Here is a 113,182-nt window from a genome sequence, read left to right on the forward strand (position 1 = left end):
CTCTGACCACGCACGCCGTCTGGGCTGCACGCGTGGGCCCCACTCACCCTGCAGGAGTGGACGGGTCGGCCAGAAGGACTCCGACCGGAGCTGCAGGATCCCGTCCCAGGTGACAGGCCACCCCCAGTCTCCTGGAACTGCTGGCCCAAAAGCTCCGCCTTCACAGCCGCACACCAGTTATTCCCGTGGGAGGTAACGAGAGCGAGAAGAGCCCAAACAGAAAGAGAACAAAGACACGGAGGAGGGAGGGGAGACGCGCAGGAGGGGCTTCGCTCACACAGGCTGCAGGGGACTCCAGCCGGCTCCACGGGATGCGATGTGGGGCTTGCCCCTCCTCCAGGCAGACTGCTACCATTACCAGCAGTGGCCAACGGGAAGGGACCCATCCTGTGATGAGGACGCCAGTCATCATGGGAGAGGCGGATGAGACAGAGAACGGGTTTTTGCAAAGCTTTTAGTGGACGCATGGCCCACAGAGGACGAGCGGAGTAGGGCTTGTGGGCTGAAAACTGGAACCACACCGATTCCGGCAACCGCTCTAGTGCTCCAGGCCCGAGGATGAGGGGAACGTGGACAAGTGTCTGTGAGAAACCGGGGCCCCACTGCACCACCCCTCCTCCCCAAGGACATGCCCTGGGCGCCACCGACAGCTTCGGGGCCGGACCTGGTCTCACAGGCAGCCACGGCCAGCCGTCCCGGCAGGCCTCAGAGCCACCTGCCAGGGTGGCTTCTTTCCTGTCCCCAAGCTGGCTGAGCCAGCTATCTGGCAGTGAGAGGACACCCCGGTTTTGACTTCCCGACACAGTGCGCCTCTCCTATTTGGTGTGCCCAGACCTCTGGGCCCCAGCAGGGCGGGTGACATTCGCTCGCCTTACAGGGCCCCAGGGGAAAACCGCGTGCTGGGAGTCCCGTACTGGAACTAGGACCCAGGAGCCTCCATCCCCACTCCAGCCACAGCCCTTCCCGAATGATGCGGCACGTGGCTTGCACATAACCCAGTCGCTGAAATTCTACTTCGCTGCAATCTCTGCAGACAAGAGAGGGGCACGGCTGTCCCCTCTCTGCTGCTGTCAGCCTGTAGCTGTCCCGATCGTGAAGAATATTCTCAGTCACCAACCCCCCCAGCTGTCACCTCCGGTGTTGCCTCTTCTGTCAGGGCCAGGAGACGGCGGGGGGCAGACATGACAGGTAAGAGCTACGATGTGAGGGGAGCCCTAGGAACTGTCACCTCATGGACTCTGGGTTTTGTCACTGACACGATGAGACAGCACCTCCCTCTCCGAGGGCTGCGGGGGGACCACGGAGACAGTGTGTTTGGCGAGCTGGACCCAGGCCCGGGACAGGCCGGCCAACCTTTGAAAGCTACCCTTTCACGAAGGTGACCACAGAGTGTTTGGCTGTTTTCCCCACCGAGCCGGAAGGCTCTCCGGGTCTGTAGGCTGAGCACGTGGGCTGAACCCGGGGGCGAGCTTCTGGGTGTTTTTGGTTCAAGCCTTTCAACCGCCCTTGAGAGTTCAGATGTCCCAAGGAAACGGACCGTTGAAGGCTTTGGCTACATCAAGTAAAGCTTCCATGTCAAAGTCTAAGATTATAAAATCTCTCATCATTCATATTTATGGGCTACCTTTTTTTAAGGCACCCTTTCATGGGTTTCATTTAAACCATCTTCTCTACTAACCTCCAGGTTGCTGAGGGCAGGGGCTGCCCTCCAGTCCGTGGTATCCCCACGACCTGCTCCGGGTGTGGTCCCCTGAGGACAGACCCACCACGGCCCCTCCTGACCAGGCCACGGATGTCGGCTGCCACACCTTGAACCAGAGGACCCGGCTCCTAGCCCCAGCCCCCTGTGCCGGGCAGCTGCGGCTCCAGCCCAAGGTGGGCTCTGGGAACGGGGCCAGCAGCACACGGCAGCCCAGCAGGCCGAGCCCCCGAGTGCTCCTCACTCGAGGGGTGTTTTGAGGGGTGGGGGCAGATGGGGCCACAGCACAGAGACAGGATGAGGGGAAGGTCCAGAGGGCACAGCGGGGAAGAGCAGCAGGAGGAGCAAGCAGGCAGGGTAAGGCGCAAGTCTAGGCAGGAACAGAGCTTCAAGTCCCAGAGGTGACACAGGGGCCGCTCCTGAGGCCTGGGGCAGTTTGAAGGAGTTGCCTGTGGTGGCTCTCACTCCGTCACCTCCAGGGACAGCCCAGTGCCCGCTGTGTGAGGCACCCATGTCCTGTGGATAAAACTGCCGGCCCCACTCGCCCCAGCCCCAGGAGGAAGCGGAAGGAGCTGTGCTGTGGGGCTGAGGACTGGGAGGGGCAAACGGAGCAATCCCACCATTTGATATCTCTGAGCCTCAGCTTCCTCATCTGTAAAATAGGGACAAATCACCTACTTAATGCTCACGCCTACCTACCCAGTTGTGAGGCTGAAAGGAGCTAAAGGACACAAGCACCAGGCCCGGTGCTGATGCTCAGTGGCTCCCGAGTGCGGCTCAGGGACTGAGGAAGGGCCCGGCTGCAGGGCCGGCGCATGCTTGTTCAGACCCACCCTTCAGCCCAGCGAGGGGCCCCTTACAGGTGTGATCCTCGGGGGTGGGTGGATGCGCCGGGTGGCACCGGCTCTTCCTCATCAGCTCCTTTCCCTGGAACTCACGGATCACATGATCAACCTAGTTCGACTGCCTCAGTAAGAAACGCAAGGCAGGCGGGGGAGCGGGGGGGGGGTGCGCGGTGCTGGCCCAGAGCCCGCTTCTGGTGTTCTGCGTCTCTCCCAGCCCCTTCCAAGGAGCTCGGGAGCCGCTGCCGCCCCCAAGGCTGGCCAAGGGAAGTAGCGTAGCAACAGAGCCGTTCTCGGATCTGAACTGGATGAAGGGCTTATTGGCAAGTGGGTTTGTGAAGACAGCATAGCAGCCCGCCCCCCCTTAAAGCATTTCTGTGATGCCAGAGCGGCAACTCTCAACCTTCTTCGTCTCACAGAACACATAAACCAATCACTAAAATTCTGCAGCGTGCCAAAAAATATATTTTTTGCTGATCTGACAAAAAAGTTGGTATAATTTTGATTCATTTATGCTGGATGGCTGTTGTGTTGGCTGTTGTCATTTTATTATATGTCAGTCTGAGGGAAAAGAGCCCGGTGCCCCTGACTAAACAGTCGCGTACTGTGTGTTGTGAAGATTCCCGAGGCGCAGCAGTGGAAATCGCTGTGCCAGAGGCGTCTTCACGGCACTCCCACACCCGGCCCCCTCCGAGTCTGCTCCTTCACCCCGCCCGACGGATGACAAGACTGTGCCCGCGTGAGTGTGGGTGGGGGCCACAGCCCACCTCTCAGCTGACAGCAGGGGAGCACCAGAGGCCACTAGGGCACCTCTAGACTCAGCTGGTCCCTCGTGGAAATATGGCCGAGGCCAACACGGGCCGCCAGGCGAAGCTATGACCACAAATAGGGAGTCGCTAAGAAACGTCAGGGTGTCAATGGCAGAGTAAAGCTGGACACGTGTTTATTCTAGAACATTACGGGAAATGAAAGCAAAACGACACAGAACGTGCCCTGGGCCGAAGGGGAGGTACGACGGAGCGGTTAACACAAGCCCCTGGGTCTGAGACAGGCTCTGCGACCCTGGGCGAGGTCCTTGACTTCTCTGTGCCCCCGTCCCCCAACCCGTCAGTGGCAGCTCACGGTCCTTCACGCGTATCACGGACATCGGATGGCAGCCCGAGCGCAGGCAGCCTGCTCCCCGGGGAGAGAGCGGGCGTCAAAGTGCCTTGTGCAGCAGCGAGCAGACGCCTCGCTCTGGGGGTCAAGTCCCTTCAGTGTTTAAACCACGTATATTGTTCACCATCATATTATTTTAATGTGCTTCTTCTCACGAAGAGTCGCCAAAACCAGACCCCCGACTTCTGCCAGCCCCCTCCCCGAGCCACCAGTGACGCGGAGCCTGCCGGTGCCTTTCTCTGTCCTGGGGCCTCCTCCCCACGAACAGAGAGCCCCCACCGGCCACCCCGCCTCCCTGGGCAGCTGCGTCCCCTCCAGGCTCTGCTGCCTGCCCTGCCCTGTCACTCCGTGTCCGCCTCTCCTCAGCACTGCCCTTTGCTTTACCGCGTGAGGCCCTCTTGCGTGCCCTCATCTACTACCCGCCTCTACGTCTCAGGAGAGAATCTCTCCCATGTCCCATGTCCCCGGCTCTGTTTCCAAGTGTCCCCCCACCCCCCGTGCCATCCCTCCAACTCAGGCTCAAAATCCAACTTATCTTTATCCCACACTTGCTCCCCTTTCCTGTGTGTGTTGTCTTTGCTAATGGTGTCGTTGCTCCCCTGTCACGCAGGCTGAGAACCTGGGGGGGGGTGCTTAATGTCTTCCCTCCTAAATCCTCCTTAAGAGCCTACGAGCCTAGAATGCAGGCAAGGTCACTGTCCCTGTCACCCAGGCGAGGGCGCAGAGCACCTGAGAGGTCCCGGGAATTGCCCCAGGACACACAGTGGCACAGCAGGGATTTGAAGCTGAACCGTCCCTCCTCTCCGCCCTGCCCTCCACTGGCCCACGCAGGGCCGGGGCTCTTGCACCCAAGCTCTCCCGCAACCACCCAGCCCCCTTGCCTGTCTCCAACAGGTCTAGATGTGTCCCCTCCCCGTCACTGCATCAGCCCCACTGCTGGCATCTGGGGCCCCTCCTGACCTGAGTCACCGCCATGACCCACTTTCTCCCTCCAGCACAGCAGCCCCCTGCGCCCCTCCTCTGCCATTGGCTCTCTGGAAGCGCCCCCTCCCCGTGCCCTGAAACTCCTACCTCTCGGGCAGGTTTCTAACCACACGCAGCTGTATTCCCAAGTGCCCCCCCCACCCCCAGCCCCACGCCTTTCTCTTCCTTTCTATCTGTCTTTGTAATGCCAAGACATAGAGTCATGGGCTCTTTTCATATACTTATAAGCATTTCTAAAAATACATGCCACATTAAAAATATTCAAGGAAAAAATGCTGTTTCCCAGCCTCCGTCTGCCCTCGGGAAATGCGCCCACGCTCCCCCATGCTTCCTGGAACACGATCGCAGAGATGGGCCCCTGCGCTGCGTGCCCACACCCCCTCCTTCACTTACTCTGCTATCTGGGGTGCTGCACACAGTGCGGGGTGCCCCAAAAGGCACGGGCTCAGTGTCCGAGGCCCTGGGCCACTCTGCTGGGCATGCTGTTGATGAGGTGAGCAGAGAGAGGCCCCAGGCTCCTCAGATACAGCCAGGCCCCCCGCCAGCTCTGCAGAGCTTCCGTGGGAACGGAACAAAATCCGACAGGGGGCTCCATAACCCGTCAAACTCGGTTCCAACACCGATTTTACCACGCCTGGCAGGGCTGGGTAAAATACCTGTTGGGGACACTGTGCCTCTGATGCCCACCCAGAAGCACCTGCACAGAAGGTAAGGTCCCCATGGGCTCCCCACAGGGAGCTGCAGCTCAGTGCTAATCCCTCGACCCTGGGCAGCCCGCAGGCTCCCCTGGCAGGCCCCCGGCCTGGGCTGTGGGCACATGGATGCTTTCAAACCCTCCCAGAGACTGGCAGCCCTTCTCTTCAAGAACCACAGACCCCCTCCTCAGAGACCTCAATCCCACCGACAGAAAACTACGGCCGGGAAGGGGAACTCGCAGAAGGAGGAGGAGAGCCCCGTCCCCTCCCCGTCCGCCAAGGCAGGCACCGTTGGCTGGGGCTCCCAGGACACGGCGCTGAGCCCGTGCGCAGAGTGCACCTGGTTTAGAGACTTCTGAAAGAGGAAAACGATCCCTTTCCTTCACCCTACATCAACTAAAGGTGAGACTTCCTTTCCTCCACTTAAAACCATGACCTTTTTAGAAAACGAGGAAGCACTTTTTTACATTGATATGAAGAGATTACCAAGACATATTAAGTAAAAAGCAAGAAGAAAAACTTTGGTAAGAATTTTTTTTTTTTTAAAGCAAGGAGCAGACAATGGTAGGGATCCTTTTACAATGTACACCAGTATCAAATCACCATGTTGTACACTTTAAATGTACTGTAATTTTATATGTCAATTACACCTCAATAAAACGGCGGCGGGGGTGGGGGTGAAGCAAGGAGTAGAACAGTGCGGGCAGTAGGCCACCACTGAATGTAAGAGGGGGAAGCGACTATACCCACTTCTGAGCTTGTCCAGCAGAGGGCGACGTTTCTCTGTATGCCAAAAAGGTATCAAGGGCAAGTGCATTTTCAAATTCTGAACTGCAGGGCACTCTTATCTATTCAAGACAAACACAATAGAAATTTGTTGGGATTCAAGATACAATGATGGCAACAAACACAAACATGGAAGAACTCCAATTAGGAATCACCTCTTCAGGTCAGACACAATGGTGCCTCCCTGGCCTCACTTTACTTATTTGTAAACTGAGGACTTGTCACCTTGTCCTGCAGTGACCGTAGCGGTGACCACAGCGTGATCGTAAAACTCAAAATTGATGGGGTGGGTAGACAGGGCGCCAGCATTGGTGTTCGCAGTTTAGTGGGTATAAACAAAGGTGCCTTTAAGCATGCCTGTTATTTAACTTTACGATGTGTATCATCCCATGGGAAAAAGCAAGGTCTAAGGAGAGGAAAACACCCGATGCACAAAGGATGTTCTTCACGATGTTAAACTCGATAAAACCTGAATGTCCCAACACACAGGAACAGCGTGGCCCATCAGTAGAACATGCACGCTCAGTAGTAAGGATGGTTTGGGAGACCACGTGACCACATAAAAGGCCCTTAAGGAATCAACATTAAGAGGAAAAGAAGGGTCTGGAATTACATACATAGGACAATTACAGACATGTGAAAACACACATGGCCAACTGTGGCAGAAGCTCCGGGACTTCCACCTCCTAGTGTTCATGCCCCCCGTGGCCCCCTCCCCTTGCCTGTGGTGGGACACGTGACTCACTTCTAACCAACGCGGCGAAGGTGACGGGATGTGCAAGACCATGTGGACACGATTATGTGACTGTGTTATGAGACTGCAGCGCCTGTCTCGGTGGAGTTTCTATCTCCCTGGCTAGTTTGAGCCCGGAAACGAGCCACGGCGGAGAACCGCCCGTGGCCAGGAGCTGCAGGCAGCTCTAGGAGCTGCAGGCGGCTTCCAGCCGACAGCCAGCAGGAACTGGAAGGCTGCAGTCCTGCCGCTGCCGGAGCTGGTACTGCCAACGACCTGAGTGCGCGCAGAAGTGGGTCCTGCCCCAGCCAGACCCCAGATGACACCACAGCCCCGGTCCCCATCTGAGTCCGTGAGTCTGTGGGAGTACTGCCACACGGCAACAGATGACAAGCCATACACATGAAATCGTTTGGAAGGAAATACACCAAAACGCTGACAGTGGTTACACTTCAGAGTTTGGATTAGGGATATTTTTCCCTAGGTCCCAAATAGCCTCCAAAATGCTTACAATGTACAAATAACAATAAAAGGTTTTAAAAGAGACACTGGATACAAAAATATTGTCCAGTCTGACCCCTCCACACACTGCAGGTGCTGGGTCCCACCCTGAGCAAAAGCTGAGAGAGTAAGCCCACAACACACCACCTCCAGTTGAGTTTGCGTCATGCCCAGACATTTTCTCCACCTCGGCCTGGGGGAGCTCGGTAAACAGCTGAGACCCAGGTTGGAAGTCGGGCGTCTGGCTCAGGGAGACAGGTGGTGTCAGGGGGCTAAGGACCTCCTTGTCCTTCTGGAATCTAGCTGGGGTGGACAGCTGGAACAAATACGACCACAAGAACCAGGGACTAAGAAGGCTAATTTCCCGCACTGAACACTTTCAAGCACATCTTGTTGAAAGAGACCCTCTGGGGAAGGGCCGGGTGTGCTGCGTCACGAACTGATGCAAACAAGCCTCGACCACTTCCAGGCCTGGGAAGACCCAGACGTATGCGGACAGGCTGCCTTTCCTGACTGCGGCAAGTTCTCCTTTCACAGACGCCACACCTGAGGCTCAGCGAGGTTCTCGGACACAGCCGGGGCCCCACCTCACACAAAACAGGACTCTCATTTATACAGAGCTTCAGTTCAGTGACTATATTGTTTCCAATCTTCAGTGGTCCGAATTCAAGACCCCAAAGAATCCAGCCCCATGTTCCCCAGACAACTTGACACGGTCCCGACGAGGCCAGACACCCGCTGTGTCGGATCAGACCACCTGCACACACACTGAAGCCCGAGCAGACCCCTCCCTCAGGGGCTCGCAGCTTCCTGCTCCTCCTCACCTCCCCACACCCCCAAAGCCGTCCCCACCCCTTCACCCCTCAGCACAAACCATGCTTCCTCTCTTTAGCTCCTACCTGTCTCATTGTGGCACTGGGCACGACGCCTCAGGTCACTAAAGGCCCAGGTCCTCAGTCTACCTCTCCCAAAAGACGGCAGGTGTAGGCTGGGGCATGAGGACCAGCCACTGAGTGCTGCTCCCTGAGACAAGCTGTTTTGGGCTTTGGGCAGCCCGGCCCCTGCAAGCAAGCACAACACTCATCTCCTGCGAACCTTCGTCCATTCGTGGTCTACACACACTGGTTAAGTGCGAGGCACGGCAGACACACAAGTGAACCGAGTGGAGGCCTGCCCTCACGCAGCAGGCAGGTGAGCCAGTTAATACTCTCACCGGCCACGCAGACCCTCAGATTAGAAAGCTGAGCACCATCTTTGGCTCTTCCCCCTTCCTTCCATGCATTCTCATGGTCCCTCCATTAGTCTTACTGTGGTCCATCTCCCACGTCTAAGCCCTCCTCTCGCACATCCCTGCCCCACCCCGAACCCTGGCCTGTTGCTGGGACCAGGACGATGGCCTCCCCTGACTGGGGCCTGTGTCTGGCCTTCCCTCCCATTCACCTGGCACCAATCATCTCTCTGGAAAGCAACTCTGATTGGCTCTGACACCTCCCAGGCTACTCTCCCACCACCACCACCACTACTACTGAGGCATTCCGAGCTCTTTGCAAAGAAGCCCCGACCTGTCTTTCCAGCTCCCATGCACACGCGGTGGTCCAGGCACACCAAGGGCTGCCCGACGCCCTGGGCACAGCAAGCATTCCGCTGTTGCTCACAGTGTTCCCTCTGGGGAATGCAGACCGCCTCGCCCCAAAGTGAACTCCCACCCATTCTCCCAAGTCTGGCTCCAATGGCACCGCCTCCAAAGAGCTTTTTTATAACTTTCAGGTAGGAGTCATCTCTGCCACCTCTGTGCCCCCAAACTCTTCGCTCACACCTTCCATGCATGGGTGATTCTCGTGCACCTGCCCATCCATCCCTGTGTGATGGGACACACGCAGATGCGAAGTCCCAGAGCTCCGGCCGGAATTCTGCCTGGCTCCCTCCTTCCGAGCTAACTGTCTTGGGCGTACCACATCACCTCTCTGAGCCACCAGTGTCTCCGTCAGCAAGAGACCCACAATACCCACCCCGCAGGGCTGTGGTAAGATTCAAATGGCACCTGAATGCATGCGAAGCCCCAGCAAACTGCCGTCACACAACAAACGATGGCTCCTGTTGTCACTCCTCTCATAGTGAGCTTCTTCAAAGCAAGGGCATAGTTATCTTAATGTAATCGTAATTTAACTTATACCAATTATCTCTGTAATTCCCCAGCCCCACCCACATAATAGACACTAAATAGTTATCTGGCTCGAGAGTAATCTGCACAGCCCATCATGCCATCCCCACGACTAGGCTGAAGAGCATTAGGTTCAGTCCATGCAGACCGAAACGGGGCAGCCTCAGGTTTGCTGCACGAGGCACGTGCAGGAAAGGGCTTTAAAAAGGGGACACTGGCCCATCTCCGCACACACTTCGGCTTCCTTTCTGGCCTTGTGAACATCTGAGTGCGCGACCCTTGGTAAGAGACTGACAACCCAGACTTCTGTGCTGAAGGGTCATGTTTGGGTGCCTCTAGAACACCCCCTCCTGCCAGCAGCTCGGACGGAATTTTTATTTGAAGATTTTTTTTAATTTATTTAGAGAGAGGGGGAGACAGAGAGGGAGAGAAACATCCATGCATGAGCGATACATCGATCACTTGCCTCTAGCACGCCCCCTACTGGGGACGGACCTGGCCCACAAACCAGACATGTGTCCTGACTGCGAATCAAACTGTCAACCCTTTAGTTCACAGGCAGGCGCTCAATCCACTGAGCCACACCATCCAGGGCTGATGGTTTTCTTACCTTTTAAGGTTGAGGACTCTCTCAAGTCCTCAGAAGATACGAGTCTTGACCTAGAATAGGGAATCGTAGTCACTTCAACTCGTCCTTGTAAGGACCACGTGGGAGGCTGACCTAGCTGGGTCACAGGAAGGTGAAAAGGAAGTCAGGGTGAAGGGCGCGTGGCTGCCCTGTGCCCACGGACACCCCGGCACACACCTGTGAGCGGCCCTTTTCCCGCAGGGGCTTCCCCAGCAGGGGGCTTTGCCAAGCTAACACTAGTGAGTTTTCCTTCCCCTGGTGGAAGCGAGTCGTCCTACTGAAGCCCTGGGGCTTCTCGAGTTACCATACTCGCTGCTTCCTGCTTCCTGAAGGCTTCCAGAGGCTTCCTGAAGGCGGTCACCCTTTTAACAGAACTAGGAAGGGCTCAGGCGGCCAGGAGGTGGCCCAGCTAAATCCACAGATGAGGAAACTAAGGTCCAGGGGCAGGCCTATGTCCCAAGGGGTCAAAGACAAGCACCAGAGGGCGGCGGGACGGGCCCAACTTTCCACTTCATACGTGCCCCCACCCCCCTCTGATGCCCCTGGAGACAGGACATCTTTGGTGGCAGTGACAGAACCCTCCTGACAGGAGCCAAAGGTCAGGGGAGAGTGTGGGGGAGAGGTCTGTCCCCCGGAGCTCTGCTCTGAGAATATAGAGGCCACATTTCCACTGGGCCAGGGGCACCTCCATAGAAGGTGGAGACAGCGAGCCCCACCAGCAGGAATGGAGGGGGCAGGACTCAGGGATGGCAGCGGGGGAGTCAAGCCCCACACACGCTCAGTGGACAGAGCGAGTGAGCCAGCTTGGCCGGGCAAAGGGCACGGACGGGAGGGGAGGGGAGGGGAGGGGAGATTGGAAATAAAATTTTAAACTACCTCACCAGGGAGGCTGAATAGGTGAGGAGCGGTATGAACACTCATCAGCATAAACGGAGGCGGAGAGGAGGAAGGCTGAAGACTGGCCGACAGCACCCTGACCTAACAGCGTCTCAGCAGCAGCTCAGATATGAGGACCAAAGGAGAGAGACGAGTCAAAGGAAAGAGTCAGAAACCAAGAACCAGGGTTAACGGAGGCGTATGCCAGAAACATTTCTAGAAAAGGGAGCAAAGAGGGAAAGCAGCCTGATTCATGTTATGCTGAACTGTCCAATTAGAAAACAGGGAAAGAAAAAGCCCTGGCTGATGAGGCTCAATGGATCGAGTGCCCGCCTGAGAACCAAAGGGTCACTGGTTCAATTCCCAGTCAGGGCACATGCCTGGGTCGTGGGTGCGTACGAGAGGCAACCACACATTAATGTTTCTCTCCCTCTCTTTCTCCCTCACCTCCCTTCTAAAAATAAATAAATAAAATCTTTTTAAAAAGAAATTTTAAAAAATACCCAGGGGAAAAATACAATAAAGGCTAAGTTTTGAAAAAGAAAGAAAATTCAAACACCTGGAACTGTGGGGACTGACACCTGAGGGGTGGCTACACTGAGGAGACAGGAAGGGGAGGAGAAACAGAGAAGACAGGATGAGTCAGCCAGCAGGACAGGATGCTCAGGGTGGACCGAAATGAGGAGGGAATGAAAGGGACACTAGCCGTGGCAGCGAGAGGCCACCCGTGGGGAAAAGGGCTGCCGCGGCGGGTTTCTGCGTCCACTTCCGCTAAGGGCGCATGCGTGTATGTGTTGGCACAAGTACAGAGAGCGAGCCTGGGAAATTATATCTCAGATGCAATGCAGTTATTTCTGGCAGGTGAGACTGGGGAGGATTTCTAAATCTCTGGGGTTTTTTTTTCCCTCAATTCAAAAAAGGTCCGTGACAGCTTTTAAAGTGTATTTCAGTGGAGTGGGCAGAGCAGTGGGTAGCGATGTAAACTGCTCCTCCGTGAAGGAGGGCTGTGCGCAGTGGCCGCCGCGGCACGGCTCGTGGTGCGGAGGGTGAAGCGAAGGCTGTGGGAAGAGGGGCGGTTCAAAGGTCAGCAAGCCCGCACTCCGAGCGTGACCCGGGCACCCAAAGGCGTGCATCCGACCTTCGGCAGACAAGGAGGGATTTCCATGAGATATGAATAACTCAGAAAGGACGCTGAAGAGTGCCCGTGTGATGCCAATTTTTAGAAAAGAATGACAAACAGGTATGCGTCTATACATATACATTGTGTACACACACATATACGTACATTTTAAATAGAATTACCCTTAGTAATTATGGGACCAAGGCAAGAAAACATAGGTCCACATAGCAAGTCTCAGCACTTTAAATGTTTGTAAGTTAATATGCTATGGAATAAAATATTCTATTCTCCTACTTTAACATATACGCTTTCAAAACCACCTGGAAGACCAGTTTCAAATTCAGGGTTCCTCAGCTCAGTGCCAGAATGTGGCAGTGTGGGGAGAGACAGCCACAAGCCCTCTGCCCAAGCCTGCGGCGCCCTCTCTGGCCTGCTGAAGGGACTTACAGCTGGTGGCACGTACTCAGACACCCCAGCCCACACCCAGGCCACACTCCCCGCCACCTACCCTGCTCCACAGCCGCCTCTGGCCTCGGGAGGGTTGCCTCAAAAATGATGCACTGAGGAGCCAGCCCCCACAGACCCTGCAGCCAAGCTCAAAGCCATCTGGGAAGGAAATTCCAGTACTTAGCACAGTGGGGAAGGGGAGCCCCTGGGAGGCCTCGTCCCCTTAGGCCCTTGACTCCTCACCAAGTGGAGGACATGGCGAGAGGAGGGACAAACGGGGGGCCCAGCGCCTTCTCACCTGGGTCGACGGGAGGGACTGCACTGTCAGTACGTACAGAGTTGTGAGCACAGGGAAAGGCACACAAGGAAACACACTGGGGCGCTGATGCGGGTTTTGGGGAGTCGGGGGCTAATGTGGCAGAAACTGGGTGAAGAATAAAGGAAGGCGGGAAAGTCCACACTAACTAAGGCCTGTGCGTCATCGCATCTGTGTAAAGCAGGAGCACGGCCATGTTTAACGAAAATGAGCACGCCTCACTCTGCTTGAAAGTCTCGACCACTGACGTAACGTCACTGAGATGGGAGCCGAAGGCCACCGTGCGCCTCCTGGTGCCCCCACTCAGGATTCATCGCGTCGGTGGCACCGCTGGCAAACGAGCATCACCTGGATCAAGTCAGGGGAAATAAGACACACCCAAACTGCAGGGCGCTCTACAAAATAACTCGGTTTCACGCTAAAAATGTGTGTGAGACACAAAGGCAGGCTGGGCACTGTCCTAGACAACTAGAGGTGACTGGATCACTACAGGTGACTAGAGAGAGCCAACAACTAAAGGCCACGCGTGTCTGCCCTGGGCCCCAGGCCCCCAGGCCAGGGGAAACCAAAGAGGCTCTGAGGGCCGTTGGGCCCAACGGGCTCTCCACTCTCAGATGACACTGATCTGGCAGTCCCCGCTTCTGACCGCTGGGCTGCTGTTACTCGAGAATGTCCCTGTGCCAGGCAACACACACTGGAGCAGTTGGGGGAGAGGGGCAGTGTCTGCAATTTATTCCCGAGTGGCCCAATAAACATGCACGAGAATAAAGCCGATGTGGCAAAATGTTCACAATTAGTCAATCGGGGCAAAGGGGAGTTCTTTACACTACTCTTACAACTATGTAGAAAATTTTAATTAATTCACATCTAAAAATTTGATGAGGGAAATGTGTTTAACCAGGAAAGAGAACTCCGTGGATGTTCATGGACGGAGGCAACAAGTGGAAAAACATCGGAGGGCAACAGAGATACCCAAGCAATACCGAGGAGAAGAGTGAACAGCGGACAGAGGTGCCAGTCCTCCAACACTGGCGAGAAGGACACTTCAGATGTAGAATGACATCTGTGTTTAGAACAGAGAACCAGTAAGAGCAGGGGAGGCCACACCCACTGGCCTTGATCTATTCCCTAAAGGTGACCTGCTCTGGGGGCAGGAGCCCGGAACTGCACAAACCTGGAAGCAGGAGTGGACCATGGAACAGCCACTAGTGGCACACGCTAGGGACGGAAGAGGAGTGACTGGATTGCTGACTAATTGAGAAAGAACCTGTGGGGGCAGATGACTTAAGGACAAAGGCAGCTAAAGCCATCCTGGAAATGGGTAAGAGATGCTCTCCTGTTTGGCCTTTGGTCTCAGGCTAAGTGCAGGCTAGGCCCAGGCATCCAATCTTTTAGGAAGGACTTCATCCCCAAACCCTCAATCACCCTGGCCCAGTCTGATCTGCCCAGCTAATCTTACTGGCCACATCCAACAGAGGCTTACTGGCTGTCCTGCGTCCAAAGCAGCTCCTCTATGAAGTTGCTGTGGACTCTGGGGCTTCACCTAACCGCAGGCAGCTGGCCACACTGACAGCCGGGAAACGAGACAGAATTCCACGTGTAGAACACAAAACCGAACACCAGAACCCAGCCCACAAACCATAACAACGCAGCCATTTTCCATCCAATTTGAGATGATCTCTTTATTGACATTGAACTTACAGCAGACAGTGACAGGAGCTACAGCCCACACCACCAGGCCAGGTGTGAGTACAAAACCGCCCACAGAACAAGTACAGCACAGAACGCCCACCTCGCACGGAAACTGGGCAACGCCAGGGAGCCTTATGATAAAGCAGGATTCACCGAAACCAAAGGCCAACTGGCACCCACACCTGGGACAGGAAAAGGCACACGCCAGCTTCTTAACACGTCCTCTGCATGAGCTCCAACTGGAGAGAGGACGGCCACAAGAGCACCGTATGCTGGGGTCTCACAAACCCAGACTTCCGAGCAGGCCTGGGCCAGCGCAGCCCTGCTCCACCCTGGTCCACGGCACAGCACAGCGGGGTGAGTTGGCCAAAGGTAAGCCTCTGGGGAATTTCAACCCGGGACACGGAGTCTAGATTTAAAGACACCTACCGAGTCACACTTCATGACAACCTACGTGTTACCAAAATGTAATGACCGCCATGTAAGACACTCCCCAGACCTACACCACGAAGAGACCACCACACACGTACAGAAATGTCTGCACCAGTTTCACCCATAATCGAGGAGAGATGTTACACACTGCAGAACACTAAAAATAGAGTGGGTCAATAAAACGTCATAAAAGATACAGGTCTTTTTAAATCAGTTCCATTGAACTAGGTCTGACCACGCTGGGAGGGTCTATTGAGAAGACACACGAGGCTCTTAACGAATTGCTTCCCGGTGTTAAGTTTTGGGTTTTTTGCTTGTTTGTTTTTGGCCCAGTGCTTTCTTTCACTTCCAATCCAATGTGTCTACCTACAGGAGTTTTTGCATTTATCAGTATTTTAATACAGGCTAAATCCTGTCACAATGTACTTTTCCTTCCCTGGGAAGAAACATGAGCACAACAGAGAAATATTAAGATATATTCTTTTAGGTAAGGGAAAGTTCAGAAAACTCCTGCCTAAATATAATCAATCAGTAACTCAGGTTAAAAAAAAAAACAAGAGGTAGGAGGGGAGGACACTGGAAGACAAAAATTCCCCACATAAACCTCTGCACAAAAATAATTCAGGAAAAGAGTTCAAAGTCCCACTGGAGACGAGTCCCCACATCACCTGCCAACCCTCAGGCGACTCTGCTCCCTAAGAGGGGACGCGGATGCTGCTGGGCTGCAGTGACGGGCAGCGAGCTGCTCCAGGAAGCCGCCGCCATCCCACCCAGCAGCAAGGCCAACACTGTCCTTCCCAGCTTCACCACTGCGGGTTTTAACACGTCAAAACCTGTATCCTAATACACAATTATATGTTGATTATACCTCAGTCAAGTTTAAAAAAAAAAACTTGCACCCTCAGCTTTCATGTAATTTTTCAAAAATTTCAGGATGCAATTTGCTTTGCTGAATAGTCTGTAAGACTCTGTAGGAGCAGGTGATGTGAGGCCAAAGGCTGGCAGGGCCGTCCGGGAAAGGGGCACGAGATGCTCTCCTGCGCAGCCTGCGGGCTCAGGCGAACTGTGTGCTAGCCACGCATGGAGGCCCTCCCTTTTCAAACACAAGTAAGTGAGACAGATTTCAAAATGCCATTATTCAAGAAAAAAGGCAGATTCTTAATGTGGCTATTTACTATCTCCTCTCCCCCCCCCAAAAAAAAGATAAAAGGGGTGGGAGGTTGGTAAATATTAAGTCAGAGTGTTAAAATCCTTAGGAAAATTTTTTGAGTAATTCTTTCATTCAACATCAAGCTATTTTTCAGCCTTTAAAATTAATAGGGAGGGAGGTATGCACACGGCCTGTAACTGCCTATAAAACACACTAGTTTACTCCACTTTTCCAAGCAGCATTTGAAATAAGTAAAAACAGCAGCTGTATATAATTACACATGGTTAACTCTCACATTTGTGTTTTGTAGAAAAACAAAATACCCCCCCAGATAATGGCAGTATCAGATTAGAAACCTTCAGAATGCTGAAATCCAGGTGACCTTGAGGTATGCTGGACCTTCAAGTATATAAATGGACCCCTTTATGAGAAACATAAACAGGACATGATAAAACAGCTGTGAAGCACGCAGGAGAGCAGAGAAACCCGAAGGTCGCTCAAGCTGAGCCTGGGATGCACCATGGCCTGGCTACAACACACCTCGGTTCTCACGCTAAAAGGCGAGATTCGGGGGTGGAGGTATTCGCAAAGCTCTCCCTGCAGCTTGCTGCAGCCTGCAGAAAAAGTCAGACACATTTGTTACTTCTTCTGTCAAAGCCTCTTCTTTCAGACAAAACTTTTATTAAAAACCAAAAGCTATATACCTTACAGTTTGTCAAGGTTTTTTTTCAACATTCCTCACATAAAATGTGTGTAGCTAACGCTGAGAAACATTGTACCTTTCTTTGAACCAAATTTTCCCTCAACTGATGAAAACCGGTCTCCTCCAGAGGCAACAGTTGCCAGAACTGGGCACTCCCCCACTCCTACTGCTCCAGTATCCTCCTGGCTTTTAGAGACCTAAGTCACTTCTGGTGCAGAAGGGGTCTGGGGGAAACCATCCTCAGCTCAGCACCTGGAGGAGGGCCCTCATCTCAACCCCTGGTCCTTGGCCTCCTGACCTCTAGAAGTCCCCTCATTTACTTTGGTAAAGGTCAGAGAAGGGTTCTGGCCATAAATTCCCTTTAAATATTCTATCTACCCACTTGTATGCTTCTTCAACCCCGGGCTTAACCTTGATAGTCTACAAGCTAGGAATCATTAAGGCTTAATCTTAGAAAGTTATCTATCTCTGTTCCCACTGCTAACTTGTAAGACCCATAAAGCCAGCTTTGTTAAGACTTTCCCTGATGGACTGACTCAGCTACCAGCTTCCCAAATCTCAATCTACCACCAAAACTAAACATTAAAGACATCAGTAAACAGCCCTGGCTGGGTAGCTAAGTTAGTTAAAGCAATGTCCTCATACATCCAGGTTGTGGGTTCTATCCTCAGTCAGGGCACACACAAGAATCAACCAATGAATGCACAAATAGGTGAAACAAATCGATGTTTCTCTCTCTCCCTTCCTCTCTCTAAAATGAATTTAAGGGTGTCAATAAATAGAATAAATTGCTCTTCTTGCTCTTCCTCATACCCACATCCATCCTACCCTCACCAATAATTCCTGCAGACTATGAAAACCATTCGAAGTCAACTAGGAAAAAGTTAAGGGAGAAATTTTTTTTAGTTTTTGAACTAAGACATCTCGCAGAATTCCAAACTGCTGACAGATCACTTTGCAATTCTAAATCTCTCTCTCTCGATCCGAAGTTCTAGGCCCTGGTGACTAACCTGGTTTGCCTTCCAATGGTCACGGCACGAAGACATGCCTCTCCCCACACACACGTTTCTAATGCTGACAGACACAAGTCTGTGAAGGCTGTTTTCCTTCTACATCTCAGAACCTCAGAGCCTTCAACAGAAAGAAAATACAGACTAAATTTTATATGTATGATTTACGGTGCTGGACTGAGGAGCCTACACATCCTACTCTAAGGCTAGACCCGCTGACCTAGATAACCAAATGAATGAAGCTGCCTGACTAAAACCTCAAGGGACATTTCTGTGCTCCAAGGACTAAGGCGTTCCTTTCCGATCCAGACCTTCCCAAGCTGTAACTGTGTGGAGATCTGGCCCAAGTCTCCCAGGTCCATATTTCTGACTACAGCTAAGATTCAACGGGCGTTCTCTCAGACAAGGACTCTGCATACTCAGTAACATCCTCCCATGTGAAAACTGCGAGAAAAAAGCACCAAGCATCAGAAATAAATATGTACTCATCTGGTTTTAAAATGTTATAAATGGAATGTATGAATTCAAAAGCATGACATATTCCTAATTTTAAATCAGGACAGCCACAGTGTCAGACCAGCAAAACGAGTGGTCATTCACGAACAGTGACCACAGGCTCAGGTTCAGCCTAGTTCAAAGCCATGGTTCTCCCTCTGCTGACAGCAGCCGGCCTTGGGTCCCCCTCATCCTGGCAGGCTAATCTGATTGGGCTGATCAGGCTTAATGCCCAGGTTTTGTCTGCAGACTGTGATAAACTATGGCGGACGTTACAAAAGGAGCTCCTCATACCACGTCTTAGAAAACAATCCTTCAAGAAAAACTTCTCTAAGTCTCTTTGGTTTTAGCAAAAGAAAAAGTTCCCTTTCAAACATCATACTGCATTCTTGAAGAAAATACAATTTTTTAAGTCAGTGAATCTGAATTACTGAATTCCTGAATCTTCTTAAAAGAAAACAGTGGCATGTGTGTTTAGACCTCGATTTCACTAACAGTGAAAAACCATGGTTTGAAAACTGAAAGGAGCTGGGCTCATTGATACCGCTGAGCTAAAAAAGAAACACTGAAAAATCTTATTATTTTACAAAGTACTCAAAGACTATCTTAAGGAACGCCCTCCAGATTTCTCAGGATGCGAAACCCTGCCCGAAGCTTTTCTGACCTAGAAACAAAATTTCAGACTGGATCAGAAGAACCCACACAGGGCCATCTAATGTCACGGTTGCTGTCAGCTCCCTGTGATCAGTGAGGGTGGCACTTCAGCCAACGTCAACATCCCTGTTTTTGCACGTCAGAACAAGAGAGGTCAATTAGCACAAAAGTCATAAAGCTAGGAGGGGCCTGGAAGGACTAACCCCCTGCCCGCCCACCACCACCACTCTCCCCACCCTGAGCCAGAATTAGACTTGAACTTGCAGGCATGTACATAAGGGCAAAGTACAGGTCTCAGGACTACATCCAGCCCAGCTCACCTGAGGTACATAGTAAAATGCAGGTTTTCAATCTCCTGACTTGAAATTTCTGGGGATGGACTTTAGAAATATGTTGATCAAGTTTCCCTGGCAATCCTGAAGCCCATCAGTTTGAGGACCCCTGGTATGAATGAATCCTCAATCCAAATCCAGCCAGAAAACCCATGTTTACCTATCCTCCATGCAACACAACATTTGCCAAGCAAACCAAACAGCCCATTCAAATTTCCTGTACCAATGACCTAACCAGAGTTAGTCACATCAAAAGACTTTATGTGCCTCAGCTGCAAGAGCCAGGTCAACGGACTTAAGGTCAGAGGTAACACACAGTATCAGCTTCACTCTTTCCAAGGTAACGTCTCAGTTGACATTACCCAAGAGTATCTTCACAAACTCCATGCCCTCCTGGAGGTGTCTTCTTATAGATTACTGCCACACAGGGTGTCCAATGCCTTCTGAAGGTGCATGATATTTCAAGGATGGTGTCAGACCATTAACTTCTAGAGAAGTAATGTGGGCGTCACCCTGGTCACAATCATCAAGGTGGGTTTACAGAGCATCCATGACTGTGGGAGGTACTCTAAAGATCACACAAAAACTGCCTTCTACCCATTTAACTTTATTTCATATTAAAAATGGAAGCAAGTCTCCTTTTGAACTCATTTCAGCAGAGAATGTTAAAAAGGAAGAAAAAAATGAAAATTTCAGGTTTATTTTATATATTAAGACTGTGTTCAATGCCTTTGAAATATACTTTCAAGAAAAACAAACAAACAAAAAAAGTATCTCCCCATCACCCTGCTGTGTATCTGAGGAGGAAGCAGCCTAAAATGGCATCACAGGAGCTGGGCCAAGCCTGGGACTTCTGCACTACCGCTCCACAGTGAAAATGGAAACAGCAGGAGGCCGAGAAATGTAATGTGAATAAAGGGGAAAAAAGAAGAGGCTTAGAAATAAGCACTTCTGGAAAAACAGTGAAGGATTTTAAAAAGATCAGTCCTGATTTAAGGAAGAAGCATCGGTACCTTATCGTTTGAACCTAAAAGAACACACCCAGGAAAAGACAAATTTCAAAAGACATGACACTCTTGAAATACAGAATTTTATTTAGAAACTGTTTAAAGTAGAAAAAAACCCTGTCAAGAAAGACCAGGTGGAAAATGGGTTCCCAATAAAATGGAATTTTAGGGCAACAAAAGTCTAAAAGGCCACAAAAGAGAAATAGCACCACTGTTATTTGAACAATGGCTAGTTACTTGCATTTTTGGCATTGTTAATCACTGAATCTGGGTTTTCCTCTGAATTCCACACAGAGCATGCACTACACAACAATTTTTCATAAAACACCTGCTTTCTACACACACATTTCAGGACGAACTACCACCAGAAACAGATCAGTACAAGTACATTGGGGGCCGAGCAATCTCAGTAGTGGGAGACACACGATTTGCAGGATTCTGCCACACAAAGGAACCGAACGGGCTGTGGGCAAAGCAAGTGAGGGAGTGTTAAGGAATGAAATATTTTAAATATTAATAATTAATTCAGACATGGTACTGTATTTTCTGCAAAAAAAAAGTAACATTTAATAACACGCTAACGAATTTTATCTCCAAAGAGATTAGTGCACTGGCAAAGAATTCTGTTAACAGTGGAGGGCTGTGGACAGCAGGGACCAAAACACCCGGCCTTGCAGATCCCAAGGCAGCGACGGCCTTCACTGATCACTCCCTTTGTCAGAGGTCCAAAAAGAACTTGCAGCATGATCGCCTGCCGGCTGAACTTCCACTCTAAGCAGCAAACTTTAAGGAGCCAAAAAGGAGTCCCCAATGGGCAAGGGAAGCAGAGAAATATGTTAAATATAAACTTAAAAGACAGTAAAATGGGACACAACCCCCATTCAAATCCCAGAGATGTGGGCAAGTCCCAAAAAGTAGTTGTTAAGATTTAAAAACTGAACACACCTCATTTCCAAAAAAAAACACAATACATAGAAATTTCAGGGGTAACCGGAAAAATCGTCAGGGGAAATGCTCAATAAAAATCAAGCTCTTCAACTCAAACACTGCAGGGTCGAAACACACCCTCTACTCATTCAGCCAACAATGCCTCTTGCTTCTTAGCAGAGATGCAGTTGGTCAAGGACACCAAATGGCTTTACAGAGCAACTTTTTAAACTTTCCCTCTGGGCCAAGGTTAGGCCTCTGCAGACTCAGGCAGCCCTGCAAGGCCTGTGAACAGCAGGCTCCAAAGTTCCAAGGTCTGGTCCTTCCTTCCCAGACACAAGGGCACCACACACACTCTCCTGTCAGGTTACATCTCATATTTTGAAATATGGAAGCATATTTTAAATACTCTTAAGGCATTTATTTATTAAAACGTTCTCTGCCGAGATTTCACATTAGTTTAAAATTCAAATCAGTCTTTACCTCCGAGAATCACATAAAAACATCTTCTCCAGCAATCAGTGTTACCAGCATCCATATGGTGAGCCCATGGTCAGCCTCTCTGTTTTCTAGGTGAACCCACTAGATGTTAATACTGCTCTGCTACAAGGTAAAAGCTCCTAACTCAAACTTATTGGAAAAGGAGTGAAACTTCTGCAAAGTGCACTTTAAGAAGAGGTACTTTTTGCTTATTGAAAAAGAAACCAGTGAGTCCTCTATAAGAATAATAAAAGGGAGTATTTTACAGTTAAGCACATGATTTGGAGTGAAGAATTCAGATGCTGCTCTGCTGGTCCAGGCTCTTAATACTCTTCTTGCTCCTCCTGTGGTCCCCCTTCATCCGGTATCACAAAGCCTTCCTGAAAGGGGAGAACGAGAAGGGAACACTATTACTCAACACCGAATGATCGATCAGTTTCTACTCTGGGTTCACTTTCCTGTATTTAAAGACAGCAGTTCTTCCTGTCTCTACCACACACTTGGCATTTAACGGCACAAGGCCAGGGCACCACTGTTTTATTAGTTAGGCAGTAGAATCTGTCTCACAGAAGACAAAAACTAAGCACAATCAAATGGTGATGGATGTGCATACACTGTCTTGATTATAGTGTTGATTTCAGGTCATCAAGTTATACTTCAATATGTGGTCATTGTGTCAATTCTACCTCAAATCAGGTTGTTTAAAAAAGGTGCCCTGACCAGTGTGGCTCAGTGGATTGTGTATCCTTCCTCAAACCAAAGGTTGCTGGTTCGATTCCTGGTCAGGGCACGTGCCTGGGTTGCAAGCCAGGTCCCAGGTTGGGAACCTGCAAGAGGCAACCAATCAATGTTTCCCTTGCACAACTATGTGTCTCTCCCTCTCTTTCTCCCTCCCTTTCCCTCTCTCTAAAAATAAATAAAACTTTTTTAAAAAGGCGAGGGAAGTTCAGGGAGAAAAAGAAAAAATGGAAAAGTTACCCTCAACAATCCCTGAGGTCACCATAAAAGTTTGGTAATCTCCTCTCAACAAACTGTCTATAGCCAGCTTTTCCTTTACGCATTCCTTTGACTACATTCAGGAATCATGCCTGCTATTTACGAGTGTTGTGGGTGTTTTGAGTGTTTAAACATAAGCAATGCCTGTGCAGAAATAGCTGCAAGACTGATCCAGCACAAATGGCATGGGAAATAAGCAGACTCCAGGGCCCACTGGCATGCACTAATGGCCGCACTAACATAAAAATTAGACTTCCCTTTCAACCACCATTTTTTTTAAACAAATCTCTACGGATGATTTTACTTAAAATATGATTTCACTAAAGTAATACTTGGACTAGATCAAGGACCCCTTATATGCTTATCATCTTTGTTTTCATTATCTGGCACAGAGCAGGCCTGAAATAGGAATTTATTTAACAAATTACCAACTTTTAGTCATCTGTCTTAATCCCCCAAATCCGCTTGGTATGTTTAGAGGGCAGGGTTAATAAGAGCATGAGTATTACCTTATATCTGTGTGCTACAGACATACTACACATCACTTAGGCATATATGACAATTTGATCCTGCAGACCTTGCTGGGAATGCAGAGAAATCTGAAGTACCGTACAGCCATTAAACGGTGGACACAACGAGGTACCAAATCCTAAATCTAGGAAAAATCAGTCTTCGGGCAACAGCAATGTTAGGATGTCTGCCTCAGGAACTTCCCTGGTCAGCTGATGTCATGATTAATATCAGCAGATCTGCTATGTAATACACCTGGGTCCCAAGAAAAATGACCGCAGCACACTCTGAAGAAATGAGAATCAGGCACACTCCTGGGAGGGAGGAGCAAAGGTGCACTCTGCCGGCTGTGGGCAGCAACATCGAAGGGGGACCACGTGCCTGGCTCTCCAGGCCATGCACGGGGCCCCAAGAAAATGGAGGCAGCAACTCAGGCTGAGGGCTCCAAGGTGCAGAATGTGGAGAGGGGATGGTGAGGTCAAGAGCATTTTGTGGCACTCATCACCTATCAGTGGCCACAAACTACAGAAGCAGGGCAAACCAGCCGCCCACTTCTTCCTATTCCTGCCTCTCAAGGGCTCACAGGCCTCAAGGCAACGGCTACAGCTCTGCAAAAGTGCCCCCTGGCTGACTTAGAGGGGTCAAAGGTGAAGCCCTTTGATGAATGCTAAACTGGAACACAATGAGTCATCAACATGGAGTTTGCCCCAATCAACTAGATAAAATTCATTTTCTCTTCGGTAGCAAAATGGCAAATACCCCCGTGTCAACACGTACATCTGTGGCGTAGAGAATGTCCACAATCCTCTGCAACACAGGGTTGTTTTCCCCCTCGTTCTCCTGGCAAATCAATTCGATGTTCCTTAGCTTTCCAAAGTAGAAATCTCTTTCTTTCTCCAAGTCTTCCACGGTGAGTTTCAATACATTGACCTGCACAGGACAGTAACAAGGGTGAGACACCTGGCACTTGTGCACCACCAACACATCACGCAAACATCCAACCCGAGAGATGTGGCCTTTCATCGAACTCCCTAACAAGGACAAAACTCACTTCAGTGTAATGTAACCTTCCCCCAGCCCCAGAGAAATAACATGGGCTTATTCATGTCCACCTTGACTGTAACGATTCTTAGAAAATGGCAGACAGCACCGTGAAACATTCATGAACTTCTCAGGGACTAAGAAAAGACCTAGGAGAAAAACTATGAAAGCCTGAGACAAATATAAAAGCAAAATGCAGCCCAGCAGGGCAGCTGACAATCATAAGTTGAGTCCTCACCAATGGTCAATTAAGTCCAGACCTTTCTGCGTGTGGAGGTCAATGGTGAGAAAGGGTCCAGGACAGCAAGGGAGAAATGGCGAGCCAGGAGGGGAAGACTAGCGAATGCTGACTAACACTAGCCAAAGGCCTAGAGCTAGGACTACAGGAGGCGCGGGCACAGAAAACTCAATGGTCTTTTTCCCCTCTACCCCGACCTGTATATTGGGGAAAGGGCAACCCTTGACTCAAAAGAACTGCATCTCCAGGCGTAGCTCAGTGCACTGAGCTCAGGCTGTGAATCAAAGCATCGCAGGTTCGATTCCCAGTCAGGGCACATGCCTGGGTTGCGGGCCACGTGAGAGGCAACCACACATTAATGTTTATCTCTCTCTCTTTCTCCCTTCCTTCCCCTCTCTAAAAATAATAATAATAAAAAAAAGAACAGCATCTTCCAAGGACAGTCCTCATATCTGTCTTTCTCCAAAGAGAGTCTGAAAAGGGAAAGGCAGCAGAGGTAGGGAACAAAACCACATTCACGGCTAGCTCCTCCCCTGAGCATCGCACCAGCTCACCACATGTGCTGCAGGAGCCTCCAGGAGTTCCACTGAGGGGCTCTCATTTCCACAAGGGGGCAACAAAGAAAGCAATCTCAGTGCTTAGGCCAGGGCTCTGTCTAGCCAAGAGTACTAAATGTCATAATGACTCTTCCAGTCCTCGGTGTATTTTAAGCACGGTGCATCCTCATTTCAGTGTGTTCACATCGACACCATGCGAATTCACTTTAATGTTCATAGAATGTAAATTACAAGGCATAACATGTAGCATATAAAACCCTCACAGGACTTACAGGCTAGGACCACATGGAAAAACAAGCCAGGAAATCACAGGTGGAGCAGCCGTGAGCAATTTGGATAACAGGGACTATGAGAGCCAGAAGGCACCACGGAAATCTAGTCAGACCTTCTGAACTTAAAGCTGCAAAAACTGAAGGAAACCGCTGATCTGGCTTCCCTAGAGCCTGATGAGGAAGCCAGACACAACCACAGGGATCAAACACTGTCCCAGTCAGAAAGTAGCTCACCCTTCGTTCAGAATCTGTACTCAAGACGCACCCAGAGGTGTGGAACAGGTGTCTGGAACCAGCAGGACCATTTTATTAAAGACTTATTGTCATGCTCATCATCAAAGGCCTGAACAGACCAAACCAGAAGAATCAAGGTTCTATTCCAAACACAAAAATCACTTTTAAAAATGACTGGGCCCTGGCTGGGGTGGCTCAGTGGACTGAACACCAGCCTGCGAACCAAAGGGTCGCTGGTTTGATTCCCAGTCAGGGCACATGCCTGGGTTATGGGCCAGGTCCCCAGTAGGGCGACATGTGAGAAGCAACCACACAGTGACATTTCTCTCCCTCTCTTTCTCCCCCTCTCTCTCTGAAAATAAATAAAATCTTTAAGGAAAAAAAATTACTGAAAGTACTACCATCACCTAGTAGCCAGCAAAACTAAATTGCCCATTTCCCCGCATTCCCCCCACCTCTGCTTTAACTGCTGCGGTGCAGTTACCTTTCCTTAAGCATCAGCCCCGAAGTGCAGTGCACACGGGGACAGACGGACAAGGGCTGACCAACTCCAGCAACAGAAAGCCCCCTTGAATCTTCAGCTCCAAGCTCCAAAAGCCTGGGAAGAGGCCTTCTAATCACATTAGTGACCAAGAAGGAAAAGGAAACTAAACAGCTTAAAAAGGTATGCTAGCTTAGAGTCCAACTGCACACTCATGCTTCACTAGCGCCTCCTCATAAACCCATCAGAACCTTCTCTGGCCTCCACATTGTCCAGGGCACTGGAACCCAGCCTTCTGGGCCCCACCTGCAGGGCCAAAGCAGCATTCCTCCTGTCATCAATAACTACGTACCTACAAGAAACACTCAGGAAGTACACGCTATGTCACTGGCTTTCACTGAGCACTCCTCTTAATGCTTCTTTGAGGTTATTAAAAATCTGTGCTACTAATCAGTATCCCTCTTAGAACCTTCTCTTGTAGTAAAGTAATAGCTTTAACCTAAGAAGCCCAAGAAGAATGCAAAGGGCCTGCACTGGCGAATCTGGCAGCTACGAGCCATTCGTGGCTACCTGAGCCCTTGAAACGCGGCCAGTGCAACTGAGATGGGCTGTGCACACTAAATACATGCTGGATGGGTTTCAAAGACTAGTAAGGGCCTCCAAATGTGAAACATCTCAGTAACTGTACTGATTACATGTCAAAATGGCAATATTTTGGGTATACAGTCATACCTCAATATTCATCAACTTCAGATCTTGTCAAACCCTGTATTCATTGCATTTTGACAAGAAAAAAATGTTTGCAGTACTCGGCACTTGCTCAGGACTTGTCACACTCGCCAGAGCTTACACAAGTCACAACGCCGCCCCACAAGGCAAAAGCTTCATCGTTCGGCATGTGTCAGTTCTGGCACTCGTCACGAGTTCCGAAACGCATTAATGACGAGTACCGAGGCACCACTGTGTTGGGTTAACGTGCTAATAGAGTTCATTTAACCTTGTTTCTTTTTACCTTTTTTTAATGTGGGTACTAAAAATTTTCAAGTTATACATGTGCCTCACATTTCTGGTCCACGTCCTATTTCTACTGAACAGTGTTGTTCTGGACCAAAATCAACGACAAGTACATTTCTCCACGTTGAAGTGCAGCAGACCTCCCAAGGTTACAAACACGACAGGGTGATTTGTATGGAACACACTCCTCTTCTCTTAGCCTAAACAAGCCCATCTGGTGCTATTTCTCATATTAGTCATAACCCCCAGACCTCCACACCTTTGTCAGGGCCACAAATTCAAATATTTTCAGGGACCAGAAAGATCACATAATGAGCCAAGGGCAACCTGGAGAGAAGCTAAAATCTTTCATATTAAAAAACAACAACATTAAAACTCCACACAGGCCAAAGCACTTCTGAGACTGGGCTAAACCAGCTGTGAACAAGCCTTGGTTCAAACCCCAGCTCGGGCTACTTAACCTCTCTGAGCCACAGCGCCCAGACCTGCAAAGCCTCACAGGGTTGATGCAAAGGTGAAATCAAAGTGCTTAATAACATAATGGCACACACTCTAAAGATGTTAGCTGATTTTGTTTCCGTTATTAATGTTCACAGAGCCCATACACATTATTAACACTCGTGTACATATTTCATGCACAAAAAACTTTATTCCTGTGAACTTTTAAAGAACACTTCAAGTCCTATCTCACTCTGTCAAGACAACGGACAGGAACCATAATAACCACAGTGTCTTCCATCCACTGTCATCGCTCCGTTTATCCCAACACCATTCCAGGCACTTCACGTGACATCAGCTCAAAGCATGAGCCCCAACACACAGCAGTGAGCCTGCTTCCTGGGTACACCCAGGCCGGGACAACGACAGAGTGAAGTCTTACTCTCCAGAATGTCTACACTTCAGTGACAGCGCCCAGAGCACGCTCAAGGCCACCACACTAATGGGGACGGTGACCCAGTCACCCTGACTCCCCTGAGGCACCTAGAACCATGGGTCACACATGAATCAGAGAATTAAGAAAACAAAATGTGATCTTTGGGCAGGCTTTTCTGTCCCGCATCTGCATCGCAAGAGGTTCTGGTTTAAAATGAGGCTGTGTCCCCCAGGTTTTAGGACTTGGCTTTTAAGAAAATAAAAGAGTCCAATCTCAAACTCACTGGGCTAACAAAGCATCTTGATTTTAAGACTGGGATTAATCAAGAGAATCACCCAAAAGCAAACAAACAAAGTAACTATAAGGATTAGTGAGAAAGTGTTTAGAAGTCTAAAATTTGTTCTGATCCACAGACCTCTAACAAGTACCTTCAGGATATTGGTTAGCCCTAAAGAAGACATTTCAAATCACTGACCTATTAAGAACAGGCGAACAATAGGCTTTTCATATCAGTTCCACTCTCAACTTGGATTTCAAAAGAGAAACTGTGAAATCATTTTTATTATTCAAAAAGGAACTCTCCTTTACCCTTTTTCAGAGCCAAAATTCAAGAGACACTCCAAACCCCACAGAGCCCCACTATCATTCCAGAGACATCAACTGGGCTCTGCTGTACAGGTGGGTTTCCAAACTAGACCCTGGTTCCTGCCACACTAACTGGCCTCAGAACACCTGACCCCCTCTCCCTCCTCCGCCTCCACACTCACGCTGCCCACACGGCACCTGACGGGCTCACACACGTCAGGAGGAGGACTGTTTCGGCAGACCATGCAGGTCTTCCACAAGAACACGAGCAAGCCTCCTCTGGTCAGTGCAGCGAGCATCCTCTCCACTGACCTGACTCCAGTCTGGGACACAGGAGGGACCTACCTGCTGCATGAGTTCAGCTGCTTCATCATCTCCGTTGCCCACACCAGGGTTCTTTCGCACCACACCTGGGCCAGCCTTAGGGGTTGCAGTAGTTCTGTGTGTTGCAATGGGCCTCTGTGGAGCTGAGAGAGGAGCAGAGGTCTTTTCAAGAGCAGAAATTTCAAAACAAAAAAGAACCCACAAGGCAACAAGGACAGGCTGTGACCCACTGGCCTCCACAGTAATTGCAGTGAATGAACCCAATGTTGAGAGCTTGACATATATGACAACACCCCAAGTTTGCCCAAAGTGGCTCTTTAATCCTGGCAGCAAAGTACAGTACCAATTTTAGCCATAATCCCTTGTGCCGAGAATTAGTCCTTCTGTGAGGTCTTTTTGCCACTGTTTTTGCCTCTGTGGTGAGTAGAACTATTATCTGAAAGAGGCACACACAGCTGCTCTACTGTAACTCATTTCCTGCCAAATCCACCAGCAGGGCAGCTTCATGGCGCAAAGGCCAATTTCTCTCCAGGAGTGAGCTCAGGGCCCCAGCTACTGCTGGGTGCTCACAGTTCCCCATGTGGAAAGTAAGATACCTCCTAACTCAAAAACTGAGATTCCTTGGACTGGGAAGAGCAGGGTGGTAGAGACTGCTCTTACGACTAATTACTTCAAGCCCCTGTCTTGCTCACCTTTTAGAAGCTATCTGTGGAGTTAGGAGAGAAAAGCAGCAGCAGCCTGACCAGGATTTGCAAACTTTTCTCAGTGGTAACAGCCAAAAGTAGACAAAGACAAGGAAGAAGTAGTAAAGGGGCCTACCTATCTACAAGTTAAAATAATCAAATGTATCATTTATGATTTTATTCATCCATTCAGCAATCATTTTGTAAAGTTTATACATTATGCCATGCTTAGAAATACCTGCTTTTCCTGATACCCCGTGTTACTCAATAACCATGAAGCCTGGGACCTGCCTACAGTAACAGGCATTTCCTCTGGATGATCTCTAGTATCATCTCCAGCACGTTTACCTCTAGTAAGTTTATCCCGAAGACTAAACGCTTAATGCAAGCCTCTGCGTGCCTGGTAGCCACGTCTGAGATACGAAATGCACAGTTATCTATGCACCCCCCCATTCTGAGTAGCTAAGAAAATAAAATATTGAAGAATAAAAGTACTCAATATTTGGAGAAACTGGAGCCTTCATATACTCTACTGATGGTAATGCAAAGTGGTTCAGCCACTTGGGAAAACAATCGGGTAGTTCTGCAAAAGGTTAAATACAGTGTTACCACAGGACCCAAGGACTCTGCTCCAGGAGTATATACTCTAAGATATATACCCAAGAAAAATGAAAACATGTCCACAAAGAAACTCATATAGGAATGTTTATAGCAGCATTACTCATAATAGCTAAAAAGTGGAAATACAAACAATCAACTGATGAATAAATAAAATGTCATGCAATGGAATATTATTCACCCATAAAAAGGAATAAAGTACTGGTACATGCTATGACATGGATAAATGTTGAAAACATGGTAACGAAAAAAGCCAGACACAAAAAGACACATTTTATGATCCCATTTATATGAGGTCATATGAAAATTTAAAAGTACTCATCGTCCCTCTCTTTCTACTTGATGGATCTAGCCTCTTTCTCAAGGTACAATGGGACCTTAACTAATATTCTTGTCACCTCCTGGAAAAGGAGGAGCTAGCACCTGTAGGTGCTATGTATAGGTATAGTCTACAGATATACTGCTGCAAACACATTTTGGGAAACCTCCAGGCCAAGACTTTTTAGAGAAGGTCTCTAAAAACAGCCCCCGTCCCACCCCCACCAGATTGTGCTAGCATCAAAGCAAGCCAAAGCCACTTAACAGCTAAAGGTCTTGGGAGGGCAGGGAAGCTTTAAGTACCGGAAGCTGGTCTGCAAGTACACTGATGATGCAGAGAGCCAAGAACAGTCCCTGAGAGACCCAGAAAGCTCCTTAAGTTTCTGGGAGCTCAGGTCTCATTGCAATGGGGCTCTGTGTAACGTCCTTGTGTTCAAACCAAAGCTCTCTTTCATGTGAGCTGGCCTCAGGGGTTTCTATTCCATACAACTAAAGAGCCTTGGCAAAACTGCACACAGTAACTCATTCAGGCCTCAAAAGCAACCCTCTGGGACACATATTCAAAGTCCCGTTCTATATAGGAGGAAACTGCAGGGCAGAGGTAAAGTGGCTCACACAGGGCTACAGAGCCCTAAAAGCCATAAACACGGGTCTGCCTGATGCCACACTACCTGCTCCTGCCACATAGGCTCAAAAAATTCTGGTTACAAGTTGAATGAATACATGAACACCTGGAAAACTATTACTTGGAAATGGTATTTGTTTGGTTTTTTACCTGCACTGCTAGAGCTGAGAGGTTTCTTCGGTTTGTTCAGAGCTGGAGCAACAAGGGAGGGGGCCACGGCGGTTTCTTGACCTTGTCTGGCAGCTACAGGGTCATAGTCTTTTCCATCATAGTTTGCATCAAAAAACTTCTTGAACCACTGAACGAATTCAAAATTGTCCTGAAATTTTCCTTTTACTAATTTGTCCACAGGAATTATCTGCAGAGAAACATCAAGACTATTTAGCCCAAAGCAAGAGGCTTTTGGCAAGCACCACACATGTCCGAGCATCCAATGGGTACAAAGCTCTAAAATAGTTTAGAGGTAAGAACTTAGTACAAAGTAAACCCCTGAAAGTTTATAAAGCAAGTTTCACCCAGTTTGCCTTTCACAGAATACTTCTACCTACCAACCCCCTTCCAAGGCCACCAAAGGAATCAGAGATGCAAAAGGAACAAGTATCACATATAAGTCACATCCACAATCCCAAATACATCCTACTATACGACATTCCACTGTACAGAATAAGTCTCCGTGTAACCTGCATGGCCACGGTGCCTGTCACAAAGTAAAGAATCCAGAGCACAAACACAGGTATCTACAATAAAAAACATGTTAAAAAACTTGTTTTAAAAATAGGTCAAGGATAGATTTCTGCAAAATGGCATGTTTTTACAGTAATTCCAATCCTTTTAAAATATACTTTAAGGACTCTAAGTTTTGTTACTACACAAAAGTACTATGTTATCAAATATTACTTCAAGTCACTGGACTACTGGTCCAAGTTTATCTTCAAGAATTCCAGGTGCAATGGCACTTTTATAAAAAATACATGTAATAATCTGAACTATATTCATTCTCTAAACAAATAAATATAAAATTACTTTGTTTGATACTGAACCATTTATAAGTAAAACACGATGTCTGGAATTCCAAAACCACCCAGCAGGACACGTGGCGGGGCAGAACCGCAGCCAGGCGAGAGCTGGTAACTGTGGAGGCGCGTGGGGATTCACTGCGCGATACTCTCGACTTCTGTTCACTTCAGAAATTTACTTATTTTAAAAAATTAAATTCTATAAAGAGAAAAGTTACTGTATATAATAAGCTGTACCTAGTTTAACCTTTGCCTGGTAACTAAATGATATTCTTACAATACATGTGCACATTTTATATATTGCAGAGACAAAACTAAAATAAAGACTGATTTTAAAGTAAATAAAAACCAGACAAACCAGCAAGCTAATTAGGGGGTTATTATAAGCTTTACTAAAAAAATATTTTCCCCCCAAAATGGCTTAAAAGGATAAACCTTTCTGATAGGTGGGGAAAGAAACTGCTTAATTTTACAACAGATACACACTGCTCACCAATGGGGATGCATTTTGAGAAATGCACTGCTAGGCAATTTCGTCATAGCGCACACTTACACAACCCTAGATGGTGTAGTCTACTACACACCTAGGCCACAGGTAATAGCCTGCAACTCCTAGGCGATAAGCCTGCACAGAGTATAACTGTACAGCACCTTACAAGATTAAATGAAGCACAAGACAGACTGATGCAACAGACGGGATGGGCGAGGCTGCTGCTGGCATGACTCAGCGTGCTGTTTTACGGCAAACTCTAAGTAGAAAGACAATGCTCTAAAGCAACAGTTAAAAAGTACAGTATAGTAAATGCATAAACCAGTACCACAGTCATTCATTATCATTACCAAGTATTGTGTACTTGTACATAATAATTACCTGGACTATATACTGTACCTTTACACGACTGGCGTAGCAGTAGGTTTACATATACCAGCACCAGCACGAACGTTTAATGCATTGCGCTATGATGCTATGACGTCAAAAGGTGATAGGAATTTTTCAGCTCCGTTATAATCTCAGTTAGGTGTCCTTGTTGACTGAAACATTATGTGGCTCATGACTATAATCTATTAATATTACCTACTACAAGAGATAATCTTTATCCTAATGAAGCCTAGTGGCCAGTGTTTCTGGTACCTTTAAATAACCTTGGGGGCAAGAGGGAAATTCCCAACCCAAAGGGATCTGCCTTGTACCTTGCTTCTACAAAGCAAGTATTTCTAGAATTTTCTCTATTAGAACTACTTATTGTACCATATGGTATGCTTTATAAAGGTAAATCCAGGGATTAAAGAGTTAGATCTCAAATTAATAGAGATTAAACAGGTTGACTCCTACAGATGGTTAACTAACTTCACTAAGAAAGAAGACAGCAAGGGAAGGGGGAGGTTGGGGGGGAGAGGCCAAGTAGGAGGTTAGAGGGAAACTTTGCTCCCAGTAAATTCTAGGCTAACCGGAGAAAAAAATAATGATATAAATTGGGAAAAGAAAAAAGAAAATGTTGACAGTCATGGGCCAGCATCTGTCTCCTTAGTAACAATCACCAGACAAGAAACAACCTAAATGAAAGAATAAAATTTACCTACTTTGTCAACACCCATTCTCTTAAAACCTGCTTGCAGTATTTTGAAGTTCTGGATGTATTCGTGTTCTAGCTTAGCTTGGAATTTCACTTTCTTCAAGGCAATGGAGCCAGGGAACAGCATGTCCATAAACTGACAATATGCAGCCCCTGAATGGACAACAGCAGAAGAATAAAAGACACAACAGATCATTAAACGTTATCATTAAAGAAGCAGGGTGAACTTTACCCCAAACCCACGTAACCCAGGTACAATTGTAAAAGTTGTACAGCAGATCTACAAAGCCCCAAAGCTACAATACCACTTGACTTCAAAGTCATTTTTATAATCTGTCATAAGACTGAGGTTTTACCGGATAGGTTCTACAATACACTTGTAACTTGGAAGACTATGATGAGGAAAAAAGAAGTATTTCTATGAAATTTTAAAACTACTCTTTATTAGAAACTAACATAATAGTAAAATGACCGCTGCAAAAAAAAAGAATACAGAGAATAGAAAAAAGGGAAACAGAGGTGACATCATTTTCTGATTTTTCACAAGGACATACCCTCCCCCTTCTCCTGAGCTGAAGGGGCTTCCCAAGTATTTCAAAAATCCATTCTCTGACCTAGGTTAAAAAAAATTTTTTTTTCTAAGATGTATGTCCTTCCTGAGCTTTTCACATCTCTACATAAATTTAACTATGTTCGCTGCAGCATTATTTACTAGATCCAAGATATGGAAGCAACCCAAGTGCCCATCAGCAGACAACTGGCTAAAGACGTGGTACATATTGGACTGGCCAAAGAGTTCATGTGTAAGAATAACGAGTTTTTCTGTAAGATGGCTCTAATAGTGTTTAACTTCATTCAAAACAATTTTGTGACAGCTGTAATATCAGCTGTATATTGTATTGTGACAGCTGTGATATCAACACGTAATTTAAAAAAAAACGGTGAACTTCTGTGTAGCCATTTTAATATTGAAACATTAGCAACTTTTTTGAAACGGTAGAAAAAATAAGCAACATTTCTGGTATATTATGCTTTATTATTTCAAGAAAGGTAAAAACAACTGAAATGCAAAAAAATATTTGTACACTGTATGGAGAAGGTACTATGACTGATCAAACATGTCAAAAGTGGTTTGCAAAGTTTCATGATGGAGATTTCTCGCTGGACGATGCTCCACAGTTGGGTAGACCAGATGAAGTTGATAAGGATCAAATTGAGACATTAACTGAGAATTTATATTATACCACACGGGAGATAGCTGACCTACTCAAAATACCCAAATCAATAAAGTTACTGGTGAAAATGAAAATGTGTCTTTTATTTTACAGAAAAACCACACGGACTTTTGGGCCAACCCAATATATACAATAGAGTCTTACTCAGCGAGGCCCTGGCCGGGTAAACTTAGTCGGTTCAAGTGCCTTCCCATATGCCAAGGTTTCAGGTTCAATTTGCTCGATCCCCAGGCAGAGCACATACAAGAATCAACCAATGGCCCTGACTAATGTGGCTCAGCAGGCTGGGTGTCATCCTGCAAACCGGAAGATTGCTGGTTTGATTCCTAGTCAGCGCACATGCCTGGGTTGTGGGCCAGGTCCCTGGTTGGGGGTGTTGGCAGCATGCGAGAGGCAACCAATTGATGTTTCTCTCCCACACTGATGCTTCTCTCCCTTTCTTCCTCCCTTCCCCATTCTCTAAAAATAAATAAGTGAATAAAATATTTTAAAAATAAAAATATTTTTTTTATTTTAAAGGCCACTATAAGAAATTATTGCATGTATTTTGTCCCATTTGCTCCCCAATTTCATTCCTTCCCCCACTTGCCCATTTTTCTCTAATGCCTACCAACAGCCCTCTTCTAACACAGGGCAGGCTTCACTGTGCACTTACTGACTGGCCAGGGCTAATTCACCACAGAAACTAGACAGGGAAGGAAGCAAGAAATCTAGTGACTAGGCAGGCAATAGATGTTCTGCAGAACTCACAACTGCCACTGTATGTATAATCAACTTATTTAAAATGGCTCCCTGCCAGTTCCAGCACAAAGAGTGTCACTGTCATTATTTTTGGAAAGAAGATGCAATGAGAGCAAAGCACTTCAGTGACCAGAGCGACATTCTCAGTAGAAAGGAGTACCAGAAAATGAAAGCCTGGTTTTTTTTGAAGTGGCTGATTTATTATTCATGCAAGAGAAAATATACTGAAGGCATTCTATGTAGCTGGCAGTATATTAGCAATATTTATATTTTTTAAAAAAGAGACAAACAGTGTCCTAAATTCTACAAGACAAGAACCTCAGTGTCTTCAACAAACTAACAGCATGAAGAAGGGTAATTATTTTATATATATATATATGAGAAAAAACTATTTCTAGATATTTACACTTAAAAGCTCCAGTAATTGTTATATTTTAAGAGATATTTAATATCAATATTAACCAATGTAGCACCAATAAATTCAATTTAAAAAAATTTTTTAATGAAAGATTTAAAAGTCACGATTTACCAAGTGCAATGTAAAGAGTTTATCTGGATCCTGATATACACAAATCAACTCTAATAAACACACACACATAGATAATCTATTGAGCATCTACACCTGTAGCACTGCTTTACACATAAAAAGTATTTTTCTGAAACAAAATGATGCGCTTTTACTAAATGCACAGTATTCGCAACCCATCCGTGGGACTTCCAGATCAAGTCAACCAAAACCACTTAAAAGCAGCAGCCATCTGCTTCTCAGAAAAGTCTGCTTGAAGAACTATCAGTTTTTATTTGAGAGCCAGAAAAATCCTTAGAGCCTTAAATTTAAAATGTGAGACCCAAAAATGGTGGCCCCAAACCACAGAGGACGAGACCAAGCTCAGGACCACAACCCAGGCGTCCTGAACTCCCCATGCGCGCTCTTCTTCACAACAGCATCACACACGCTCTTGGAACGACTGTAGTTGAATAAAAAGCACTTTCTGGATTAGGAGGGAAAAAAAAGATAAACCATGCCGCTATGGTCTTACTGGCTGAAATAGCGCTTACATATATTTAAAAAAAGTTAAGACCCCAGTAAAAATGGACAAAGTCACTGGACAATTCACCAAAGAAAGTAAGTGGCAAATGGCCACGTGGGAAGCCAGCCCCATGTTCGGGTACTGGTTCTGAGTATTTCAAAGAGTGTTAAACTGCAATTCTGACATTGCCCTTGGACTCTGTTAGAATTTTATATGCTTCTACTCTTGTAGGAATTTTAAAAATACATGTGTCTGAACCAACAAGAAAAAAAAAACAGGAAGCAACTTCTATCTCCCACAGTCGCTGCAATCACTTACATAAATTTTAGCATGCCATCTGCCTGACAGAATATTATGCAGGCATTCAAAACATTTTTTTTACTTCTTTAGGAAAAGCTCAAGATTTAATATTAGAAGAACATACATCTTCATCTATATCTTCCTATATAAAAATTTCCATCTTGATATATATGCATAGAAAAAAACACAAGAAAAATGTATTAGGCTAAACCATATGAAATTATTGTTGTGTAAATCAAAAATTATTGAATACTGGCTGTATCTGAAGGATGGTACTAAATGTATTCTATTTTTGAAATATTTAATTATATATAAATAAATAAACACACACTACAGTGAATATGTTATCATCAGAACACCAAAAAAAGGTGACAAATGTTTAAAAGAAAAAAGTACAATATATCAGCTGCTTTACACAAAAGGGCTGAAAACTCCTGGCCTATAAAAAAGTCTCCACTAGGCACAGAAGAGGTTCACAAACGCATTCCTTCCAGGCTCTGCCTTAATAACAAAGGCTGGCAACCTAAGCAGGAGACACTCTTAAGGGGTGCTGTCCCAACGATCTGCAACAGAACAGTCCCTTAAGGATGCAGACAAACTTAGCGCAGGACCAGCTATGCCATGGCATCAACTCCCAAGGCTGACCACCACAGCCCCGCCCTGCAAGGAGCTGCGCTGGAACTGAGAACACCAAACGAGGGCACTGCGCGGCCCCTGCTCCGAAGGCTTACAGTATCTCAAGTGCAACGGCTCTCAGCCCTTTTGGGTCAATGGTCCCTTGGAGAATTAGATAAAAATTGCAGCCAACATTCTACAAGAATAGATGCTCCCATATCAGAAAATTCCAGTGTTTTAAATCAAATACAGAGGAAACACACTCCAACTACTACACGTAAGAGTGTTCGGGCTTTAGGGGGTAGGTGAGGCTTGAGTCGTCTCACAGTATGAATAAAATTTGGAAACAGAGGGTTGTGAGAAGTCATTAATATAGGCATTAAAAATCATCCTCAAGAAATTTAACATGAGAAAAATAATGCTGTTTTAACTTTGCAAGTAGGAAACAAAACTGTACAACATGTTTGTATGATGTTGCTGTAACAATCTCTAGTGTCAACAGACTGGAAACAAACTAAATGTCCACCAACATGGGACTGATACAAGGAAATTACCATATACACAGCCATGAAAGAAAATAACGTGGCATCCGACGATACATGGATATGGAACACCCTCTGGAATATACACTGTGATTAAACATGCTATCATTTGTGTAAAGGGGGGGGCAGAAAACATGTGCACACAAACACACACACAGAATACAGACAGATGGATGTTATGTTTCTGCTTATATGTACACACTCTCTGGGGAGGCTACCCAGCTGGTGACACTGCATTTCCTCTGGGGAGGGAACTGGGCATCTGGTAGATACCAGTTAAGAGGGAGATTTATCACTGTTTTATCTTTCTGTTCTTTTCAAATTTTAAACCATTTTGAGACTTTCAGCATTTCAAAAAATAAACACCATATATGCAGCCCTGGCAGGGTAGCTCAATTGGTTAGAAAATCATCACCCAAGTCACAGGTTCGATCCCCAGTGAAGGCACATACAGCAATCAACCAGTGAATGCATAAATAAGTGGAACAACAAAACTATGTTTCTCTCTCCCTTCTTCTCTAAAATTTTAAAAAAATATCACTAAAAACCCCCACATATACAGTATGTCAGTTAAGTACAGGTAAAATGAGTAAGCTTGGGCAAGCTGTTAACCTCTCTGTGCCTCACTTCCTGATCTGTGGGATGACGGCAGCAGTTCTGACCTTCCAGATTATATATGTGAAGCACTTTGCAAAGCACCTGGCCTAGAAGCACTCAATAAATAAAGCCATAATTCAGGAAAAAATATAGCTAAAAGCTAACAATGACTATCACTAACTTGTGACATCACATGGACTATGGTTTTCTTAATGTTTCGATAACAAAGACTTAATCACTTATAATCAAAAGAAAGTAAGTTTCTTATCTTTCGTTTTGTTTTGCTTTAAGGCAAAGAAAAACCAAGAAGGTGCTTGAAGACTTAGGCAAAAAAGTTTGAACCAATATTTCTTTGAGCACAGGAGTGACTCAATAAAAATGCTCTCCCAGAGAAGCTGCAAACAAACGTGGTAGAACAAAGAAGTGGGGGTGAGGGAACCTAGAAGGAATCTAGTGCCCAGCCAGGGGCCACTGGGGCAGCAGTGAGCAACATGAGAGGTGTTGGCCTTGGCTGCTGTGGCTCCATTGGCTGGAGCATCGTTCTCTGCACCACAAGGTCCCAGGTTCCACTCCCCATCAGGGCACATGCCCCGGTTGCTGGTTTGGTCCTGGCTGGGGTGCATATGGCAGGCAAATGACGGATGTTTCTCTCCCCCACCCTACCCCTCACTTTTCCCCTCTCTAAAAATCAATCAATGTATCCTTGGGCAAGGACTTTTTAAAAAATGCTGAGAAGGGGCTCGATCTAAAACACCCTTCAAAAGACATACAGAACTCTGTCAATTAGACTCAGATGCTTCTCAGGCCTGTGACAACAGAAGAATGGCAAAATCACAGCCCCCCACATGGAGAGTCTGTAAAAGGGAGTCAACCTGAGAAGCGAGGCGGGCCTGGTTAGGGGCACGGTCACACAACAGAAATGAGCAAGACTTACAAGCTGCTTTACAAAAACCCAAGGGCTGGCAGGGCCCCACAATAAGCTGAGGAAAAAGGCAACCTAGCATTTGCCTGCGAGCATGTGAACACTTCTCCTACCCTGTGCAGCACAGAAGCAATGGCGGAGGCCAGGCTGGAGGAGAGAAGACAAGGGGAAGGGAAAGGGAGCCGAGAACATTCTTCGCGCGCCACCTGACAGGTTCAAAGCCCCATGCTGGGCCCCTGGGAGAGTGCAGAGAGGCCCGAATAAGGAATGGAACTGAGGAAACAGCAATGGGTGACAGAAGGCAACCGGCATCCCCTTTTGACACAAGCAATCCCTCATCAAAATCCTCCTCTGTGATCAGCTTTGTTCTCTTGATGGCAAGCCCTCCAATACAGGGAGACTAGAGAATGTAATGAATCTTGAACAACCACCTATCAACTCTGTCACTGAAAGTAATCCTCCCCTTATCTCACTACGAGAGCCGAGCAAAGGCTCATTTCACTTCCGGTACGGGGCGGGGCGGGGCCCACAATACTGACACAACGCAGCCAATCCACAGGCAGCCAGCACACTGATAGTGTGGGACCTTAGAACTATGCCCCCTCAAGAGAAAAACCTATTCCCACCTTTTAAAGCATATGCTTGGTAGAGATTTTTAATCTGCTTGATCCTCTTCCCATCAGAGCTCAGAAGAGAAGGCACCAGGCGCCAGAGGTAAAGACCAAGGGATTCTGCTTTGGCCTCCGCAGACACAAGGATCTGAGGAGCCTCACTTTCTCCGTGACTCCAATCCCCTGGAACGGGCCTTCTCCAAGGCACAGCGTCTGCCACTCATCCTGTTTGGTCTCACACTAGAAGCTGAGACCAGGTTTTCTAAACATTAACATGAAGGACAATGCGACCGTCTACACAGTGTAACAGAAGCCCCGTAGGGCTCTCAAGAGAGCTAGTTATGAATGAATAAAAGTTTGTTCACAAATCACAGTCAAGTCCTGCACTTAACATTTCCTACTGGAGAAAAGCATTTTATCTAGAGCAAGAGCAGTAACTGCCAGTAGGCAAAGTTGAAATTCTTTACAGATTCTTAATGAGGCAGCACTGTTGTAATTAATTACATGTAATCAACATTTAACTCTTACAAATGGTTCTTTTATTTTTATACACCTTTTAAAACATTTTTATCATTTAATGATTTTAGAGAGAGAGGAAGGAGGAGAGGGAGAGAAACATCACTTTGCTGTTCCACTTATTCATCCATTCCCTGGCTATTTGTTATATGGGCCCTGAGCAGGGACTGAACCCACAACCTTGACATATCAGAATGATGCTCTAGCTAAGGGAGCTACCTGGCCAGGGCCAAATGCTTCTTTTAAAAAGACATAGCATGTATACAAGACAAAGAATGTGGGCTGTGTGGCCAGAAAAATCTGGGTTCAAAACTAGGCTCTGAGATGCATGAGCCGTGCCCCACAGGTTGTCTCCCCACCTGTACAGCCAGGATGTGCCCTCCCTCGAGAGATCTGTACTCGCCTCCAGGGTTTGGCACAGAATCCACATCTGACAGCTGTTTTTACAGGTGGGCCAGGTCCACTGCCCCAGTTCACAAATGAGGAACTAGGACATTAAAGGCTCCAAAGTCACATGGCTCAGAGCGGACGAATCCTTGTCTTAGCACGACAACTTCCTGTCTGACTGAGATAAACCTGGAGTCAGATCAGCGCAAGCACAACTCGCCTACACAGGAAAAGGGACCTCATTTTCCCATTAACTAAGTGAAATATACTTTGAAGTATACTTATTGAAAGAGGTAAATTTTAGGGAGAAACTGCCACTGAAAAAGCCAGCTCCAGTGAAAACTAGGATGACCTCATCCCCACATTAGTCATAAATCATGGGTCAAACAAGTGCTTTAGAAGCTGCAAATAGGGATGTGGTAATGAAACGGAGGAAAAGAAGAGAAAATGGGGGAAAGCAGCCCAGAGTTAGGGCTGACAACCCTGACTGACTCTGACTAACAAAGTAGCTCATGTTCCATCAGCATGACTCTCGCGCACCAGTTCTTCCCTGAACAACTTCACATGAAGCCCCTCCCTGACCCTCTGTAGAACTGAGATTAAGCTTCACAGGGAAACAAGACAAGCAAATGAAACTAAGACCAAGACTAGGACACGGCTATAAAATAAGGAAGTACAAAGCTGCATTTGTTTTAAAAAACCATACAGCCCAGGTCGGGTAGCCCTGCTGGCTGGAGCAGCATCCCAATGCACCAGGGCGGTGGGTTCCATCCCTGGTCAGGGCACATGTCAGAACCAACCAATAAGTGCGTATAACAAGTGGAACAACAACGAATTGGTGTTTCTCTTGCTCTCCCCCCAACCCACTTCCGTCTCCCCAAAAATCAGTAAATTTTTTTAAAAATCATGAGAGCAATGATTCTTATTTACTTTTTATTGTTGTTCAGTTACAGTTGTCCCCATTCCCCCCCCCCATTACTCTCCGCTGCTCTACCCATCCCCCACCTTCCACATTCAATCCCCTCCCCTGACCCTGGTCTTTGTCCATGGGTCCTTTATACAGGTTCCTTGACTTGACCCTTCCCCTTCTTTCCCTCCTTATCCCCCTCCCTCCCTCCCCTCTTGTCACTGTCAGCTTGTTCTTTATTCACAGGTTCCTGGTTCTATTTTGCTCACTTGTTTGTTCTGTTGATTAGGTTCCACTTCTAGGTGAGATCATATGGTATTTGTCTTTCACCGCCTGGCTTATTTCATTTAGCATAATACGCTCCACAGAACAATAATTTGAAATTGATCCAAACGGCACCAATTGGTAAAGGAAAAATCTAGAGAACGAGTAAGGCACAGGGATTGAAGAACATGGGCTGTTGATTTAAATGAAGGGTCAAGTCTCAATTCTATTCTTGGCTGTATAATCCTGGACTTCCTACTCAATTTATCTAAGCCCATTTCCCCATCTGTAAAATGGGGTTTTGTAACCCCATCTGTAAAACATCCCTACCTTCTGGAGGTATGAGAATTAAACAAAGAGGTATTTGAAAAGCTTTTATATAACACAATTACTATCATTACTGGAAGAATTTGAGGTTTCTAATGATCTGTCCCACAAACAATATAAAAAACTTAAACAGCAGAATACACGTCTCATCTTTCTCTGACATATTCTTGACTTCTGTGGTAAATCCAGTTTTGAGAACCTGACACATTCCTTATGCCAGGACAATCAGGGGTAGACAGTCAAACTCCCAAAAGGTGGGACAGGAAGTCTTTAAAGAAAGTAGAAACTGCTAACACCTTTATGAAAAACAATTACCAAGAACCTCAAGTTCATACCCTCTGAACTAGTAAATCCATTTCTAGGACTCACTGAGGAAATAAACGGAGATTAAGATTAACGTGAAAAATACTCAGCCTAGCTACAGCCACAGTGCAAAAATTAGAACCCCACATGCCCTAAAACTGGGACGACAGCAAACAACTCCAGCATACCCGTAGAAAGCAACAGTATGCAGCCATTTCAGGTAAGCACTGAATAATTCCGAGATGGTGAATGACACTAAAAAATATCCCCAATATGAGGTTAAGTTGAAAAACTGCAAGGAAAAGTAAAAGAAAACAACCACACAATGGTTTTCTCTGAATGGAACTATTACCATTTTTTTTCTTCTTTCTAGTTTTCTAAATGTTATACTATTAGCATATATAAGAACAACATGTTTGTGTGGGAGTTTTTTTTTAAGATTTTATTTATTTTTAGAGATGAGGGAAAGGAGGGAGAGAGAGAACGAGAGAAACATCAGTGTTGTGCACTTTTTAAAAAATTATTACCTCTCTGCCAAATTTTATTAAACAGAAATTCAATAAAATTGTGGCTGAAATGGCACCTGACTTTGGTCTCGGGATAAGAAATGCCCCTGATAAACTAATATAGAACTAGAGCAATTATAATGACTGTCCTCAAATAAAACACTTCAAATCTAAACGCGGAAGAGCGTGAGTGGAGACGGCAGAGCGAAGCTGCAGGCCTCAGTGCGCGGCCTCCACAGCGGGAGACGATGGACTCGCGGGCCAGGAGCGTGCTCCTTTCAGGCACTTCCTCCCAGAAGTACAACCAGGGCAGGGCTGAGAAGAAGAAATGGGGCAGGCCTAACTCAAAACCTGAACCTGTGTCTTTTGCAGTCAGATACAGACTTGCACGTTCCTGAAGGACCTATAGGCTCTTCTGGAAAAACTTCTCGTGAATTTCTCTTACCTGAGCACAACTGTTCGATCTTGGTCAGATTCAACTGCAGTGACTCATTGATCCAGGCCAGCATGTCATGTCGACTGAGGTTATCGCTGGTGACTGACGTTGAATATACATTCACTGCCATCTTCTGTAGCACGTGAGGAAAAGAGAAGGGTGTGCATTACTATGCAGCATGCAAGAACGAACAATCATTTCCTTCCTAGAGAGTCACCCACAGAAGGCCTGTGGGAACGCTCCATTTTTAAGCCTCACCTTCTTCCCAAAGAGGCCAAATCAGAGACACCAACATTCCAGCCACAAGGCTGGAATAAACGTGACCTGACATGAATTGCCCAACAGCAGCCTGCCTAAAATTTAGGCTCCATTTTCATGTAACTGGTATAAAATGTTAAGGTACAAGGAACTCTAAGTAAAGGGAAGGTTAGATGCTTTTATGAAGGGAAGCCGATGCACAAACAAGGATGCTGTGTGTTTAGAAAACATCAGTTCAAGCTTCCCCACTAACATTAAAATGTTTACAGCAATATTCTTCAGACAGTGGGCTTTTTACTAATTCCTCTTTATAGTTTCACTATTTTCCAAACTTTCTTTAAGGACTATACCCACTGTTATAATCCAAAGTAACCTTTTCAATAACCTAAGTACTACAAAGTGGTGGCAAATAACCTTACAGTGAAGAATCCTTGTTACTAATTCTCTGTGGAGCCACCTGGAGACAGGAGGGCATCTGAGAGCCTACTAAGCACCAGGAACATCACAAACACTTGTCATTTAACCCTGACAACTCTGCAAAATTCACTTGATTCTCCTCATTTTACAGACGAGGAGAGTTTCAACAGAGACCCTACAAACTGGCAGTCAAGCCTGCCCAGCCCCATCGTCCACATTCTTTCCCCAGCCTAGAAAACGCTACCCCTCACTCTTCTGTCAGGCTTTGAAATTCAAAACACACACACACACACACACACACACACACACACAGAAGAAACATATTAACTTAAAATGCTATTAAGTGAGGACGCCATCATCACCCTCATTCGATCTGCAAATGTTTACCAAGCACTGATTTTGGGAATGGAAACAAGACAGGCAGGAAAGACAAATGGCTAGTCTGCAGAGTTCACGTTCTAGTAGTAGAAGTCTAACACTGACCAAATACACACAAGTGTCATTTCATACTGACCTGAGGCAATGGGGGTGAAGGGAGTGTCATCACAGAAAGCCTCTCTGAGCAACATTTGAGCTTAAGGATCAGAAGATCTGGAAGAAGGGTGGCTATGGCCCAGTGAGCAAGAGGGAGTGCAGGAACAGAAGTAGGAAAAGCAGCAAACAAGCCAGATCATGTTAGGACTCTGCAGGCCATGATAAGGAGTTTGGATTTTAGCCTCCCTCTGATCAAACTCTCATTTAAATCTGAAAAAGATCACCCTGACTGCTGGTAGAAAATAGGCTGTGGAAAGGGAAGACTTGAGCAACATAAGATAAGGACAGGCTAAGTCAGATCCAAATGAAACCCGGGAGCAATCACCATGAGGACACACAACTATGAAACACTGGATTTCACAGCAACCACTTATAATTTTCCTCATTTCATAAGACACCAATTTACCAATGGGTGGGGGGAGGGGGGACTTGGCAAACATGGAACCATCATAAGACCCCATGCTGTCTTGTGGCACTTCATTCTATGTCCTCACACACCACACAGCACTTGGCAAAGTGCCTTCCATATAGTGGGAGCTCAGTAAACGCTTCCTGTTTTCAGGATGGCAAGACAAGTGTTAGAAAAAATGTATCTGTATAAACTTTTTTCAGAAAGTAAACCTTTAACACTTTTAATATCTTAAATTATAAAACTGTGTTATATGTGAAGTCTGCACATTTTAGCTCCTGACTCCACTGGAAAATTCATCCCCACGTTACCACTGCACTTCATTCCAACCTCTATCGTAGGCATTATCACAGGGGACTGTCATTATCTCTTCATTTCTGACTCCAGGGCCAGATTTGGCCAGAAGGCAACTTGCTCTATGAAAAGAACTGAGGATTTCAAGCAAGGAGGAACTGGATTTGAACTTGAGGATGTCATTCATTAGTTGTATGACTTTGGACAAGTTACTTAACGTCAATGTACTTCAGTTATGAGTTAATGCCACTTACCTGAACAGGAGAAGGCAAGGTTTAGATGAGATAAGGTACATAAAATACCTGGCATGCTATCTGACACAGAACAGGTATTAGGTCCAGGGCAGGGAGGGACCTAGTCTCACTCATCCTCCTACCTCCAGTGCCAAAAACAGAGACCTGCCACCACCATCTCTCATCTGGATCCACTGCCACCGCGTTCAAATTAGTCTCACTATCTCAATCTGTTTTTAAAAGGAAGCCAGAGCCCTGGCTGGCATAGCTCAGTGGATTGAGCTCGGGCTGCAAACCAAAACATCACAGGTTCGATTCGCAGACACAGCACATGCCTGGGTTGCAGGCCACGGCCCCCAGCATCCGCACATTGATGTTTCTTTCTCTCTCTCTTCCTCCCTCCCTTCCCTCTCTAAAAAATAAACAAACAAAATCTTAAAAAAAAAGGCGACCAGAGATAATTTTCTAAGTCACAAATCAGATCAAGCATCTCCCTGTTTAAAATCCCACAATGAACAAATAAATGATATACATACTGTATGCAAAATGCTATTATCAGGTGCCGAAAAAACACGGTCTCAGGCTGAGCATTTGTAATCTATATTGGCAACATTCACACATACATCAGGTATTGTGTATGTCATGCTACTAAAAACTGTAAGCAGCTGGTTAGGCCACGTGTGTCTCCAGACCACACCCCAGTTCTGAAAACATTACAGCCTTTCATCATCATATAATTCAAACCTCCTTCATTACCAGTACATTAATACCTGGTCCCATGTGCTCCACAAGCTCTCCACCCACTAAATACATGCGGTTAGGCACCCTGTGGATGTGCAATAAACATCCACTGACTTAATTAATTGGCCCTTCCAGGCAATCAAAACAGAGTCCAGTCTGTTTTGGAGGAAGCTCACCCTTCCTCCACAATGATTCCATTGCTTGGCCTCAACGGAAGACCCCACAATCACCCCGCAAACCTCACCCTTAAATGACTCCTTGAACCAGGTTTCCAACTGCCTTGAAAAAGCATCCTCTTGCCTCCCCAGCTAGTTCTCCTCCTTTAGCAGTTCTCCTAGAAGACTCCCAAACTCCTCTGATTCAATGTTAGCTGCTAAGCACCCTATTATGTTCCAGACTCCATACTGAGCACTACAGAAAGAGGGGGAAGGAGATGCCACCAGAAAAAAAGCGATGTGACCCTGGATGAACACCTCACCTTTCTGGATCACAAATGGCTCACCTGTAAAAGGTGAGCCGTATCTTCTGCACAATATGGTAATGAGAATTAAATGAGAGAGCCTGGAATCAGGAGTCACAGATGTGGCTTCTGCCATTTGCTGACATCATGAAGTAAATCACCTCTCCTGTAAGGATCTAAGCCCTGCCATTTATAAAATGAAGAGACTATCTCTTAGAGACAGAGTGATATATTAAATGGCATAATGCCCCGCCAAGAACGTAATACAATGCCTGATACATACCAAGTACCCAATTAACAATAATAATTATTATTACTATTCTTAGAGACATTCCATTAAAGGTGGATGCCAGGCCTGCTGTACCTTCCTTCATTGGGTTTCAGGACCCTCATCCCCCAAATGGAGCAGAAGCCAAAAGCCTGTAGCACCCCAAGGCAGCTGTGAAGTAGGGATTGGAAAAACACTGTTCATACAGTCTTCCTAGTAGTTATATGAAATTATCTTGTATGCATTTCCTCATTTCCTACCTGTCTCCCCACCCCAATATAATAGACTCCTGGGGAACAGGCCTTTGCCCTCTTACTGCTGAGTGTGTAGCCCAGTGTTTAGCACAATACCTAGCACCTAGTAGGCGCTCAACAAATACCCAAGGAAGAACGGAGTCTACTGAGCTGGCTTGGTTTCTGTCATTCACTGTGTTGGAGCTTTCTGTACGGAGTATTATCATTCATTGTTCCTACTTCACAGATTAGGAAATTGAAGCCCAGAGAGTTTAAAGCACCTGCCCAAGGTCGCATAGCAGGAGAAACGAGCCCAGGTTTGAATAAAACCCCTAACTCTTAACCATCAAGCAACACTTACTCCTGCACTGGTGGTCCTCAGAGCTCCCAGCAGGGCCCACTTCAACCACACATACCCACTAGCCGAGCTGGCCACGCCGCAACCTCCCGCTACCTCCGTCTGGGTTCCACAACTCGGCCACGACCCAGAAGCCCCCACGCGCTGCGGGGCAGCCCCCGCTTCCGGCCCGAAGCCCCGCCCCCGCCCCCCAGTAGAAAGGAGAGCACTATCCCCGAGCCCAGCCCGCGCGCGCCGGGTCAAGGCCCCGCCCTTCCCCCCCACCGGCCCGAACAGTACCGCCGTGAGGAGCGACCCGCGCACCGCACGCAAGGCCCGCTGGCATCTCCCCGGCCAAGGCCTACCCGGCCGATCCCTGGCCACCTCCCCGTGCCCACTAACCGGCTCACCGGCTCTCGGCGGAACCCCGTCCACTGCCCGTGCCCGGCTCCGGTTCCGTCTTCGTCTCGTTCAAACCGTCCGACCCCGCCCGCCCGCGCGATGACCTCACACGCACCCCCCGGTTACGCGACGACGTAAATGCTCGTCACCCCCGCCGGCTCCTTTTATAGAGACTCGGCGCGCTCTGAGGGCGGAGCCCTGCCCTTGATCGACTGCTGAGACGCCCAAGGGGCGGGGTACTGAATGCTGGGAGGGGGAGGGCGGGGTTTGCTGCGCCACATGGTCTGCTACAGCCAATGAGATTCTGCCCCAGGCCGGGTGTGACTGCCTAGGAGGTGGGGTCCGGTTTACAAATTCTTCCCCGGTAACCAAAAAAAAAAAAAAAGGTCTTACAATGAATTTCTCCAAGTATGGGTTATTAAATAGAGATACTTGATAGGGGCTTACAGGAAAGACTTAAAAATATCACTTCAAAGACACATTCTGTAACCCTATAATCTCATCTGTTTATTTCTTGTTAGTATGAGATCATCTTGTTTATGCCTTTCTGTCTGCCCTTTCGTTAAGTATCACGGAAGAAAAAAATCTTCTCAGTCCTGTTCCACCTGTGTCCTAGTGTCTGATACATGGGTTCTTAGAGATTTGCTGAATGAATTACCCCCCCCCCACCCCACCCCACTTTACAGAAGAGGAAACAGACTCAGGTTAATTGGCTCAACATCAGAGGCTGGTCCAGGTTTCGAGCTAGTTTCCTTATCTAGATATCATCTATTCACATGTTCAACAAGTATCTATATCCCCTGGTCAATCAGGTCCTAGGAATTTGATGGTGAGCAAAATCCAGAGAGCATCTGAGTTCTTAAAGTTTCCAGTCCCGCAGGGTTGGCTCAAATCATGATACAAATCACTGTTTGATTCCAAACTAGACTTACTGCTAGGCAGGAGCGGTATTCAGCAAGGACGATGGCACCTCAATGCATGGAGTAGGGTCCTGGAAACCCCTTCTGGGCCAGGCCTCCCCCAGTTAGTTGTTGAAGCCTGGGGAGATGTTCAGGGAAGATTGTGGGGTGAGGAGCTGGGGCAGGAGCTATTTACCCATCAGTCTGGAGGCATTTCAGTATTTTAACCACAAGTACTGCTGGTTACCTCTCTGGTATGCAGTGCTCCGAGAGTACATCACAATGAGACCTGACCTCACCTGAATAGTGTAGGAAGACCTGATACTTACCCTAAAAGATGAGATGTTAACCTGGCAAAAGGATTAGGGTAGGAAAGGGCAAACAGGAGGATATAGAAACAGCCTTGTGCCCAATAGTAGTAATATTAGCATTACAACATTGAATTGATACGAAGCATGGATAATCGAGAAAAGATTTTCAAAATCACTTAGAAGTAGCTTTATTCCATTATTCATGCTTCATATCAAAATGTGTTACCCTCACTTTATACACGAGGACATTAAGTTTCCAACAGGCTAAGTGAATGTTGTAAGTAGCAAAGGCAGCAGATCTGGGTTCAAATCCTGACACTGCTAGGAGTTAGAATTAGATGTGTAAAGTTATTTTCTTAATTTTTATATATTGATTTTAGAGACAGGATGGGAGAGAGATAAAAAGAGAAACATCGATTTGTTGCCCCACTTATTTATGCATTCGTACGTGCCCTGACCAGGGATGGAAACCATAACCATAGTGTACAGGGAAGACACTCTAACCAACTATACTACCTAGCCAGGGCTAAGACGTGTAAAGCTCTTGACCACTCCTAGCACACTATTATGTGCTTATAAAGTGTTAGTGATTTCTGAGTCCCTTTATATTTATGTCAATACTCAATGCCAATTATTATCAGCATTATCTAAAGGCCATTTTGGCTGGGGGGCAGGATGTTAGTGTGGCAGATGAGATCAGTGGAGAAACCCAAGTCAAGAAAAGCATCAAGCACCAGACTAGGAGTTTGGGCCTCGTTCTGGACACACAGAGCATCACAACAGGTTTCTGAGCAAGGGCCTCCAAAATAAAAGTCATCTCCCTCCCAAGAGACATCTCCCTCCCGAGAGACAGCTCCCAGACAGGTGAGAGAGGGGCAACGGCCTGCTCAGAGTACATTCTGGTCCCTGAGAAAGGAGCCAGTCAAAGTTATCAGGATCAGACTAAGCTGTCTGCAAAAGGTGAGAGGGTGAAATGAAAAAATATGCATCTTTAAGCAACTGTTTTAAAATGTAAAATCATCTCATTATCACAGAAATTGTGAGTCTCCTCTCCAAAAGCAAAATACCATGACTTCAAGGCCTGAGTTTTTTAAACGTATAAGTTCCTTTTTTTTTTTTAAACCCTCACCTGAGGATATGTTTACTGATTTGAGAGAGAGAGGGAGAGAAAAACATCGATAGCACCCAGTCCGGGGATCGAACCCACAACCCAGGCAAGTACTCTGACTGGAAATTGAACCGACCACCTTTTTTTTTTTTTTGGTGTATGGGAAGTGCTCCAACCAACTGAACCACCTGGCCAGGGCTATGACAAGTTTCTTGAAATCAAAAATGGTGTTGGAACATCTCAGCTACCTTGAGGACCTCAAGCTCATGAAGGAGACAACTACAAAAATAAGAAATTATAATACAGAGAGCTTTGTGCTGAAATTGAGTCTCCCATCTATTCACAGGGAAGGAAGGCTCAGATCAGAGAATGGTTCCTAATCCTGCTTCAGAATGGGAGCCAAGAAAACTTCCTGAAAGAGGTGAAAACCAGAGGACTAGGCAGGCAAGGGGGAGAAAGCTGTTCTAGTCAGAGAATGGCAGGTTCAAAGACTCGGAGTAAGCAGTTACCAGCTCTAGTAATGCCAACCACTGTTTTGTTAGTGCAGTGCAGAGAGCTCAGGATGAAACAAAGGGTGGAGAGCACAGGTAAGTTTTAAGGCCTGAAGCACCAGGATTTATAAATACTCTGTTGTTTGTATATACTTCACAATTAATCAAAAGGTTTTTTTAAAGATTTTATTTATTTATTTTTAGAAAGAGGGGAAGGAAGGAAGAGAGGGAGAGAAACATCAATGTGTGGTTGTCTCTTGCGTGCACACAACCCAGGCATGTGCCCCAACTGGGAATTAAACTGGCAACCCCTTGGTTCACAGGCCAGCACTCAATCCACTGAGCCACACCAGCCAGGGCACGATTAATCAAAAGTTTTAAACATAAAAAAAATAACCAAGTACAATGTGTGATTCTGGAATAGATACTGGTCAAAATATGTTTGTTTATTTATTTATTACATTTATTATTTATTTATCTTCCTCTATCAAGGCATTCCTGGAGCAACTGGGAAAACATAAATAAGGCATGCAGACTAGATAAAGAGGTGAATGAATGCATTACCCAATTGTGATAAATGTACTACAGTTATGTAAAACAGTGTTCTGGTGTTTGGGAAATAGACAATGAAGGACTTAAAGGTAAAGAAAAATCATGTCTGCAATGCAATCGCAAATGGTCCAGAAAAAAAATACCCATCACCTAAATTCCTCCAATGTTAACATTTTGCTACATTTGTTTTGTCATCCTCTCAAATGGGACTACATCAAACTAAAAAGGTTTTGCACAGGAGGAGAAACCATCAACAAAATGAAAAGACAACCTACTGAATGTCTATTTGCCAATGATACACCTGATAAGGAAGTAATATCCAAAAATTTTTAAGAACTCATACAACTTCACACTGAAAAAATAAACAATCCAATTAAAAAATAGGCAAAGAACCTAAACAGACACTTCTAAGAGGACAGACATACAGATGGCCAGTAGGCATAAAAAGATGCTCAACATCACTAATCAGACAAATGCAAATTAAAACCACAATGAGATCTCACCTCACACTTGTCAGAATGGCCATCAACAATAAATCAACAAACAATAAACGTTGGTGAGGTTGTGGAGAAAAGGGGACCCTTGGGCACTATTGGCGGGAATGCAGATTGGTGCAGCCACTGTGGAAACCAGTATGGAGTTTCCTCAAAAAATTAAAAACGCAACTGCCTTATGACCCAGTGATTCCACTTCTGGGAATATATCCAAAGAAACCTGAAACACTGATTCAAAAGAATATATGGACCCCTATGTTCATTGCACTGTTATTTACAATAGCCAAGATTTAAAAGTAGTCCAAGTGCCCAGCCGTAAAGAAGTGGATTAAAAGATGTGGTACATTTACACAATGGAACATTACTCAACTGTAAAAAAGAAGGAAATGTTACTTTTTGCAACAGCATGAATGGACTGGGAAAAGTAATATGCTAAGTGAAATGAGCCAGTCAGAGAAAAACTGATACCACATGAGTTCACCTACATGTGGAATCTAATGAACAAAACTAAACAAAATAGAAGCAGACTCAGAGAGACAGAAAACAGGCTCACAGCTATTAGACGGAGGGGTGTTGGGGGGCTAGGTGACAAAGGTGAAGGGATTGCCCTGCGAGTGTGGCTCAATTGGTTGGAGCATTTGTCCTGTACAATGAAAGGATGTGGGTTGACTCCTGGTCAAGGCACATACCTATGTTGAGGGTTTGATCCCCAGTTGGGGCAAATACAGGAGGCAACCAGTCAATGTTTCTCTCTCTCTCCCTCTCTCTCTCTGTCTCTCCCCCTCCTCTCCCATTCCTCTCTAAAAGCAATGAAAAGATGTCTTTGGGTAAGGATTAAAAAGAAAAGATGAAGGGATTAAGCAAAAGAAAACAAAACAAAAAAAAACCCTCATAGACACAGACAACAGTATGGTGGTTACCAGAGGGAAAGTGGGGGGAGGCAGAAGGTAGAAGAAGGTACAGGAGGGAAAAATGGTGACAAAAAGAGACGTGACTTTGGGTGGTGAGCACTCAGTACAATATACAGATGATACAGAATTGTACACCTGAAACCTATGTAATTTTATTAACCAATGTCACTCCAATAAATTCAATAAAAATAAAAAATAAGAATAAAATAAAATAAATTTAAGAAATCCATAAAGTTAATCAGAAAGAAGGAGGGAAGAAACAATGTAGAATGGATGGAGAGGAGGGAAGGTGGGCTGGAAAAAAGAAGGGAAGGAAGCCAGGGAAATAGGCAAATTGCACCCCGGCTGCAAAGGGTAGCCAGCAATTTTGAACTCCAGCAAAACAAAAACCAAAAATACACATACAAAAAAAAGATTAAAAATGAAATAAAGATGTAGATGCAGGTAAGACCGAGGAGAAACAGTAATAGACCTTGGCTTCAACACAACAGATTCCACCTCAAACTGCTTTACCACTAGCTGCATGGCCTTGGGCTTGTTATGGGACCTCTCAGTCTCAATGCTCCTACCCATAATCACGCTGGTCGCAGCATCAGTCCAGGGTTGCTAGGAGGGTTCTCCAACAGTAACAATAAAACAGTGTATTTGCTCAGCACTTACTACTCGCAAACATTTTTCCATGCACTTATGCTGAATCATTGGATTCATTCATCAGCCTTAAGAAGTTGATGACACCTTAAGCCTTTTACAGTTGGGTAAACTGAGGAACACAGCCTATGAAGAACAGCTAAGGTCACAAGTCAGCAGGGGCTGAGGCCAGAATGGGCACCCAGCCTGGCTGCAGAGAGGAATCAAGGCCCAACCCAGGCCTGGAGCAAAGGATCACTCAAGAAGTAGCAGTTGGCAGGAAAAAGGTAGGAACTTAGGTCCACTGGGAGACCATGTTTGTTTGGTGCTGACCCCACCCCCCAGCCAAAGAGCTGTGGAACCGTCCAGAGGCCAGTCCCTGCACCCCCAGGCAAGATCCTGTCCACCCCCATACACTCTCCCTAAAAAGGAGCAAGGAGCCCCTGGGGCAGGGGGGCAGGCCGTGGTGATGGACACTACACCAGATGCTGCTACTGCTATAGCCCAGCTCCTATGCAACACCTGGGGGAATACTACCCTCTCCTTCCTTTGTAAGACTTTACTGTTAATACATTTAAATAAATGTTGGATGTTACCATCACCACTGGCACCCAGGCATTCACACTGCGGTAATGGCTTGCCTTATCACAATACCATCCACTGCATGTGAGGACTTGCTGCATGCCAGGAACCAGGCAAAACATGTTACTCAGATCATGCCCTTGAACCCTCACAGCAGCCCTAGGAAGCAGATAGGATTTACGACCCCTCTTTTAGAGATTTAAAAAAAGAAAAAGAGATACTCCAAGAGGCACATGCTCAAAGTGACCCCAGCAACAAGTCAAACCCCGGACGCAGCCCCAGGGAACTGGAAGATCGCTTCAGAAAAGGCCTACGTGTGATACAAAATCCAACCCATGCTCCAGTGACGGACGTTCCTCACATTCTCCCCTTGGCCACAGAGCGTGGGATCTCTCGGATCCCAACCTGGTCATCCTGAGAAACCATATAAAGACCTGCCCTTGCCCTGGCTGGTGTGGCTCTGGATCGAGTGCTGGCCTGAGAACCAGAGGGAGGCTGGTTCAATTCCCAGTCAGGGCACATGCAGGTCAGGCCCCCAATAGGGGGCATGCAAGAGACAAACCACACACTGATGCTTCTCTCCTTCTTTCTCTCTCCCTTCTCCTCTCTAAAAATAAAAATCTAAAAAAACGTAAAAACTGCCCTCACAGAACAGGTCTCCCCCAGTCTGCCCCACAAGCAGACCAGGACACCAAGGGCCCCTCACCTGGAAGGCTTGTCCATCTCTTCTCTTGGAGTTTTGAGGCCGGGGCTGTTTATTTTGCTTCATCCTGTCCTGGCATTTGGTGCAGCACTGTACACAAGATGGCTTAACAGGGAAGCCAAGGCCCCTGGGGGTCTCAGCACCTCAGAGAGGAGCGCCAGCCCAGCTTGCTAATGGCCAATTGTCTCACCATAGCAACTCACACCTGGGCTGCTCTAGCCCAGCAGCACCTAAAAAACATAATTAGTTTCTCGTTCTCCACTCCAACTAGACTTTGTGGCACACAGCTAACTAGGACTATAGCCTATCTTGCATACGAAGAAACAGGCTCACAGGTGCTGAGTCCAACTAACACTCAATTGATACACTACATGTGCATCCCCCTTTTACACGTCTTTCTCCATCTGTGCGCACCAGCTGACCAACATCAACCTCCAGAGGGGTACTTAAACTTCACGGGCTCCTTTTCCCTGAGCAGGATAGAGGCAGCAAGACACGAGGATTATAGGATTGTGGCATACTGGGTTTGGGATATCTGGCTAAGTGAACTCAGGTAGACCTTAAGACTATGTAGGGGAGATGCAGTGTTAAGCTTCCAAGAGCAACAGGTACAGGCTCCTCCAAAAGCGCCAAGACCGAGGGCAGCTATGTTACCGTCACAGGGCCACTACCAATCAGTCCTTTCCCTGGGGCCAAGTCCTTTTCCCGAATGTGGCTTAACTGCAACATGACAACTTGAAAACCATGGAACAAGGTGCTAGAGAATCACAAAGGCATAAAGAACTGGGAGAATCAGCCCTGCGATTTTTGAGTCCTGAATCAGCTTCCCAAGAGCTGCAAGAAATTGGAGGTGGCTGTTTCATTCATCGAGCTTTTAAAGCACCTCAGACACTCCACTCATTTCAGAAACGAAGGTTTAGAAGAAACTCTTTCACTATGCCTTTGTGGCCCCTGGACCAGAGGAGTGGAAGTCTGAGTCCCCACTCCACACTCAATTAACCGGAAAACTTGAAGCGGGGCCCAGAAACCTTTGAACAAGCCGCCCAGGGAATGCTGATGCACTGGAGCTGGATACTGGGGCCCTAGGCCTTGCCTGCCTGGTGTCACCACGGGCATTCTGCACCATGCTTGTTGAATGACTGGAATGACTTAGTGTCCAACCACCCACCTTTGCACGTGAGCCAGGCCCACCCATCTGACCTGCGAAGGAACAAAAGGGACACCAGACTGTTGTAGAGAAATACTGATTTTAATTCAACATAAAGTAAACTCTAGGCATCTTTCAGCCTAAAAAAATAGCAAAACTGTTGAAACAAGGCACAATTTTTTCCCCATTCTTGTTACGTGACTACAATTACAAAAAAATCTTTTTACGAAAATGGTAAAACAAAAATAGAAGTCAGGTTGTTTGTTTTTTAAAAAGTGTATTAAAAATTCTCACAAGACTTGTCAAAGTTACTCCTTATTCTACAAAATAGCACCAGTAAGATGACTAAAAGGTGTTAAAAACCATTACAATGGCATTTCTGAAATGCAGCTTTTGTCCTACCTCCTGTTATTCCTAAAAAACGATTTATCATGGAATAAGACTTTAAAATCTCTGGAGGGAGGGTTGAGCTTTTATTGCAATTTTCCCCCTGCTATCTCTAAGATGAGGGGGCTGTGCTTCTGCCCTGGCTGTCACTGCTTCTGAGTTTAGAGAAAGGCTGAGGGATCAAGGTCATACTTCTAATAGGGAGGTGCTGTGCCTGCAGAAGTCTGGAGGGTGCATTTGGGAGGGTCGTTAACTAAGCTCCCCCCACCCCATTTCACCCCCCACACATAGAAGAGATAGCAAGACGCCATACCTGCCTGCATAATATGTCAGCTTATGACCCAAGTCGCCCCCTGCCTGAGCTCCCAGGGGGGTTCTATTGCAGTCACTGGGAGGGATTTCACGAAGGCTGGCCCTGCCTTCGGGTCTATGGGAAGAAATAGCCCTGAATGTGGTAAGGTCATCCCTGCTGAAATCATCGTTAGTGTGGAAAATACTCTCAGTGGGCCCCAACAGCGAATCCCAGCCCTTTATACTGAGGCTTGGGGAATGTGCTGGGTAAAATTCAAGCATAACAGAGACATCATTTCCTCTTCTGCCCTAGAAAGTGTCCTGGCCCCTTAAAATGTCCCTTTGCTACGTGTCTAACACTGCACACTCCTGGAAATAAGTCGTCACAGACGTTCGAAAGAAAAGTCCTGCAGTAACTGTCTCGGGTGACTTTTCAGCCTTAACCTGAGTATTGGAGAGCTGTTGGCACTGTGTGGTTTTGGTATATTAGCCATCGTTTCTGAGCAGTAAACCCAGGAGGTGGGGAGGGGTGGAGGGAGAAGGGCAGGGGGAGCCATCTTTACTAACTACTTCAAGTTTCCAAGTTTTAGGAGAAGACAAAATAAGCACCGTGTTTGGCCACTCCAAGCAGCCAGGTTGAATTGTGCGCAAGAAGGTGGCACCTTGGGCTCCCCCTGCCGGGAGGGTGTCAGGTGGCTCTGGTGAGGTCCGTGGCGTGACCCCACACAGCTGAGCTGAGAGAGGGCAGAGCCTGGGATGCACCGCCTGGGTTCTGGCTCTGCCCCCTCCACCCCAGAACCCCAAGGGAACTATTCACAGGCAAAGTAGTCCTTCAGGGGGGCGAAGAGGTGTCGGATGACAGGCACACTCCAGGACCTCCCGAGCAGCTTCTGGCGGGCCCCGCGGCCCATGTTGGACACGTCCGTGTAGTGTACGGGAAAGCCGAAGATCCTGGGGGGCACCAGAGTAAAGAGACAGGGAGTCAGAAGTGCCACCGCCAGCGTGCTCAGTGCCTCTGGTGTGAGGTGTGGGGGATCCTCACACCTCGGCCGACGCAGCACTGCTCTGTCTGCCCTTCGTCCAGGCTCACCAGGCCTCTGTATGGGCACTCGTGTTTTGTTTTGTTTTGTTTTGTTTTGAAGGTTCTATTCCCGTCCCTCCCCCTTTTCTTTAAGAAAAACATCTTAATTTCTATTGGAATTAACTTAAAACTTACAGAAAAGTGACAAACATAAAATCATACAAAGAATACTTATGTGCCCTTTACTCAGATTCACGGGTTGGTGTTTTGCCCCATTTCCTTGTCACTGGCACACGAGCCCTCTCTGGACCCCAGAGGTCAGAGGCACAGTTCTTCAGAACACAGGTGTTACCAATGAAGGCCTGGCTCCTCGGTGAGGGCACCTGTTAGGTGCTTCCACCAGCACAGCCACCGTGCTCCTGGCACAGGGCTGGTGCTCGGGGAACCTTTCTCAAATGAATGAATGAACAAAGTTTGAGTGAATGCCAGAAGACAGACAACAAGAAGACAACAGTGTACCGGTCTTCAATTCACAAGATGTGAGAAGTTAGGTAATTTCCTTGTAAGGAACACAGACACTTGCAAAAAACGAAGCTTATTTGCAGTCCTTGGATGCTCAGGCAATTTACATAAGGACGCTGAAGCATCTGTGTTCTCTTTCTCTTTTCAAACCCAGTTGCTGAATCAAAAGCCAAGCTGGACTCAACGGCAGATGGCAACCAAACACACCAAGACCCTCCTCCTTTGTGGGATTTTACCAGGCCTGGTAAGAGGTTACAGATATACCGGAACTTATTCTTACCCAGGTTTACCATCTAACACTAAAAATGACGCCAATGGGTCAATGCTAAGTGGGTATTAAGAAACAGGCAAAGTTGCAACACTTCAGGGCTCTGTCTTAATTTGTCTACATAATGACAGCCGTCTGCACCGCCCACGTATCACAGGTCTGGCCCAGCATGTTAGGCTCGAGTCTCAAAATACACTTAACCCGTGAACAGCACGAGGATTAGGAGTGCTGACTCCCCACTTCCATGCAGTTGAAAACCCAAGTATAACTTTGAGTCCCCCAAAATATAAGTACTGGTAGGTCACTGTTGACCGGAAGATTGACTGATGCCATGAACAGTCGCTCTGTGCTGACTCTGTGGTTGTAAGTGATAAAATAACACAAGCATCGTCATAAATTTTATTCACTTATGGCAGACCTAATTTTTTCTTAATTTTTTCAATATTTCTTTCCAGACTACGTGATTCCTCTGTGAGCTTTTCCCAATTGTTGCAAATCTCCAGGAAATTTTCATATATATATATGTATATATTGAAAAAAATCCACGTATGAGTGGGCCCACACAGTTCAAACCTGTGTTGTTCAAGGGACCACTGTATGGAATAATCCACAGCACAAATGGGCAAGGTTACCCAGTTTGTTTCTCATTAGAAGTTTTATACTAAGAAAATTACTGCTTAGTAAAGATTAAAACTAGCTGTAGAGCTGAAATACCAGGAATGAAGAAAATACTCTGTATCAATTCCTTTCAGACATAGCCAAAAAATGTAGAGAGGAATACTCATATCCCTTCTTACACTCTTAACAAAAATAAAAACAAAATTAACAAGAAAAACAAAAGGAATGAAAAAAAATTGCAACCAGAGTAAGAGAACTGAAATTTAAGAGCTGGTTCTCTGAATCAAAATTGATAAGCTACCAACTCAGCCAAACAGAGAAGGCGCGCAGGAAGGCACGTGGCTAAGCAGGACGCAGCTACAGCGGGTGGCTCGGCAGCAGTCTTCTGAGAAAGAGCAATGGCACGCCAGTGGGGCTTTCTCGGCTGGTTCTGCTGACACCCTACAGCCCCAGCATGCTAGGGCAGGCAGACACCGGGCCGGCCCAGCCCACGGGCAGATGGTGCTGCCTCATGACCTCATGTTCCAGATTCCTCCTCACCACCACCCTTCTGCCGTTTCTGCAAGGACTAAGGACTGACTCTGAAAAGGTATTGCTCCCAGCCCTACCAACGCAGAAGGTTGGTGGGCCCGTGTAGAATGGAGGCAAGCAAGCCCACTTGCGCTGCTGGCCTTAACCACGTTTCTTCCCCTTTCTGTGTCTGCAGCGTTCCCCTCTCCACATGCAGCCTCGCTCACCTTTCTAGCTCAGTGCACCACAAAACATCTTCTTTGCCATTCATGACAACAGGGAAAAGTTGGTTTTTCCCCTGTCTGATCGAGTTCGACTTGGTGGTTATTGTCTGTACTTTCTTTAACTGGAGAACAAAATGACATCATGGAGTGAGCACAGAAGGAAGGGTTCTGGGTTGAGTCGAGGCTCAGAAGCACCTAGGGGAGATGGGGGCAGGGGTGCACGTGGGGGGGAGAAGGTGGCAGGTCTGGGCTCCCAGAGGGAATAAGAAAAGGAGAGTTGGAAGAAGAACAAGCTGTGCTTCCCACAAACACCAAGAAGTTAATGCACAGGAAGGACCAGCTTCAGAGAGAACAAGAGATAAAAATGTGACCATGAACGAGATCACGTGAGTGCCAAAGAGAACACCAGAGTTACTGATCGAGCAAGATTAAGCAAAGCATAAAAACCCACCAAAGATTATAGAGGACAGTCAACCAAACCAGGGTTTTGATGAACCTTCGCCTATTGTTAACATTAAGAATTAAGTTTATGGACATCTTAATATAATTATCTATGCCTTGTCAGCAGATAATTTTTTTTTCCTTTGGCAAGAGCATTCACTCATTTTTGGGAGGACCGGCGGACATTATCTGCATCTGTACTGCGTGTGCATTCACAGTTGGAAAGTAGAGTTGCCTCTTCTCATACAGTGACTGTTTACCGAGGACCGCTCCTACTCCGTACTTGACAGACAGGACAGAACAATCATGTGGGGAAAGAGGCCCAGCACCAGGGAGTCACATAGCGGGGGAGAGGCAGGAACAAATGGCACCAAGGTCAAGTCCCCGCTGTGACCACATCTTACCTTTGCTGTCCTATTGAACTCCAAGCAGTCCTGCAGCTCGAGTTTATCATTCTTTGATGCTATCACAGGCCTGGGAACAGCCAAAACCCATTACTTTCTACCGTTTGTTAATGGGCCTCAGCCAGGCACCTCTCAAGGTGGGGAGTGAGGGCAGGGCCTAAGGCCACAAAATGTGCTTTGGCAATGGACTTGTTACAGACACACAATGACAATTATCCTGGCAGGAGCACAAAGCTGTGTGCCAAAGCTAAGGACAGACAAGACCCTTGAAGGGGCAAGCCCAGTGTCCAAAAATGAATGCTCCCCTGTCCCAAATTTTAGTATTAGTCAAAGCCAGGTTGTCAACGAGTAGAGCAGGATGGAAGAGCACACTGAAGCCTCAGTAGACCCCTCTGATCCCAGCTGCACCACTGAGCGATGACCTTGAGCAAGTAAGTCACACCGGACGCTGTGTCCCAGGAGCTTGGATTAGATCTTTGTTGGTCTACCTGATACAATGAGCACTTCAAAGCCGTGACTTGGTGGCTTACTGCTGGGGATGGAGCCACAGGAGGCTGAGGACTAAAAACAAGTGGGTGCAGGTGGGAAGGACAGGAGGTGGTTGACAAAGCACTAATTACCCTTGTAACTTTCACCATCAAACCTGCGAATGCAGAGACAGGCAATGCCCAGAGGGGGACAGAACTCTAGAAGCAAAGTGGTTGAGCAGTTACAGAGAACAAACCACCGGGAGCTCTGAATGCACCGTCAATCGACACCCTTGACACCCACCCTTGACACCCACAGTTCTCGTGTAACAAACTTCAAGGTCACAAACAAACCAGACCTAAGAATGGAAATGGTTTCCCTAACAGAGACCATTGAATGATACCAAACATTCCCCAGACCAATGATTTTCAACCTTTTCCATTTCACGGCACACATAAACGAATTACTAAAATTCTGCAGCACACCACAAAATATATCTTTTACCAATCTGACAAAAGAAAGGGGGCATTATTTTGATTCATTCACACCAGATGGCCATTGTTGTGTTGGCTGTTGTCATTTTTTTTTATTTGACAATCTGAGGGAAAAGAAAAGAGGGCAGTGCCCCTGACTAAAGTCAGGTATTGCATGTTTTAAAAATTCTTGCAAGCACACCAGTATGCCTCTTGTAGCACACACCAGTTGAAAATCGCTGCCCTAGAGTCATCACAGTCTTCCTTGACCTCAGCTTCCATATTTCCAGTGCCACTCTATACCTACGCCCAGATCTTTCTGTGAAGCCAAAGGAGCTGAGGGACCTGGAGAAAAGGACGCAGCATAGCCCTACCTATGTTGATTCTAGGATTTAGATCTAAACAAACTAAGGCTTTTAACCCACAGCCTGGATGTGGCTCTGTGGCCCCCAGCTTTATGCTGAGTCAATATTCTAGAACCCTGCAGAGCCAGCTACAGTGTTACAGAGCTTCGTTCTTATCACAGCTCAGGCAGAAAACTTTGTGGCATCTTTACTGAGTCTTCTTTTCATCTTACACTACAGCACATCCTGCACATCAGCAAATCCTGTAAGTCCAACGTTCACATTATCTAGAACCTGATCTCTCCTGCTAAGATCCACAGAACTCCCAGGAGTTGCAACCCCCTGGGATGCACTGTGTACATGAAGGGCATCTCCTGGGGCACCGCACCATAATCAGTCAGTTCTGTCCTCTGAACAACCAGCTCGTGTTTCTCTCCATTTCTGCCCTCATCCCACTATTATCTATTCCACCAGAAACTACCATGAATTTAGGACACTACCCCTTGGCTTAAAACTTCCTGTGAATTCCCAAAGTAAATCTAAGTGGTACCACGACCCATAGGCCCTACATAACTTGGGCCCATACTCTGCATTCTGTCCTCCCCTCCCAGCCTTCCCCAAATAAGGAACACTGTTGTCCGAACTGGTCTTTAAATTCCCTGCCACACCCCTTACCACCCCCTTTTATTTATTTATTTTTAATCCTCACCTGAGGATGTTTTTTAAATTGATTTTGCGGGGGGTGTGGAGAGAGAGAGAAACATCAATGTGAGAGAAACAGCAATCAGTTGCCTCGCATACACACCTGACCCAGGACCAAAGCTGCAGCTTTTTGGTGGACAGGGTGACACTCCAACTAACTGAGCCACTGGGCCAGGGCCCTTACCCTGTCCTCTAACTTTTGCCTGGAATGTTCTCTGAAATAACTACGGCTCCATTCCTACAGGCAGGTCCTTGCTGGCATGAGAAGCCTCCCCATCAACTCTCCCAGTGCAACCCCCTCCAGCCATGGCCCTGAAATCATTTACTGTCTTCTCTCCCCATACTCCATTAGCACATCAACTCCATGAGACAAGACGTAACTCTGACACGTTAACCATGCAATTGGCAGCAGGTACAACAGTGACTGCCACCGAGTGACAGCTCAAGTGTTGATTGCATGAGCCCATTTTACCCTGAACACAGCACTGCACCATTTGACTGATCAGCCAAATAAAAATGCAAGAAACAAACAAATAAAAAAAATCCTCCAAGCTAGTCCAGCACCTTCTCGCCTCCGTCCACATTTTACCAAATGTCAAAATTAATGCTTCAAATACTTCCCCTTCTAAGGGAGAATACTTTTAAGCTGAATGCATTTGCAAATGTGGGGTATCACATTTTGGATCTTAATTAGCATACCACACATCCCTGAAACCACATATAGAAGATAATTAACCCTCTGTAACTCGCTTTGATGGAAAATTGGGAAAGGCTCTTGGTTAAGAAAGACCGAGGGAGACAGGCTTTGGGTACCAATAGTCATCTCAGCTCTGCCCCCTGCCTGGTCACCACAGGCTGGTCCGGGGTTCCTTCATCTCAGGGAGAAGGGCAGTCTAACCATCCCCTTCCATTTCCCGGTAGGACAGGCAAGTGGGAGAAGCAGTGGGGTAGAGAGGATCGGCATCTCTGGCTGAGAAGACACCCATGTGTGCCAGTGCACAGCGCTAGAAAAACCAGGGCCCTGGGCAGAGCGGGAAACAAGTTGGAACAGACCGAGGCATCTTGGCCGAGATGCCCAGGTGGTTGTACGTCCTCACAGACGTCAACCCGTAACACCAGGGGTTGGTCTGGAGCCCAGGGTGGGGCCCATTCTCTGTCTCACAAGAGTAAACCTGTCAGGGCTCGCTCCATTAACTGCATTTCACTTGGCTGTTACCTGTCCCTCTCAGAGCCCCTTGTTACCTGTTCATCCCAGGCAGGTTGCCCCAGAAGTAGCGGGCCCGGTGAGCAGCAGATACTTTGATGGCATCAATCATCACTGGATTACACTGTCAGGGAGAGAAGAACAGCTAGCTGCTAGGAGCCCACATCAGAATCCAGGTAGCAGCCAGAGTGAGGGGCTTAACCTAGGCAGGTGGCAGGGATGCTTCCTGGCTGTGGGAGACACCTGATTCCTGCCAGCCAAGGGACCGATTCCCAGGGAGATCTGGCTGGGGGTCCGGCTAAGGGACCCCTTCCCATATTAATGATGAGGAAAGAGACCAGGTCCGACCTGCAGGTTCTGAGAAGGTATGCCCTGGGGCGTGCCGGATTGCTATGGAATGTACGTATAGGCAGCAAAAGTAGCTCAAAAACAATCCGGCAAGTCGAGCTCCTGGCTGAGGGAATACAGCGCTGGCAAAACATGCCCGTGCCACCCACCTGCCGGGTTCACGCAGCAGGAAAGAACTAACTAGCCGGTTCTATAACCTCTCTAGCAGAATTTTGGGCTGTAAAGCTTTGGGGAAAATTAAATAAGGAATGTGTATAAAAAATATTTACTACATTGCTTGATGCATATTAAGAAGTGGATACTGAGCTTGCCTGTGGCCCTGAAGAAGCAGTTCTCAGAATAAGGATGAGAAAAAACTCCCCAGAGTAAAAATGCTTAGTCCAATCTCCTGAGGCCTACAAAGCTAAGTGATGATTTCATCATCCCTGACCTCAGTGCGTCTGGGATGAACTTAAGAGATCAAATCTTTTTCCGAAAATATTTGAACCCAAAGAGACCGAACAAAAGGGAATCAACCCACTTGACTCCATTACTCTCGGACCCAGCCATTCCTGTCAAAAACCCAGAAATTATTCCCAATGTGGAAACACCCACTGACCCTTCCCCGCCCATGCAGTCTTGCCAGTTGGACCCTCGGTCCCCTCACCTCCAGGAACCGAGAGATGTCCCTCTTGTCGCCGACCTTCATGGCTACCACATTCTCAAACATCCAGAAGAAGGGCCGGTCCTCACCCTCCTTGGGGCGTGAATAATTCAGCAGGTGGTAGAACTCGAAGAACAGCCGGCCTGTGCCCTCTGGGCCCACAAAAGAAGACAGATGGCTGGGGTCACACCCACCAGCCCACCCCTCCACACTGAAACAAATGGGTTCCCTGCGATCGCCCAACTGAGGCAACACCCCAGGGGCCCTCCACCTGCCGTCCTCCAGACTAAGGGCACGGGCACTGAGCAGTGCAGTATTTTTAAGTATCTCTGGGGCCTGGGGATTCACAGCGTGGCAGGGACAGAGCTGACAGGTGAGCCTGGTCAGAAGCAAACAGCTCCTTCCCCGGCCACTCCTGGACCAGCACTCAGGAGACACGGGGTGTCCTTAGGCGATCAAAAGGTAGGGATACTCACCATACAGGCCTTTCCTGGCAGGGTTCACATTGGAGAGATCATTGCACGGGCTTCCACCGATCACCAAGTCAAAGGGGCCCCATTCCTCAATCTGGGAGAGAAAAAATGGTCTCAGGGGAGGGGAGGGAGTGAGGATGGAGGGGCTGACAGCCTGGGTTACAAGCAACCTGTTGAGAAAGGGCGCCTGCCGTGGCCACAGGTTCTCCTTTCCCACAACCCTGGGCACGGGGAAGTGGACAGCGTGGCTGTGAGAGTGTGCCGGGCTTGGGGCCTGGAGGAGGCCAGGGTGTTGGAGCCCCCAGGGGTGCAGGCTGCCCTCACATTTTTCTTTGTGATGTTCCTAACGTCATTCACATATTTGATGTTGCCTTCGTGCTTAACAGTGCCAACAGCAATGGACTCTTCACACACTTCCGAGGCGACATACTTCTCCACTTTGATGCCCAGTTCTCTGAGGACCAGGTACCCTGTGGGGTTGGGGAGACAAGAAAATGCACTCAGGGTCATCCCACCTTCAGAGATTCTAAGTCCAGTCCAGAACTTAGACCAGACCCAATAAGGACCTGGTAGCTCTCCAGGGACCCATGCAGACACCCTGAAACAGCAGGCTCTCCAGGGCATGGAGTTTCGTGAAGAACAGACGTAGTTATCAACAGGTACAGCCCACTGGTAGGACCTACTGAAACTGACGGGTCCACAGCCAGTGTCCCAGCGCAGTCGACCGCAAGACGCAAGGACAGGGATCTGTGCCACAGCCATGTTTATCAAACAACCTCAAAGTCTGGGGTCAGTGACCGAGCACATTTTCTACCGTGGTTTACCTGTGCCAGCACGGACAGGTCTTTAGGACCCAACGGGGTGGGGAAAAGAAGCAGCTGGTCCTGACCTGAGAGTCATTAAAAGCTGTCAGTGATTTGGGCAGGTGGACACTGGTGGACACACACAAGGACGAGTGAGGCCATGAGGCTAAGTGCACAGCAGCACATTTCCACCGCCTCCCGCTCTGGTGAAAGGGAGACATTCCTGATAATACATCACAGGGCGATTTTGAGGATGAAATGAGTTAAACCAGGTAAAGCTCCCAAGGATGACACGTACATTGACTATGCTCATTCTACCCACGTGGAAACCAGGGGAATGGAGATATTAGTAGGGAGAGTTGTCAATCTCTAATATATCTATACTTACGGAATAAAAAAAATAAAATAATAACTTTCCAAGATACCTGCACATAACTAAAAAATAAACTGCAACAGCTAAAATATGTCTATTATGACTTTAAAAAAAGACCAAGATGGCCAGGTAGATGAACAAGAAACCAGTGGTTTTCTCAGAACAGACAGGTAATCCCAGGAGTCTTGCTTGGCATTGAGGACAGACACCTGGACCAGGTGAGCATCCCAAGGTGAACTCCGAACTCACCTGTGGCAATCCCATCAAACAGGGACAAGACTCGAATGGGCCGCCTTCGGGCTGCAGGAATCGCAGGGTATAACTTGGGGGCTTCCTGCCAGGTTAGAGAAGGTTATGGAGGTCATGGAGGTGAAGGTGCAGGGGGAAGGGCCATCCTCCGGGAACGGAGTGAGTTGGTTGACCTTGTTCTGAGGGATTCAAACCCTTTGTTCTGCCACAGCTTAGCTGGGACCCCCTCGTGAGCTTTGGCAGAGTGGCCATTCTACCCTTAAGACACGGAAGGCAAAGATTCTGAGAGACAGAGGCGCACACACACACACACACACACACACGGACGGACACGACACCCTACACAGGGATGACCTGGGGCCTGCCACGCGGACCTGGAATGTCCACTCCCACTACAATTCAACCTCAGCCACGGCTCCTCTCCAGCAAGCCCCTGAAAGCACGTGGGAGGCCACGAAGGAGGGGAGGAAGGAGAACTGGGGAAGCCTGAGGACCACACACAGAATGTGCCCATCTGCCGGGTCTCAAGTCGGCCATCAGTACAATGCACCTTTCCACAAACTCTCGTCAACAGACTTCCAGAGTGTTCCAGATCCCTGACACGCTGGGGTGGGTGGTGCTGGGCGAAAGAGCCTTGGCTTACATATTCGAGACCCGTGTCGCTGGTGAAGAAGGACTGCAGGCGCACGTTCCAGTCCTTCCGGCGCTGCAAGACCCCGTGACAGCGCTGAGGGAGGCACATGTAGCAGCTCCAGGGCTCCTGCAGCTTGGCGTCTGCAGCCGTGCCTGCGCCCACCAGCACCTCCAGGCACTCCACACAGAAGCACCTGCGCCCGGGAGTGGAGAAAACGGGCCTTCGGCACCAGTCTTCCTCCTACATACCCCCCCCCTCCACGTAGACAGCAGCGCACTGCCTAAAACCGTCTCAGGAACCCAGCTGCTCCTCCCCATGGGCTGGCAGGTCCTGTGGTGTGATGCGGGCTACACTACCCTCTCCCTTGAATACCTGTGCACCATCAGTCCACAGGCTCTGCACAGAAACCATCCTATCCTGCAGGAGTAGCTAATCCGCAGGGAGCCTTGCACACGCTGCTCCCCACCCTCAGACACTCCTGCCTTAAACACATGAGAACCGCAATCCCCGCCGATAGTGGCTGGGTCTTGTTCCAGGTCCTTTGGCTTTCAAAAGAGCCGGGGGGACTTCTGGGGCTGTAGGAACCACGGGCACAACTTGGGAGCCTCGCCCATGCCGAGCACTCACCGGCAGCAGCTCGTGTTGCTGCACAGGAGCAGCTCGCGGCCCTCACAGCACACGGTGCAATAGGACTGGTAGCCATCATCGTCGTACATGTAGAACAGCTCGAGGAACCGGTCCTGGTGGCCAGAGAGAAACACTGGTGACACGGGAGACCAGGGGCCCCCAGGCCCCGCTTGCTTGCTGGCTGAAGCCTTAGGACGCAGTTACAGGGCAGGTCACTGGTGGCTCTGTGCCCTTTACAGGAAGGCGGGCCCAGGGTGTGAGCGCCGCGGCAGATGGCCTCCTGGGTGGCACACCTGCCCTCAGAGTGGAGGGTGTGCTGATGGGGGCCAGGGAGGGCTTCGCTAGAACCTTCCCTGGTGGCTACGTGCAGGTGCTTTTCTCTGGCACGTACAGGGAAGTCGTGGAGGCGGGAAGGGGCAGGAGAGTCAAGGGTGGGGATAGGACTTACCCGGCAGGTCTGGCAGAGCCCACCCTCAAAGAGAGGGTGGAAGGACACAGGGTTTTTCCTACCACAGGACAAACAGCTGTCTGTAACAAAGACACACACGCAGCTTGTGACGGTTCGGGGCCCAATGCCAGCTGCCGAAGCCTTGGGCCTAATGTTCTTGAACATGCACTCCACACTGCAATCAACCGGGGACTCTTCGTGCTTTCTTCTCTTCAAGAAAGCTCCCAAGCTACCACGCCCACCCCAGACTCGGGGCACGACACTGAGCAGAGGCCCCTCCAGCACAGGGACAGGCTCGGGAGGCCTGGTACAGACACCTTTGAGACTCTAAAAGACTAGGACTTTAGACAGTTCATGGTGACGCCAATTTGCTAGCTGTCATGTCATGAAAGGACATACCCAGGAGCTCACTCTACACGCAGCCAGCCATGGCTGCAATTTCGGAACCCGGGTCTTTAACTATCAGGCTACTCCGGCTTCCCTTCATGTCAGGTCAGGACTGACTCACATCGCTAACCAGATGGACAGGGCCTTTAAAATTTGAAGTCCAAGCCCTGGCTGGCGTAGCTCAGTGGATTGAGCGTGGGCTGCAAACCAGAGTGTCGCAGGTTCGATTCCCAGCCAGGGTACATGCCTGGGTTGCAGGCCACAGCCCCCAGCAACCGCACACTGATGTTTCTCTCTCTCTCTCCCCCTCCCTTCCTTCTCTAAAATAAATAAATGAAATCATTAAAAAAGAAAAGAAAAGAAAAAAGAATTGAGGACAAAGACCAGACATATTTAAAAAAAAAATTTGAAGTCCAAGCATCCCCAGCCAGCAAGCACACAGACAGGCAAAGGAGTCTTTGGGGACGGGAGAATCATGGGCCAAGGTTCCCAGGATCATCAGGGGCTGCTCCAAACCCAAGCTTTCCCTGTGGCTATCTGGGTCGGGAGCCGGATTTGTTCTTCCTAGCCAGCACTGAGTAACGCTCGATAAATATTTGACCAAAGGACATTAGGTGGAAGAAGCAAGGGAGTCCATCCTTCCTCGCACTCTCTGAATCCCCTTAGAAAACGTTCTGGGCAGAGTTTTGATTCCAGTGCCAACTCCCAGCTGGGACAAAGGGGCGAGAGTTAGCTGAGAGTGACCATGATGCAGTGTGTGTGCCTTTCCCCTCGAAGCCGGCCCAGTGCTCGTCTGTGAAGGCTCACAATGCCATAGGTCACGGCTCCAGGTTTGGGGCTCTCCTGGCCAAAGGGGCCTAGTATCCACCCTGCCCTCAGCTCGCCCTGCCTGCTGACTTAGGTTAGGGGCGGAGTCAGTCTCAGCAAACAACAGGCAAGCTGTTCTATAAAATGTAACGAACGTCTGTGACAACGCCCACGTGGGCACCTGAAGTGAAGGCACAGGGCTCTGAGCTAAGCCCCAGTGGGGTAGACAAGCAAGAACGGGGAGCAGGGAGGACAGTGAGGGAGAAAGCATTACCTTCCAGACTACTCTTGTTGCTGGCAACGTCCAAAGCCATTTGCTCTGTTGAGGAGAGAAGGTGTGAGACGGGGTCGGGAGCCCTTACTGATCAATGAAGCCGACCCCGGTACTGAGCGGTCCTCACAGCCGGGGCCACTCCTAATGATGGGTAGTAACAGTGCCCGGGCCTCCTCACCCCCCACAATTCACCTCGACTCTGGTCTTCTTCTCCTCGGTCTTTGCCATTGTTATAGCAATTCGTCTTGAGGCGCTTGGGTGGGGGGCAGTAGTCAGCGGAGGCGGTGGAGTCGTCGGCTGCGCGCCTCCGAGTCTTGCTCTCTGTGGGAGCGAAGGAGACGACAGCCACAGCTGGTGGGAGGTGCAGGGTGAACACAGGCCTGGGGCAGGACACGGGCCTGGGGGCCAGCTGCCTCTGGCCCGTGACGGGGGTCCACACTTGGTGCCATATGGCCCCACTATGTGGTGTAATTCAAAACACCCATACTGAACATCTTTACAGGGTTTTAAGCAGCTTTCGATGTTTAGACCCAGCACAAAGAACATTAACCAAAATAATCCACAGCCGGAACCCTGAAACATTTCTCCGTGATGCGCAGCTCAGTGGCGCACAGCCACACGCAGCTCCCAAGCACATAAACTGTGGCTCGTGTGGCCAAGGGACTCCGCATTTGACACACAATTTTAATGCAAATTCTTAAATTGCTGATGGATCCAACTGATTAGTTCAATTGAAACTTGGTCAGCTGAAAATTTGGAACTTAAGACATCTGTGAAAATACATTATCAAGTATTTCTAACAAAAATTTCACATCCAAAGAGATGTTACAAAACACGTAAAACATGACATCTTGAAAATATTACTAAAAGGAAATGTAAAATATCTTAATTTTTATACCATTGGAAATGCTTAAATGTTGGAAATACCGGATTAAATTCAATGCATGGTTAATACTAATTGTACCTTTATTTCTTTTCCTCTTTTCAATGTGGCTACTAGCACATTTTTAAATTACTTTATGCGGCAATTCTTTACATTTCTTTACATTTCTGCACAGTGTCATCTATAAGGGACATGGTTAAGTTTGACTCTGCCCCTAGGAAAGAAACTTACGCAGCCATTAAAAATCATAAGAACGCTTTAGTGACAAAATGACATTTGACAGTGCTTAGACGATGCATAGAGAGAAGGAGAGCAGGAGTCCAACGAGTGTGCAGAAAGAGACGGAATGGCGTGCACACCCAACAAGGTAACCTGGACAGAGGCCTCGTGACGGCTGAGAGTGAAGGGGGTGGAGGAGCTCAGGCTGAGAGTTCTTTTCCAGTGACCACTGCATATGCAAAGACGTTGAAGGAAAGTGCAGAGAAAAGGGTGCATAGTCGAAAGACGGGAAGGGAATACCGTATTTCCTGGATTCTAAGCTCCCACTGCCTGCACGACGCACCTTCGCCTTATTAACCACTTTTAATGGAGCGGGGAAGGGAAGACAAAACAAAACAGAAAACACTACGTTAAATGTATGAACCATAAGACAGATAGATCCTGGGTTTGGGGCCTCCCGGGTTTCGGAAAGTGTCAATGTGAAACTACACATCTTATAATGGAGGAAAGGCACTGTCGGTCAGAATGTTAGGATGGGTGATTTCTTCCTTCTGGGTGGAGGTGGCTCCTAGGTTTCAGTTTCTGTGTGTGTGTTTTCTAACAATACTTGGAAAGTTTTCTCCAATGAGCAAAGCTTAATTATATTTTCCCTTTTAAACGTAACGGTACTAGTGAAGACTCCATCTTGATCTGTTTTACTAAAAAGTTTTCACAGTGGAATCGATCTCAGCCCAGCAAAGCCAGAAAGCCTGGGCGGTCCGTCCTCCCATAGCCCTGGGAGTTCACAACGGGGTGAAAGAGCAAGTCTCTGAGCCTCGGCTGTCACAAAGCTGGGCGGGGGGGACGAAGGGCAGCAGGAGTGGCTGCATCTCCCAGGGGAGCTCCCACAGGGACCCATTCCCACCTGGTTGTTTGTTGTTGGGTTTGAGGCCCTCGATCCCAGTGGGCTTGAAGCCCCCATGGGCCCACTCCAACATGGGCTTCAGCTGGTCCTCCAACGAGTCTCCGGGGCTGTTGGGGAAGGTCTTGCCAGCCCGCACCCTGGCTTTCTGGTGAGATAAAGGTGAGTCCGTGATGAACAGGAGGGATGGGTGCACCCCCGGCAGTACCCAGGGATTCCCCCAGCTGGGGCCCGGCGTTCCCCTTCACACTGGGCCCTTTCATAGCCAGGCAGCTGTCCCGGGTATGGTATGTGTCAGGGAGGAGGGGCCTGTGCAGGGAGACAGGCAGGAGGCTCCGGGGAAGAGTGAAGTCTCCATGCAAACACCAAATACGACCTCTTCCCTGTAGGGAACTTGAGTGGTCAGCTCCCTCTCAAAGGGCAGAGGATCAGAATTAGCTCTGCTACTTATAAATACGGGAGCAGTATCATCAGCTATGAAAAAGCTCCAGATTTCTTATCTCATTTCCCTAATGAAGATGGGGAAGTGTCCAATGGTAAGTCCTATTTCAAAAGCACCGTGAGGATTCCTGATTAAGCACTGAGGCTGGTTCATAAATGCTGGGCAAAGGTTCAAGTCAAGATAAAGGAAAGGACAGACAGAGCCTGACGAATCCCACAGGCAAGGGAAGTGGCAGCTGGCCTCAGCTGCTGCCCACTGTGGGCCTTGAACAGCACCACTTAAAAGGAAGGAGGTTCTCATGGCTCTGGAAAAACACATTCGCTGTTATGAACACTGTCCACCACTTTCTGCTTCCTCATTCAGTTGGCAATACTGAGAGAGCCACCAGATGGAACTGAAGTAGCACTTGAAGTCATGAGGAAAGCCCTGGCTGGTGTGACTCAGTGGACTGAGTGCCGGCCTGCGAACCAAAGGGTCGCTGGTTTGATTCCCAGTCAGGGCACATGCCTGGGTTACAGGCCAGGTCCCCAGTAGGGGGACACATAAGAGGCAACCACACACTGATATTTCTGTCCCTCTCTTTCTCCCTCCCTTCCCCTCTCTCTAAAAATAAACAAAATCTTTTTTAAAAAGTCACAAGGGAGTTACAAATCCCATCGCTCCCTTCAGTCTGGCCCATCAGATAGACCACCATGCTTGCATTCACCTCCTGCCTGGTGACCTTATCCCTTCCAAGGGTTACAACACTGTGGCCTGAGCTGGCTTTCTGGGTTGTCTCTGGTCTTAACCCTGCTCTGGGGGCCAGGTCCTCACCACCCACCACTGTGTTACCTCCAGAGCGTGGTACATGGCCTTCCTATAAGAGACCAGCTTATTGAAGGTCGCCAGATTAAAGTGCTGGCTGAATAGCCCCAAGGCCACCAGCTTATCTGCGGAGACCTAAAAGAGAAAGACATCATCAACATCTACCTACAGCCTATGTCTGGGGTGCCCTGCCTCTCACAGGGCTATTCCCGGTGGTCAAGTTCAGATTCAAACAAACAGGAAAAGAAAAAAGGAGAAAACAGAAATGGTACTTATACTCCTGATGCACCCTATAGCCAGAAGCATGGTGGATGATACTCCCAGTGTGAGAAAGTGCACTGCTCTGAGTGGGAGTGGATAGAATTAGATGCACCCTGAATTTGTATATGTTTTAAGAGCGAATGACCCACATGGTCCCTGGAACGGGCCCCTTGTGGGTCAACTTCAAATTCTGTAGATGTTCTAACATTGGTGTTTGTCTATGTTCTCCCCTCCTTTGTGAGGGTGACAAATGGCTGTGATAACTACTTAGCCTTTTACTAATTGGAACTAATTTATTGCATGGGTTTAAAAGAACAGTGCTTGGCACAGAGTAAGCACGTTTTTGTCATTGTGAATTGCTGATTATCTGCCTTCCACTGGGATTAAAGATCCAAGTCCTGGCTCAGTGGACGGAGTGCTGGCCCACGAACCAAAGGATTAAAGAAAGACCCATAAAGTTTCATGCGCCAGGTCCCCAGGCCATGCAGAAACCAAGCAGGCCGCCTGTTGGAAGGGACAGAACTGGGTGTTCCGGGGTGCTGTTCAGACAGAAAGACACACGAGATGCTTCATTCTCCGCAAGATGTGCTCACACTCACCCCCATTTTGCACCTCTAGCCTGACCTCCCATGAGGAGGGTGTTCCCATTTTTGGTGAGAAGAAACTTGGGCTCAGCCCAGCTGTACACCGAAATGCAGGTGCTCTTCCCAAAGCCAAACTGCCCCAAGGCAACACACGCGCTCAGCACCAATTACAGCAGTCCCCTCCCATAGAGCTAACAGCCTCACACTTTATTTCATCAGAATCGGACCCCGTCTTGCAAAGTGCATTTTAGGCCTCACTGAGCCAAAGCAATAACAATACATTTGAAACCGCATCCCAGCGTTTAGATGCTTCAGGGAGAACAGGGACCTGGACATTTATCTGTCCTTTGGTTCCCTCTGCTGGCCAATGAGGACATCAGCATGCAGGGAGACTTGCCCTTTGGGAAGAGGGAGGTGCCCTTTGGGAACCTCAAGGCGTTCAAATGGCCCAGAGAAAGCCCAATTCATAGGAAAACCAGAACCTCAACTTGAGGTCAGATCCCACAAATGTGCTAGATGGTCCCTCATTCCGACATGTGCCTCCATCCTGGCCCAACAACCTGCTGTGTCCTCACCTAACCTCTGCGCATGCCGAATGAGGATTAGACAGACATTTCCAAAGGAGACCGTCACAGGGAAACTGCTGTCTGCACCATTCTGGTTCTGATCAACATCTGGAGATTCCAGAATGCGCCTTCAAACTGGTGTAAGAATCTAACAGTGTATGAATCCAACAGCCTAATTCATTTGTCTAACACTGCTCTTACGGGGCAGACTCTCAGGAAAGAGGAACTTAAAAGGGCTAACATCAATAATCAAGAAACCCTGAAATAACCAACTCTGCAAAGATTTTTACTACTGTCACCAGGCAACTTAGCCCCATCTCTAGAACTAACTAGTCAAAGGCACCTCTCCAGGGCTACATTGAGACCACCCTTCCTTTTCTGTCCCAGAGGAAGAAAACCAAGTGGCTATGGACCCAGAGGACTTCCCAGCTCTGTCTCCTATAAGCGTAGGCTGAGCTTTGGGCCCCATAAGACGCTGTGTGCCTGTTTAAGCAAATTAACAAGGGAAAATTTGTCATTCCTCCTAGATACACAGAGTCAAACATAGCCTCACCCATCTGGAAAAAGCAAGTCACAGGTCAGTATCTTAAAAGGAAAGGACGAAAAGCGCTGTGGGTTGGCAGGCGCACGAGAGCCTACCGCATCCTGGACTCACCTCGGAGAACTTGCCGTCGCCAAACCACTGGACCCACCGCATCCCGGACATGGCCTGGCGCTTGGAGGTGGCCTTCCAAGACACCACCATGGCAGGCCACCAGGAGAAGCCCTTGATTTTTCCCCACACGAGGTCCCCTATTCCAAACTCCTTCCCATCCTGGAAGATAAACCGCATGAAGGGATCCTAATGAGACTGACTACCTGGGCCAAGGAAAACTCCTGCCTGGCCCACAGACCCCGAGGGCAACCACCTCAGGGCCTCCTTCAAGTGCCCAGGAGACCTTCTGAGGAATTTCTGCCCACCTCCAACACTGTGTAACTATGAGTGGGGATGGCTTAAAAATAAGGGGGAGTGGCTGGGCAGGGCTGATTGCTTGGGAGAAACACGGGGTTTATTATATTAGATTTGTAACAATTCATCTAGCATCTAGGAGTGAAAGATGTCAACTAAAAGCTCACAGGAAATAGGATCAGAGTAAAATACTAACAACCAGCTGCATAGTCTCACCACAAGCCAGACGGGCCATTGTACAGCCATTAAAATGAAAAAACACAATTTTAGCCATTTGCACATAGCTTGCCATAAAATGTGAAGTACCCATGAAAATAAGCAAGTTAATGTATCTATAATACCATCTCCCCTGAAGTAATGTATATACAAAAAAGGATGTCTACATGATATATGTTCATACATATGTATTAGATATGTAGAAATGCTTGAGTTAAAACCTCAGTTTGTTGCCCTGGCTGGTGTGGCTCAGTGGATTGAGCACCAGCCTGTGAACCAAAGGGTTGCAGGTTTGATTCCCAGATCAGGGCACACGCCTGGGTTGCTGGTCAGGTCCCCAGTCAGAGGTGCATGAGAGGCAACCACACATTGATGTTTCCCTCTCTTTCTCCCTCCCTTCCCCTCTGCCTAAAAATAAAATCTTTAAAAAAAAATCCACAAAAAACACTCAGTTTGTTCATTATGAAGACTAGATGGATTATACAATATAATGAAATTACAGGCACAAAAAGGGAAACAACTCTAGTTCCTAGTAAGTAAAAAAAGCCAATCAACAATTATATGTATACTAGGGTGGGCAGAATAATATATTATGCATGCAAAGTACACGTTTCTGGGTATAAATATATAACATTCAGAAAAATCATGAATCAGGTGCTTGAGATATGTCTGGGAGACAAGGAGGGTAAAGGATGGCAGCACATGTGAAAAATGAACTTGAATTCACACATTATGCCAAAAGTGAAAAAAAAAAACTGCATTAACAGTCCCCTCTGGGCAAGCCCACTTTTCTCCTAAATTCAGCCCTTCCCAGCCGTACCTGATACTCGGTGCCATCTGTATCCCTGCCCTCTGCATCCACCTGCGAGAAGTCCAAGTTCTCCTGCTGGCTGTCCTGGGCCAGGCGGGTGTAGGGGGTACTGCTGCTCTGGGGCACCACGCTGTCATCCGTGAGGTCGATGGTGAGGTAGGAGCTGTCGGGGGATGGCCACGGTGTGCCTGCCGAGGCTACTGTCCGCCGCCTCAGGGACTGTGGACAGAAGGACACATAGCTGGGGCCACAGCAAACCAGACGGAAGGTCAGAGACCAGTGGCACCCCCGATTGCTTCCCAGGCAAGCAGAAGGAGAGGAGACCTACGTTAGAGAGTACAGAAGCCACTAAGAATGCTCTTCCAGGACCAAGTATCCCTTAAGTGGTGGGAGAAAGCCACTTCCATCAAAACCGAGAGTCGAGGACAAAGGCGTAACAATGAGGAGGGATACCCAGAGGCTCACAGAGCGGAGCTCAGAGAGGACCACTGACTTCCTAAGTGCTTACACTGTGTGCCCAACCTGCAACGGGAGTGACAAGTTGCGGTAACCCCTGGGGCTGCTTCAAGACAGTCAGTGAAGAGACCAGGGAGACAAGACAGTTCTGGAAGTCAGTGGTTTCAAGCTCATTTCCGAGGAGGGGCAAGAACCAAGTCAACAGGTAATTCTTGCATTCCCGCCACAGTTCCATCCAGGATCAGGCCAGGAGAAGTCCTCAGGCTTAAGAGAAGCTTACCCAGCACCCAGGAGAGAAAGGAAAGGCAAGACCCTGAAAAGGAGAGGAGTGTGAAGAATAGAAGCGGTTAGGGTTATGCACTGGCTGCTTTCGGTGGTGCAGTGAGAAGAAACTCTTCCAATTAGAGACAGGGGCAGGGGTCTAAGCATCCGGGAAACAAACCCTGGTAGCCGAGAACTCCACGGGGGACTCTTCCACGTGGTTGCGGCCCTGCCGGCCTCGGGTAGAACGGAGGGAGGGCCTGTACCTCTCTCGGCTAGAGGCACTGGTGCTATTTCGGGTGCGGACCTAAAAGCAAAAGAGGATAAGCACGAGGGCTGTGGTGACTGCAGGCACAAGGTCTCCTCAGGGGCCAAGAGGACTGGACTGGAGAGGCAGCCTCGGGTCAACAGGAGTACAGGAGGTAGGTGAGCGGGGGTGGGAGGGGCACTCTAGGCTGGTTAACTGCCCACCCAGAGACCCCATTCCTGTGAGAAGGGGTTAGGAAAACCAGCAGGGCTGACAGTCCACAGCAGATCCCACTGCCTGTCACAGCTGAAACTGGCACCTGCAAGTTGAATTGAAAAATAAAAACCAAGTTTACTCTATACCAAACACGTATTTTTCCAAAAAGCATCAGGGTAATTACTGCATTCTTCCAGAAGGTACTGAAATCCTCCAAATGAATGAGAAGCACTTGGGCTTCTTCCTGAAAATGGCAAACTTGGGGGCTGGTTGCAGACCTGTGTTCGAATCCTACACAAGAGTTAATGTTGGACCGTGAGTAAGTTACCAGAATCTTCTCATCTGTGAAAAAGGGGATGATACACGTCATATCTTAGAGCAAAGTGTGATGATGATACACTGCGCCTGCAACGGTCACCCAGCGTCAGCCAGCTCTCTAGCACGCTGGCTGACCGTGAGCAATACACCTTTTCCCATCTCCAGACCTCTACATCCCAGAATCCACCCACAGAAGGGACTCTCCTAGGGAACCGGCACTGAGCCAACCACCTGCCAACTCTGTCCCCACCCTTGGGCATTTCCAAGAGTGTTTTGTTTGTGTTTGTTTGTTTGTTTTTGTTTGTTAAGATTTTATTTATTTATTTTTAGAGCAAGGGGAAGGGAGGGAGAAAGAGAGGGAGAGAAACATCAATGTGTTTGCCTCTCACATGCCCCCACTGGGGACCTGGTCCACAACCCAGGCAAGTGCCCTGACTGGGAATTGAACTGGCTACCCTTTGGTTCGCAGCCCATGCCTAATCCACTGAGTCACACCAGCCAGGGCTCCAAGAGTATTTTAAGTGTTTAAAAACTGCCATGTGAAAGAAAACTTTCACGTGCTAGGTCATGGGCTGTGCTGTCATTTTTCCAATTTCAAAACATCTGTTCATCTCTCCCTTCAAAGCCCACCCAGGGAGATCCAAAACATGTTTTCTATGCAGGACTATGAGTGGCTGGAGGTGGTGCTTCGGCCCGGGGGGCGGGGGGACTTACAGCGGGGCTTTCGGAGCGAGTCCTGGTTTCCCGGAACAGTTTCGGCATCACTGGAGTGTCAGGGCCGTCTCCGTCTTCCCCTTCATCTCCATCACCGGTCAAATCCTTTGTCAAATGAAACATTATGAGCTTCGGGGTGTCATTAGCAAGTCACATAACTAAAATAGTTTACAAATGAACAGTCATATTGAAAACACTCATAATATTGGTCCGAGAGCTCTAAACATATTTTCACCTCATTTTCTTCCAAAAAGCTTTTACAATGCCTCCCACCACAGGATCATGAATTCAAGATACAACTGGAAGATAAAGCCCCAAGGGAAACAGAAAAAAAAACAAAGAAATGGCGTGATGGCAGAGGCACCATGAGGACTTGTGTGTCCACGCCACCTTCGGCTGATGTGTCTGCGCCTAACAGGAAGACCCGGTCAGTTTTCAGTGTCTGGGGGAAGTCGGATCTTCATACAATGACCAGGAAGAAATGGCACCGGCTGTGACAAGTCATGAAGACCCCCCTCGTGCATGCCCCAGGCTGCGGACCAACATCCAGCAAAAACTGAGGGCAGAAACAAGAGCAGTAGTGCATGGCCCAAGTTATGGCCTGGCTGGAGTCTCAAGAATTTGACTTTTCACCTGCCAATTGCATGGCCTTGAGTAAGTCCATTCCTCTCTTTAAAACTGGAACACAGCAGGGTTATAGTTAGAATCAAATCAAGCACACTTCGCCCAAGGCCAGCACGGAGGAAATGCTCAGACAGGAGAGGTCACTGCTCTTGCTGGTAACTCTCTGCCGGAACAGCTGTTCTGAGCCTCCCACCCAGCACACTGTCCCCACCCCATCATCTGGGTGCCCGCCACAACAGGAGATGTACGTGAGCTTTCATTGGCCTATGACTTTTACCCAAGATTTTGTCACTCATGGCTGCTGACACTGGTTCTTTGGAAACTGACAAAACTCTGGGATGATTAACATAAGGCAAAAGGCATAAATAATGTCAGGAAGTTTTTTTTAAATGGAAAAACTGTAACTTGGAAAAAACTGTTCAAGGAGAAACCTTGATATTGCAGGAAATGTTAAACGATACTGCAATAATTACTAAAATATTCCCTAAAACAAGCCAGGTAAGTTCTTTCCAAAGTGCATCAAAACCAGACAGATATGAAAAATAAAACCATCCATCCATTTCATTCATGAAATAGATGCTAAAACATAAATCAAATTCCAAACATAACGTGACCGAGTTGAAGTTGGATGCATTCCAGGAATAAAAGAACAATTTGCTACATTAGGAATTTATCAGTGTAATTGATCAACCACACTGAAAAAAAATTTCAAAAAATGTGCAGGAAGCAGTTGGTTCAAAAAACCCATAAGTTAGTAAAATAAATGTTTGATTTAAAAACACTGGGCACATGACTAAGTGTGAGATTGCTCAAAGCGCTCTGTGCCTGGCAGTGCTCACATTCGTCATCAACGAGTATTTATTGGGCATCAATGGAGGTGGGCCTTGTGTACCCCGTCTAATGAAAGCTAAAGGGAATTCCCCTGAATCCTGAAATAGATGGAGTAGAGCCCCAGTACCTGAGTATAACTTAGCAGGCTGGAGACCTCCCTCTTGGAGAGTCGTGAACTTGACCTGCGGCCTGTGGGGGAAAGAGAACCGGAGTCTGTTTTATGGAGAGAGCAGTGCCAGGCTGGGCAGTAGCCACGTCTTCCTTTGCTGATGGGCGGTCGGCCCTCTGTGGCCCCCCCTCTGGGCTGTGGCCTGGAGTCTCGCTAAACTCACTGGCATCCTCAGGGGTTCGCCGCTAGACAAGACACTCAGGCCCGTAGTCACCTCAGTGTATTCATAAGGCAATGGTTTACAGGACCAGGCACGTTATAGGACCCTCAACAATACTAAAAGTTCTCAGGGGAGAAGGCATGAAATCCCTCCCAGAGCTGGGCCGCTGGACTCAGTGGCCACTAGCTGCACTGACGTGAGCAATCACATGCCTCCCACATCAGCCACACTGCGAGTGCTCACACGCAGCTCGTGGCTACTGCAGTGAACAGTCCAGAAACAGAACAGGTTTACCCTTGCAGCGAGTTCTGTGAGATAGGACAGTTCAAGGAGTTGTCAACAATAGGATGAGGCAACAATACAGGGTTTTTAAACCAGTTGTGTTAGAAAATCCCAGTGGGAAGGACCCTAAGTGACAGGACTTGGGAACTGGTGAGGTGCGGGCAGGGTGGAAGGAAGCAAGCCTCAGCCCCTCCAGCCTGAGTGCTTTCCCTCCTGCATAATCAGTCCCGAGCAAGGGGCTGGGTCCCACTGAAGAAGAGCCAAAGACCCCAGCCGATGCTGTGACTAACCCCACTGTGACTAGAAAAAACAGCGATCATCACTTTGGGGTCACCTCCTCAGAGTCCCACCTGAAGTGAGAGGACAGGAAGGAGGTGTCAAGGGCCATGGCGGGCCTGAGAAATGCTCTTGGCTCTGCCTACATCCTCTTTGCTTCCCTGGGAGGTGTGGGGGTTGTCAGGGACCAGACCCTCTCCCCACACCTGCCTACAGACTGCTAGAAGGGTGTCTCACGTCCCAGCTGTGCTCCACAGTGTCTGCCCCACCCCACCTCCCCACCGCCCAGTCACCTCTTATCTCCGGGGTGCTGACAGCCTCCAGGATGGGGGGCGAGGGTGCGTCCTTGGAGTCGGAAGACTGGTCGCTGCAGCCCCCATTGGTGATGATGGAGTCCTCCCTTCCGCTGGCGTCCTCCTCTCTGTTGAGTTGTCTGGTGTCTCCCCTCATTGTTTCCTGCAGGAGGGTCAAGATGGATAGGGTAACAGTGACGCAAGGGTTAGAGGGGTCAGCACACCCTCAAACTTCCCACCTATGGCTCTATGTCCCCGGGTCAAGAGAGGCCCTAAGACACAATTCTCAGGGTGGTACTCCTTCCAAGGACCCGCCCCAGCCTGCCCCCCACAGCCTACCCCCTCACCAGACTCGGAGGCTCAGGACTTGGTTCCATGTGGCCAGGCAGCCCAGAGGCTCAGAAGCCAGCACCCAGGACAGAGGAGGAGGCTGGGCCTTGGTCTGAGGATCAGGCTGCTCTGTGCAATTAGCCGGCCACTTCAAACAATGCCATTTAGGACCCGCCTGCCCCAGCCTGCCCAGGCCTGCCTGCGGCCAGTCTTGGTCTCCTCTGCCCCTGGCCCCTTCTCCCTGCCCAGCCTCTGCAGGGCCTCAGGAAGCCAGTGCATTATTTTCCCTCCTGACCCCTTTGTTTGCTCTCTCCCTTCCCCTCAATCTCCAGGTCCTCTTCCCACCGCCCCCTCCTTCCCCACAGAACAGCTTCTCTCTTCTCCATGGCAGCACAAGCCCCGCCTTACCCCAACCTGAGGGGCCCATTGGTCTGCTTGCCTGTCACTCTCTCCTCTCCTCCCTCACCAGCTGGGGCTCGGAGTCCCAATTTCCCAAGAATGGAAGGAATGAGAAGGCACAGGCAAAGGAGTGGGGCAGTTAGCAAGGGGCACCCCTATCTGCTCCAGCCTCACCCCACTCTGGGCCTTGTTTCCCCGCTGCTGCCCCTCCTGGTGACTGCATCATCACTAAGCTCTTCAGCGAAGACCAGCGCCAGCCACGTCTTCACAAATAGGTTCAAGGGCTGTATGAGTGAACCTCGACCTGGCCCACTGCCCGCAACATTTGTTGGTAGCCAGAACCAGAGCCCTTCTCTCATTCATTCCTCCCAATGTCATTGTGGGCCCATGTTATAGAAGAGGGAAAGTGACACACAGACCTTATTACTCTTAAGTCAAAATCCCATTTAAGAAGTGGGTACAAGGCAAAATTGGAGCCTAGGTGCAGGGCAAGGCCTCAGACTATTTCTTAGTTTCCCCAAAACAGCACAAGAGGCATTTGGCACCACACCTTCATGGCCTGGAGCCAGGCTTGGGAAAATTTCCCCAGCAAAAGGCTGTCTATCGGCACTCTGCACTCCGGCCCGAGTTCAGTCTCAGGGACTTCCGGGTGGCGACAGAGGACACCCGATGCCAGGTGACCCACGGTGGCAGAGGACCTGCAGTGCCAGACTACTAGCTCCCCAGAGTAGCTTCTAGAAGCACCGTCTGGATTGCAGGGTGGCAGCAGTGATGCTGGTGATGTGCCCACCAGGGGGCGCTGTAGGACTCGGCCTGAAGGGGCCTACAGCGCCCTCAGAAGGATTCCCAATGTGACTGGGGGGATCCCAATTCTATCCTCTGCAACTGCCCATTCCCCAGTGGGCATAAGGCAACTAGACCTCTGACACTCTCCATATGGGCCAAGGACCAGTACCCTTTGAATCACCTGGGAACTAGTCAGAACTAAAGAATCTCTGGTACCATCCTAGCCCTACTAAATCAGGATACACATTTCCACAAGATCCCTGGGTAATTAATATGCAAGTTAAAGAAGCACTGTTCTGGTTATAAATGTATATACTGAAAGAGAGCACGGTGTGGTATTTACAGTTCCTCTTCCATTTTCTCTCAACACCTGTTGAGGAATCCCACTCACCAGCACCAGGGAAAAGGAAGGCAGCCTGATCAGCTGCTTCTTAGCACCTTTCATTACCAAGCCCTGACCTGGAAGAAGAACTGGCTAGCTGACCTATGACCAGCCCTGGTGAGAGCAAGCCGCCAGAATCCCAGGAAAACTGCTGGAGTGTGGTTCAAAGTAATAATTAATTTCCTGCATTTCACCCCAGGCCAAACCAGTGAGCTACGCCAATGGGTGGCCTGGTGCGAGGTGGGAAGCTGGGCCACGAGGTGCAAGACACCAGGAGGTCCTCGGGGAGCTCTCTGGAGGAGGCAGGGCTAGATGAAGTTTCTAATCAGGAACTGGTATCAGGCCAGATGCTGCATCAAAGGGCATGACTTCTATCTCATCTGGGAGACCCAGACTTCCCTCAGACAGCCTCTAACTGGGTCAATCAACCAGACAGGCCCAGGTGAGCCTGCAGCCCAGGGCCAGCAATGATTAACCACCTCAGGCCTGTGCTGCCAGCCTGCCCGAGGGGCTACCGGGCAGAGCACCTTCCCAAAATCAGATCTCAACATTCAGGGAAAAATCTGCCTCTAGAGCCACATGTGTGGGCCCTGGAGGAAGATTTGGGGGGAAAAACCAACCAGCTGTAAGTGTCACCAGCTTCCTGGGTGCCATGGGGTGAGCTAGGCGGGTAAAATACTCTTTCCAGTTGCATAATTCAACGTGACTTCATAGAATATCCTTCTCTGTAGTTCTTGTCCCTCTGGGTTTGTGATGCCATTGACTACCCAGGCTGCCTCACTGTCACAACAAACAACAGCGCGCAGAACCCGCACCCTAGACTGAAAAATGCCCAGCTCAGTTCCTCCACCCCATCCTCGTGCTACACAGAGACAAACAAAGCCAGCCCCCAGGCGTGTGTGGCTGCTGTTCCTCAGACTCGAAGTCCTCCCATCTCCCTACCACGTGCCTCCTTATTACCCAGATTTCAAAAGCCACATCTCAACAGCCAGGAAGGTTTCTCCCACAGGCCTCTGCTTCCCAGAGTAACAATCTGGCCCTCAAGTAAATATACAAATCTTCTCAGGTGATGATATGGTAATTCTTTCAGTGTTTACTAGATGCCAGGCATCCTTGTGTGCTTCCCTATATTAACTCATTTAATCCTTAAATGTGGTAAATACTATTGTCCTTATTTTACAGATGGGCAAGCTGAGGCAGATGGGTGAAGTAACATAATACACACTTGATCAATGTGACTCAAAGTGCTTGCGTCCATGAAGTTAAGTAAGAACACACAAATTTAACAAGGTGCTCTTGGCAAAAGGAAGAAATTAGCACCAGGGATTGGTGTGAAAGGGTGGATACAAATCTCCCTCACTCCATCCCACCCCTCAGTCTGGCTCCTCGTGAGCCAAGGCTGGCATTCCCCGGAAAATGTGGGCCCCCAGCACGAGCCAACTGCTTCACCTACTGTGATCACTTCAGGGCTGGAGGACACACTAGCTGGGTTCCCTCCCGAAGGAGGGGGCACCTTCCTATGGGACTTTTCCAGAGTGGCCGGCATACCAGACTTTGAGCTGCGCCTGGCACTCACTCTGCTGCTGCAGTCACAGTCCCCAGGTTCCTACTGTAAGCTAAAGGCAGCACAAACCTCTCTTCACTCGCACCTGGTCCTGAGGCAGGTCTTGTTATCCGTCTATTCAACAGGCTCAGATGAACTAGTTAAGTCACCCAACAAAGTGGCAGCACCAAAGACTGGTGCCCAGGAAGTCCAGGGCACGTACCTAACTAAGGGAGACAAGGCTGACAAGAGTTAAAGTTATAACGATTCATCCTCCATCCCAGGGGCTACAGTTTTTTGGCTGAGGGACATGATACACCAACTGAGTGTTACCTTGACAGGAGGTGGTGATCTAACCTCCTGATGCAGGGTGAACTCTGACCTTTTCCCAGAGGCTGGGGTTCGGCACCTGATTGAGGGGTGGGCAGCAGGGCGAGGAGGGATCACTCTCAAGGTTCTCCCCACAAGGCCCTGCCTCATTAGTGAAGGGCGTTTGTGTTCAGACTGAACCAGGTCAGATGTGTCCAAATGCAATGTGGCAGACCGAAAAGTGAGTGGCACCCCCAATTAGACTCAGAAAAGTGGCCCTGGAACACCACCCCGCCCCCACGCCATCCATAAAATCTCAGAAGTGATTCTGTTCATTTCCTCCAGGCTGGCACCAGCAACAGAGCTATTTCACAACACCTTGTAAATGTTAATTACATTAATTAAACTCACAATGCGGCAAGAGGGGTTGGCGGGTATGACCAGGAAGTAGTTGGGAGGGGGCCACTTGGGCATCTCTGGCCCACCATCAGTCCCCCACGGCTTACCTTAAGATATTCCCACCTCTCCTGTTTAAAAATGTCTTCCCTGCAGCCTGAGAGGGAAATCTAGACTTCGGAATCTCTCCCTTGGAGGGCACAAGTCTTTCTTAGCTGTTCCCACTGTCCAAGATTCCAAAAGAACAGCTGGAAGAAGCAATTACTATTGCTTCTATGTACCTCACCAAAAAACAAGCTACTCTTATGATTGCCCCACTTTGCAGATGAGTAAACTGAGGCTCAGGGAAAGCAGGTCAGCAGACCCCCTGCCCAGGCTCACACAGCAATTAAATGATGGGGATTTAGGCTGAATCCAGGGGACAGATCTTGAAAACACCTCAAAAACAATGTGGTAACGATAGTTGTAAAAGTTAAGCCCAAGGAGGAACACCACCCAGGTCTGGGGAGAGGCAGGGAGGCACCAAGCAGGGAGGAGGGCAAGTACAAAGGCAGAGAGGGGCCAGACACGGGCTGCCCACCTGGCTGGTAGAGCACAAGGTCCCGGTTCATTGCCTTTGCCTGATAAGGAATCTCCACGAAATTCCAGAAAAGATCAGAGTCACGGGAAAGCAAAAGCCTTCAATGTTTTTCTCAAACCCCAGTTTTATCACCTGTAAAACTGGCATGACCCCGCCTAATTGATTCCCTGGGTGGTTAGTGCTAAGGGTCCCAAAGCAGATGACAAAACCTGTGACGTGGAGCTTACGCATTCTCCTGTGCCACTGTGCCCCTTTCCCAGCTGTGCCTTACACAAAGCAAAGCATCTCTTCATCCCCGAAGATTCAGAAGGCATCTGAGAATTGCTCAGTACCTCCAGGTCGTTGGCTACATGCACCACTGACTTCATACAGTAAAACCAGGGCCTTGGCAAACTTACCACAATTATCAAAACAGTTGATCCCAATAGGGGTTAAATTGGACAAGTACAAAATATTGGCTATACGAGGTTGTTCCTTGCAGCATTGCCCATAATAGCAAAATACTAACAAACACCTAAATGTTAGTGGGTTGGGATCAAGTTATGCACCATTACCTTTTAGATAATTCACAAAGATCTAAACAGATATGCCAACTTAAACTGGAGTTCATTGTCAAAATGTTTTACCCTATATAAACAAAACACAAACAACCAGCCCCCTTCCCCTGCAGTTTTATTTGGGGAAACCCGCGGAAGGATGTTCAAATGGAGAGGGAAGCCCAGAGTAACTCAGAGAGTGATGAATGGCGGCATAGGAAGCAGAGGATTCTGGGAGCTGCCATGCCCACTCCTGTGGCCATGTGTGCCCCTTGACAAAGACAGAAGTCAAGGAGCCCTCTGCCCTCTCCCAGGGAGGTAAGGGAGGAAAGGAGGCCAGTGTTCTGGAAAGTGATCGCCTTGGCTCTGCCCCTCACAGTGGGCCTGCTGCACCGGTTGCTACCGCCAACGCCGTAACTCTCAACCCTCTATAAACCGAGGGTGGAGATACTGATTAAGCCTACCTACTGGCAATCGGACAGTATGATCTAAAATGCCAACTGTCCGTACCCTGTTACACAGGATTCCACTGCTAGAAACTGTCCCAACCCAAAGCTCCCACCATGACCTGCATGCAAACTTCGTCCCAGCTCTCCTATTTGTCCATGGCAGAAGCTGCAACAAATGACCATCAAAAGGAGACTGGCCAAATTACACGCAGTAAACTGGGGACTACTACTGAGAGAGGTCAAGAAGGAGGAAACGATTGTTAGATGAAGCCATGTAAAGTGAAAAAAGTCTGTATGACAGTGCAATCTCATTTGTTAATTTGTTAGCATATGCATTAAGACATGTTCCTCCAGCATTATTTTTCTCTAACTGTAAAAAATCTGATCTCTCAGGCAAGTACTTGAGGAAAAACTGACTACCATGTGCCCGTGTTACATTCACAATCAGAATGCAGACTCAGTCCCGGCTGGGTGGCCCAGTTAGTGAGAGCGTCGTCCCCCCACACCAAGATTGGGGGTTTGATTTCTGGTCAGGGCATGGTCAGGACATGCGCAAGCAGCAACCAATGACTGCAAATAAGTGGAATAACAAATTGATGTCTCTGAAATCAATCAATAAAAATTCCAAATGAAAGAAAACCAACTTTTAAAACACTGCTGTCCAAGAAAGCCATTTTTTTAAATCCTCACCTGAGGATAGGTTTATTGATTTTAGAAAAAGTGGAAGACAAAGAGAGACATATCAATTTGAGGGTTGCCTCCTGCACACACCCTGATGGGAAATAGAACCCACAACCTTTTGATGCACGGGACACCACTCCAACCAACTGAGCAACCCAGCCAGAGCCAAGAAACATTTCTTCCTTTGGAAATGGTCACTCAAGTTTAGTCGACCTAAAATTATTTGCACATGGTATGACACCCTTTTTTCCCTATGAAGTAAGACACATACAATAACTATGTCCCAACCCCACCTCTTTTATAAAGTTCCCCTGCACACATAACATATTTCTGGGCTCCCTTTCCTTTTGCTATTTATCCCTGGCCACCTGCTATATATGCCATCTTTCAATTATAGCTTTGTAAGTGCTCATTCCTGCTATAGCAAGCCTGACAACTTCACTGAAAAGTTGTCAATTTTCTCCTTAAAGATCATAAACATCCTTGAGCTTGCGTTTTCTTATTTCTAGTTCCCTCTATTGGCTCCTAGATTTCTTTTCTATAGAGCTTAGCTCTGCATGCAAAAAAAAAACTTAGATAGCATCTAGTTGTTTCAATATAGGGCTTACAGATTATCTATACCATAACAGAAAATAATTTCTTGTGTATTATTTATTTTTCATTTTTATGATTTCCATTTTTGTAAAGATTTTATATATTATTTTTAAATATTTATATGTTTTGCTCTGGCTGATGTGGCTCAGTGGATTAAGCACCAGCCTGCAAACCAAAGGGTCGCCGGTATGATTCCCAGTCTAGGGCAGGCACATGCCTGGATTGCAGGCCAGGTACCCAGTAGGGGACACATGAGAGGCAACTGCACATGGTATCTCTCCCTTTCTTTCTCCCTCCCTTTCCCATCTCTGAAATAAATAAAATCTTTTTAAAAATTTATATATTTTGGGGGGTTATTTACTTATTTTTAGAGAGGGAAAAGGAGGGAGAAAGAGAAACATTGATGTGTGAAAGCTACATTGATTGGTTGCCTCTTGCACACCCCCAACTGGGGACCTGGCCTGCAACCCAGGTATGTGCCCTGACCAGGAATCGAACTGGTGACCTTTTGGTTCACACACTAGTGTTCAATCCACTAAGCGAGACCAGCCAGGGCTATTATTTATTTTTTTAAAAGACAATGTTTCACACTACAAAAGAAAATTAAAAGAGGTTGGAGGTAGGGGGAGTGGGTAATGGTGGTCACAAGGTACAAACCTCCAGCTATAAAATAAAATAAGTCCTGGGGACATAATTATACAGCATGGCAACTAACCATAGTTAAAACAATATTGTATACTTGAAAGTTGCTAAGACTGTAGATCTTAAAAGTTCTCATCGCAAGAAAAAAAACTGTAACTATGTGAGGTTAAAGTGAAGGGAAATCGGTAGGGTTCCAGGTCTGCCCATCTCAGCACGATAGTGCAGCAGGCCGTCAGACAGGGAGCACCTTAAGCCAGCACAGCCGTGCACCCTGCCAGTTCTGTGGGGTAATGACAAGTGGAGACAAAAGTCTCAAAGAAACTTAACAGCACTTTGACCCTGGCTGGGTAGCTCAACTGGTTAGAGAATTGTCCTGATACACCAGGGTTGTGGGTTCACTCCCCGGTCAGGACACATTCAAGAATCAACCAAAAAGCCCTGGCTGGCATAGCTCAGTGGATTGAGCGCGGGCTGTGAACCAAAATGTCGCAGGTTTGATTCCCAGTCAGCGTACATGCTTGGGTTGCAGGCCATGACCCCCAGCAACTGCACATTGATGTTTCTCTCTGTCTCTATCTCCCTCCCTTCCCTCTCTAAAAATAAATAAATAAAATCTTTAAAAAAAAAAGGATTCAGTAGAAAAATCATAAAAAAATAATCAACCAAAAAATGCATTAATAAGTGGATTAACAAACTGATACTTCTCTCAAATCAATAAGTTTTTTAAAGATAAATTTAACAGCATTTCAATCCAAATTCCACTCCTTACTGGGTGTGTGGCCTTAGGTAATGGTGACAATCATATTTAATATTGAGCAGTTACTCTGTGCTGGGCTCATAGCTCAACACATAACATCCTAGGACAGTTCAAGACACTGGGAAAGGCTACTCTTACCCATTCATCAGATAGGAGTTCCTGCTATGCTTCAGGAACGTGCAAGAATAAAGGGCAGACAAAGCCCAGACACAGCCTGTCCTCGTGCAGCTGCCAGTGGGGTTGGAGAGGGAGGTCAGGAGAAGAAAGCTGGGAGAAAGCTAAGATAGTAACAACAAGGTTGGTTCACCCCCCCAATCTACACTGCTCTTACACGCTACTGATACCCTTTTGCCAAGAGCTCAAGAAGACAAGATTCTGCTCACACCTCTGTACACATTGGCTCAGAATTTTCTGAATTCCATCATCCAATTGCAGTCTCCTGTGTAACCCATAACAACCCAGAAAATCTGTCACCAGCACCGGCCTCTTCAGGCACCCAGCCTCATTCACACTCCATTTCTCACCACATCCCGGGTGAGCTGGTTTCCTTCCACTCACTCTCCGTGTCTCCTGTGGGTTCCAGTGCTGCATGCGACTCGGGTAGAGCAATGCCTGCTCTTGCTGCTTTAGCTAAGTCACAGCACTTAGCCAAGGAGCCAGGGTGTCAGGGGCCCAGCACTCTGCTGGCTTCTGAAAACACCAACCAAAAGGCATTATTCATTATTCCTTCTCCAGGAACTGGAGCCCAGAGAAAGCCTGGGTATCAGCCCCAGTGGTGGCCCAAAGCATGTCCACTTGCAGGGAGAAGCATATGCAACTAGAAGCAAATGCTGCTTAGGAAGAGGCCCAATTCACCTCAGAAGGTGGGGCTGCAGGGAAGGATGAAAAGAAATAGGTACCCCCCAGTCCTCTTTCTCAGCCTATTTTAGAGGCAACCAGTCCTCCACCAGCTTGCACAGAGGAAACTGGCGGAGGGAGAGGGGATGGGCTGAGAGTTCTCAAGTTCCCCAGCAGCACTCTCTTCCCCAGAGGGTCTGTACCTCCCAGGCAGGGTACTAGAAGATTCCTCTGCCCTGGGGAATAAGACAGACCCAATAGCAAAGAACTTCCTTCAGATTTTGGGAGACCAAAAGACAAGTTCAAATCATTATTTCACAAAGAAACCCTTCAGTTTTCAAGTCCCACAGACAATTTTGGTTCCTCTCAAGTATGGAAGTTCAAAACTTAAATACTAAAAATGAAAACAGTGCCCCGAATGATGTTGCTCAGTGGTTTGGGTGTCGTCCTGCAAACCAAAAGCTCGCCAGTTCCAATCCCAGTCAGGGAACATGCCTGGGTTGCAGGCCAGGTCCCCTCGTTGGGGGGCACATGAGCGGCAACCCATGGATGTTTTTCTTCCTTCCTTCCCCTTTCTCTAAAATAAATAAATAAAATATTTAAAAATAAATAAAATTAAAATTAAATAAAAACAGTAAAAAGTCAAAGCATAAGACAAAAGTTCAAATAGAGAGTTGGCAGCGGAGGCTATATCACCCAGAAAACAGAACACTATGGACAAATGGTCACAGGGAATACTACCAGGCCAGGAGACTCGACATCTGATTCTAAGAGTTCTAGAGTGAGAGCACAGGGGGAAAAACACAGAAGGGAAATGATGATCCAAGTAAATTTATTTCCTCGGCCTTGGGATGGGAGCCCCCCGCCAGGCTGGGCCCTCCTCTAACTGCACCCCTCCCGCACACCTGGTGAGCATCCACCTGTCCCATAAGGAAATTTATTGGGTAAGAACATTTTTCTCCAATGAAAACTGTTTACCTGTCTCCTACCCATTCACTCTGTCATTTTTGGAAGTGCATTTCTAATTTCCTGTTCATAATGTTTGCAATGGCTACTGCTTTCCCACAAATTTCAGACCGTAAAAGACAATTTTCTAGAAAATTTAAGTTCAACCTTCGAAGTGCAAAACTAAAAAGCAGGGGAGCTGCGGGGAGGGGAGCAGGCGGGGGTTGATTGAGGGCAGAGGCCACAGACCACAATGAATGAATGAATGAATGAATGAATGAGAAGGAAGGAAGGAAGGAAGGAAGGAAGGAAGGAAAGAAGGAAAAAAGGAAGGAAGGAAGGAAGGAAGGAAGGAAGGAAGGAAGGAGAAACGAAGAAAAGAAGAAAGAAAATCTCTGCAGATGAAGTGACTTAACCAACTTGATCAGGCAAACTGGTCAAAGAACAAGAGCAGAAGCCAGTGACTGCAGATTCCAAAGAATCTCTTCCCACTGTTACCCAGAACGGTCCTCCATCTGCTTGTGGAGCCAGGCCCATGGTGACAGCAGTGCCCTCTAAACCTAAGATTTCACCTTTCCTCAGGATTCTGTCCTTTCCTGGGGTTCCTGTCCCTTTGCGTAGGTAGGACTCCTAGTCTTGACTACGTTTTTCTATATTCCTAGAAGAAATCGAAGACTCAAAATAAAAGTAAAATAAGGGTAACCTTGGGACTGAGTTTACAGGTGATGATTAGTTTCTTCTTAACATCATAAGAAGGTAAAGCTTATTTTCATTTGTATCACATAGAGTGAATGTCATTTTTAAAAAAAAGATTTTACTTACTTACTTTTAGAGAGACGAGAAGGGAGGGAGAGAGGGAGGGAAACATCGGTGTGAGAGATGTTAATTGGTTGCCTCTCGCACGCCCCCAACCGGGGGACCCAGGCACCAACCCAGGCATGTGCCCTGACCAGGATTCAAACAGGGCGAGCTTCCGGTTTGAAGGCCGGCACTCAATCCACTGAGCCAATCCAGCCAGGGCTTTTTTTTTTTTTTTTAATATTCAAATTCCCTACTACACAAAACAGTCTCCCAAGTCTTTGCTTATTCCCTGGAAAAACGCAGGAATGCTAACCAGGACTGCATTTCTTTTAGTAAGTAAATCATAACCACTTTATCAACATTTGAATGTTTACTACGTAAACTGCAACATTTATTGAACCTTCAACATGCACATGTTTTAATCCATAACAACTCAATTTATTTAAACTTCAACATCTGCCCTGACAGGTATGGCTCGGTTGGGCTTAGTCCCATAAAGTCGCCAGTTCAATTCCTGGGTTGCGGGTTCAGTCCCCAGTTCGATGTTTCCCTCCTTCTCTTTCTCTCTCCCTTCCCCTCTCTCTACAAATAAAATAAAAATTTAATTTAAAAAAAAAAAAACAAAAACCTTCAGCCCTGGCTGGTGTGGCTCAGTGGTCTGAGTGCCAGCCTGTGAACCAATAGGTCACCTGTTCAAGTCCCGATAAGAGCACGTGACTGGGTCGCCCCGGGTGTGGGCGGATGGGTGTGGGCGGACGAGAGGCAACGGATAAGAAGTTTTTTCTTCCTGCCTTCCCTCTCTGTAAAAATAAATAAAAATCTTTTATAAAAAAAACCCAAAACTTCAATATTCCCTGGGATTGGCCAACAATGAATGCATCCCTACTTTACAGACTGAACCACTGAGGCTCAGGTAACTAGTGTATAAATGGAGCAAATAGGAATACACATTCACATTTGATTCCATAGCCCAAATCCCCTTTACATCTATTGCCTCAAATGACATAACCCAACAAATAACAGAATTTTACAATATTCAGGGCCCCTCACCTAACTTAGCAACTAAGCCTTGTGAAGTGAAAAGGCCCCTGACTTCCAATTGGTCCTCCTAGCAACTCTACTAGGTAGGTGTGTCCTTGTACCCATTTCACAGAAGGGAACAAAAAATAAAAAAAGGGGTGACGGTTCGGTTTATGGCTTTAAAGGAGCAGGATACAGCAACCCCAGATACAGGCCTCCTCTGCCATTTACCAGGCCACTTCCTCCAACCTATGGCCAGGCACATCTGAACACCTGCGCTGGGCTTTCTCCCAGCTGGAGTGCCTGGAATGCCGAACTCTGCCCTGTGATAGTGGCAGATGTGATGTGAAAGCGTTCTGGAAAAAACCACTGAGGTGTGGAAGCAACTGGATATCCCAGAACCTCAGTTTCATCAGCTGCAAAACGGGCCCAGTGAGAACAGCCACCCCCCCATAAGAAGAGAAACAAGTCCATCCATCACTTCACAAAGATGGTAAACTGCAAGGAAAAGGAGGTATTCTGTATTCCTTGGCCCTGATCCACCAAGAAACTGAAAAATCACTTCATTCTGAATTAGTGATTTTTAACGACTTGCTCAACACAAGGACATGCCCGAGCTGAGGTCCCTGAGGTTCCGTACCTATCAAGGACTGGGGGAGGGGGCACTTGCCAAAGGGTAGGACCCAAGGATCCTTTCAGGTGAAATTGGAAAAGGTGCCTGAGCCTGGAGGCCAGACAGCTGGCATGAGAGCTGGTCTGCGACAAAGGATTCAACCTAAAGCTAAGTGTTCCTGGAAGACCTTGCCCAAACCCCACCATAGGAAGCAGGTCCCTCAGGCTGCAATAATGAGGGGCTGCGGACTCTTCTGGGTCATAGGCCCCACGTGGCAGGAGGAAGGGAAGAAAGGAAAGCACCCTCCCCCAACCTCACCTCCCTAGCTCCTCCCCTTAGCCCCCTGCAGCTCCCAGATGCTTCCCCCCACCTTCCAACATTTGCAAGGGGTCGGGGGTTATGCCTATGGCTTTAAGGAACAGGATGCAGCCAGCCCCAGACCTGGCCCCTTTGTCTCAGCCCTCTCCACCCCAAAGGGGAAAGGTACAGTATCTTGCTTAGCTCTGAAATTAAGGATTCAAGGTAGGACCCAAGCTTGGGGGGGAGGGGTAAAAATGGCCCCTACCCATAAAAGAAAACCACAGCTTCTTTCAAAAAGGGACAAAGGCACTTTTTTTTCTGCCAACTCCCAAATCAAGGACAATTATTTGGAAAAGTTTTCATAGCTGATAGGAACAGTACCTTGGTGCAGGAAGGCAGGCAAGAGGAGCCAGCAGGGGTGTGCCTCCCTTCATCCCCAACTCTTATTAACAGCTACCCTAAACAGAGGGGCTATTGGTTAATTAATACAGATGTCAACATTCACCACCTGCTGTGTCAAGCACTATCCAGTTGAGTCCCCACCCCAGCCTAATGTGGTATGTGTTAGGGGTCATCATACCCATTTGATATCTGAAGAACATTGAAGGTCAGAGGTCAAACTCCCATAAACTGGTTTCATTCTTACACAACCTGGGGTTGTTTGTATATTCCCATTTCACAGATGTAATAACTAAGACATAGAAAGCAATGCACTTACTGGGATAGACTTAAACACTATCCAAAGATTCGTGCATCCCCCTGAAAAGGGCAACCTGCTTAGCCCAGGTCCTAGGTAATGCCAAGAGTGGCAAACTTCTATTGAGGGATTACTGTGTGCCGTTCCTATAAAATAGGCATCATCATCTCAACTCTGGAAAAAATCAGGTCTGCACCTGGGGAGTTCAATGGCTTCTAGGAAAGAAGCAAGGCAGGCCTCCTGGAGGGCAGAGGCAGGTAAACCTCCTGGGCTCTTTAGGTGAGAGCCCCAGAAGGATTTGTCTCCCCAAAATAATTGCCACCAGTTGGCCAAAATCCACATCCAAAAATCAGGAGGTGGCTCAAAGTTTATATTCTCTTTAATTCTGTTTAATTCATGCAGTTCTTGGCTTGGGGTGGGGGAGTGGAGGTGGGGAAGCAGGTGGGGGAGGAGGAAGCCTCTCCTCTCTCTGCCCAGGGTTGGGAAGGAGGCAGGCGGGAAGCACAGGGCCTTGGGCTGGGCGCAGAACTTCTGCAGTCTTTCCCAGCCACAGGTGAGTGATCCCAGGAGGAAAAAGCCGGGCCCAAGAGTAGGTTCTTGTTGCTAACTTGCTATGTCCGCCCTCTGTGTTCCACTTTCTCGCCTGCGAAGTGAGACTCCACATCCACCCTCCCTCGCCAAACACACGGGCAAGGAAGCCGGTCTTCTAGGAGGTGGTGCTAACTAGCAGTTTTGAGGCCTCAACTTGCAAGTTTGGGAAGTGGGACCAGCCTCACCCCGGAAGAGGGGAAAAAAAATGGAAAGTGAGCCCCAGGGCAGGTAGAGTCGCAGAGCGAGGAGACGCCGCCCTCGGGCCGGCTCCTCCCGGCCAGGTGTGCACTGCGAGAGCGAAGCTCCTCCGGAGGGCATCCCAGACAGCCCCGCTGCGCCTCGCCCTCGGTGGCTTATCTAGGGAGGACCCCGGGAGTCTGCCCCTCTGGCTTACGCCCCCGACCCGCGCACACCCCTCGACCCACCTGCTCACCCGCACTCACGCCACTGTTTCTTTTCCATCCCTGGTAGTAAATAAAACTAAGTTCTCTCAGCTGAACTCGCAGGTCCAAGTCAGGAGGAATGGATGCCGGATGCCCACCTTCTTGGCAGAAGTCCCTCTTCTATTCCGCCCCCCTCCCCAAGGAGGCTCCCTCTCAAGTCGAGGCCAGGTAAGTATACCCCCTCCCATGAGGTCCCCTTCTCTCCAGAGGGACATCTCCTCCCCTTGACTCTAGACCCCAGGAAGGACGCCCGGTCTCCCTCCCTTGGGCTGAACGTCTCTCCTCATCGTATTCTTGCAATACAAGAGTAGGCTTTCCACTTGAATCCCTGAAAGAAGACACATTCCCTCGCCCCCCTCCAACTGTATCCCTCTTGTCCGCTTCCCCCAATTAGGGTCAGGGGACCGACCTCACCTCCCCTAACAAGCCCGGTCTCCAGCCGAATGGGAGCCGCCTCCCCAGGAGGTAGCCGGGACAGGGTCCCTCTGCACAGTCCCGGCCCCGTTCTGCTGTCCCCTCCCCCACCAGTCCCCGGAGTCCCGGGACGCGCGAGCTTCCTCCGGACCACCGGGTGCTCACCTGCCGAGAGCCTGACTCGAGCGCGGCTCCGCGGTTGAGCCGCGGGTCCGGACAGGCTGGCGCGAGGCCGGCGGGCTGCCGTGCAGAGCGCTCGGCTCGCGAATCTCCGGCGCCGATCGCCGAGCTGCGTTTACTTGGGCCACTTAACCCCCGCGCTGCCGGCCGGGCGCGGCCGCTCCTTCGTCGGCCTGCCAGCGGGCCGGTAGCGTTGGTCGGGGACGCTCGGAGCGTCCACGCGGGCTGCGGCCGGGGGGCAGCTGCTGCGAGGAAGCAGCGCGGGCCGGACACGGCAGAAGTAGAGGGTGGGCAGGGGGCGGTGCCGAGTCCACTTGTAGCCCCAGCCCGGCATTCGCCCCGCCCCCGCCCCGAGGGCGCCCCCGCCGCAGCCACTCACAGCCCGGCCTCTGGCCGGGGGGAGCGAGGGGAGGGGATGAGGGAAATTTGAAATCACTTCGGAGCCTCCCCTCCGCCCCTCCTCCACAGGCCCCGCCTCTCGTCCCAGGGCCTGTTAAATCACCCACCGGGATACCAAGACTTAGTGAGGAGAGCTCGCAGACGTCTCCTGCTAGTGGAGACCCACTCTGGGGCCCCTCTTCTCTGGCCCCCACCCTCGATCCTGGACACATGCCCATCTCTCTGGAGGTGGTGGCCCAGAGGGGGTAAGCGTTCTCACTGGAGTCACACAGCAGCCAAGTCTCCCCTTTACCTCCACCCCCAGCTGCAGTATCACCTGGGCTCTACCGTGCTTCTGCCGGTCAGCTACCCGGCTCTGGACCCTCAGACTAGCCCTTCCTTCCACCGCGGTCAGCCTTTGTCAGTCATCTAGAGGGGAAGGGAGGGAGAGCAGAGGAGGGAAAGGCAATCAGGTCCCTGGCTGCCTGGGTTCTTAGGTACTTATTGCATCCGGGGCGGAAGGAGAAGCCCCATTCTGTTACCAGGCCTCAACTTCCTCTACCCTTAAAGGGGCACTGAACTATTGGAAAACCGCACTTCCTCCTAATATTTGTGATACCTGGTGTTTTATACTCATACATTAGTTTGTTTACCTGCTTATGTGTGTCTCCATGTATTAAACTGTGAAGGTCGGGTCTCAGTATGTCTTAGCACACAGATGCTCAACAAATACGTGTTGAATGAATGAAAGAACAAATGAATGATGGCATGATGGCCTTCAAGCCCCTGTAGCTGGCTCCTGCCTGCCTTTCCCGGCATCTCCCTACTCTCTCCCCTCCTCCCTCACATCACTCTAACCTCGCATCTCTTTGCTGTTCCTCTAACACATTAAGCACGTTCCTGGACATTCTTTGCCCAGATCTTTTCATGGCCAGCTTCTCACCATTCAGTTCTCTCCCCAAAGGTCACTTTCTGGAGAGACTTTTCCTGACCACCCCTCCTCAAGTCTACCCTTTCTATCACTCCTATTTCACTGTCTTTGTGGCACGTATAGCTCTTCAAATCATTTTGCATTATTCTTTACATACATCTTTGTTTTCTTGTTTTTTTTTTTCTTGGTATGTCCACACACAATCAACTGTTTCACGAGGGAGGGCAGAAAACACCTGTCTATCTTGTTCAAGCTGTATTTCCAGCCAAGGCATTTCCAGTGCCTGCAGGAGGAGTTCCATACAAGTTTGATGAGTGAATGAGTGAGCACAGGTTTCCTGCCTCCTGGGCTCCTGCTCTCCAAGTAAAGCCACAGTTTTCTCCCTTCATCTCTTACCAGGTATTTGCAAATGAGTAAATGTCAAATTCTCTGGAAGCTGCAAACATTTCTAAACTTACTTGCTTTTGTTCAACCTAGGAACCTGGAGAAAGGCTAAGAAGTTACGGAAGTGAAATGCGCTCAGCAACCCTTGGAGACTCATGGAATGAGCAGCAGGAACTCCTTGGCCTCTGGCACAAACATCGAAAATGGGCTTCCTATCAGTTTGGTGCAGGGAGAAGAGGTATGTCTTTAGAGGGGAAAAAAAAACATATGAGCTAGTGGGCCTGTGGGAGGGCTGCTGGGCCTCTTTTTTCTTATCATAAGCCAAGACCTGTTATATGGCAAAGAATGTCTCTGCGCCACCAAGGAATGCCTGGAAGGCCTAGTTAAGATACCAAAAGATTGGGTTTACTGTGACACAGAAGACATTTCTGCAGACAGTAGACCACCTAACTCCAAGAAGAAAAAAAGAGAGGGTCTAAATACCTAAGTTGTCTCAGTCCTATTATTGGGAAAGGGCGTTGAATGCCAGGGAAACTGGGAAAGAAAAATTAGCATGTTGTCTCCCCAGGGCACAGAATTTTATAATTTGCAAAAAAAAAAAAGTTAGTCATATTCACACCTCATTTGAGCTTCATGGGCACTCCAGGAGGAGTCAGGGCAAGGAGAGTTAGGGTCCCATTTCATAGGAGAGGACTGAGTCCACAGAAGAGAGGGATTTGTGCAAAGCAAGTCAGCCATGCAGCCTGATCTTGACTGAGTGCCTGCTATGTGGCATACACCCAACTATAAATTCAGACAGGGAGGCCCAAGGCTTACAGGCTGGTTGGGAAGTGTCACACAATAAATATAAACAAATAAGACAATGTCAGATATGGATAAATCTGGCAAGAAGATAAAATGGAGACAGGAGTGATTCATCCTGACCCAGGTCAGGATCCAGCTTGGCACGTGGGAAGGACAGCCTGGAGGCCAGCGTGGCCAGAGCAGAGGGAGTGAGGAGAGGAGAAGTAACTGCAAGAGGTGGGGGCGCAGATCTTGCAGGGTCTAGTAAGCTTTGGCGACTTTGGGCTTTTGATGTCACCATTTGAACCATGATCTGACTCAGATATTTAAAACTGACCCAAGTAGGGAGGTGGATGGGGAGGAGGCTGGTACGTGATCTGGAAGACTGAGGACAGTGCAGGGGAGATTGAAAAAAATGACTGGATTTGGGGTAGATAGTGGAGATTGTATCAAGTGGTGCTGGTGGCCCCAGAGGGTAAAGGGAGGAGTGGCTTTAAGGATGACTCCTGCTGTCAAAGGTGATTTAGCTTGAGCACCCAGGAGAAGGAAGGGGGAGTCATTGACTAAATAAGGAAGGTTCCCAGAATGTGGATTTGGAGGAGGGTTCAGTAGGTCTGATCTGGCCATGTAACTGTGAGTGTGGATCCACACTCACAGCGTACTGGGCTTTCCCCCAGGCCCCCTGCCTCTTTTCTAGTGTTCCTCACTGTCCAGGTGGTAGGACACGCCACACACACCTCTCACACCACACCCTCTCCCCCAGCATGCATTCTTATAGCAGCTGACCCCATGTCCTAAAGGGGACTTTTTATCAGACACTGTGGTTTGAATCCAATTTCTGAGGTCACATGAGTCTGATAAGTCACCTGGTCTCTCTGAGCCTCGGTTTCCTCAGCCACAGAAAGAGAATCATTCCCAGAATTGCTGCTGGGATGAATGAGTGAATTTAAATGAAAACATGGTGGTGGATTATCCAGTTGGGCAGATCAGGCTCTGGCCTCCATGGAAATAGTTTTATGAAAGATTTTGTTTTTCTGTAATTGAAAAAAAATTTAACCTGGCTGGCGTAGCTTAGTGGATTGAGTGCAGGCTGTAAACCAAAGTGTCGCAGGTTTGATTCCCAGTCAGGGTACATGCCTGGGTTGCAGGCCACGGCCCCCAGCAACCGCATATTGATGTTTTTCTCTCTCTTTCTCCCTCCCTTCCCTCTCTAAAAATAAATAAATAAAGTCTTTAAAAAATGGAAAGAAAGAATTGTCTTAGGTTCTTAAAAAAATTTTAAAGGAAAGATGTTTGCTTTTATTTCTACTACACCCCCTAAGATGTTGCTTCTTGGTGTTTAAAAGGACATAGATGTGTTACTACACACACACAAAGGCAGCAGAGAACATGGACAGTTAGAAGGAACTTCTGTTTCCAGGTTGATTTCAGATCTTCCTCTGGTTGCATGCAAGTGCAACAGGGTTTTCTTAAAAATTTGTTGCAACATCACGATCATTGTAATTGTGATGGAAATCCACATTTCTAAAGGGAAGGATAAAAATGCTGTCATTAAATGTCATTTATTTCATCACCCCCCCCAAAAAAAATAGGAGAATGTCCTTGCTCTTAGGAAATTAACACTGAAGTATTTGGGGGTAAAGGGACACAATATCACCAATTTGCCCTTAAATGGCTCAGAAACAATAAGATGCGTACATATGGGAGAGGGAGAACATAAAGTAAATGGGGGGAAACGTATATAAATGAAGAGTCTGGTTAAAAAGACCTTCATGAGTTCCTTGTACTAATCTTAACAACTCTTCCAAAAATTAGAGATCACATTGAATAAAAAGGTGCCCCTCCCTAAAATATTAATGTTGAGACGTTTTTGTTTTCCTTATTTTGCTTTTTTAAGACACGCCAGTATCACTTTATTCAGGAGATAATTAAATACAATACAGGGCCAACAGTGAAAACGAGCTGTACATAAAATTATATACATCGGCCACGTTTTCCAAAAGAGATTCAGCCATTGTAGAAGAAAGAGCGACAAGGAGGGTGTCTAAATGACTATAGTGTTTCAAGCAAATGTCCCCACACTCTGGTGAAGACGGCCCCAGGGGGAGGTGGTCCTTTTAGCAGGAATAGGAGGAGGCGGTGCCAGTGCACAGGCCATGCCTGGACTTGTGAAACTCAGAGTGCCCAGCGCTTGTTCTCAGGTGCCTGATTGAATTGGGTATACACTTTTACCAGCCTTCTTGATAATCAGTCAATACATTGATGGACGTACACCTATGTTGGGATTAAATATTATATTTGTGTTGGAATATACTATCATGTTTACAGCTCTCAGAGCAGCTGTAGATTTTTAAAAAGATTTTATTTATTTATTTTTAGAGAGAGGGGAAGGGAAGGAGAAAGAGAGGGAGAGAAACGCCAATGTGCAGTCGCCTTTCATGTGCCCCCCACTAAGGACCTGGCCTACAACCCAGGCATGAACCCTGGACTGGAAACAGAACTGGTGACCCTCTGGTTCACAGGCCCATGTTCAACCCACAGAGCCACGCTAGCCAGGGCAGTATAGATTTTTAATAACACATTGAAAGTGCTTAGCACAATGCCTGATGCATAAAAGGTATCTCATATATGGTAGGTATTTTTATGAGCAAGTGACTTCATATCTCTGTGCCTCTATTTCTTCATTTGTGAAATGGAGGTAATAGTGCCTACTTCATAGGATTGTTGTGAGAATTATATGAGTTAATACATGTAAGGCATTTTGAACAGTTCCTGGTACTTGGAAAATACCATAAAAGTGCTGGTTAAATTAAAAATATATAGTGTTGCCCTGACTGGTGTGGCTCAGTGGATTCAGCACTGGCCTGAGAACCAAAAGATTCGCAAGTTCGATTCCCTGTCAGGGCACATGCTTGGGTTGTGGGCCTGGTCCCCTGTTGGGGACGTGTGAGAGGCAACTGATGGATGTACCTCTTGCACACTGATGTTTCTCTCCCTCTCTTTCTCCCTCTCTTCCCCTCCCTTAAAAGATAAATAAATAAAATATTTAAAATATGTATAATAAAATATATAATATATAAAAAGTATATGTATAAATATATACATTAAACACACACACACACACACACACACACATTGTTGTCGGTAAACATGCTCCTCTGCTCTCCTGGCTGCCCCAGCTTTTGGCAGGTTTGAGATGTGCACTCTCTCCCTGCCTCCCCAGCATCGCATGACCCTGTGCCTCGGGCTCCCAGCTGCTAAAGCAAGCCCAGCTCACCTTTAGGTCTACAAGCTGTATCTAGTAGCATTTTATGGCTGAGGAAACAGGCTCAGCCATGGGAGACTGCAGTTTGCCTGAAAGCTGCGGCAGATTGGAGGTAAAGCTGAGTCTAGATCCCCAGGTCCAGCACCAACAGCCCACCCCCACCCCCCACCTCCGCCCAGTGTGCTATGCTAAGGAGTTTGAGCCCCAGTCATCTCCCCATCTAATTGGAATAATAATAATCGAAATGCCTACTTCCCGGAATGACTGAGGGATTCACAGAGCCCAAGTGTGTGAAAAACCCTCATTGCAAAGTACTCAGTCTTCATCACAGTGTCATTAGAGCCCACGTTCATTTGCAAAGTAGGTTCCTCACCTTTCATTTTCAACAGGAATACCCAGGCTTCTTTCTGGCCCCTCTGACCACTAGATGAAATTCTTTTCTGCCTTTTTTTTTCCCCACATTTTATTTATTTATTTATTTTTAACCCTCACCCAAGGACATGCTTATTGATTTTAGAGAGAATGGAAGGAAGAGTGAGGGACATCATTGTAAAAGAGATATATGGATTGGTTGCCTTGATGGGGAACCAAATGCAACTCCGGCATGTGCCCTGACCAGGAATCCAACCTGTGACCTTTCAGCTTACTGGATGATGCCCAACCAACTGAACCTCACTGGCCAGAGCTTGACTTATTGATGAGACAGGTGGGGATGGGGGCATTGATTTGCTGTTCCAATTATATATACACTCATTGGTTGATTCCTGCACGTATCCTGACCTGGGATGGAACCCACAGCTTTGGGATACTGACACCATGCTCTGAAAAACTGGGCTACTCCACCAGGGCTCTTTTCTGCTTTTTTTAAATTCAAAAGTGAGCCATTAAAATATTTGCTTTCAATACACCTGCCTCAACAAATACACAGAGTCTAGCCAGGTTTTATTTGTTAGTTATTATTGAAATATGTATGTTAGTAGTAGCTATTGAAAGGATGATACCATGTACCAGGTACCAAGGCTGAGTGTTTTACACATTATACGTCGATTCTTAAGGCAGCCTAATGGAGTAGGAAGGAGGGTTATTTTCATTTTACACATGGGGAAATTTGGGCCCACAAGGGCAGAGTAATTGTCCAAAGTCATACTGCTAGTAAGTGTGCCCATTGCTGGGATTAAAAGTCAAGCTGTGGTCTTAACCACTTTGCTATCTCATAAAATGCTTAGCACTTTGCCTGGTAAGTGCTCATTAAATATTAGCTGTCATTCGTATCATCATCACTGAATAGGAGGAGGTCCCTGTGTCAGAAACTAAGGCCCAGGAAGGAGCAATAGTTTGCCCAAGATCACACAGCAAGTTCCCAGCGGGCAGGATTTTGGACCATAAATCTCCCAAAATCCCAGAGCCCTTTGCTAACTGCACAGCCCCACCCACTTTCCTTTGCTTAGCCCCGGAAATCTGTCTCATCCTCTGAGTGGGGAAAACTCTATCCTGAGGCTTTGCTCCTGGCATCTCCCATCTCTTCCTCCTTGCCCTCCTCCAAAAAAGAGAAGTCCCTGGGGTGGGGAGGGGGATTGGGGTAGGAAGTGGGACACCCTTCCTCCTTGTGCTGGCACCCATTCTCTCTGTCACCTGCAAAACCAGTGTGGAAGTTCTTTCCTTATTGCCCTCACTGAAGGGGATGCCTTGGTGGAGGAGGGGTGTAGATTTTTATTGTTCTTTTAATTGATTGATTTGAGAGAGAGAGAGAGAGACTAATCAGTTGTTCCACATATCCATGCACTCATTGGTTGATTCTTGTATGTGTGCTGACGGGAAATCAAACCCACAACCTTGGTGTATCAGGACGATGCTCTTAACCAACTGAGCTGCTGGCCAGGGCATAATGACTTTATTAAACCACATGCCAGGCATTGTGGTAAAGACTGGGGAGGAAGCAGAGAAAAACAGACTCAGTCTTAGTTCTTCGTTCCAGAAGCCTATAATTGAGTAAAAGAAATAGATATTAATTTTATTAAATATTTTATTTATTTATTTTTTAGACAAAGGGGAAGGAAGGCAGAAAGAGAGGGAGAGAAACATCAATGTGTGGTTGCCTCTCGCGTACCCACAACTGGGGACTTGGCCCCCAACCCAGGCACATGCCCTGATGGAATTGAACCAGCGACCCTTTGCTTCACAGGCTGGCGCTCAATCCACTGAGCCACACCAGCCAGAGCAGAAATAGATGTTAATTTAATTTACCTCATGAAGAATTGTGAGATTGCAATTGTGTTAAATGCTAAGAAGAGAAGGACATGGTATCATAAAGGGAGAGATTAATCAAGTCACAGGGCCTGAGAAAACATTACTGAGAAAGTGATGGTCCGGGAGAGGTCTAAGGGGAGGCAGCAGTTAAGCAGGCCGAGGAGTGAGAGGAAACGTGTTCTGGGCAGTGGGAACAGCACTTGCTAAAGGTCTGTGAGACCACGAGCACTGCCCACACAAGAACTGAGAGGAGGCCCATGTGACTGGGCTGCACAGCTGGAAAGGACTCTGGAATCTGGTGAAAGAGGCAGGGGACCATGTTGTTCAGACCTTAAGAAACCGAGTTGTTGGAGGGTTTCCAGCAGGCAGGTTATAAGGTGATCAGATAGGTAAAGCATTTAGCTGCGGGGCCTGGCGCAACAGTGGCTAGTGGAAGGCAGGAAAGCCCTCCCTTCATTCTGCGGCAGTCTCTGTGTCTGTAGATAACATTTCATCCCTATTTCTCCAGATGTCCAATGAATGAATGCTTGACTTATTTATTATTGTTATTAGTAAGAGTAATAACCATATTACTCCTAATTGGCCTCTGCTGAATTGCCCAAGAAAATCATTTAAAAAGGTGCAAGATATGATTAATGGAACACAACCTTCCTGTCCATCACCCTTGTGAGAAGAGTCCCCCCACATACACAGAACAGAGTGTGTGATGTCTGTGTGGCTTGGGGCTCAGCCTGACCCACGGATTGTTTTCTCCATCCTAGGCCTTCAAACAGATAGCATGCTTCACTCTTTAGAGAAAAGTCCTATGGCCCCTCCAAACTTGGTGATCATAACATGAAGTACCACTTTCATTCATCCACACTTGATAGGTTTCTACTTTTAGGAAGTTATTTGGAAAAGTTTTGCTTTTACCTCCTATTACTTGGATTGGCAACCTCACCTGTCTTAGCTTCACTTTCTCCATCTGTAAAATGAGGTCTGGGGAAGGTTGAAAGGGATCGTGTGTGTCTTCATGCACACTGCCAAGACCTCAGCCCAGAGTTCTCCCTGAGGTAGCAGTAACTGGGACAGTGGTGGTGATGGTGACAGGGAAATACAGGTGTCCAGTAATCTGCTTCCTCCGCTGTCAAATTAGGCACATGATACAGTGTGGAATGGGGCTCAAAGTCTTAGTTTTATTTTTGACTCCTTTCTCTCGCGCTTCTACATCCAAGCCATCAACAAATCTGACAATTCTTCCTTCAAATTCTATCTAAAATCTGATCCCCAACGCCCTTCTGTTTCCACCACTCTGGTGCCAGCTGTCACCTTCCTCACTCCACCAGAGTACCGCACCAGCCTCCTTACTGGGCTCCTGGCTTCTAACCTTGCCCCCTAGGGTCTCCTCTTCCATTGCGGCCAGAAGGGTCTTTGCAACCCTTCAGCTGTGCCCCATCTCTATTGAAAGCCTTCCCATGACTCCCCATCTTACTCAGAGCAAAAGCCAAAGTCCTCCCAATGGCCCCCAATAATCTGGGTGATCTTTACTCAATCCTCCCACCATCCTCAGCTCTCATCACACCAGCCCCTTTGCTTTTACTTGAATACATGAAACACAGTCCAATCTTAGGGGTTTTGCAATTACTGTCCCCTCTGCCTGGAATTCTTCCTGAAGGATGCATGTCTTATTTCTTCACTTGCTTCATGTCTTTGCTCAAATTAAAGATGTCTTCTCACCTCCCTATTAAAATAGCAAGCCTTGTCCTGGCCAGGTAGCTCAGTTGGTTAGGTAGCTCAGATTGTGCAGGTTCAATCCCTGGTCATGGCACATATAAGAATCAACCAATGGCCCTAGTCAAGCTGCGCAGTTGGTTAGAGTGTTCTCTGGCTATGCCAAGGTTACAGGTTCAATTCCCAATTATGGCACATACAAAGCATCAACCAATGACTGCTTAAATAAGTGGAACAACAAAGCAATGTTTTTTTCTCTCTCCCTCTTTCCCCTTCCTGTCTCTAAAATCAATAATAATAATAATAATAATAATAATAATAATAATAATTAATAATAAATAAATAAAATAGCAAACCTCTACCTTCATCTTCTAGCACTCCCCATCCTCCCTTCACTTATCTTCATCCAGTATGTATTTCCTTACTTATTGCCTACCTGAGTAGAATATGCTCCATGAGGGAGAGCTGATTTATCCGTTTGACCGCTGCTATGTGTTGTTCATTGGACACCTAAAATAGGGCCTAGCTCATAGTAGGTGCTCAATAAATATTTACTGATGAGTCAAGGAACATGCCTAACTCACTTATCTTCTCCAAGGCTTGGATTCCTTCCTTAAAAGGGGGCTTCCAATGTTTTCTCCATTGTGTTGTTATGAAAGGTTACATGGCACATGGGAATGCATATTTCAGAATGCTGCCCAGATGTTGAAGCTGAAGGGGTCTTATGGCTTAGAGCATTGACTTCTGACATCTGTGTGACCTCAGGAAGGTCACTCAAATTCCCTGGCCCTCCCAGTATCTGCTTCGGAAGTTTATTGCAAGTTTTAAATAAGAAGCCACTTGGAAAGTGCTTCACACAAAGTTTGACATGTAGTAATAACTACCGTCATTTTTGTTGAGGGACTGGAAAGGAAGGATTCTACTTCCCAGATTTGCTGTGGATTCAGACTCCACCTCCTCTCTTGTTTCAGATAAAACAGAGGGGATGGACCCCCTCATCCAGACCTGTCCTTATCTCCTCTGGGCAGGCCCTCTCCCTCAAAGCTTCCGGAAGTCCCTATACACAGTATGCTGATAACCCTGCCTGCAGACTGGGCTTTGGAAAGTGATTGTTACAGTAGTTCCCCACCCCCTGCTTTACTTCTCAGGGGTACATTCCAATACCCTCTGTAGACGCCTAAAATCTCCAATAGTACTGAACTCCATTATATTATATTTTTTTTCCTATACATACACACCCATGGTAAAGTTTAATGTACAAGTAACAGATTAACCACACTAACAATAAAGTACAACAGTTATAATAATATACTATAATAGAAGTTATGTGAATGTAGTCTCCCTCTCTCAAAATATCATGTTCTGTACTCACACTTCTTCTTGGGATAATACGATATGATAAAATGCCAAAACTATTCCTGAATCTTGCAGTAAATGGCCTGGTGTCACTTGTTTCAAGGTATCTCTGGCTAAAGTCTGCACACGGGCTCAAATGCTTTCTGGCACAATATGCTGCCATCAATAGAAACACGTGGTGGTTTTTTTATTATTTTATTGTTGTTCAATTACAGTTGTCTGTGTTTAATGCCCACCACTCCCCCCACCCCCACCCCAGCCAAACCCTCCTCCCTCCCTTGCTTCCACCCTCACTTGGATTTGTCCACGTGTCCTTTATAGTTGCTCCTAAAATACGTTTTCCGTTCATGTCTTCATCCACAAAGGTAATGTCTTTTCCATCTTAACTAAGCATTTATTATGCAATGTGGCTATAACTTTTGAAGTCTGAGGTGCAATAGCAAAACTAGTGCAAATTTTTTTTTCCTTATTCACAATTTCACAGATGGATGATTTATTCTTACCATAGATGTGAGCAACCTCAGCATGTGACTTTTTCACTCCTTATTAAGTCAAGAACTTTCACCTTTTCAAAAAATATGAGGTTCTTTATGGCTACTCTTTGGCATATCCGAGTGACCAGCATTGCTCTTCTTGTGCTTTGGGGCCATTCTTAAGTAAAGTGAGCGTTCCTGGAACGGGAGCGAGGCAGGGGTGGCTACTGAGGGACTAAGGGGTGCGGAGCATGCACAGCCTAGAGACTCCGGAGAAGGGGATGATTCACGCCCTGGGTAGGATGGCGAAAGATTTCATCAGGCTACTCACAATGGTGCACAATTTAAAACTGATGAATTACTTACTTCTGGAGTTTTCCATTTCATACTTTCAGGCCGTGGTGGACCGTGGGTAACTGAAATTGCAGAAAGCAAAGCCACGGGAAGTGGGAACGGGAAAGTGGGAACGACTGTACTGAGTTCCGAGGACCTGAAGAGTAACAGGAGAAAGCAGGGTGACACGCCCACGATCCCAGGGCTTCCCTTTTGATTGTTGTACCCTTTTGTCCAGAGTGTCACAATTCTGCTTAACTTACATTCATCCTTCAGGCCTCCTTACACCTGGCTTCCTCTCCTGCCCCACCCCCCAGTAGGTTTGAACCTACTCACAACCCCCCACCCTCCTTCCTAGCCTTTATCCCTCTGTGATATCTTTGAGGAGCTTCTAATATAGTCTCCCCCACACCCCATCTTAGACTGTGAGCTGCATGGGGGAGGTGCCGTCGTCTGAGCCGTTCACTGCCCTGTCCCCGGCACCTGGCAAGGGGCCTGACACGTAGGAGGTGCTCAGTAAAGATCGGAGGCTTGAATGAATGAAGGGACTCCTTAATCTTTAAGGTGGTAAAAAGGGTCTGCGAGAGAAAGTTCTCCAGGTAGCTCCTCCAAGGTTACACTCCCGGGTCGCGTTCGCGGCACCCAGCAGCTACTTGCATTGCAACCTCAATCGGGGCCAGGCAGGCATTCCTGAGGAGACAAACAAAGCAGACAATAGAGATCCGAGCCCCTATTTTCTTAGGCAAAGGAGTCCTAACTTGAATTTGAAATAAGGGGTGAGATTCCCAAAAGTTTGGAGGCATTATCACCTCCACCCTCAAAACTAGGAACTACCAAAAGGCTCTTTAGAGAGCAAATTTCTAGAGAGGAGTGCGTAAATTTCCATTGGAGTTTAGGCCAAAGATCTTAAAAAGGCTTCCACTTTACTCCAGGAATTACATATCTCAAATTTGTCTCAAGGGAAAAATCTTGAGGTTTGGAAAAATATTTTTAAGCAGGAAAGTAAATTCATCACCATTTCGTATGTGAAAATCAGAATTGGAACTCACCTAGAAATTCAACCATAGAAGTTTGTATTCATTTACCTGTATAAGGATAAAAAACTAAAAGTGGAATTGCCTCCTCTCCCTTGGCTTCCAGGGAGCTCAGAGTCGATTTGACAACGAATCAATAATCTCACCACCACTCCAAGTGTTCTTGAGTTTGCATCCAACCTGGCCCTGATTTACTATTTTTTTTAACTCTTTTTTTTTAAGTGTCTCATTTCCTCTGCCTTAACAGCCTCCCAGCAGGGGAGTTTTTTTTCTGGTTCACTGCTTTGTCTCAGCACCCAGCACGATGTGGTGGTGCATAGTAGGTGCTCAATAAAGACATGTTACTTGAGCCCTGGCTTGGGTGGGTCAGTTGGTTAGAGCATCACGCCGACACACCAAAGTTGCAGGTTCAACCAATGACTGCATAAATAAGTGGAACAACAAAGCATTGTTTCTCTCCCTTCTTCTCTCAAATCAATTTAAAGTAATTTTTTAAATTACAAAAAACTAGCCCTGGCTGGCGTAGCTCAGTGGATTGAGCTCGGGCTGTGAACCAAAGTGTCTCAGGTTCGATTCCCAGTCAGGCCACATGCCTGGGTTGCAGGCCACGGCCTCCAGGAACCACATATTGATGTTTCTCTCTCTCTCTTTCTCCCTCCCTTCCCTCTCTAAAAATAAATAAATAAAGTCTTCAAAAAAAATAGCCATTTCTTTAAAAAAAATTACAAAAACTAAAACAGACGTGTGACACAAGGCTGACTTCAAATCTTCTTGGGCAATTTGGCAACTCCCACCCAAATGGAAGGTACTGACCTAGCAGTTCCATTCTGAGACCTAGTCATTCATAAGATATCTATATATGCAGGATTGTTCTCTCTAGCATTGTTTGTAATCGTGAAAACATGGGCAAACCGTAAGTGGTTAAATCAGATAGGACCTATCCGTACAATGAAACACCACTCAGCTGTGAAAAGAACTAGCAAGTCTGTAAGTGCCGATAGGGAGGGAGCTCCCAGATAGACTAAATGAAAAGGCAAGATGCTGTGAATAGTGTAAACAGTGCATGTATGAGTTCATAGTTCAAAAATAATAATAATAACATGGAGAAAGAAGTCTAATTGGTCATTCCAGAGTGGTCCTGAGAGCAGATTTAGAGGGACCCTCAGTCCTGCTCCCAACTGGCAAATGACTGGGTAGCACCTCCCCAAGACCCATCTCCCCTCCTACAAAAAACAAGGATGCGAGTGAAGACCTCCCGGTGGGCTCACTGAGAGGATTAAGGGAGAAAAATGCATGTAAATGGCCCCGCACTTCTCCCAGAGTGGGCACCCAAAGATACATTTGTAAAAATAAAAAATGATTTCCCTTATGAGAGAATGGGGACTAAGATCATTTAACTTTTCTTAAGCCTCTTTTAAAATTTGTTTTGTAAATAAATTAAAATTTACAAAAGAGTGACAGGGAAAATATGGAGAATAACCGTGTATACTCTTTACCCAGAGTCACCAATTATTATCACGGGCCACACTGGCACTGTCCCCTCGACTTTTTCTTAAAAACATTTTGTCCCCCTTTGCCTTAAATACTTCCAGCATGTATTTCTGAAGAATGAAGACATTCTCTTACGTAACCAAGTATGATGATCAAATTCAGGAATTAAACACGGATACAACATTCTTGTCGAATTTATTGTTGTGTTCAAATTTCATTAATTGTCCCAATAATGGCTTCTTTTAAAATTATAGTTTAACAAAACAATAAAATTTACCATCTTAACAATTTCTAAGTGTACAGTTTAGTAAAGTATATCCACACTGCTGTGTCAATAATATCTTTTTATGTGTTTTTATAGCAATTGTGTATCTCCATCCAAGGTCACACATTGCATTTAGTTAACTTGTCTTTATTAGTTTCTTTTCATCTGGAAAATTTCCCCAGACTTGCTTTGTTGTTGACTTTCATGCTGTAGGTGTTTTTGAAAAGTCTACGCTAACTGTCATTTTGCCTTTTTGTTATGTGCCTTTATAATAGAGGAGCTAATATGGAAGGTGTGATTAGGATAATAACTGGAAACATGAAAATGTCCACAGTAATTTTTTTTCCAGTTTTCGGTAGAAGAGGGCCTAGACTTTGCCCCTTCTGTTAAAATGCCCCTGGGCAACATGTGGGATCCCTCTGTATCTCTGCTGTTCCAATCCCCTGGTGTGAGACTGTACTGTGTAAGTGTACCACATGAAATCTGTGCATTGAGAGAAACTGAGCAAGGCGTACAGAGATCTCACTGTATGACTTCTTACAACTGTCTGCGACAACTGTCTGTGAATCTACAGTTATCGCAACATAAAAAGTTTGTTTTTAAACAATGTCCTTTGGCATTTTAGAGAGTGAAGGGCCAGCCTTTCTCCTAGGGAGAACATGGCCCCTTGGTGAAATTCCCAGCAGGAATTCTCTCGCCTGAGAAAGAACTTCTTAATGAACTTCTTTCACTTGCAGGGTTGGGGGAGGGGGTGTCCTTTGCTTTCCACAGGGACATTTTAAAGTGAATGAAGGGAGCAAGGTCCCTCATTAAGGCTGAAATGGGAGCTGCTGGAGGCAGGGGTTCTTTAGAAGGGAGGCCTGGTCCCAGGTCTGCATTTCCTGCTACAAAGTTATCACATTAACAGCAATTATTGCTCCTTCCTCTATCTGAGAGCGGATTGTGAAGGAGAATGCCGGAAAGACCATTTTTATCTATTATTTTTTGTTACTTGCGAAGTTCTTAATAAAACTGAAAAATCGTAAAGGCCTAAATAGGCAATCGTGGGAATTAGATATGGGCATTCAGTAGAATATATATATATTTAATTTATTGATTTTTAGAGAGAGAGAAACATCAATTTGTTGTTCCACTTAGTCATGCATTACTTAGTCATGCATTATTCATTGGTTACTTCTTGTATGTGCCCTGACTGGGAATTGAACTCAAAACCTTGGAGCATGAGGATGATGCTCTAATGAACTGAGTTACCTGGTCAGTCCATGGAATATTATGGCGTATTTTATGATGATGTTTTTGGACCATTTATGGATTAAGCCAAGAATAGTATTGTCTAAGATTTTGAGGACTTCTTTCGGAGCACTTGGACTTCTCCTTGGGGCTGAGGGGAGGTGGGTTGTTGGCAGGATCTGCCTGCCTGCAGGTCCCTGTTCAGGGTGAGA

At 47.5% G+C, this 113,182-nt stretch overlaps 2 protein-coding genes across 8 annotated transcripts; both read right to left on the bottom strand.

Annotated features, from left to right (window-relative positions):
• Window positions 1–20,490: 20,490 nt before the first annotated feature.
• MAPRE1 (microtubule associated protein RP/EB family member 1) lies at window positions 20,491–48,736 on the bottom strand. Of its 3 annotated transcripts, none has more exons than XM_045833568.1 (7): window positions 48,623–48,736; window positions 44,038–44,161; window positions 33,796–33,941; window positions 31,349–31,556; window positions 28,976–29,097; window positions 24,112–24,264; window positions 20,491–22,208 (listed from the first exon to the last, which is right to left on the bottom strand). In XM_045833568.1, the coding sequence occupies exons 2-7, from the start codon at window positions 44,156–44,158 to the stop codon at window positions 22,152–22,154; spliced, it is 807 nt and encodes a 268-aa protein (XP_045689524.1). In that variant the 5' UTR covers window positions 44,159–44,161; window positions 48,623–48,736; the 3' UTR covers window positions 20,491–22,151. The 3 variants fall into 3 exon arrangements, with proteins under 3 accessions (XP_045689524.1, XP_045689525.1, XP_045689526.1); XM_045833569.1 differs by having other exon boundaries at window positions 48,615–48,717; XM_045833570.1 differs by lacking the exon at window positions 48,623–48,736 and adding an exon at window positions 48,237–48,363.
• A 7,808-nt stretch (window positions 48,737–56,544) lies between these two features.
• Window positions 56,545–97,204, bottom strand: DNMT3B (DNA methyltransferase 3 beta). 5 transcript variants are annotated; one of them, XM_045832957.1, is made up of 22 exons: window positions 97,076–97,204; window positions 81,866–82,028; window positions 80,813–80,874; window positions 79,231–79,335; window positions 77,917–78,042; window positions 77,028–77,237; window positions 75,698–75,856; window positions 73,659–73,766; window positions 72,389–72,533; window positions 70,575–70,703; window positions 70,383–70,427; window positions 68,915–68,994; window positions 68,467–68,579; window positions 67,849–68,032; window positions 67,206–67,290; window positions 66,105–66,250; window positions 65,784–65,874; window positions 65,311–65,459; window positions 64,355–64,440; window positions 61,126–61,195; window positions 60,284–60,402; window positions 56,545–58,068 (listed from the first exon to the last, which is right to left on the bottom strand). In XM_045832957.1, the coding sequence occupies exons 2-22, from the start codon at window positions 82,020–82,022 to the stop codon at window positions 57,927–57,929; spliced, it is 2,511 nt and encodes an 836-aa protein (XP_045688913.1). In that variant the 5' UTR covers window positions 82,023–82,028; window positions 97,076–97,204; the 3' UTR covers window positions 56,545–57,926. The 5 variants fall into 5 exon arrangements, with proteins under 5 accessions (XP_045688913.1, XP_045688914.1, XP_045688915.1 ...); XM_045832958.1 differs by lacking the exon at window positions 77,917–78,042; XM_045832959.1 differs by lacking the exons at window positions 60,284–60,402; window positions 61,126–61,195.
• Between the last annotated feature and the right edge of the window lie 15,978 nt (window positions 97,205–113,182).

This window comes from Phyllostomus hastatus, unplaced genomic scaffold (genome assembly GCF_019186645.2).
Source record: "Phyllostomus hastatus isolate PE091 unplaced genomic scaffold, TTU_PhHast_1.1 phas_contig_17, whole genome shotgun sequence".
NCBI lineage: Eukaryota > Metazoa > Chordata > Mammalia > Chiroptera > Phyllostomidae > Phyllostomus > Phyllostomus hastatus.

Bases quoted from the DNA above. Each gene is read 5' to 3' on its own strand.
- DNMT3B (XM_045832957.1), bottom strand. From the start codon at position 82,022: ATGAGGGGAGACACCAGACAACTCAACAGAGAGGAGGACGCCAGCGGA. The intron at 65,875-66,104 runs GTGAGGGCAGCC...TTTCTCTCCCAG, and splicing joins GGAACATCACAAAGAAAAAT to ATTGAGGAATGGGGCCCCTT. The intron at 65,460-65,783 runs GTGAGTATCCCT...TTGTGGGCCCAG, and splicing joins TGCCAGGAAAGGCCTGTATG to AGGGCACAGGCCGGCTGTTC.
- MAPRE1 (XM_045833568.1), bottom strand. From the start codon at position 44,158: ATGGCAGTGAATGTATATTCAACGTCAGTCACCAGCGATAACCTCAGT. The intron at 31,557-33,795 runs GTAGGTAAATTT...GTTTCTCTGCAG, and splicing joins AGAGAATGGGTGTTGACAAA to ATAATTCCTGTGGACAAATT. The intron at 29,098-31,348 runs GTAAAAAACCAA...CTCCTCTCTCAG, and splicing joins TCTCAGCTCTAGCAGTGCAG to CTCCACAGAGGCCCATTGCA.